Source organism: Tiliqua scincoides, chromosome 6 (assembly GCF_035046505.1).
Source record: "Tiliqua scincoides isolate rTilSci1 chromosome 6, rTilSci1.hap2, whole genome shotgun sequence".
Classification (NCBI taxonomy): domain Eukaryota; kingdom Metazoa; phylum Chordata; class Lepidosauria; order Squamata; family Scincidae; genus Tiliqua; species Tiliqua scincoides.
In genome coordinates, this window is record NC_089826.1 from 29,399,664 (window position 1) to 29,543,842 (window position 144,179).

At 43.8% G+C, this 144,179-nt stretch overlaps 1 protein-coding gene and 4 pseudogenes across 1 annotated transcript; 2 read left to right on the forward strand and 3 right to left on the reverse strand.

The window, feature by feature from the left end:
- Positions 1-2,872: 2,872 nt before the first annotated feature.
- PDE5A (phosphodiesterase 5A) lies at positions 2,873-88,485 on the reverse strand. Its single transcript, XM_066631966.1, has 21 exons — positions 88,472-88,485; positions 71,079-71,667; positions 69,843-69,932; positions 47,819-47,890; positions 43,078-43,167; positions 38,315-38,452; positions 37,474-37,541; positions 31,079-31,187; positions 30,382-30,466; positions 26,714-26,889; positions 23,567-23,626; positions 16,768-16,914; positions 15,316-15,441; positions 13,994-14,088; positions 9,708-9,795; positions 8,142-8,242; positions 7,897-7,974; positions 6,223-6,286; positions 5,119-5,193; positions 4,118-4,201; positions 2,873-3,045 (listed from the first exon to the last, which is right to left on the reverse strand). Exons 1-21 carry the CDS (start codon positions 88,477-88,479, stop codon positions 2,908-2,910), a joined length of 2,481 nt encoding a protein of 826 aa, XP_066488063.1. The 5' UTR covers positions 88,480-88,485; the 3' UTR covers positions 2,873-2,907.
- On the forward strand, positions 20,678-20,799 carry LOC136656680 (5S ribosomal RNA; annotated as a pseudogene).
- On the reverse strand, positions 51,824-51,940 carry LOC136656250 (5S ribosomal RNA; annotated as a pseudogene).
- A 37,072-nt stretch (positions 88,486-125,557) lies between the features above and the next one.
- On the reverse strand, positions 125,558-125,684 carry LOC136656462 (U2 spliceosomal RNA; annotated as a pseudogene).
- Positions 125,685-128,213: 2,529 nt separating this feature from the next.
- Positions 128,214-128,333, forward strand: LOC136656641 (5S ribosomal RNA; annotated as a pseudogene).
- Positions 128,334-144,179: the final 15,846 nt, after the last annotated feature.

The window sequence follows — 144,179 nt, forward strand, 5'->3', positions numbered from 1 at the left end:
TATGTGTTGCAGCAGCGGCAGCAAAGGAAAGGCTGGCCTTGCTTTGTGCAAGGCCTTTTATAGGCCTTGAGCTATTGCAAGACCTTCATTCATTCATATATGTTCCATCTCTGATATATTTATTTATGTAAATCTATTCAAATTTGAAATGTAAATTCTTTTTTTCCCCCGGACCCCAACACAGAGAGATGATGTGACCCTCTTGCCAAGAAGTTTGGACACCCCTGTTCTAGAGAGACTCACCTCAAGAGGATTGTACTTATTCCAAATTAACTACCCTAGGACAGAAGGTCATTCTCTTGCAGGTGTCCAGTCTGAACTAGTGTCTAACAGTGAATTACTTCACTCTGGGGAAATGTACATTGCCATTTGGTTGTCATCTCTCCTCACTGACTGCCAGCAGCATGGGGTGACCTACTTAGCTCAGAATGCTGCAAGGCCCTGGGGCTGACTGGCCGATAGGAAGATATAGATTTTTAATCAATGGTACAGACAAGCAATTATTTAAAGGTCAATCATGTGGTTTTAATGCATGTGCGTGTGCATTCAGAGAAAATATAGAAATTGTCCTTGTTATGTGGACAGGAGGACAGTATAAAGCCAAAAAGATATTTCACTGAAACTACTGGATTGACAGTTACAGCAGTAATTGTACACATCCAGCTATACAAACTTACTAAACTAATGCAAATGCAATTGATAGACCACTGAGTAGCAGGAGCTGTCTGCATAGTGGCCAATTTGGTGGGCCACTGTACAATACAGGAAGCTGGATCAGATGGACCTTGACCTGATCCAGCAGGGCTCTTCTTATGTTAGGAAGCAACTGAGAGAAACTGGGTGATCGGTATTATTTGCATCTATGGAGGCTGGAAGGAAATTCTATCTCTTTTCAGGCCTGCGCTGTATCCTGTGCTAGTTGGGAGCCAGCAGGAAATCTCCTTGGGGTAAGGGGATATTTCCCCCCTTACCCCAAGTAACCCCCCACCCAGTCCCAGCCCTGTGGGGTTACTCGGATCTCCACCATACTGTAGGTGCATCCCAGGTAGGGCTGCCTGGCCTGGGAAGGGGGTTATGGATGAGAGAATCCAGACAGAAAGAGATTGTATCTTCATAGCAACATATGGTATCTTCACAGGAAAGCATTGCTCCTCCTTTGAAAACCATGGTGGCAGTCCTACTAAGAGTGCAAACTTTTAGGTAAGGAGTAAAAACCATTGCAAAATCACTATCACTAATTTACCCCAAAAATGTTACACATTTGGAAATCATTGGATATTGGGAGCAGAGAGCATTGTAGCCATGTTACAAATAAATCTTATTAATCAAATTTTTGTTTTCAAATTGGTAATATTATTGGCTACGAACAGTAAGATGAGATGGTGTTTTATGATTTGTTTTATCTATGCCCTTTTTGAATTACTTATTCCTTAGACTTATATCTTTGTAAGTCATAACTTCTTGAAGTATTTTCAGTTGTTGTCATCTGCACTTACTGTTGAAGACTTTGCGATTAAGATTATTTAAAGTGGAATGGTCTTTTGAAAACCAAAAACATTCTTCTTTCCAACATCCACTCATAAAAAGCCTTTGCAATTATGAACACTTTTGGTTGAATGGTCTTGGTTATTTCTTAAGCTCTGATTCGTTATTTGATTCAGTTTTACGATACTCAGAGCAATTCTCATGTTCTGGGACAAGCTTGTTTTTCTTCACTTGCTCAGACCACCACCAGTCTCTTGCGCACTTCTCCATTCCTGTCTTCTGTTTAGCAGGATAATATTAAGCTTGTGGGCTAAAGGACAATTCACACCAAAAGCACACCCAATTCCTCTCTCCTCTCCATTTCTTTCAACTTTCTATCTGAGATACTCTTCCCCAATTACCTGTAGTTTTGCATTATACAATTTATGCCCCAATCCTATTCCCCACCAGTTTATGATATGCAGCAGCTCTGCCACATGGTAGGGAGGGAGTGCCCAGATGGCCCAGGAGAGATAATTAAACTTCTTTTTTATTTATCTCTCCCCATAGGCCGCGTGGCTGTCAATGAGCCTCCTTGAACTTACATCAGCTGTTTAGCTGCTGTAAGTCCATGAAGCCTCAGGGCACATGACAAAGCTGCAAGGGTTAGATCAGCTGAAGTAGGCCCTTCATAGAATTGGGCCGTTTATCATGCTTTTCTAAGCTTTCCACATTTATGTGACTCTTTTGGCGGTTCTTTCCCAGTGGCCCTGGATTTCACAGCACAAATTCATTTTGTTAAAGCCCTCTCATAGCCGGAAAAGGCATAGATGCAGCACATTCTCTCAAGACAGTGAACCCTCTGGGGATCACGATGTTTTCATGAAATCACTGGCTTTCTTTGGGACAACAAAATATTGGATTTCCAGCAGGCCCTGCAGGGAATGCCAATCGGCAAGATTCTCCATGTTCTCTCAAGCTTCCAAAGGCAACATGCTCTCATTATTTACACTTACAAAAAGCAGACAACACAAAGTAATGAAAAAGTGCCAAATAAGGTAATCTTTAAAGTACTGGCCATTCACTGATACTGGACAACTATGTACAACTCAAAACTGAGGCTTCCAAAGCAGTCCAAGTGGTCCTCTTGTGTACCCTCATATGAAGCCAAGCAGAGCAAATTGGACCTGCCACCTATGGTCCTGTTCTCTCATATAAATGGAATATTAGAAATATACAACTATGTTACATCATACACATAAAAATGGTCATGTCGCGCTTCAGAGTGCTGTGCAAAAATATATGCCTCTTGTTATTTAAAATACAGCAGTGGTAAATTATACATCTATTTCATACAGTGTCTAGCAAAACTTAAATATCTCCAAGTTACTGTATATAAATATCTTTCTTGTAAACCAACATTTCCTAACCATGTGCCATTTCTCAGTTCCGCTTGGGCTGATTGCTTTCTCCATTGAGCAGGCTACTTTCTTGCTGCTCTGCTAAAGCTTGCCATTTTTGCCTGTTCTTCCTGCAGCCATCCAGCAAAGGGTAGCAGGCCTCTGAGATGTGTGTCAGCGCCTGCAAATGGAAAAACAAAGCAGACCAATAAAGCCCAGCAAGGAGTAAAATATCCTTCTCTATCTTTTTTTTTTTTTTTTTTTTAAGGAGTCTTCAACTGAAAGCAACATGTTGGGAACTGAAGTACAACTGATACTAACAGCATGCCTAGAAAGCAGCTTCCCATGCTTCTGGCGGTGGGCTGTAGTTCAGAGATAGTTATGGGGAAAACTAGCCTCTCTCTACCACAGGGATCAGAAAAGCAAGAAGACTTGGTGCGCAATCCTAACCAACTTTCCAGCACTGGATAGCTGTGTCAGTGGGGCATGTGCTGCATCTTGTAGTTGGGAGGCAATCATGGAGGCCTCCTCAAGATAAGGCAATGTTCGTTCCCTTACCTCAGAGTTGCATTGCCCTTACCTCAGTGCTGGAAGGTTTGCGCTGAGGTAAGGATCCCTTAGGATCCAATGCTATGCAACTTTCCAGTGCGATGAAGCCATAATGTAGCTCTGAGGTAAGGAAACAAATGTTCCCTTGCCTCAAAGTAAGTGTCTTCCTATCTCATATTTCTATCTTCCATATAAACCAACACTTCAGAGCAACCAAGTTTTTTCTCACAAACTTACATTTTCCATTTGCTGAGGCACCTGTCTCAAACCCCCATCCCTGTAGGAGAAAGGCCCATAACAGGAAATATCCACAGTTTCTTTTTTGGCAAATTCCCAACTCTCATCCAAAGTCACTTTAAGCAAAGCTACAGTGACAGACAAGGCTAACACAATTCTCTTTCTTATTATTTAAAGAAATCTGCTGAATATACCCCTTCATTATATACAGACCCTTCAGGGTACAATCCTCAAATTACTTGCTCAGGAGCATTTCCTTTGAAATTAACATGGCTTCTTTTTAATATGCCACTGAAGACTTCAGCCTGGGTGTTGCAGTTCCACTTCACACAGACAGTCCTGAATCTCCTACTTGCACCCTACTCCTTTTGAACAGCATGCACAGCACCGTATTCAGCATCTGTAGATAATGCAAGATGCAAACTGTCATAGCACACATAGCACATGGGCCATTTCATATAGGGTACCTCGTAGAGCTGTAAGCAGATGGCATCAATGAATCCAACCTGCATGCTGGGGATTTTGCTCTTTTTCTCTCGGTTCATTAAATCCTGGAGAGAGAAAAAAATCACACAAAGTCCAATTTTGAATTGAAACTAGTTATATATTTGCCAAAATGTGACCCAATTCAGCAACATATATACATGCTAGTAGAACATTACCCTATTATTGTCACAATTCTCAGCCTGTATAATCTTCAAAGTTGAACCTCAAATTCCAGCGTAGTCCTAGTGCCTCTGGGCAGCCTTGGGTCAATGGTGTCACTGGTGCAGTGCTGGCTGGGGTGGTTTCACCCCACCACACAAGACCCCTGTACTTACCTGGAGAGATACACAGCACCTGGAAGTTATCTGACAGTGACGAAACGACGTCATCGTGCACACCGCTGAATTGCTTCCAGGGTGGCCATTACAACCATTCAGTGCCCATCCACCACCAAATGCAGCATGTGCCTCCACTTAGTGGAGGCTCAGGTGGTGCACCTGTGAACCCATCAGGGACTGCCACCCACCTCCCATTTGCTAAGCTGCTTCAGTTTTTCTATCTGTAAAATGGGAATTTCACATATCTGATGGAAGGACGTAATCATTCAATTTGAACAAATTCTGGAAATGGAACCTCAAATTGGTAGACTCAGGAATCTGTGATTCCAAAGCATATTAACAAATATTTTAATATATAAAATGTTGCTCTGCAGTGGATGCATGGAACTTAATGCAACCCCATAATGCTATACTGTTCATTAAGATACTGCTGCACACACAATTCACAGAAATTTACTTCTCTGTGAAAAACAAAACCTACTCCAGGCATTCAAGTAGAAGGTAAACACTGTTATAACCGGAAAAGAAGAATATTGGTCAGCTGAAGTAACTTGTTTCTCCACAAGGGCAACCATCAGCAAACTCACCATCTACAATAGTCCTTATAGAAAAAAAAGCTCCTTAAAATTGGTTAGTCTACTTACTGTTGGCTCTATGTTGAGTTCTTTCCTTTCTTTATCTCCTTGGTCAAAGAATTCTGCAGCGACAAGTTCAGCTATCTATAAAAAAAAAAAAAAAAAGGAAATACCACTTTGCTATCTTATAAAGATTTGATACAAAACATTGTGTCTAGAATCAGATAGAAACACTAAATTTTGTCCATGATGACCCTGATTAAGGTAACCAGAATTGCCTCTTAGTAAGAAGCACTTTTGAGATAACTGTAGCTATGTCAGCAGCACCATTCAAGTAAGAGGCAAGGAAGAATCTTGTATATTTACCAGGTGATGACTGGAAGCAGAACAACTTTCATTCTATTACTTCTCTACCTTTCCATATAACATTTGAGATATTTATAATCAGGATTGACTTCCAAGGAGGCCAAAGCAAAATGTTTTAACTTAAACTGTGAATTTCGTTTCCTATGCATTCATTTCAGGTTCTGAGGCCCTAATTTTGCAAGCCATCTATTAGCTCCTGGAAAGTCCCAAGGAATCTGAGTTTCACAACCCAGACATTCTGACATCTTCTGGCATCATACTGAATATGCAACCTACAGTAACAAAATGCTATGGCTGCAAATGAGATGATTTAAAAATGGACAGAGGAACAGGTGGCCCAATCCTAAAAGGCTTCCCCGCTGGAGGAACATGCATTGCTACAAAGCAGCCATGAAGTGTGTGCTGCTGGAGCACCAGCAGGAAGACCAGAGCCTTCCCATACAGGACAGTGGATTGATGGAGACCCACCAGAGCAGGTAAGCCCATGCAGGGGGTGATGACAGATCAGGCGGGGGGGGGGAGGATCAGTGGTGCATGCTGGATCCCAACCCCTTTCTGGGTTTGATCCACGTTCCTGGGTCAAAGCAGACTTGTACCAGCAACTGAGCTGTGATAGGTTCAAGTTGACCCATACAGGCTGCTGGGGCTCACCCCAGGGTAACCAAAACTCCAATGTGGGATGCAGTGGAAGCCATGCCATTACTGCTGGATCACTGTACAGGGAGTTAGATAGGATTGGACCATGGAGGGCCACTGTTTTTGTCAAAATTCCAAAAATAGGACATCAAGTTTCTGGTAGTCACTTACCCGTTGCTGAACTGGCCATGGCTTTGTTATTGCTGACAAATCACAAGCAGTCATCAGCATTGCTCTGTAGAAACCATGAAACAACATGACACAGTTGCAGCAAAACACAAATGGCCACTATATCTTAATACATAAAAAGCAAATGATAACTAGAAAACATAACAAGGATTCATAACATCAATTGATATTGGTGTTTAAATTGCTAGAAATATTAGATGTTATTGAATGTGTCATCTTTGTTTTCCCTCTGTCCTTGACAACTCTAGCTAGGCTTGCCAAAACAAAATCCAATCCTTTGACAGGTTCATAAAGAAAACTGATAGTTCTTTCAATTTTGAGAGCAAAGGTAAGCCCTATTTGCTGACAATGATGGGTTGTTTTAAATTTTTGTCACTAAGAATGCTAAGGCTAAAGGGCGCAATCCAGAGTTTCATTTAGGCTGACACAAGTCCCTTGCGCTGGCCCAGGAGGGTTGCAAACGCTCTGTAGAGTACCTTGGGAGTTGCGCAGCCTCCACGCTGACTTGGGAGGGAGGGTTGCGTTGGCTGACCTTGGCCAACAGAGGGGTCTGGGGAGGACAGGAAGAAGGCAGGGAGGAGGTGGGAGGAGGCGTTCCGGGGTGGGGGAAGGGTGGACAGAGGACAGTCCTGGGAGCGGGCAGGCGGGGAGTGGGAGGCGGGGCTGGGACCCAGCTGTTATGCCGGACCCCAACCCCGTTCCCCAAACAGCACAGAGCAGCTTGAAGCCACTCCATTCTTCTCGGACTTATGCCACCTCAGGAGGTGGCACAAGTCCGAAGAGACCCATTAGGGTCGTGGTGGCTTACATGGGGGTAAGGAAAAGAGTTTCCCCTTGCCTCCGGCTGAGCCACATCTGGCCCCAATCTTGCACTGGATACAGTGCAGGCCTCCTGGCCTACCTATTTCAGCGCAAGACAGCTTTGTGCTGCACATTTCATATTTTAAATTAGATCTATGCAGTTCCACACAGCCTCTGCATACGGTCGGATGTGGGCTGGGGAAATTCTTCTTCATCATGGACGCATGCCAACAGTCATGTGTTTAGCTTCAATTAACTTGCACAATAGTATGTGTGAGATGAGCCAAACAGCTTGAGAAGCTCACTGTACACTGCTGATGCTCAGAAAGCTGAAAAGCCATCACATGATCAGCATCATTTGATGAATGGGCTAACACCACACCTGGCCACATACAGAAGGTCATATGAATGACTTCTTCAAGCAGTGCTGCATTACATGATGATTAATTCATAATTGTTGCTTCAGCAACCTCTCTGCAGATGGAACAATTGTCCCTAGACTTTAGCCAAACCTGCCCCACACGGAATAAATAACCTTCCTGGAAAAAGAAAGAGTACAGATTTCAACAGGTCAATGCTTCAGGACAATGCACCTGCCACAAAGGAACAATATGATATTCTGTTAGACCTCCTACATCTGCCTGGGGATAACAGGAAGGCTTATACAGTCACACAACCAGTTGTTCCCCAACCTTGATCAGACACATTCTTTCTGTTCCCTTACAGTCCAGCCCAACCCAACCAGTCAATTTAACGAGTATTTGGCAATTCCTGGCCTAGGCTAATGTTACTAATCTAAACTCACCTGCAAAAAGCCAGAGATTATATTATACAAGAACTGTCCTTTATACTTACAAAAATAGCTCCTTTTGATAAGGGTCTTCCAGGTTAAACTGTTTCTTTCTCAAAAGGTCAAAAAATTCTCCACGTCTCCTTAAAACAGTAATGTATAATTTGTTAGGTACCTTTAAAAAGTCTAGACACTGTACAATTGTTATATTATGAACAACAATCTAAACAAAACACAAAAACAGTTCTACAGCTGAATGGTGACATTTCCAAGAACAGAAACTATTTACAGTAGTGTAATTGTAACTTACTTTATGTACAGTGCAAGGTCTGTGGCAAGAATAGCGTGCTTGATCATTTTCAGGGTAGCTTTGTATTCTTCAACAGAAAGGCCACTGAGAATCTGGTTGCCCTGCACAAAAGACAAAACAGACAAATAACGAAAGTGAGACTTGCAAACTACATACTGCAAATCTTGTAGTCTTTCACTGACTCAGAACACTGTAACTGAGCAAGCATGCTCCCTTACATATACAGGTGTGCGTCACTTAACAACCTTCTGCTTAATGATGGGCCACATATATGAAGGTGGTCAAAGCACGACAAAGAGCCTCTTAATGAGGCAGTCCGAACTCCCACAGCCCGCAGCAAAATGTCTGTTTACACAGCAAAGAGGCTCTTAATGCAAAGAAGAGTAGTCTATGCAGTAGTCTATGCAGCCAGCTAGTTTCTGACAGGGATTGTTTGATTACACAACAAAGGCACTAGACTGGGCTGAATGTTCATTTAACAACCTAATCACATAAAAATGGGGATCAGAGAATGTATTTCCGTTGTTAAATGATGCACACCTGTATACCTCAACTGCAGGGGAAGGCAAACTATATCCTTGGCTTGCTAGCCAAACTGTCTAGGAAGAAAATTCATTCCCAATTTAAAAATAAGTGATGAGTTACTTTAACTATGAAGTTCATTCACTGTAGTTCTCTAGAGAAATCCACATATTTTGCTTTGAAGATAAAAAACGGTTTATAATTTACAAGCAAGAACACTAGTGCTAAACCTATTAAATGATCAGCATGATAAGCAGGCTGAATGAGTTACTATACTCTGGTCTGACTAGGCCTTGGCATTTTATATTTATGTTTTATAGCAACATTATGCTGCTGCAAGAGAAGGTATGAATCTGCAGCTTGTGGATGTGGCTAGAATTGGGCTTGATGCTGTTTCCTCCCTGTTCTGCTCTACCTTCCAGGCACTCACATCTTACTTATGCATGACCTTGCATAAGACAATTGCACTGGAACAATGGCACAGCTTGAGAGGGTGCAAAGCACTAAGTTTTGCAGGTGCCTGAACGCCTGACCGTGCAAACAGGCCCCCCCCCCTTTCGGAGTCATTCTGGGCAGTGGGAGCAAAATGGAGGCTCCCACCACCCAGAATGGATCCAAAGGAAAAGGAGAGGGGCTGCTTGCATGGTGCGTTCAGGCACCTGCAAAACTTAGTGCTTTGCACCCCCTCTACCTATGCCACTGCATCAGAATATTCACACCATCTTGGGTTGCTGCACTGATATAATGTTCTGCATTTCTGTAAGTTTGCTGTAGCAGTACAATGATGGAAATAATGCTGCTCATGCACACACAAAAAACCCCCCAAAAAATCAACAAAAAAAAACCTGCTCCCAGTCTTGCTTCACTGCATGGTGCATCAGGTCTTTGGCAATACCTGGAATGGCTGCTTTGGCCTTCTTGTCCCAAAAAGGAATTTAAAAAGTTGAGAAGAATGAATAATCCTGGGAACCCATCCGAAACTAAAACTAAAAATGAACCAGGCAAGGTTTTCCTCCAATGCACACACAATAAGGAATGACTTACTGGGGTATTCAGGATCATCAGGCACTGATCAAAATGGTGATGTTCCATGATGGAGTGACAGTATAACTGGGCAAGGGGATGTTCACTTCTGAAAGCAGAAAACAGAGAGGACACATCAAATGCAACTGTCACACAGCAAACTGTTGGCCAAGTCAGTCAACTTACGGCTTAAATATCTTATACATGACCTATCCAATGCTTAAGACTGCTTACAAATACATTAACATTAGAAATCTTAAAACAAGAAAAGAAGTTTAAAACAATAAAACCACTCAAAGTAAAATTTAATCCAACGGAAAAGATAGCATGCAATATAAAAACTTATCAATACACTTTCAACAGTGAAACTACTGAGGCCCCAATCCTATTGTGGCCTTGTACTGGCGGCCCTATCTGGTGGCACAAAAGCCAGATCAGTGCAACAAATGGCTAGAGGTGCAGCTTGCATGTCAGCCTCTCAAGAAGCTTTCAGTAAGTTCGCAGTGGAGGTGAAGAGGCGGAGGTTTGGGGATCTTCTGGGGAAAGGAGAGATTAGGGCAGGGGGTGGTGAGTGGGCAGATTTCAAAGGCAAAGGTGGATGCCAGATCATACCCCCCATTTTTCTGTCCACCCTGCCCTCTTTCTCTCTTATGCTAACTATATAGCAGGCAAGGGTCTGACAAGACCCATAGGTAACCAGGAGGCTTATACTTCCCTCTAGCAGGCCTCCTGATCACCCTCCCAACATAGGGTGAAGTGCACACAGCTCTACTGCAGCTGCATCTGTGTCAACGGTAGGACATCGGATTGGGCACTGAATCTATAGACAGCAATAACTCCCAATCTCTTTCATGGCTGATTCAGTATCTAGTAATGTGGTCAACTGTAACAGAGGGATCGTGGGTATTTCAAATGTTAATCCACATTCTGGAGCCAGAAAACCAATGGCCCAATTTGTCTACCAGCTCAGACAGAATGCCATCTTGAAGTATCCCTGCCTTTGCCTAATCAAGAGCTTACATCTCCCCTAGCAACTCTTCACATCTCCTAAGAGGCCCACTTTATTAACTGAGGCTCAAAGCCATCTTCCATCTTTTTATTTCTGAAATCAGATTCTTTCAAAATTTGATTCCCAGGTGTAGACCAATACTATTGCTTAACATTTAATCAAGTTTATACTTAGCAGGTAATTGCATAAAGGTTATGGAAAACATAGTACCAACAGCAAATTGGTGCCCTTTCTCATGCAAATAATGATACATGGCCCTTATTTGCTGCTCTGTAGGTAGACTAAAAAAAATATGGAGCCAACTTAGTGTGATGGAAAGAGTGCAAGCTCTAAAGATCAGTAGAGGTAGAGAACGTTCTCAGACACAAATGAAAGTTCTCAGAGATGTTGCTCCACAGCAGATAAAAGGAACTGTGCAGAAGTGTTTCCACTGTCCTCTTAAAGCACATGTGAAAGGGCTCACTATTCTAAGGAGCCAGGCCTCTAGTTGAAGGATAGATGATTCTGGAGTCTATGTTTGGGTGCAGAACCCAGTTGTGGAACTCCACATATTGCACATAGAAGAATAAAAGTTCAAATACAGAACACCCCCAAATACCGAAAATTGTTCATTAATCAAAGTGGGTAATTTAGGACAAGCCATTGTAAGATGATGTAAACCACTAATCTATTTTAAAAGGTTGTATGAACATGTTTTTGTATTGGATCCTGTGCTAAGACAGTGCAGCAAAGAAAACTACAATTATCTGAATAGAATTCATGGATACGAATCAGGAGCAGGCAGCAGACATACTGGAGTGTAACCTGAACCCAGCCTGTCCTGGTTTGAAAGACAAATGTATCCCATTTCCCTGCCACCAATTCATAAGCAAAGCAGACTGAAGGACCCCATTTTTATGACAATGACACAACTATAAATTTGAATAATGATACACTCATAGCACATAATTACTTATGGAATTCATTGCCACAGAAACATAGTTGGGGTTGATGTTAGCTTAGCTGCCTTGTTAAAAGATATTCAAAAAATGCACAGAGGCTAGATCTACAATGACTATTATGGATAGCTGACTATGACCCTCCATGTTCAGCGGCTGTTTCTATCAGATGCTAGGGACAAACAACAGGGGGTGGCCACTCCATTGTGTCCTGCTTCTGAGCTTCTCAGGGACATCTTGTTGACCCCCCCTTGTAAACAGACGTCTAGATAAGATGGACTTCTGTTCCAATTGTGATCTGAATTAGATGGGGTCCTGATGAGGGGAGGGGATAGGAGCACAGGGACAGAAGAAAAGCTTTTTGTGTATGAAAAGTCCTTAAAAACCATTTCATGCAATTTTTGTATATCATGCTTACTGTACTGCTTTCTGATTTTTTTAAAAATTTTCCAAGAAAAGAATACTAAACTGAGTGTCCCAAGTCTCCCTCCTCCCACAACCCACAAAGAACAACATGAATCCTCATTTTCATCTGGCCTTTACTAGTTTGAGGGATGAAAAAAAAATCTCTAGAACCATTTTTAGTCTAAAGAGAAAACGTTATGAAAATGCAATAGTCTCTGCTTTGTGGCGTGCGTGAATTTTGGGCTTTGCTGTCGACGACATTTTCCCAGGACGTTTTTGGAAGACTGATGATGCATATCCACATGTTTTCCAGGAAATAATTTATTCTTAAATAAATAAAGTAAAAAATAGCCAGCTAGTTTGAGTCACTGCAAATCTGCAGGTTGCTGGCAGCCTGTGAAAAAAGAGAGGTGTAGAGATGGGGAGGTGGAAACAGAGTGACAAGCTGAGTGAAAAGGTTCCATTTGTTTTTTCCTCATATTATCAGTTATCTTGAACTGAGACATTTTGCCATCATACTTGTTCTTTGGCAGAAAATTATAACACTGCAGCTTGTGATCTTCATATGGAAGAGAAAGGGGCACATTTTTGTTTCACCACATGAAAACTTCTGGGAAATTTTACTTCTTTCCAGTTTCAGAAATGGTCATATGAATGGGACCATAGGAACAGCTCTCACAGCAGGAAGGGTGGAGCGGGAGACATCAGTGATCTGGATGTGTAACATTTCTTCCTGTGTGAATCCCAGAAGCGAAGCCCCTGGGTTACCAACCACTAGGCAGAAGCATCTTGATTTAAAGCGTCCTTGACAAATATTTTCCCAGATGTTCCATTATACCTCAGCAAAGATGATTCCACAAATCATCACAGGCAGAACAGTCTTCATAGGCAAGTGTATAGAGATTTATCACCCTTTGCAAGACGCTTCTCCAAATATGTGCATAGCAGAGCTGTGACATTAACAGCCCAATCCTATGGGCATCTTTCACCAACAGAATGAGTGTTCCATTAGCAGAAGGCCCATACTGTAAAATGTACAGTATGGCGCTACAGCTGCACTGACAACATGCACAGCGGAATTGCTGGAGACCATGTGTGTGCACCAGCAGAGCACACAGCCACTGCCAGACAAAGTGAATTGGTGCAGGGGGTGGAAGGGGGAGGCTTGGGGCCACCAGGAGGTATGTTGGGGGCAGGGGACAGATACAGGAGGCAACGGTACCATCAATATTCTAAGCCTCCTAGCCAGCCTCAACATGCCCTCTTGGGTCCACCTGGACTTGTGCCAGTCAAAAAGCTGGTACAGATCTGAGTAGACCCATTCAGAACCATGGAACAGCAAAGCAGGCAAGTAAGCATTTTGTTTGCTTCCCTCTCCAACATGCAATGGTCTCTGGCCAGCCCACAGGATGCTGCAGAGGCTTTGCTGCATTGCACAGGGCAGCCAAGGATTGGGCTGTCAATCAATTACTTGGTAAGAAAGTAATTTTTAGTCCCTCCCAATTAATTGGGCAGCAGGTGTTTTAATTGATTTAATTGAGCAAGTTAACTGAGTTTACAAAAACTGTTGGTGGCAGGCACCTTCTTAGAAGAGACATGTCTCCTCCTCCCATGCTCATGAGGGACTGCCTGCTCCAACATATATTTGTGCATCATCTGCAAAACCAGTGACATGCTCTGGCTAAAGGAGGGAACTGCAGTAAGGGAACTTGGGCCAGCATGAACGTATATGAATGGGCCATAGCAACTAGGAGATTCTGCTCTCACTGCATGTTTCTGAGTACAAATAGTCTTCAACTTGCACGTGCTTTGCCTAGTTTCATTTTGCCTTAAACTGAAGAGAACCTACATCTCATACCATGCCTATATATATTTTCTAGGAGCAATGCAAGCTGAAGATAAGCAATTTCCCATCGGTCTCCCAAATCAGTTCTTTTCTATTCTCCTTTACTTACCTCTGTATGTAAGAATTATTCACTCCTCTGTGATCTAAATCATGGCTCAGAGCTGCGATCAGCAAAGCAAGTACCTCAGTGTCAGTAAGGCTGTTCTGCATGCAACATCAAATGCAGAAAAAGGGATTATTGCACTTGCCATGGAAATCTCGTTCTGAAACTAAGCAATGATTCCTTTCCTGACTGTGGGTATTGGGAACACATTTTCCATTGCAGATCCAGTTTCTTTCTATCTGAATGAGTGTGTCAAAACCTTGGATCATAACTGGGTTTATGAACATCATGTAAGCTGATTTGGTAAAGATATACTACATCCTGAAATCTCATAGCACTGTGGATTCCAGCAGAGAGTGTGGATCCACACAGTCACCAAAAAGTTTGTTTCTCAAAGTATACATCAAGACTTCCCCCTCTCAATAATTACCAGTTCATTAACGTACAACAAACAGAAGCTATAACAAAAATTTATTCCTAAAACATGGAGAGCTCTCCATTTTCTACTTTCTTCTGTTATCTAGCAAATTATTTGGATTCTCAAACTCTTTTAATTTTAAAGAAAACATATTTTTTACTTCTTATGGCATAGAACTTAAGAACACGAAGACAGTCACTTATCCGCTTATAGGTGATGGACTTCTGCTCTGTTTCTCATCCTGTTCCTCTCCCCATACACCTGCGCTATTTCTGCTTTGGCCATGAACAAGTACCATAAGCTGGATCAGGTCACATCTAGCCTAGCATATTGCCAAAACAAATGCCTCTTTGAGTTTTACTGACAGGACATGAAGACACCAATTCTGTTTGTTTTGTACACTGCCTCCAATGACAGTGAGCATTTAGCCAACTATGCAGAGCTCCACATATTTATTGGAACACCCACATTCACATACAGAGCTTCCCGAAAGGAGCAGCTGACACCAAAGTAGTCAAACTGCATAGAAATACTGGTCTGCATAAAGTGCCAACTCTACATGATGCAGCCCCCTATCCTAGGTTGTGAGTGTGCTTCCTGCAATTGCACACAGGGTGTAACATGTGAGATGTCATGTTCCTGGATATGGCTACAGCTTCCAAGTGACAATTTCTGCAGATATAGCGGCCTTTTTCAAGCCACTATGCTAACCGTTATTACTGCTCGGAAACTTAACAGTTAATACAGAGATGCTCTGAGTGACATACCACATTCTACAGGGGATTGCATTCCTAGGGACACATCACATGGAGCATTCTGGATCACATGAACTTGGTTTTACTTTGACTTCAATGTGATGCGTGCTGATTAAAAGAAAAGGATACTGAAAAACAAACGAATCGAAGCATACCTGAATTTTCCCTGACTTTAAAGCAGCAAACATACATTGGGCTGTGTTAAAGGCATGTCTCCAATTGTGGTAGGCAACATTTTTCCGATAATTCTTCCGCACGCTTAAAATCCATCTGCAAAGGACCTTTAAACAAAACCATGGTTCAGATCAACATACAATGACATCTTCTCTGTCTGCACAGACACGAAAAACAAATTCCATTTATCATTGCTGTTCACATCTGGCTTCCTTACAAGCTTCATGGAGCGGAGTTAGAAACAGACACAAAAGAACCACATCAAGAAAAACTACTCTGCTGTTTGGGGGCTAGTTTCATCTCAGCAGAAGAGCCTTGCGTGAGAACAGTGACTGGAAATTCAGAGCCAGTTCTCTCTTTGCGCACAAGTTCACAGAACAGTACAATGTCACCATCTCCTTCTGCTCGCTGTCCTTCAGATTACTGCCTCCACTAGGCATTTTTTCAATATGAATTGCAGCCATCCATGGCATGCTGTTTGAGCAGAGACTATAAGTGGAAACCATGCCTTTCTTCACATCCATTATTATCGAAAGGTGGATATGGTGGAGAAAGGGGGATTGGGCTGACTGTGTGGCCAACAACTACAGTTTCTTGAATAGATCAATTGTCATGAGAGTCATTCTTAATAGCACCTAAGTAGCAAGTGACAATCTCTTTTCAAGGCTCAGAGAAGATACTATATGGTTGATCATTTGAAGGTTGAAACGGAGAGATTCTTTATTGCAGTCTGCTAAATACACATCTGAAGGCCCAATCCTATCCAACTTTCGAGCCCTGGTGCAGCCGCAATGCAGCCCCGAGGTAAGGGGACAAATGTTCCCATATCTCAAGGAGGCCCCTGTGACTGCCTCCCCACCACAGGATGCAGTGCACACCCCCTTGGCACTGCTGCACCGGCACTGGAAAATTGGATAGGATTGGGCCCTGAGCCAAGACTGAAAACTAGAAAAATACCTAAGTTTTTTGAACAATTTTTGAGACCATGTTTTCAGGCACGACTTTGTTTATATTAACCTATGCCAATCAGTCTCCACATTTATTTATTTGTGCAATCCTGTAAAAAAGTTTTGGACAAACGATAATTACTAATCAACAGCAATTACTAATTCACACACACCCAAATACATTTGGAAGCCCTGAACTTTCCAGTGAGATCCAGCTACAGTTCTGGTGCCATGAATCATACCTGAAGAAGAAAGACTGCTTCTTCATTAAGGCTTTATGTCATCAAGGAAATCTTCACGACAGATACCAAATGAGGGGGGCAGACCAGTCTACTGGACATTAGACTAAAGCTGCCTCACTGATGAAGATGATGTTCAATTTTCTGTGGTTCACAAATGCTTTAATACTGATTATTCTAATAAGCTACACACTTCCAAAAATAAAACAGCTGAATTGTCACACTCCACATACCACAGGATTCTCACCTCATGTTTAATTTGGAAGTTTTGCACAAGGTTAAGATCTGTGAACATACGAATGGTGCACAGAGAGGTTTCCATATCTGACAGTTCAAAGTCACTGAAGTAGAAGTCAGTGAGCTGGAGAGAGTGTGCAGATGGTATAACAGCAGCCTTGAAGGGGGGAAAACAGAGAGAGAACAGTAAAGAAAAATGTAGTGAAAATGAAAGCAGCATTTGCCCAGGTTTAATTGTCTGCTTGTTGTCTTATATACAAGCTACTGCAGGCATTTCCAGATGTCAACATAAGGAAAGGGGAACTTCTTACCATAAACTAATTCAGCCATTTTCAACCACTGTGCCATGGCACACTGGTGTGCCGCGAATGGTCCCCAGGTGTGCCGCGGGAATTTCGGAGAGGGTCATTTATCAATAAGACCATTAGGGGATGTAAGCCCCCATTAACAGCACAGTGTGCCTCGTCAATTGTCAAAAAACCGATGGTGTGCCTTGACCATTTTAGTGCCTTGCCAGTGTGCCGAGAGATGAAAAAGGTTGAAAATCATTGATCTAATTACCTGTAATTGCATTTTATACCATGACACGCTGTTTTTTCTAGAATAATCTTAGTAAGGGAGAAGTTATAGCTTGCTATAAGAGCATATGGTATGAATTTAAACAGGTGATGCTGCCTCATTCAGAGCTAGACCAATACAGGACCATCTATCTCGAGTGTTGTCTATGCTGACTGACAGAAGGTCTCTGAAGCTTCAGGGGCAAATGGTCTTTTCAGAACTATAGTCTTTCCCCTGATAAAATTTCAGCATTCAGTTCATGTCATCTATAGCTAAGATATTGGGACAGTAAAGCTGACAGTGACCTTTGACAGTCTGTAAGAATATGCAATAGATACATATATTGGATAGATACAACAGTGCTTTGATTTTCTTAAAGCAGCACAATACTGTTCTCTATTTGGGGCAAATATGTACAGTACATTGATTGGCTTTTTATATACTTTTAAAAATAAACCTTTCCCCACACTGCTTAGAATAGACAGTTTTCTTTTTAGACAGTGACTTATCTCTGTTAGAAATACTTTTCATGTTTATGGCTTAAACGCACAATTGTGATTCTTCTCCTAAAGAAACAATAGAAAAATAAACCCTTCTTCCCTTATCCAAGCTCCTCTAATTTGGATCTTTTCCTGTGATGCACAGTGCATTCTCCCCATAAGCAGATCAGAAAAATGAGAAACAGTGAGTGGTTTCTTTAATAAGAATTATTCCTTAATAAAATGTAACATCAGGCCTGGGAGGGGAGTGAGACTGGTGGAGGCCTCCTCCGCCAAATCCTAGCCCCTCCTGGCCTTGAGAGCCTGACACGGGGCTTCTCGAGTCTTTGCCAGCTAAATTCTAAAGTCTTTGCCAGCTTTGCAGTTCTGAGAAGCCCCACTGAGCAAGCTGGGGCTTTACTCAAGGTAAGGGGATGAATGTAACTCCAAGTAGACTTCTAGCCTGCTCAAATCCAGAACAGGATGCAGCAACTACTGTTAAGTGCCAGTGCTCCTGTGCTGGATAGACTGAGGCCTAAATCTTACTGTGGCTTACTTAAAATCTTGTGTAGCAAAGTATGAGATTTGCTGATTCAGGGCCTGCACATGAATAACTTTAACTGTATACTTAAAATGCAGAGAAGTTTATATTTCAGAAGGGGATGGGCACACTAACCTGTTTACATCTATGAAAGACTTGGTAAAAAAGCAAATACACAACCACTCTTTTTATAACTGGATGACTAATGTTTGTTACCAAGTATAAACTATAGCTATACATCTGAAACACACTGGTTGAAAGTAAGAGGTCTTAGGCAAAGTTTTGATGGGCCTGCAAAGTAAATATTTGTTACCAAATTTAACTAAGCACGAGCATGGGAAAAACTAGTCCCACAATCTCTTGTATGAAAACAAGTGAACAAACTTTGTGATCTTGACAGCTACATGACTTTTAAATTCCCTCCACATTAATTAGTAGGGAGAAACCTTAGAAGCCTTTGCAAAAATTTGTAAACAGGATAACAATTTGGCTACTGATGAAATGAACTGCCTCAGGGACTCTGGTTCCTGCAACGCCGCTGGAACCAACCGTATTGGCCTCTGCCTTTCCATTGGACCATTTCAGCGACGTGGAGAGGGGGGATTTGCTGCATGGGAAACAGTCTATCCTCCATACCTACTTTACCCAGGCTTCGCACACTGGAGAGGACACTCTGTTCCAGAACCACCATTCAGAGCATGACACCATAGTCTTCTGAGACTGAAGGATGCCAACAACAACTGATGAAATGTTAATAAATCCAGCTATAGTTCCACACTAGAAATCTGGCATTATTGATTATTATGGCAACTTTTTCCTTAATGATGAGAAAACAAGTTTGATCCTTACTCCGAGGCTACAATGACAAAATGATCAATTACAAATAGTTTCTCAAGGTGTGCTAATTGTTCTTTGCCTTCCTTGACAACCCATCTAATGTATTTATCCATTTACCCTAAAACTCTCTCCCCCAAGCTCTGGAGATGCATTAACCAAAACCTCCTACAAGCAGGAATGAGAGAAAAAGAGTACTGACTTTACTGTAAAGCATTGAAATTGGATTAAGTACTGAGTGAGTAGTGTCCAGAAGAGAACTCACTCAAATGCACTAACACAAGCCATTTCTCTGTGCTCTTCTTCCTGCTGTAATCCTGATCCCTCAAAAAAACACCACTCCAGAAGATCAGGGAATCTTCAGCAAAGCATGTGTTGAGATGCAAGAGCTCAAGAGAGAACACTGGGAAACTATGAGCAGGGCAGTGCCTCCACATGCTGTTTCCAGATATTTTCCTGTCCCTCATGCTGGATTCCATGTTATTGCTGTGGGGCCCCTAACCCTCACCACCAGGCATTTCAGAGGAACAGGGAACTTCATAAGGGATAAAAAAAGATTATTTGTGCTGTTGCTCACTACATCTGTGTTCATCTAGATGCAACTCAGTGTGTACACACTTAAACACAGGCACACTACCACAACTATATGGTGCCACCAGTGCCTTGTCCTCTAAATTACAGCAGATTCACAGCCATAGTAAAGTCACTGCATGGTAGTTTTCTGACGCAGCAACTGGTCTTTAGAAAGTATTCAATACTAGTCGCCTTGAAAACCTGAAAAAGTAGGCTGATGCAGGGCAGGAGGTGGTAAGCTGTATTCATGACACACAGCATTCATGGAAACTTTCTGCCACACAAAATCAGAATCATAATGGATCCATCATGTGAGGGAACACCCAGAATTTAGAGTGTATGGACCCATTCAGGCCCCCGTTTGGGCCTAGCTATGAGCATAAGCAGGGTGCTTTGGCCAAAGTAGGCCCTATACTTAGCTGCTTGGGTCAACAGGACATTTTAGAAGATGCCCCTTGAATGCCCCTTTGTGTCTGTGTTAAAGAGGAAGTGGTGTTGCAGACACAAGGTTTGACTGCAAGAAGTTGTTCTGTAGAACCTTTTGCAGTTAAAAAGAAAACAGGAAACTGCTAGCTAACTGCAACAGACAGGTAGTTAGAAGAGAAAAGAGACTTTTGCCAGCGTGCTATTAGCCAATGTAGGGAGGGGGAAGATGGGACCTTTACAGTAAGAAAGATTTCACATATTTAAAGTGCCATATTTAGTAAAAACATGCTGGGCAGGAACTGAGTAGTTGGATGTGTAGGCCGGGACAAAGCGTCACGTGATATGCTGTTTGCCAATCAAGAATGTGTCCAAGGCTTTGCAATTTGCATTTTGCCAATCAGAAGTCCAGCCAGTGCTTTACAATGGAAGTTTGTTTGTATATCAACTCACACCCCCCAAAAAATAGGTGTCACAGACTTTGGAAGCTCTTCCTCTGTGACCATCAGCCGGCTGAGAATAAAAGCTTTACCCTGCACATGCCTGATCTCGTCTGATCTTGGAAGCTAAGCAGGGTCAGGCCTGGTTAGTACTTGGATGGGAGACCGCCTGGGAATACCGGGTGTTGTAGGCTTATACCATAGTCTTTCGAGACTGAAGGTTGCCAACCAATCATTTCCTTGAAACCTCCTGGTGTCCACTTCTTCTTGCCTGAACCTGCAACATTTCGATTCGTACCATGTTAAAACTAATGTGCAATTTAACCTTCACTCCGGCAGCACAGTTGTTAATACTTTGAACCTACACAGGCTTTTGTTCCACTGAAACAAGAGAATCCTGGAAAAAATGTTTATTTTCAAACTACAAGATTGGATCCAAAGAACCAAGAAAGGAAGAAAAATAGCCACTAGCTATGTTTTGCAACTGTCCAAGATCACACCATGCTACTGAGCCTTGGTTGTCTAGCAATTCTCATGTTTCTGCTTCTGCAAGGGGTTGCACAAGCTGCCACACAAGGAGAACATCTTTGATTTGTGTCTCTCACACATTGTTCGAGCAGATGTAAAACACCTTTCTGTGAATGGAATGAATCTTCCAAGAGCAAAAGACACTTTTGGATAGTGATGTCAGACAATGATAGCACTGCAGTCCTGAAAGTTCTTTTCCAGCTAGGACTTTAACCCAAGTCAGAGAAAATAAAGCCTTTCTTCTCACACAGTTACTTTCTTTGCTGTTCTGAAGACAGGAATGGTGAAATAGAAGAAGGGAAGGAGGTTTTTCCTGCCACTACACTCCATCACCTGGAATGCACTACAACTGCAAGTCAGGCACCAGCCGTGTTGGAAATGCAGAGGGGACAGAGATAGATCTCCCTCCTTCCTTTTAACCCTCAGTTTCTGCTGGAGCAGCAGCAAAGATTATATGGGTATGTGGAACTGACTGGCTTTGGATGGAGGAGGGCAGATGGTAGCAGTGGCTAAGGAGGTTTACAGGGAATTTGGGGAAAGGATTGGACCCTATTACAGTCCCTAATGGATCACACTATCAGGGCACTATAGGGCCTGAACTGGGCTTGGAAAAAGCCAATCTATTTTCTGAGGGGAAAATGGTTCTCCAAGTCCAGTTCTGAGCCTGAGTCAGATGGAGGCAGGATGGTCTCATCCCATCGCTTGATTCAACCCAGTGCTGGAGCTTTACATAAACAGCCTCTTTCCCTCAGAATATCCCATGTAGCCATCCTTCAAGGGGAAGAACAGTACCATACTATATTTGTTTTTCTTGAAATATTTCTTTAGGCATGTTATGAAATGGTTTGTTGGCTAGAACAATGTGGTTTCAGAGACCTATTTTAGGTACACAAAAGTATCTGTGCAAGTGGCAGGGACTATATTGCTCTTGACTGGGTCACAATAGGCTATCACTCAAACTGGGTCAACATATTCGAAATTCATTAAATAAACAAACAAACCGGACATACAACTTTAATAACTTCCACACCTAAAATGTACAAGTGCACAAAAAAGACAAGTGTTTTAATTATTTCCAAACAAATGGAAGACATAGTTATGTAACAGCTTTTTAAAAAAATAATTGCAATTCTTGCATGTTGTTGCTAATGCAGTGACAAACCTAGATTCTGAGTCCAAGTTAATGTCAAATTAATAATATTACTTCTCATGGAATTTGAGACAGGTCCAGCATCAAGGTAATAGTTCTGTCATGAACAAAATAGCAAACAGAAAAACTCAGCCAGTACCTCTGGCCCTATTACTGATTTATGGTGTCCCTTTCAAAATTTCACATTTCAGTTGGAAAATATGTACCCCATAGAAGTTAATCATGATTTGATAGCTCACCATGTCTGAATAAAGTCCTCTAATAAGAAAAAAAAAGTTTTGCCTGTATTCATATTTATGAAAGACTATTATCACATGACAATTCTTGCAGAATATTTAAGCCCAATTTTTAAGCCCTAAATGGGGCGCAAAGAGAAAATGAGGGCTGAACTCTATTTCTCCTGGATCTGAGGCTCAGGCACTTGGACATAAGAATCTACTTACCCTTAGAAACGACAGAAAGGTAACAGAGAGGATGAACTGGGATTTTGCTAGTTCCCAAGCAGAATTGGCACTCAGGCCCAAATGATACTCGTACATTAACCATTAGTTGTTGTTTTTTCAATGTTATATAGTTCCTGGACTGGGACTATGCTGAAGGAAGGACATTTTAACTCAACCCCAATGCAGATGAAGGGTCAGTCCTATGCATTCTATTTGCCAGGAAAGAAAGAAAAATCTCTTGAGCACCAATGATAGTTTTTTCCCCCCTCGGCAAATAGGACATGTCACACACACACACACACACACACCCGGCAAGGCTAATGTCCCCTCCCCCCTGTTGTGATCTCAATCAACAGTGTGGGGGAGATCTGACAGTTATTTAGACATTGTTTTTGAAGGATGTGCTTGCAAAACTTGTGCTTAAAGGAATGTGTTGCAGGTCTAAGTCTCAGCTTTCCCTTTCTCCTCCTCTTTATTACAACAGGAAAAAGCAGAATGAGCCATAAGCAGTAGACCTGCTTTGTTCCCACAGATATGATCCCGATTTTCTCACCAAGCTAGGTGTACCCAGGAGATCATGCAGCGTCCTGAACTCTTGCTTCAAAGAAACAGGTGTGAAGTTTTCAAACTAACCAACAGAAATGATTTAACAGAAACTGTACTTTTAGGGTGTCTGCACGTCTTACTCTTTGGTCCAAGTTAGTAGAACAAATTATTGCAAGCCAATTAAAACAAGGACAGTTTATATCTAACTGCCTACATATGAACCCTAAAGAACAACTGTTCTCAACTACTAGATCATAAAAACAAAGAAAAATAATAGGAAAAAAATGTCATTACCGCTGTGACCTGCAGTTCCCTCGTTTCTTCTTCTGCAGCTGAAGCATGATAGGAAAGGACCTACAGGAAAAGAAAACAAGCTCATTATAAAATTAAAAAGAATTGATAAAAATACTTAGATTCCACAAAGTTCTTCTGGTTCTCCCAGAAACAGCTCACCCTACTCCGCTGATAGATCAAAAATCTAACTGGTCTAAAGGCACTTCAGCAGCACAAGTTCAAGCAAAAAACCAAGGATACAGTGTGTGTGAATGCAGCCGATCTGAAGACTGCATTATTGGAGGTCCTGAAGAAGTAGTTCTGCATCTGAATCTCAGTTCTACACAGATTTAATGCCTGCCCCCATAGTTGCAGAACTATGATCTGCAAATTGACAGCCAGCTCTGGGAATGCAGCTTTTCCCCCTCCTTAGCCTGAATTCTACCTCCCATCTATTATTCCGATGGTGTGGTGGTTTCAGAGTTGGACTTAGATCTGGAAGATTCAGGTTCAAATCCCCCCTCAGCCATGAAGCTTCCTGGGTGACCTTGGGCCAGTCACTTTATCTCAGCCTCACCTACCTCACAGGGTTGTTGTGAGGACAAAAGGAGGGACCCAAGTACACCACCCTGAGCTCCTTGAAGGAAGGGCAGTATAAAAATGTACTGCAAACATCTGTGCAGTAACTACTATTTTTGGCATCCTTCAGTCTCAGTATCGTGCTCTGAATGGTGGTTCTGGAACAGCTTCTAGTGTGGCTGAAAAGGCCGATTCAGGCGTGACAATCCCTTCCACACTGGCAGCAAGTGTAGTCTGTCACTGGTCTGTCTCCCTGGCTATGGGCCTTCCTTCTTTGCTTCTTTGCCTCAGTCTGTTGGGCAAGTGTCTCTTCAAACTGGAAGAGGCCATGCTGCACAGCCTGCCTCCAAGAAGCCAAGATTTCCCACCTGTTGAGGTCCATTCCTAAGGCCTTCAGATCCCTCTTGCAGATAACCTTGAATCGCAGCTGTGGTCTACCTGTAGGGTGTTTTCCCTGCACGAGTGCTCCATAGAAGAGATCCTTTGGGATCCAGCCATCGTCCATTCTCACAACATGACCAAGCCAATGCAGGCATCTCTGCTTCAGTAGTGTATACATGCTAGGGATTCCAGCTCATTCCAGGACTATGTTGTTTGGAACTTTCTCCTGCCAGGTGATACTGAGGATGCATCTGAGGCAGCGCATGTGGAAAGTGTTCCGCTTCCTCTCCTGTCATGTGTGAAGGGTCTAGGACTCACTGCAGTACAGAAGTGTACTCAAGACGCAAGCTCTGTAGACCTGGATCTTGGTATGTAACTACTTGGTAACTACTATTAATACTAGTAAATTTCCTTCTTATCCAAGATTTGAACCCAAGGTTTGGATTCACAAACTCTGGTTTGCAAAGGCTTGGGATTAATATTTATCAATATGAACAACTGTGCAGATGACTACTAAATCTTAGTTAAGGCAAACAAAAGGAGGGAGTGTTGGGAGAGATAGAAATGCAGAGCATGCTGGGAGAGACAGAAAATTCCTGAGGACAGCTCCCAATCTGCAAACCATGGTTTGCATGGAAACAACATTACAATCTGCACTGGACCTTAGCTAATTAATGCAACATCAATCTCAGTGCTTCCCATGTTGCATTATTAGTGGGAACTTGCAAGTATGATTTATTTGAAACACTTCTTTCCTACCCTTTCCAGTTTCAAAAATACCTCAAAATAACTAGAATAATTAGCTGCTACCTTGATCTCCACTAATAATGCAGCAGCCAAATTGGTCTTCAATTTCTAGCACAAAATCAACTTACACTATCCTATTAACCTTAGTTAATAGCTTTGTACTTGGTTTCTTGGCCTGTTAGCACAAACTCATATGAGCAGTTTACCAGCCCTTCTCAGCATGGAGGACTCCTGAGGACAGCAAGCCATGGGGGAGAAAAAAAATCACATCGTTGCCTTAAATGAGCAAAGAACTCTTTTCTTTTTTGAAAAGAAAAACACACAGGATTTGAAAAGCTTCCATGTCCCTGTATGAAAGACAAATAGCTTACAGCATGGCTCTAATTATAACCTTAACACGGTTGTCATAATAAATCTGCTTTTTTCCAAGGGTTTGTAATACAGGCATCAAAGAAATTCTGTCTTGGAAAAATGTTGGCAGAGGTTTTGTCAGTCTAGGAGAAAATATTTTTCATTTAATGAACAAATTGAAACATATTCTTGAGAGATGTGAGCAAAGGAGAGAATAACCTTACTGTTTGGTTGGATTCACGTCAAACTCGTAAGTACTGTAACAAAAATTATCACCTGAATTTTCAATTTGCTCACAAGGCTTGTTTTTCTTAAGAGGTTATGGAATCTGAGTCAATAACAGGTCACACGTAGGTGTCCAAATTAATTTTCACAAAGCACTTTAATTAATGAGAGAGGTGCTGCAACTAGATGCATTTAACACCCCTAGATACAGACTGAGAACCAAACTGATGGAAGAATCTCAGCTTTAGAAATATTGCAGACATTCTGTTTACTCAGTAGGTGCAAGTGGATCCAAAGTCTACAACATCTCACTGCCCAGGTTGCTTTGGAAGATGATAACTGTAAACCTGGATCCCCTGCTCAAGTCTCCTTTCATACCACGATCATTAACGGTAACAGTAACTAATTCAAAAGTCTAGGGCCAGATGACGTTCATGCCTGATATGGTTTGATGCAGATAGAGGAAGCCTACAGTAATCTTGCTGTTGCTTCAGGTACTGGTTTGTTTGAAGGGCTGAGCCAAAATCATCACAGGAAACCTCAGACAAGAAGAAGAGGATGTCCCAATGCCTAAAACCACGTCCTTTTTCTATGCAGTAGGGCAAACCTAGATCAGTCATCCTGTGCCAGTGTACAGTGTGTTCAAGAAGGCAGTGTTTGTGCCCACAGCTAAACCTCCAGAGAACAGTTAAAATACAATAATCCACCGAATGCCATGCAAGCATATGGAAATGCATAAGCAAGCAGTAAATTTAAAAAAGGGGGGGAGAGAGAGATCCCCAAGCTGATCACTGAGCCAAGTTTGGTTGGCCTTAAACTCAGCAAGGGAGTTCCAGGAAAGAAACAGCTGTGAATTATATAAAGGCTGCCTTGATTTAGCCTCACCTCTAATGTCACCATCTGTTTTGCCATGGCTCTTTCCACAGCTTCATACATCTGTGTGTTCTGGATCCCCAGGCCACAGAAGATGACAAAAGCTTCTAGAAACTGCTCATCATTTCTGTTGAAAGCCTTTATTTTTCCTGAATTTTCTTCCATTTTGTTTACAAGTTGACAAACTCCTAGATGGATAACAAAATTAAAAGGGAATTTTAAGCACTGCAAATTTCTGTTTATTTATTTTTTAATTTCCTAGTAGTTGCATGGCAGCATAACTCAGGGTTTATACCTTCATCCAGGAGAAGGGCCTACTGCACAACCATGTCATACCAGTGCATAATCTCTTCTTAGCCATCAATTAAATTAATTAAACATATTTTGAGTAGCAATCAACACTAACAAGACTGAGAACAGAATGAATCATCATTAGTTCTATAATAATATCAGATGAAAAAATACTTAGGACTGAAGGATATCCCCAAGAGTCTCAACATATAAACTGTAACCATAATAGATCTAGGGTGGGAGAGACTGCCATATTGCTATTAGAAACAACAGTAATTTACACTTCTCTCTTCCTAGTCTAACTGCCCAGTCCTAACCAACTTTCCAGTCCCAATGCAGCCATGCTAGTGGAGTGTGCACTGTGCAGTCTATGATGATGTAACAGTCACAGAGGGCTCCTCAAAAAAAAGGAACATGCGTTCCCTTACCATGGGGCTGTACTGCTACTGCATTGGTACTGGAAAATTGGTTAGGATTGGACTATAATGGTAGGACAGTCTAATTTCTGGAATGTCACTAGCACAAGGCAGGAAACAAATGCATTTGTCCTTCAACTTGTTCTTTTGAAGGACCTACCAAAAATGCACCCAGCAGAGGAACATTTGTCAATATGGTAGTGACTGGTAAATGTGTGAACAGAAACCTATGTGCAAGTTGCGCATATTGCTTATACTGGCAATCTGGCATCAAATGCCACTAAATAAAATGAGTAAATAAAGACCACTATAGACCACGAGAATGCTTTTTCTTGAGTGCTGTATGTCAGAATAGTACAGTCTGTAATCCATCATGGTACAAGAAACTTTGTGCCCCAGATTAAATGATATATACAAGGTACAACAAATCAGTTTTTGGGGGGAAGGTTAGATCTATCAAAATAAAACTGGAGGCCTTTCTATCTAAATGTAGCCAGTACCCTCTTTGGGATAAGGAGGACTGAGGCCAAATTCCATAGACTAAAGAGTCTGGAATAAAGGCTGGGCCAGAACAAAGGCTCATCTTATCACTATAAGGGCGCAATCCTAACCTGCGCTGGAACAGGCAAGCCAGGAGGCTTGCGCTGTATCCAGTGCAGGACTGTGGCCAGAAGCGGCTCAGCCAGAGGTAAGGGAGAACATTTCCCTTTACCGCTGAGTAAGGACTGCTGGCCACAATGGGTCTTCTCGGACTTGCACCACCTCTGCAGAACTGGGGTTGGGATCCGGCATAACTGCCTCCCGCCCCCCACCCGCCCCCCAGGGCTGCCCATCGCCTGCCCTCCCCCTGCCCAGGAACGCCTCCCTCCCTCCTCATTCCCTCCTCCCCGCCCCCCGCCCCACACCTACCTTTTCCGCTTGTGTCAGTGCAGGCAGGCCGACACAAGCAGCTGAGAGGGAGCCGGCACGGAGACTTATGTCAGCCTCCGCAGGTTGGCGCTTCTCAGAGCGCCGGCCTGGCTTCCCCTTGAGGCAGCGCAAACATGCATTATGGCATGTTTGCAACCCTCCTAGGCTGGCCCAAGGAACTTGGGCTGGCATACAGCACAGTTTGGATTGCGCCCTAAATTACACAGAGAACTTCATTGACTGACAAAGCTTTAATACCCTTTGAGCAGAAGTTTTCACTACAAGGAAAACCACTTTAAAAGCTAACTCTTTGAAGGGAACAGTAGCCATAGGTTCAAACAGGAGCTCACCAGAGTATTAGAACTGTGTTAAGATTCCAGTTAGAAAACCTATACCACACCAGAGAGTGACTGCAATTCCTTTATAAAACTGTTTAACATGAGGATATTCTGACAGAGAACAGAACCCTTTAAACCACACAACGGAATATATGTATGAGATATGCCTCCCTAGAGTGCTTATACGAAGAACTTTCTTCAAACTTGTCTAAAAGGAAATTAAAAAAAACAAAACACATCAAAAGGCCTTCAGTGGATTCCATAACCTCACAGCATTCCTTGAAAACCTTCCAGGTAGCCCAGTATACCTTGTTAAATGAAACCTATCCAGATGTCAGTAATGTAGACATCTTTTTAATACTATCATTCTTGAAGAGGTGCCACACAACCTGCAAGTGTTGCACAAACATTTGATGCTCCTCCTCCTGGAAAGATAGCCTGACCGACTCTGAAAACCAAATAATCTCCATTGTGATTTAAGAAACTCTTCTCTCTGTTCAAGTCTTCATCTCAGTTTGTCTCTTGATTTTTACTATGAATAGTTCTTTAGCTTGATGCAATCCCTTAAGACAAGTTGTCCTTTGAAAACTAATTAGATTTTTGTAAGCATGCCAGAAGAACATTTATGAATATTAGGTTAGTGATGCACAGAGTTTATACTTCCTTATTTGAAAAAGGACCAGATTGTTTGATAAATAAACTAAACAGAAAATAATACTGGTTTAAGAGCCTTCAAACTCATCTGGTACATCCCAATTGGAATTCCTCTTACTGCCAAAGTGTAACCCCTTTCCCCAAAGGAGAACCTCAATGGGATGTATTATGAGACAATAGTTGGGGTGAAGACTGAAGGAAGAGATTTTCCTGTGTTGGATTCAAATAATGACCAGTGGAGTCACCACATCAGAGGGGCGAGGCTCAAGGGGACATGTCACCAAACCACTCAAGTCTCCTTTCAGCTATCACCAGACACAGCCATCATGTACTCTTGCCATGGATCCGTGTTTTCGCCACTCGCTGGTGAGAGCATTTGGCAGCTGGACCCAAAGACTGCCAGAGGGAGGGAGACTTTTCAAGAGCTGGAAGGTTGGGGATGATGTCATTACGTCACCCCCGAATTTCTCATCTGATCTCGGAAGCTATGCAGGGTCAGGCCTGGTTAGTACTTGGATGGAAGACCAACTGGGAATACCAGGTGCTGTAGGCTTATACCATAGTCTTTCGAGACTAAAGGTTGCCAACCAACCAACCAAGTTCTAGATAAGTGCCACCCCCCATGTCCAATTCGCAGTAGGGAGGCCTCTGATAACATTTTAAATGTCCGTGAATTGCACAGTGTGAGAATTACAGTAGGAATACTTTGCTATAAATTTCAAACAAATAGAATAGAATCTCTAAATAGAATGTTTTCCATGATGCAGTGGTAGGTCTATACAAACATACTAGAGGTCAAATCCCTTTTAGAAAATACTTATGACTCTAGAAAAATGAAGTGCCTTGTAAACAAAACTAAAAGTGTTATTAACTGGCCTGTCAACATCTACTCATGTTACCTTCCTCAAATTCCAGCATACTGACAGTCTAGAAGAAGCACCTCTCTTCTGATTTACAAAACCATTTCTATCTGGTCTCCTGTTCTTTAAATATTATGCTTACACACTGCTTCCTACACGTGCGCAAAACATCATGCACAGTGTACAAATTGAACACTAAAAAAATACTGTACCTATCACTTTATTCTTCTTCCCATTTTTTATTGGTGTGCACAGTAAGCTTTCTATATTCTGATTTGCACTGTCTGCATTTTCATTCTGTCAAGAAAAGAAACAAACTGTACTTTTTTATTAGTTCTCACAGATTGGAAACATATGTTATGAAACTGCACAGGCCTCATTTTTACGAACACTTGGGGTTGCTTTTCTATGCGTTTTGGGGTAGCATGTTTGGTTCCAGCTGATGCACAATAGTACTAATAATATGTTCAAAACACACACAGTTGTATTCACAAATGTGAAAATGTGACATCAACTACAAAGTGATAAAAGCTGTGGTAAGGATTTGCAGGGCCCAGGAAAAGAAAGAGGGAGATTTCTAAGGAAGTGACCAGAATCAGGCAATGATAATTGTTTTTGCCTTTATCAGGGATGGGAAAAAAAGGAACTATACAAAATTTTTGCAGTGGCTAACTGGTAAGTGGAAAAGACATTTAGTGAGAATAGACCATGGTCCTATCAAACAGGTAGACACCTACAGAGTGGGACCTGAAACAGGTGTTAAGGCCTGGTGTGAGTGTGCATCTCTTCAAGGCAACCTACGGGAAAGAGCAGCAGTAGAAGGTGTGTCATATAAAATATTCCTACAGGTGGATTGAACACATTGTATATTCTATTACCAACTTTCAAATCTGGCCACATGCTACTTACTGTCCAAGGGAATCTTTTGTCTTGGCGAACATCTGGAATGTTAAGAGGTTCCATTGTATTCTTGACATACTGGGCATACATATAATTAATTTGGTTTGTATCATAATCTCTGTTGAAGCAAGGAGAAACAGACTTATTTATCTCTGTATTCTTATACAAAGCAGAAGATGCAGCTTAATACCTAAAAAAATACCAAGTATGCATACATTCATCAAAGGTGATAGAGGGGTGATGCTGCAAGTAGTCACTAGAAGAGAACCTACAGCAACAGAACATACAGCCTGCTGCTGTAAGTTCTCTTATGGCATCATAAGAGCTAGCAGCTTGCAGATTTCATGCTGAAGCAAGTAAGGTGGCGGTGGGTGCAATGTGGAGGAGGACTGAGGGACAATCAGGACAAGGGGTGGGCAGGGGGTGGATCTCGGCAGGCGTAGCACACACTGGGATCTTATCCTCCATTCCTGGGCCTGCCCCACAAGGTTAAGCCAATCCCATGCTGCTAAGTCTGGGATCTGAGGTTGTTTGGCCCACCCAGGAATGTGAGATCCTCCCCTGGGGAGGATTGGCGGCAATCTGGAGCAGGGGTGGGGCTTGGATGCATTTAACAGCCCACCCCTGGCTCCCTTCCTGAACAGTATAATAAAATGGCCCGTTCTCCCATATTGGGGGATTCCTCTGGGGGCTGGAGATTCCCCTGGGGGCTGGGGATAAGAATAGGCCCTCAGTTTGGCTGTACTTGTCGTAAGAGGCGACTAAACAGCCACCGGGTAGATGGGACTCGTCATCCTGGGAAGGCAGCTCATCTGAGAGAAGGAAAACTCTGATCCCAAACCTCCACTGCCTTGTGGCTACATCCAGTTATGGAAAAGGCTTCAGGAGTCAACCTTGAGGCAAAATCTGGAGCTGGAGTCCCTGAGGCAGTTCATGGCTGAACACAGTCACGTTCTGGCAACTCCTGCGATGCCGCTGGAACCAACAGTATTGGCCTCTGCCTTTCCATTGGACCATTTCAGCGACGTGGAGAGGGGGGATTTTCTGCATGGGTAACAGTCTGTCCTCCAGATCTACTTTACCCAAGCTTTGCGCACTGGAGAGGACACTCCATTCCAGAACACTATTCAGAGCGCGATACCATAGTCTTTCGAGACTGAAGGATGCCAACTGATTCTCCCATATTTGTTGTTTCAAGTGTTCACTGGAGGTGCACAAACAACTTGGACTTACACCAGCTAAATAGCTGGTGTAGGACCAAGGAGATCCATTGACAGCCATATGGCCTGCCCAGAGGTATGTTCAGAAGGTTTTTTCTTACTTGTCCCAGGCCATCTTTTGCCCCCCCCCCATCACTGCATGCTCTAGCACAGCCATTTTCAACCACTGTGCCGTGACACACTGGTGTGCTGCGAGTGGTCCACAGGAATTTGGGAGAAAGTCATTTATTAATAGGGCCAATGGGAGATGTAAGCCACAGGAATTTGGGAGAAAGTCATTTATTAATAGGGCCAATGGGAGATGTAAGCCACAGGAATTTGGGAGAAAGTCATTTATTAATAGGGCCAATGGGAGATGTGAGCCCCCACTGGCAGCATGGTGTGCCTTGTCAATTGTCAAAAACTTGGTGGTGTGTCTTGACCATTTTAGTGCCTTGTCAGTGTGCCATGAGATGAAAAAGACTGAAAATCACAGCTCTAGCAGCATGCCTGCATAGTATAAACTGGTAGGTGATAGGATTGGGCCATATGTTTACCTATGCTAAGTGTGGAACAGGTTCAGTTGAATTGGGGCTGTTTTACCACAGTTATGGTAAAAGTATCAAACATGAAATATAAATGCATATTATAAAATGAAAGACATGCAAAACGAGAGGGAGAAAGAAAGGTCTTTCTAAAAGAAGAGTTATATGCATTTGACATTTTGGCATGTTTATAAATTAATAATAGATTTGTTTCGCAAATAATGCAGAACAGATGGAACATGTTCTCAACACTAACTAAAGTTCACATTAAAATATGCTTTAAGAACTGAATGCATGCTTATTGCACTGGAATTGCTGTACAGAGATTCAACATCTGCTTCTTCAAATCATACCTAAAATAAATCTTTTCCAGCTAATTATGATTTGAGTACACAGATATTATTGTTTGTTTCCCTCCCACTGTCGCTACTTGTTTTGTTTAAAATTCCACCTTTGTCTGGATATGCACTGAGACTCTTCTATGCTTTTCTTTTGACTTGGGTTTATTTATTAGATTTCTATACTGCTTTTCTAAAAACTCAAAGCAGTGTACAACAGAAAAACACATAAAGATAAAATGTTAGAATCAAATAAAACTATAAAAAAACCATTAAAACAATTTAAAAGATTATAATAAAAGAGCAGATTAATGTCAGCAGCATAAAATTGTACAAGGGGTCCCTAAGGAGTTCCTCCCTCTCCAAAGGCCAGGCCAAACAGGTGGGTCTTCAGAACCAGCCAGAAACCATATACTGAGGAGGCTGCCCTTAGATGTTCTGGCAGGTGATTCCAGAGGCATGGTGCCACAACTGAGAAGGCCCTACACCTCACTGCCATTCCTCTGGCTTCAGATGGCAGAGGTACCCTAAAAAGGGTCCTCTCTGATGACTGCAGGGGATGTGTAGGAATATATGTGGGAAGGTGGTCCCTTAAGGTATCCTGGTCCTATGCCAAATAGAGCTTAAAAGATCAACACCAACAGCTTGAATTGGGCTTGGAAAGGAATGGGTAGCCAGCATAGCCGCTGCAGCAACGGCATAGCAGATTCCACACACCGAGCCCACACAACCGAGCATTCTGCAGCAACTGTAACTTCTGAACCGTTTTCAGGGGTAGCCCCACATATAGAGTGCATTGCAGTAGTCTAACCAAGATGTCACTAGGGCATGGACAACTGTCGCCAGATCTGACTGACAAAGGTATGGCTGCAGCTGGCACAACAGCCAAAGCTGGGCAAAAGCCCCCCTGGCAACAGATGCCACCTGAGCATCCAGGGATAGCCATGTGTCCAGAAGGACTCCCAGACTCCCAGGACTCCCAGGACAGCCCCCTTGGAACTTGTTGGAAAAAAATATAGAGCTGGGTGTCATCCACATATTGGTGGCACCCAACTCCAAATCTTCAGATGACCTCTCAGTGGCTTTATGTAGATTTTAAACAAAATGGGGGACAAGAGAGATCCCTGAGGTACCCCATAAGTCAGTGGCCAGGGAGTCAAATGGGTGTCCCCCAGTCTCACCATCTGAGTCCGATCTGTTAGGAAGGAGCGGAACCACTGCAAGACAGTGCCTCAAAGTCCCAACCCTGTCAGTCAGTCCAGAAGGACACCATGGTCAATGGTGTCGAAGGCTGCCAAGAGGTCAAACAGGACCAACAGGAACACATTCCCCCTCTCTAGGCCCTGGCGCAGTCATCAGCCAAGGTGACCAAATTTGTCTCCATCCTGGGGCCTGACCTGAAACCAGACTGAAAGGGAACCAGAGAATCTGCTTTCTCCAGAATTTCCTGGAGCTGAGATGCCCCCATCTGCTCAATCACCTTGCCCAAAAATGGGAGGATGTACACAGGTTGAAAATTGTCCAAGACCAGTGGGTCTAGGGAGGATTTCTTCAGAAGAAGACGAACTACTGCCACCTTTAAGGCTTTTGTAAGTACCCCCTCTGTGAGAGATGAATTTACTATCCTCCCCACCCAGTCCCACCCTGGGCAGAACATAATAGCCATGCTGGGCAAAAGGGTCAAGAGGACAAGCAGCAGGTTTCACACTCCAGAGAATCCTGTCCACATCCTCAGGCTGTATGAAAAGAATCCCAAATAACTGGACAGACAGTTGCCTGAGGGACATCTATAGACTCTGTCGAACTGGAGTCCAAGTTGAGTTGAATTTGAGTTACCTTATTCACAAAATGCACTGCGAAAGCATCACAGCAAGTCTGAGGAGAATGTACCTGATTCTCCTGTCGCGTTACATGCAACAAGCCCCAAACAATGCAGGGCAGCTCACTGGACAACATTCTGCTGTGGAAATGGCACCTGAGAAGAAATCCTTCTCTGCTGCCATCACCGCCAACAAACAGGCATTAAGTTGTAATTTTGCCTGGGTTTGGTCAGATTCGTCCCAAGTCTTTCTCCAGTGCTGCTCGAGATGTCTGCTGCGCTATTTCATCACCCTAAGCTCCTCAGTAAACTAAGGACCAGGCTCTACAACCCAGCCAAGGTCACATAGGGGTGATTTCAACCACTGCCCTGGCCATTTCCTCATTCTAGAGCTCAACCAGAGCAGTGGGTGAACCAACAGCCCTAGCAGCAGGGAAATCCCCCCAAAACCTGAGGAAACCATCCAGATCCATCAGTCTTTGGGGCAAACCATACCACTAGGTCCTCCCACCTTATGGTGGTTAGGTGCTGCCATAAGCCTACACTTTATTAGGTAATTATCTATCCAGGACAGGGATGAGACCCTAATCTCCTCTGCCACCACGTTGCCCTCTCTCTGCCCAGCAGTGAAAATGAGGCCCAATGTGTGCTCAGCAACGTGCACTGGGGCCTCCACTAGTTGGGATAGGCCCATGGCTGACACTGTAGCCAGGAAGTCCCAAACTGGGACCTACCCTGGAAGTCTCAGCATGGATGCTGAAATCCCCTAGCACAATCAGTTGGGGGAATTCCAACACCAAAGCTGAAACCACCCCAGCCAGCTCAGATAGGGAGTCCACTGTACAGCCAGGAGATACACTAGCAGGTAGACCAAAGTGACAACACCAATCCATCCCTGCTTCCATGGCTGCTGCAGTACACAGAAACCTGGTGGGCACAGCTGGGTGAGATTAACCCCGCAGCCTCAGCCAACCAGATCTCCTGATACAAAGGTCTGACCACCTTTAGTTGCAAACACATGCATCTGAAGGCTCCATGCATAATACCACACAGCAGAATAAATGAGAGAGAGTCCTAAGGTTCAAAGGGTTGAGCGCATTCCTCTGCATTACTCTTCAGATGTAAACTAGAAGTAAGTCACCAGCACTTGGTATGTGTATGTAGAATTGCAGCCTTTGGTTTTTTTCATGGTTATGGAGATACATTTGAAAATGTGATGGAATGGGTAACATACTTTTCCAAAACACATCTGAATAGACTACCAGATGCTATGCTAATGCTTCACGAGCCTGACATTCTGAGTTGTTTGAACCATTGTAAGATCTTGCTTTGTACAGCAACTGCAAAGGGTCTGCACAGCATCTGCAAAGGGTCTGCACAGCATCTGCAAAGGGTCTGTTTTACCATAGTTGTGGTAAAAGTATCAAGCATGAACTATAACTGTACATTATAAAATGAAAGACAGGCAAAACAAGGGAGAGGGAGAAAGATATTTCTGAAAATTATTATTAATTAATTTTATACAGCACAGCATCTGTGCCAGGATTCCAAGACCTCTTAAAGCTACTGCGTTGGGCAAAAATGATGATTAGGATGGAATTTTTCTAAAAAATTGTAATCTGTAAATCTCCCTTCAATCAGAACTCCTAGGTCATGGGCAGCCCAATCCTATTGAGGACTTAGGCTGGATAGATCTTGCAATCTGTCAGCAAAAGTCCTGGAACAATAGCACAAAACAGTGGAGTAGCTACGCCATATGGTACCAGTGGGCAAATTTTTTTAACACCCCCCCTCCCCAGGCATTTCTGGTTTTCATCAAAAAGGCCTTTCTGAGGCCTTCCAAGGCTTGGGAAGGTTGCTCACAGCTTACTTGGACCTCGGAAAGGCACCTCCCAGGTGTTGTACCCAGGGTAATTGACCTTCCAGGTTCCCCTTAGCTATGCCACTGGAGCGAAAGTAAAACTCTACTATTCTGTGGGTCATGTCCACTGGGACTAATGATTTATTTTAGGTATGATTTGAAGAAACAGACATTGAATCTCTGTACAGCAATTCCAATGCAGTAAGCACGCATTCTGTTCTTAAAAGGTACTTTGTTTAAGAATCCACCTTCATCTGGATATACTCCGAGACTTTTACACTCCTCACTTTGTAACCACTGTAAACAGCAGTCAGCAATCTCCAAGAACCAGTTTTGGAATGGGCAAGTACCTACCCAACCCTTTTTTAAAGCAATTAATGAGTGCTTTAAAATAAATCAATATGTGATACGTACAATGCTCCTAGTAAGCGATACCTAGCAAAATTAACTCCAGAATATACTATACCCCTTGTCAATGGAATGCCCAAGAGCTGCACATTCCATTATGCATCTCCCAACCATTTCAGCTGGGCTTGTACAGGGAATGCTTCTGGAAGGCTTTTAAAACAAAAGCAGAAAGCAATACATTTCCCATCTTGCCCATGTGAGAAGCAGTAATAATTACAGATTCAGTTCTTTTACCTTTTGTGGGTCTCAGCAGAGTCTTCTAATTCCTCACAGTCCATATGAAAGACACTGGAAAAGGAATCCTAAAAACGAAAAAAGAGCTCCTACTTAGTCAATATGTATAAATGGGATTATCTGATGTATTATTACTAATTATTTCTCTTCTGTCTGGCTAACAGCTGAATAGTGGTTCTTTTGAGTCATTACTAAAGCTCATGGTACTGTCTTCTGGGTCTCGGGAGAAGCAAATCCAACATAATACAGTATAAGCACAATATCTTCCTAGTTGACAACAAGTTTCACCTTAATGGCAGAAGGTGAAAAAGTCACCTCCACTGAAAAAGTCAAAGTGTTGGTATCAACCTGTAAAAAAATGATGGTGTGAATTAGCCTTACTATGCTGATATCATGCTCTGAAACAAGAATAAGACACGTGGATGTGAGCTGATGCCACAATGGGTATAAGATGAAAAGAGTTTGGCATTTCTTTCTCCCTATGCATGATGTTCTACTTATATTTAACCTGCTGGAGAACTAGGCTTATTTCTCTCTGAATGGTGCTACCCACCATGCAGAAACCCACAGAGCAACTACAGCATGCTAAAGACATATGCAGAGTAACCTGCAGCAAACAAACAAACAAAAAAAAAGAACTTAAAATATTAGATTCCAATTCAGGATGCATAGCAACCAGTTCATACACTTTCAGCAGTGGCTGTGCATTGCAGTAATTGATGCAATTGCAGAAGACGAGCTTTCATTGTTGCCTGGTGCTACTGATGGGAAGGACTCCTAGAAATGTAAAGAAAGAATATAAGCTTTATGGTCTTGAAAACAAGTTGGGCTTTATACTCACAGAACAGTCTTCATCCACTATAAAAATGGTACTCTTCTGCACCTGCATGAAAGAGATTATGGTGGCAGCTATTTTCTTCAAAATGACATCCAATGACTGCTGCTCTTCAAATATTAAGCTGGCAAGGTCAAGGAGCACCTACAGAAAAAGCAAATTCATGTAGCCAAGTGACTGATACATTTGCCACCCAATGCCACCTGCTTCCTGTTAACGTTCTCCGAGTAGTCCCCTCTACCATGCAGGCTTCCTGCCTGCTTGATTGACTATAAGCATTCTGCTAATAGCAACCTGTAAAAGCAAGACACATTCATTAACGTGGGCAGGAAGTCTGGTCTAGAGGGTTGAGTCTCCGTTTGCCTGAAGATAACATCCGAAGGTCACCAGTTCGAGGCCACTGGCACCGTGAATGGCGAGACCTTGAAGCAGCTGACAAGCCCAGCCAAGTTATTCCACCTGCTCTCGGAGAGATGAAGGAGCTGCTTGTCAGTCTGCGTGGGAGGAATCTGGAGGCCAGAAAGTGATAACAGACCCCACATGTTCTCCACTCCATCTTCATATTCCAGTCAGTTTTGGGAAACCGGCCTCCTTCTTTTACCACCTGGTGTGCCCACAGGCCCGGAGAGCTTTCACACTGGCAAGGTGTAACGCTCTTCCATCAGCCTTGTTAACGGGCAGGTTCAGCGGTATCCCCTACTTAGAGAGGAAATGCAAGCGTGGTAGGGATTGCGTTGAGACTTTAATGCATACCTTTTTTTACTGCCCGCTACATGTTGTGTCACGCAATAAATTTCTAGGTCCATTGCTAGCTAGGATGCAGGGCTGGAAGGATTCAACCATGCTTCAGTCTCTCCTTTCCACTCCTGATTCTGAGACTCTGGATAATGTTGCTTCCTTTTTATCTGGGGTAATAGCCAGGCAGAGCCCTGGGACTCTGGGCAGTGACTGATGTTTATGCTTATGTTGTGTTGTGTTGTCTTTGTATATTCCTGTTCTGTTCTTTCTCTGTATTTTATGCCAATAAAGGTCTTACTGAACTGAACTGATAACAGACCATAAAAGATCTATCTGAAATGTTGTGTGGTTCTTGAAAGATAGAACCTTTCAATTGTAAAAATCCCTACGGGGATTTAGAACAGCCTGTCTATGTAAACCGCCTTGAATTAAAGTCTGAGGAGAAATCTGACGACCATGAAAGGCGGTATATAAATGCCTGTATTATTATTATTATTATTATTATTATTATTATTATTATTAACAACGGTGCCACCAGTAAGGATCAAAATGAATTTCAAAGGTGCAGGGGAGGAGAGGAGATAGGGTTCCTCTGTATCTGCGACTTCCACACCCACAGGGACCCTGGAATGCCCGTGGACTCAGGGGAATGCCTGTATTCAAGGTTCTATGGTTTTGCTTGTCTTTCACTTACAATCCTAAAATAATTTCCTTCCTGCCAGATGATTAAAAATAAAAAAATTAAGAAAATGTGTTTTTTTTAAAATACGGAAGCATTTTAAAATATTTTTATTAGGAGAATTTGCTACTTTTATACTGTACTAGGTTACTGATGCATTCCTGTGAAAAGCTGACTATGTTTCTTCTCTCAGAGGAAGCTGATTTTGTACTGATTTTTTAACGTTTATAAATTCCAAATGAATATTCTTTTCAAAATCTGCTGCCAACATTAAGAATTCAATTTTTCTTACGAATGACAGCAAAACAAGATAACCAGGCCCCAGGGTAACAGACTGATATGATGACTGGGTAAAATCAATAAATATAGTAATAAACGCAAAAGATTTAAAAATCAGATAGCTGGTGTCTACCCAAGACATCATTCACTCACTAACCTACAATAGAAATTCTGGCTTTTTTTTTTTTTAACCAAGTATTTTGTTAGACTTCTGGGGAACCACATCCAAGGGTGGCCCTATCATGAGGCAACCTGAAATGACTGCATGGAATGGCATCCTTGAAGGAGTGGCAAATGGACAAGTCTCTACCCATTTACCCACTGCCCTCTCCAAGCTTCCACTCCAATGGGTGGCAATTTGGCAGCCTCTTCCACCTTGAGAACAAGCTGGAAGAGGATTGCAGTGGTGACAACCTCTTTCCCCTTCTAGCACTGCTGGATGTAGCAGGGGAATAAAAAAGCTGCCACAGTTCCAGATCGGCACTCCCTGCCATGTAGGTGTTTGTGAAGGAAGAGGTGATTTGGAGACTGTCCCCTTCCCTTTCCTTACAAACAGCACAGTGAAAGCCTTCTTGTTCCATGCTGCTTCTGTTTGCAAGGAGCACAAACAGGGGATGCTTCTGTTCATTTCAAAAAGCAAAGGCACAGAACAGGGAGGCTGTATATTTAGCTGCTTGTAAGTAAAGCGAAGAGGATGGGGGTGCACCTGCTCATTTATCCACCCACTCCTCCATCCATTGGGGTGTACACAAACCCAGATACAGTATTTGGGGGAGGGATTCAGGCCGTATGGTGGCATGGTCACATGTCACCTGTTCACATTCTAACATATGAACCCTTGATTTTTCCCCCAATGCCCCACTGTAGACCACCAGGATAAGAGACTTCTACTGGAAGAATTCTCAGTATGGCATGCTATCACCATATTTTGAAGAAGAAGAAAAATCCATATACTGCAGTTATTATGGAACAGGACTTGGGATGCTGGCCTTAATCATTCTACACCCCTTGAAACTTTTTGCAAGCCACATTGAAATTTCATCCCACTGGAGAGCTCTGGAGCACTGTCTGCTCATTTACTCCTACCAATGTTTTTTTCACAGTAGCAGGGGTGGACCTAGATACTTCCCTCTGTAAACAGTAGTGAAATATAAATAACCCTTCAACAAAGCACATGGCTAGATGACACACCCTTGGAAACCTACTGAGAGAGACCAGCTCTGCTCCACCAGATATAGTAAACACCTATTAATACATGTAGAGGAGCCTCAGAGTCTGAGTGAGTTTACTGAAAAGGCAGGATCAGGGCTTGTTAAGACTTATGCTCACCCCAGGGCTAAGAAGTGGGGAGGGGGGGAATACTCCAAATCTATCCTCCTTTCACTTCTGTTTGGACTCTCTCCCAAGAGAACATGCAATAGAAAGGGATGTGAAATCACATTTCTTTTTATCTCTCCCTGCTTTAGCTTTCTTTCTTCACTGCCCATGCAGTTTCATGGAATACAAAGTACATGGTCATACCTACCTGTGAAGAGTGTATAGCTGTAGATCATATGATTTAAGTATATAATGTTCAAGTTCAAACCCTGGTCTCCCCACCTAAAAGGATCTGAGCTAGGAGGATGGATAATACAAGTAGTAGGCCAAGACAAAAAGTGCCAAAAGAAGCTGCTCTCACAAGAAAACCACGACATACTTCAAGCAAACAGTTATCTCTAATGAAGCTTAAAGATGTCAGCTTAAGGCAATGAGCTGAAACTGATTGTGGGTTTGCACTGCTGCCAAATGAAGACAAAGAGGCTGGGCACTTGGGCTCCACCAAAAAGTCCCACCTTTCCTCAGTGATGAGGCCAAACAGGGAGACAACCACCAGACTGAAGAAGGGGGGAAAGCAGCATTGTAGTTCCGGGGGATGAGGATATTCTGCTCTACAGCACCACCAGGCAGTCTGGGAGATACGGACAGGGTAATTGCCAAGTCTGCTGGCAGGTATTTAAAAGCTATCTAAGCTAGGGGTCAGGGAGGAGTTCCTCACTTTGCTGAGGAATCTTCAAGAGAAAGAGGATTTGGAGAAGGAAGACTCAACGTGCTGCAACCCGTGAGAACCTTGAGGATAGCATAGGGAGTAAGTCTTACCTTGGAGTAAGACTTCTCAATAAGACAGTGGGGCTTATGTCTGAGTAAAAATGCACAGGACTGCATAGTAACTCTCTTGTGGATTTTAGAGACCTTGCAGGTAAGCAAAGAGAAGTACAAAACAGATTGGGGGCCCACAAGTCATAAAGAAGAAGAATGAAAATTCATATGTCTGGTCAGGAGGTCTGGTCTAGAGGGTAGAGCCTCTGTTTACCTGAAGATAACATCCACAGGTCGCCAGTTCGAGGCCACCAGCACCGTGCGACCTTGAAGCAGCTGACAAAGCTGAGCCGCGTTATTCCATCTGCTCTGAGCGTGGGAGGATGGAGGCCAGAATGCGATACCAGATCAGAAAGAAACATCTGAATGTTGTGGTTCTTGTAAGATAGAAGCTTCTTTCAACTGTAAAAATCCCTACGGGGATTTAGAACAGCCTGTCTATGTAAACCGCCTTGAATTAAAGTCTGAGGAGAAATCTGACGACCAAGAAAGGCGGTATATAAATACCTGTATTTTTTTATTATTATTATTATTATTATTATTTGTGGATCAGAAGTTGAACAATTGGCTCGCTCCAAAATTGGAAAGTCCTTTAGAATGCCTCATTGATATAATATTGCACATTCATTTAATATTCGGGTGGCATATTCCTACTTGCCCTAATGTCAAAGGAGCCCTGGCCTGGCCTGGCCTGGCATTTGGCTCCAGTGGCCTAACAATTTCCCATTAATAGGCTGCTTCACTCATTATTGACTATGTCACTCTTTTTCAGAAGTACCAAAAGGAAAATCTTGTTTTTCTTAGGGTTAGAAGAACTTAAGGCAGTTTTGATCATCATCTAATGTTCAGGGAAAGTAAGAAAGCCTGGGTGAAATGAACCTTTCTGTATACAACTTTCATACCTTCTAAGCCCACAAAGTTGATCCATTAGTCTCACCTGATTGCGTCGGTTTTCAAGGAGGGATGTCTCATACAACTGGGCATTGTGAAGAACAATTCCACAAAATGCCAGATAAGCAGCAAAATCCTGAGAAACAGATAGTAAGAGTTAATTGAATTAGTAGATTGATTTTGGATCAGCTGGGAGTTAGCCAACTAATTTCTATTAAAAATACAATATAAATAATGCATAGAAAGCATAGGGATAATTTCTGAAGTAAGCGCAAGTGAGCTTTGGAACTACACAGATTATGGTCCCATAAAAAATACCTTGCTTGATCTAGCCTTTGTATTCTCTGGACATTTCAGCAATTTTTTATTTGACAATGGGAGAAATAAACATAGGTTTTACAAACTCCAATAGTTGCAAATTTGCCTAATCTCCCAACATGAAGGCAAGAACATCTTCAATTGTCAAGTGGACAGAAGACTTGTCTTCTCTGTTAACTCATGAACTGATCATGTATCAGAGGTTATGACAGGCAGAAACTTATCATGGCATATGGAAGAGATAGAGAAAGGCATACAAATGACAACATGGTACCATGGTTCAATATGTACTCATTGGACTGCTTTGAGCAAAATCTTGCCAATTTTGCTTTGTGCAAATACCCTCAAATCAAATTCTCTGATGTTTTGTTGTTTTCCTATGTCAGGGATTGTACTGGGAGAAAGCACAATGACTGAGGGGAATACTTCCTAGTGGTTAGCACTCATTCACCCCTTCCTGCCCTCCATGGTCCCTTTTTACTAGGACAGCAGCTGAATGGGGAGAAATTTGGTATTTTCTATCCACTGTCAGCATCCCAAGCTACAGACCTCCGGAAACCTCAGCAGGTCTGCTGGGTAGAGCAGTTGTCATTTTGGTTTGGGCTGCCTGTGGGTGTATCTTCCACAAACAAACATTAGATTTCTCAGCAGACCTGGCAGAAAACATCCCTGGGCTTGAAGCCAGATAACCAAGTTTTGATGATGTCATACCATTACTTGACAGGAGGAATGGAGCGCACCTGGCAACTCCTTTCTACCTATGTATATGTATTGGCAACCTTCAGTCTCGAAAGACTATGGTATCGCGCTCTGAATGGTGGCTCTGGCACAGCGTCTAGTGTGGCTGAAAAGGCCGATTCGGGAGTGACAATCCCTTCCACACCGGGAGCAAGTGCAGTCTGTCCCTGGTCTGTCTCCCTGGCTATGGGCCTTCCTTCTTTGCCTCTTAGCCTCAGACTGTTGGCCAAGTGTCTCTTCAAACTGGGAAAGGCCATGCTGCACAGCCTGCCTCCAAGCGGGCCGCTCAGAGGCCAGGGTTTCCCACTTGTTGTAGGTCCATTCCTAAGGCCTTCAGATCCCTCTTGCAGATGTCCTTGTATAGCATCCTTTCTACCTATTTACCTAGATAGATAGGTTTGGCTGCCCAGTCGGGGAGGCCTAGCTAGTCCAGACATGGAAGAATGAGTCAAAGCCAGAAACACACAAGCTGACTGATAAGGGCATTTCTAAACAAATGACAAAAACTGCTGTATGAAAATGTCCCAGCAGCTCTTGGACTGCTGCATCTGCACAAGAGCTTCTGGGTGTTAGACGTATCCAAAAACAAGGGGAAAAAAATAGTGTAAGGAAAAGCAGGGCATTCATCACATCCTCCTTGCAAGCATCATTCTTAAATGTGCTCACGTATTAGTTCCTGCACTTTTACCCACACGTATCTCCCATGCTCTTGTGCTCCCTACCCTCTATTTGGAAAAAGGCATGCCAAAAACAGGTTTGTTAATTTTTTTTTGAATCATTTACAGTGAATTACACTAAGGAAATTTCCACAAAATACTCAAGCAATTCCAGCTAGTGTATGATTACATCTCTGCCACTTTTCTGTTTCCCTTCTACGTCTGCCAATAACCCCAAAGAAGGTACGAAGAGGACAGGCCTACCTATCAGCTTCCACAAACAGATACTGTATACACACCTTGAAATGTTCTTATTTTGTTTTTCTTTCTAAAACCACTCCAGTTATTTGGTTAGTCTTGAAGAATTAGAAGGAGTTTATTGTTTTCAGCTCCCAAGCACCCTGCTTTCGTAGCAATGAGTTCCGTTTGCAAACTGTCTTAAAATATCAAGTTCATCCTATGGCCAGTGATGTGGCTCCGTGTTCCATTCTTTCAAGCAGAATTAAAAAGGGCCCTACCCTATGTGCATTATTAAGCACGTTGTAAAACAAATACAATGTTTTGCACACATACTCATCCAGTTGGTCCAAAGCAAATAAAATAAAATAAAGAATCTGCTTTCTTAAGTAATAATAAAAACAATCTACACATGCTACGAAACAGTGTTTAAGATTGTTTCTGACAATAATGCATTAAACTTCTTTATTGGCCAGCAGTTGCCAGGATTCTTGCATTTGTTTAGGAAACACAAGCCCAGCTACCAACCACAGCATATTTAAGTACCACTGACATCCAATTAATCATGAGTAAGTGCATTCTTGAGCTCTGTCTATGCAATATCTATCTCTGTTTAGTTATGATAAAAGTATTCTGTAATAGTACTAGGGATAATTCTAGGGAACCACACACCAAAAGCCCTGTCAGCCTTAGATACTGAACACACGGTATAGTGATCTGCTATATAAGGAATTCTGTCTCTTAAAAGCAGGAACTTAATGTTGATGAGGTAGCATAGCCATGAGCAATTTTTCTTCAGGAAATGAATTAATTCTGATGTTCAGCAGATGCTCATCATACATTCCATTTGGAAGGATGAACAAATTCTTATTTTGTTATTGCCAAAGTTTGTCACCTCTTCCAGCCCAAGTTCAACTGTTTAGTGCACCACTGTTTTCTTAGGAAGTAAAAATGGCTTTCAAGAAACTGCTACAACATGAACATTTAAATCATTCTAAACTAACTGAATACTCTCAAACTAAGATGTGATCCAGTGATTCAGTTTATTTCTTTTTTCCAGAACTGAGGCATACAGTAGTTGCACAAATTCTATAACTATCAAAATGCTATTTGTAGGTATTAATTTAATAATAATTTGATACAGAATTAGGGTCAGAATTTGATTCCTATAGTAAATACTCATTCTCAAGAGCACATAATATGAATAGTTATGTCTTATCTTATTTTAACTATCCCTTTATAGACACAAATAGTACAATTATGACAAGAGCCCAAAGGTTGGATTTATTCCACTTTTTCATACAAATACAACAGAGGTGGCTAAGAGCACAATCCTACACTTACTGCACGTCCTTGCTCCTTTTGCTCCGCTGGCACTGACTGCCATAAATCAGTCAGTGCCAGTTGCAAAAGATGCTCTGACAGTGCACTACTTGGTGCACTGCCAGCAGCGCCAGCAGAAAGACCTGCATCTTCCTGCTCCCAATGACATGTCTCCCATTGCTGAACAACCAAGATAAGTCAACGGGAGACATGGGATGGGGTAGCAGAAGATGGAAAGGGGGTGGGGAGGGGAAAAACAGGATGGGGAAGGCCTGATCAGGTGCTGGGAGTGGGCAAGATTGGCCACCAATATCCTAACCTCCTTCCTGGACCTGATCCTGCAGCACAGGTCAATGCGGAATTGTGACATAATAGCTAAGGTCCAAGTAGACATCCCACTACATGACATGGAGGTTTACCCCTGGGTAAGGGAACAATCATTCCCTTAACCAGAGGAGTCCTCCACAATTGCTCCCTCCTACAGCATGCAGCAGTAGCCATTTTGGCACCACTGCACAGGCAGGGAAGAAGAATAGGATTGGGCTCTGAATCATCCACATAAAACCACAGTAAGCTCCTTGCTAAGAGGAAATGGTTATGTCTGCAGGTTCATCCAATTCTGGAGAGAAGCATCACATAAATACATTTGTTCTTTATTGGGCATGCTTGTCTGCTTGCTTTGTTCTGCACTCACATATAGAAACAGGAGAAGCCCTCCAGAGGCTTGACATGGAACACAACTCATGCCTTGTTATCCACTGGGGTTCTGTTCAAGAACCCTCAGCGGATACCAAATCAGTGGAAAAATAGCTTTAAAGACCCACTTCCACATTTATTGCTCTTCCACTGTCACTCCTAAATGCATTGGCGTAGACTCTATACTACATTCAGCCACTAGACAGGTGAATAATGGAACCTAATGGAATGAAATTATGGCTGAATGCGGTCTATACTGATGCATTCTGGGATGACAATGGAGGAGCAAGAAACCCAGAAATGGGTTTTTAAAGCAATCTTTAACCCCGAGAAGCTTGCAATCAGTGTGGTCTAACAGCATGAAAGTAGGAAATGGGATTTTGGTGCTTTTTTTTCCTTGTTACAAGACATTTATAGGTGGACCCCGGTATCAGTGGTAAGTCAAATCAGTGGATAACAAGGCACAAACTGTATACATAACACCCCTTCCCCTATTAAAAAGAACCCTGCAACAGAACATTTAACAAGATAACAAGAGGACTACTTTGAACATCCCAAAAATAAATTACATAGTTCACTTACACAGATGACCTCTATTTTGCTGTATTTTGGTAAAATAGTTGAATTGGTTCAAAGAATCTTTTCTATGTCATAAGACATGATTTATATGAACAGTCATAGTTTATTCTTGCATTGTTTTCACTGGTGATATGTTTCACTTTTATACTCTTAACACAGTCACTTTAGGAGAGATTAATTAGTCATTGTTCCTCTCTGCTTTACTGTAGGTAAACATAAAGAAGAGCACATAATATATACCTTCTCATCTTGTTCAGTGAATGTTGCTCCACCACCAGACTTCTTATTGATTGCTTGGGCCACGCCAACCACCTTTTAAAGAGAAAATATCAAGACATTAGTTGCTCTTGTGGGGTGTCAAATGGAAACTTTCTGGAAACTAACATTGACATTAGATGCCAACGTTTGGTTATAAAAGTTTTAGAGCCCAATCTTGATGAACATGCTCCAACTCACCACCAGCGTGTACTGTCACAAATGTGCCGTATGGCATATCAGTGACCATTACCACCAGGGCAGTGCCGGAGCCCACCCAGCACAAGTCTGCACTGGGACAATACCGGTTGAAGCCTGAGAACTACTGCCCAGCATTCAGTGAGAAGCACTGGACAGTGCAGAGGTAAGTGGGGCATGGGGGAGGCATTGGAAGGCGAGAAGAAGGCATGACGGGGGAGAGCGGGCCAGGAGGGGGTGGGAATCTACTTCCAAAACAGCCACTGGCGGCTGCCCAGTGCATTTAGGATGCTGCAGAAGCAGTTTCTGTGCCACAGCAGCCTTTTGCACCAGGCAGGTCAGTACTGGGCTGTTATAAACATGTCTCTACTTCAACCCACTCCAAATTCTGAAGTGCCACAAAAAAGCAGAATTATTAATTTCAAAGCGTAAGTCCATTTAGGCCTGCCCATACTTGCCTGGCAATCAGTCCCACTGATTCAGTGGGATTTACTACCCAAGTAAACAAGCACAGAATCAGGCTGCTACTTTTCCTTTGTATGAACTGGAGAAATTAACCCACCCAAATGGAACAAGAATATTAGCACCTTACTGCAATGATGTAGCCTTGATTGAGTCAGACTCAAGTTGCTTCAATGACTCAACTTGGACTTGACTTGCCAGGAAAAACACACTGACTCGACTTGAGACATATATTTTTAGCCTTGATTCAGTAACATAATGGCATTATGTTACTGAGCCGAGGTTAAAAATATACAAGTCTTATCATAACAGGTGTCTGGGGCTCCCCTTAGCTGGTGCAGCTGGTGAGCCATGGGCCCCGGCCTCTCTGAGTTCTGGCAACTTGAATGCCATGGTCACTTGGCTCACCTTCCAGGAGAGGCCAGCTGTTAAGGTGTACGTGCACCAGAGGCCCCAACAGCCCATACCACCTACTGGCACCACAGTGTCTCTTGGCCGGCTGACAAGGCTAGCTAGCCGGGGGGGGGGCGGGTCCTAGGGCATTCTTGGCAGAGGCACAAGGGCAGCAGGGCAAGCCCAGTGGAAGCAGCAAGGAGGCTGGAGAGCAAGGAGGCAGAGCCATCTCAGAACCCACTTCAAAACAGGGAAAGGGGAAAGGGTGGGCCAAGCCCAAGGACCCAACTTACTTAAGCCCAGCCAAAGGCAGCAACTGTTACCCTGCACATGCCCAATCTCGTCTGATCTCGGAAGCTAAGCAGGGCCAGGCCTGGTTAGTACTTGGATTGGAGACCGCCTGGGAATACCGGATGCTGTAGGCTTATACCATAGTCTTTCGAGACTGAAGGTTGCCAACCATCTTGAGGAGAACTTGCCTATGATAATTTAATTTTTTGTGCACAGTGTCTTGAAACCCCCCTCCACACATAAATCCCACCACCACTTACTTTTTTTTCTGTTAAAGGTGCATCTGTAAAACTGAGGCGAGAGGAAAGCTCTTTGCATAATTAACCTGAATGGGTTATTGTTTATGGACAACTTCCAGGACAGTAGTGGATAACACCTAATATTTATACCTTTCCAACACTGCTCAAACATGTTCTATAAGTGTGTCACCATCTGTCTACAGGCTTGTGTTGACAATGGATGAAGCAACCTTAAGTGAACATGTTCAGCAGTTCCACAGTGGGGTAGTGGTTATGTCTTATAATAGATTTTGACAAAATAATGGGGCTGGAACCAGACATTGCAGCGAAAGTTTGGCTTCAAACCACAAACTACTGCATCTTTCTCCTCTGCCTGCTGTTTCCCTATGATGTTTAGTAACAGAAAATGTGAAGCATTACATCATCATGTTCCAAATTTCCCTGCTCCATTTCATCTGCTGCTACTCACTGCGGAAAGGAAACTCCAAGTTTTATGGAAGCACATTATGTGTTTGTATTACTAGATGGTGTCTGGGGTGACAGAAGGACACAGGCCTGCTGATTTCGGCTGCAACCACATATCCCATTTCACATTTAGTTTTGGATTAAGATTGCTCAGTATTCAAAAACACTACATAAATCTGTGAATGACATGCTTAAAAACTGCTTGTCTAATCAATCAGATCAGTGATTCTTAAACTTTTTGGAGGCCCTAGAAGCTGCTGCCTGATTTATAAATGCCAAGGGGTATGACTATAAGTGATTGGGCAGCAGTGCTCCCCCCCCCCCCCGTAGCAGCCTGTTTAAGCCTTAATGTACATACCTAATTCGTCTTGTCAGTTTCACAAACCACCAAAAATTCACGACCCACTGGTGGGTCCCAAATCAACATTTTGAGAACTGCTGATTTAGGGCCCAGTCCTATCCAACTTTTCAGCTCCAGTGTAGCCACAGTGCAGCCCCATGGAAATGGACCACATGTTCCCATCCCTTAAGAAGGCCCCAGTGATTTCCCTCCAACACAGGATGCAGCGCACACTCCACTGGCACAACTGCACCAGCACTGGAAAATTGGATAGGATTGGGCCCTTAGATAGTTATTCCAGATTGGATATGGGCAGCCCAACCCTACCTAAATCCTCCTATCACTGCTAATGCAGCCACATCACCAGAGTGCGCCCTACATCCTATAGGAGGACAGTTCCAGAGGTCTCTTCCAGTTAAAGGTACATTTGTTCCCTTGCCTGGAAGTGAGCATCTGCTACCCCACTGGGTCTACTTGGACTTGCACCAGCTATATAGCCTGCATAAGTCCAGGTAGACCCAGGAAGACAGATCAAGGCTGGGAAGAGGGATAGGATATCAGTGTCACCGTCTATACTGCCCCCTTCCTTGAGCTGTCCTCCTCCCCATTCCAATCTCCATCCCATTCCTCTCCTCCCAGCCCTTTTCTGCTCATCCCCTGCCTCCCTCCCATCCACCTCCCCATTTGGATTTACTGGTGCTGGGGGTCATGGATGCACCTCTGGTGCACCACTGTGGCCACTCGCTGCTTGCGGCAATGGCTCAGCTGTATGAAGTGGCCTGCCGTCTTTCGAGACAGCCGTAAAGGACCTAGTGTGGAGCAATACCCCATTAGTATTGGACTGAAAACGGTTTTCGACATTACAACTATCTGTTCCCCTTAGAATAGGTTTCGAAATGTTCACATTATGCCACAAATCTATATTGGCTGTCACAGACATCAAAGTAACTCATCAGTGTTCTAACTAACATTGTCCATACTCTTCAAGCACGGTATAAATAGTCTACTGTAGCATTAGGAATTACTTTTATGAAAACACCACAGGCAACAAGCAAAGCAGCTATCATTCTGACACCGCTCTGCTTACCTTTACCAGCAAGCTTTGCCCACATTGTGGCTGGCAATGTGCACGGGGGTTGTGCATATGGTAAGGCTCTTTTAAATGTGAGCATATGTAATGGCTTTCTTGCAGCTGGCATGTGGCATGAGTAATATCTACACTAGGCCCCCCCCCCACTTCCTAACTCAGAGTGCAAAAGGAGGAGTTTATGGTTAAAACTGCCTTAAGTCCTTTTAACCAAGACACCAAAAAAAAATAGTTTTCCTTTTGCTGTGTCTACAAAACTGTTTCATTTCAAGTTACTCCAAATGTCTAACTGATTCTTTGTGTACACATAATAGCTTTGTTGGATTTCAAGTTTCCTGACAACGGTCTCCGCTCTGGACATTAATGGAAAGTCTCAAAAGGAGTGCTCCATTAATACATGTACAGTGTATCTGATATTCTTCAGACCCACTGAAGAGAGTAATTGAGCTAGGTGAGTGGCTTTTTGATGCACTACTTATGGTTGGCAACCTTCAGTCTCGAAAGACTATGGTATAAGCCTACAGCACCTGGTATTCCCAGGTGGTCTCCCATCCAAGTACTAACCAGGCCTAACCCTGCTTAGCTTCCAAGATCAGACGAGATCGGGCATGTGCAGGGTAACAGTTGCTTGCACTACTTATAGCCCAGAGCAAAACGAAAATAGTGACTGTTTCTAAGGGCTTATCTGCACATACAATCGGAAGTGTGTTCAACTTGTTTGTTTCATGGTGACAGCACTGTGTACAGTAGGACAATCCCACTCCACTTATCCCAATTCCACAGGTTTAAAGTGGCCTCTCATCAGCCCTCCTTTGGAGTTGTGTACAAGAGGATACAATTTCTGAAGAAAAGAGAGACACAAATTTCTCAGCCTTAAGGCACCCCTGCCTCCTGAAATAAAGCATGGCACCTGCGGGGAAGGCCTTAGCAGCAGTGCCCTCCCCCCGTGTGTGGGATGCTCTCACTGAGGAGGCTCACTTGGAATCTACCCCATATCTTCTCTCTGCCCTGCAAAGACCTTCTTTAATGTTTCCAGACCTTCTTAAATACCAACAGATCTGTTTTAAACTGTGCCGGTTTTATTATTGTAGCAATTTCATGACTGAATTTTGCTTTGTTGTTGAATTTATTTTAAAGAGCTGTAATGCTGCTTCTTTTAAAAAAAAAAACAAACCAGTGCAAATAAAACAAACTACATAATTGTTTTAAAAGAGGGGTGTTAATCAAAAAGCAGGACGTCATCTTTATACAAAGTATCCAACTGTTCTCGACTCTCAGGAAGTGGATAATCTTCAGCATGGTATTTCTTAAAGCATGAAAACTTTATCATTTTAATTTAGGCTAGTGAAGCATCATCATGTATAAGTGGAATGTTGAAAAAAAATTAGGAATAATGTCTAAAAGTGATAAGAATTCAAGCTTAATATGATTGGGACCAGACTAAAAGAAATAGACATTTAAAAATAGCTGTTAAATTGATATTTCAAACTAATATTTAAAAGCTACACAAAATCCTGTTCAGGAGATCTTGCACACTGACCCCCTCCCCCCCAGGCTGCTAAAAGGTATCATTAAAATTATTCCAAATGATACTAAATTGATGCCTTACACAGTATTTACTTTTTGACTTGTATTTTCCTTTAATATGAGAAATGCAAGTTGTAAACCACATAACTTCACAATCTTACTGAAAATGTTAGGACTGCAGGTAGTAAGGTCCAGATGCTTAGCTAGCTAACTGGCACCTAGAATTCTAGCTGCAGAATTGGTTTTATTTCCTCAAAAATTATATATCAGGAGAAAAAGAGTTCAGTTAGTTCCAATCCTTTTCCAGTCACATAGTAAGTGGCTTATTACGATGGTAAGACTTTGGGTGCTGTGGGCAAAGGCACCCACCAGCACCTGGAACCAGTGACTGGCGCAGAATCATCAGGGAGCTGGAACCCCTTCCTTAGGAGGAAATGCTATAACATTTGGGACTTTTTAGTTTAGGAAAAAAGAGACTTAAGGGAGACATGATTGAGGATGATAAAATTACTAGAAAGAGAAGTATTTTTCCCTCTTTCACAACATCAGAACCAGGGATCATCCAGTGAAACTGGCTAATGGGAGACTTAGGATGGACTAAAGAAAGTACTTGTTCACCCAGCAAATAATCTATAGCAGGGGTGCCCAAACCCCGGCCCTGGGGCCACTTGCAGCCCTTGAGGCCTCTCAATGCAGCCCTTAGGGAGCCCCCAGTCTCCAATGAGCCTCTGGACCTCCAGAGATTGGTTGGAGCCCACACTGGCCTGACGCAACTGCTCTCAGCATGAGGGCGACTGTTTGACCTCTCACGTGAGCTGTGGGATGAGGGCTTCCACCACTGCTTGCTGTTTCATGTCTGTGATGCGGTAGTGGCAGCAAAGGAAAGGCCAGCCTTGCTTTGTGCAAGGCCTTTTATAGGCCTTGAGCTATTGCAAGACCTTCATTCATTCATATGTTCATCTTTAATATATTCATTTATGTAAACTTATGTAAATTTATTCAAATTTTAAATGTAAATTAATTCTTTTTCCCCCCGGCCCCCGACACACTGTCAGAGAGACGATGTGGCCCTCCTGCCAAAAACTTTGGACACCCCTGATCTATGGAATTTGCTACCATAAGATGTGGCCACTAGTCTGGATAGCTATAAAAGTAATTAGTTGGTGGATAACATGGCTATCAATGGCCAATAGGCATGATGGTTATATACCAGTGTTTCTCAATCAGTTGTAGTCGTACCACTAGTGGTACTTGAGGTGGGGTCCAGTGGTGCATGCAGGAGCCCTAGGCCCCTGATGCCTGGCAGTGAGACCAGCAATGAAACGTGACAAGCAGCACTAGGAGGCTCAGCTCTGGGAGAAGAGCTCCAGCATGTACTTTTTGCACACTCAAAAAAAGCCCTCCTGTCCACCCTGAGGTTCTCACAACTATTTGTCTAATCATGTCTGGCTTCCCAATCCGGGAGAAACTGGCAATTACATCATCACGTTACTTCTGGTGGTACTTCAATAGGTGGACCATGTGAAGTGGTACAGTGGAGGAAAACAGTTGAGAAATGCTGCTATGTGCTATCTCCAGGTTCAGAAGCAGAATGCATCCGAGTACCAGTTTTTCAGGATTAATGGTGGGAGAGGAGTATGCCTTGATCTGCTGCTTGTGCACTTTCCAGGGACATCTGATTGGCCACGAGAAATAGGATGCTGGTCCTTTGGCCTGAACCAGCAGGGCTCTTCCCACGTTTAGGGTAACCCTCACCCTAGGACACTGCAGATGGGAGCTCTGGACATCTGCTACCCTCCTATACACACACAGCCAGATCTCCTAGCCATCAACCAGTAAGAGAGAAGAATGTAAGTTTTTTGTTGTTCCTCATGAGCACCCCCTTCCCCCAAATCTCAGGGAGGCTGTAACGTGGTTTGGTGGCTTTCACACAGACTCCACCAGAAATAGAATTACTTGAGGTCACAGCAGTTTAGGAAGGATATGAAACGGGAAATGATGCCTTCTGCTATTAATGTAGACCTCAACAGAAGATCTTTTGGAAGGCAAAACATATGGAAAACTGAGCTCATCCATTAAGCGGCAAAGTTCTAATAGCCAAGTTGTAAAACTGGGTGGAAAAACACTTTCAATATCTCAGTGGGTTAGTTGATGATTTATAGTATTCGCTCGCCCCAGAATTCCCAAGCTACTGGCAACACAAATAAGACGATTGTACTACAAAGTTAGCCATTAGCAGGCAGAGTCTCAAAACATTCATTTTAAAATAAAGGTTTTATTGTCAGGCCATTCCATAATGTCCAACTCGGCAGTCTTTTAAAGTTAATGGTAAACTCCTCCTGGCTTTGGACAAGTCACATAGTTTAAAGAAGTGTTTTGTTTTATAAATCATCTGGGCATCAACACTGCTTAAAAACCACAAAATGGGTAAAAAGCTTCCACCATTCCTATGTCCCATATATCACACTGCACTCATCAAAATCCCAAAACAGGGCTACCAGGCACACATTTAATTGAAGAGAAGTTTCCCCGTTTCTAGATTTTACCCCAAAGAGCAGAAAGTTCACATTTCTGTAAGTCAGGATTTTCTTTTTTAATCTTCATACAACAGACACCACATAAAAAACATAGCAGTTTCATATAAAAGAACACCCCACAACCACCCACAAAACTCCTGTTATTATAATGTACAATTAAATGTCTCACAGACCTCATTTTCTCCAGATTATACCCTAAAAAGGAAGCAAATCCCCCGCTCCCACCGACAGCTGCTGCAATCACAGTTTTTATAAATAGGCCAGCTTCTAGACCAACAATTCCACAGAAGGGCCAATACACTCAAATTTCCTTGTGGTGAAGGCCTTCCCGGGACCAACTCTTGCAAACTAGTTCAACACGTAAGCAGTTGTTACAACTACTCAATCCAGTGCTCTTAACAGCTTCACAAGAGGCAGAAGACAGAACAGTGGCTGAAACTATTGAATCTCCACTTGCCTTTAATAAGAAAAAAAGTCTTATCAAAAATAAGTTGGGGGATGCTAGTCATAGTCCTTTGCTCTCCTGCCTCCCTTCCTTATCTATACCATCTCTGGACAGTGTTTTATTCTCAAGAAAACCCTGTGAGTTATACACATACCTGTGAGTTAGGTTAGACCAGTTAAGTTAGGTTAGACTCAAACTGTGGGTTGGGATCCACTAGGTGGGTTGTGAGCCAATTTCAGGGGGGTTGGTACCACCTAGTTCAGCTGCCACTGAAAATACAGAGCTGAAAATACAAATACAGAGCTGCTGGGCAGGGTCAGCTCCCGATGGGAGAGAAGCATGGTGCTTTGCCCTGAATAGGTGAGAAGATAGATGCTCTGCCCTGAATAGGTGGAAAGATGGGGCAATGGAAAGGGGGGAAGGCTGTGTGGTTGGAGAAGAATCCAAGGGTGCATTCTGCTTTGACTTCTGAGCTGGAATGTCTGAACAGCACAAGCGCACAGTGTAACGGGACCTTTGGCTGATCGAAGCTTAGGTTTGAAGCCTAAATCAATGACATCATTTCTGGTCATGACCTCACTTCCTGTGGGTCCCAACAGACTGTCATTCTAAAAAGTGGGTTCCAGTGGTTTGAGAACCACTGGGTTAAATTGAGAGATATGACTGAGGTTGCAATCCAACTTTCCAGGACTGACATAAGGGCAGTGCAACTTCAAGGTAAGGGAACAAACATTGTCTTACCTTGATGAGGCCTCCATGACTGCTCCCCAACTGCAGGGTGCAGCACAAGCCCCGCTGGCACAGGTATGCCAGTGCTGGAAAGATGGTTAGGACTGCACCCTAAATCAAGGCCACCTAGTGAGCTTCCTAACTGAGGGGGTTTCTAAGGTCCAAACATTTTGCAGATCTACACAAGGGCTCTCCACACTGGCACCACAAATGCAATATTATGCTTTCTTAGAATAATTAAGAAAAAAATTACATCCTTCATTACATGCTATCTTGTTTCTTGTTCCAAAGTTTTGTAGCCCTTCATTTTATAGTTCCAAAGCTATTTCACATTAAATAGTGCAGGTAACTCAAGAAAGTAATGCAGCAATCCTATACACACTGGGAGTAAGCATCACTTAAACACAATGGGACTTGCTTTTTGGGTAGACATGCATAGGATTACCCAGTAAGTAAACTTTCCTACTTCCAAAATGTGCTCTCAAACCAGTCAACAGGTGCACAGCTGACACACAGGTGCTGGCTCACAAAACTAACCTTTTTATTTTTATTAGCTTTGAACCACAGAAAGCTGAACCCATTTCAATGGGATCACAGGCTCTCTGAAGCATCCAAAAGGAGAACACTTTCACCCTATGTAAACAGTTTCCTGCCATGAAAGGGAAGCTTGTGGTTCTTAAAGAGCTGTGAGGAAACAGTAAAAAAAAGGCAATGTTAATATAGCCTAAAAAGACCATTCAGCTGCTGCTTATTAGCCCTGCAGGTTTCTCTTTTACTAGGAAAAGCATGCAAACCATATGTAGACCTTTTTATTCTTTAGATTCATGCAGACCCCGGGCTTGTATGCACAGGGTCTAGAAGTGTGATAAATGTAATGAAAGAGACACTGAAGACTCTCTTGGGGCGTGAGAAGCCTCAGCATTATTTTAGTTTAAAGCAATTGTAGCACCCAGCACTGACTGACTCATGGGCAGAAATTATTTCCATAACCATCTTCTCCAGATGATTTCACTTGAATCAATGCCACTCCAAGTAAACTCTATCAGTCTTGTGGCAGTTGGGAGAAAGTCCTCTGGCAGCTAGCAGAAAGTTTCCTAAAATGAGGTGACTAAGAAATGGCATACGCAACTCCGGAGGATTTCTTCTAGCTGGGGAGGGAGGGAAGGTAATTATGTAATTAAGTACAAACTATATGACACATATTCCAAAGATTTTTTTTAAATTGCAAGCAGTTTAAATTCAAAACACAACAGATACTAAACATTTCATTTTAGATCACTGGAGACATGGATATGATCCACAGACCATATGTAGATATCAACAGCTTCTTATCTCTCTGGCACATCCCTATACTACGTATCATCACAGAGTAACTCATACAGGCCTCAGCGTACTGGCCTCTCTAGTTCCTGGGGCCATGACTCAAGGTATCACCCTCCCAGTGCCTGACCTGGAAGTAACTGTAGTTATGTGACAACATCACCGTCTCACTCAGCTTGCCACCACAGTTCCTTTTCCTGCACCCTCCTACAACTGCTCTGACTGGCTCTGAGGGGAGTGCAGGAGAAGGTACTGAGGTGACAAGGAAACCTCCTTGCCGCCACAGTAGCTTCACCTGCACCCCCTTTGCAATGTCTTACCCCATCACAGGTCCACAGCCAGTTGTGGGCCTAAGAGAGGGTGAGGCATCCCTGATAACCCCCTGAGGCATGGTACCATGGCTGTACCCCCAACCCCCTTAGCTACGCTAGCGGAAAAAATCGCCCCCATTATAAGTGGTGAGACTGCAACTCAAGCTGCAAACCGATACTCACTTATTAGTGAATAAGCCACAATAAACTCAATAAAATTTACTTCTGAGTAAACATATACAGGCTTGCCCTGATAGACATTTAAATGAACTGCTACTTTTCAGCAAGGCCCCAAGTCATAACATGAAGAACTCAAAAAATTCTCCTCCTCCACTGTGAGAAGATGTACAGACGATAAGATAGATTGAGGCAGGTGTCCAGTAGTGCAACAGCCAAATTGCAACCACTGCTTTTGCTATGCACATGTACGCAGAGACTATCCAGGGCATGTGCTATCATAGTGCTTCATGCCAGAATCGACAGGAACTGTCAGCTCTGTTCTCCTTGGGGTGACAAAAACCGCACCCCTGCTCATGTGATGCAATGAAACAGTCAGTTTATTTGCCAAGAAGAGATGGTCTGTCATGGTGCCTATTGACATCGTCTTTACGATGAGAGCGCATGTTAGTTGGCTCACACATTATATCACATAGGGAATGGCTACGGCTGAAGCTTCAATTTTCAGTCTCAGCAGTATTTAACTCCAGCCTTTTCCACTGCCCTATCTCCAGAAAACTATTCTCTATACCAGGGGTGCCCAAACCCCGGCCCTGGGGCCACTTGCGGCCCACGAGGCCTCTCAATGCGGCCCTCAGAGAGCCCCCAGTCTCCAATGAGCCTCTGGCCCTTCGGAGATTTGTTGGAGCCCGCACTGGCCTGGCGCAACTGCTCTCAGCGTGAGGGCAACTGTTTGACCTCTCGCGTGAGCTGTGGGATGAGGGCTCTCTCCACTGCTTGCTGTTTCATGACTGTGATGCAGTAGCGGCAGCAAAGGAAAGGCCAGCTTTGCTTTGTGCAAGGCCTTTTATAGGCCTTGAGCTATTTCACGACCTTCATTCATTCATATAAGTTCATCTTTAATGTATTCATTTATGTAAACTTATGTAAATTTATTCAAATTTTCAATGTAAATTAATTCTTTTTTTCCCTGGCCCCCAACACAATATCAGAGAGATGATGCGGCCCTCCTGCCAAAAACTTTGGAAACCCCTGCTCAAACAGCTCAAACAGCTGTTACTACTCACAACTATCACTTGGCTACTAGAGTGGTGTGGTAAAGAGAAGTAATACAAAAACAAAATACCCACTGGTGCTCCATTCTGGAGGCTTCATTTTCTTGAAAAACACAGGCCTTCTTTGTCATATCATCCACCACAGAATTTTTACCCACTTATTATCTCTTGCCTAAAATAGACAGGGTGACTTTCAGCCTAAAAATGACATTGCCCTTCCTTGTTCCCTGCAGGCTTTCCTCCAAAGGCCACAGACATTTCTTCAGTATTGCTAGCTATGTTCAGAGTTTTATTTTATCTGGATGCTTCTTGTTGCATTCTTGTACATTCAGATCTCATATTTAATTATGTGAAAGCTACGTACTTCAAAGCCCAAAGGGAGCGCATGCCCTTTTTTCATTGTTATTTCTGAGCTAAACGCTTTTCTTTTCTTTTTGTTTCCTGAGAAGACTGTAAGATTCAATAAAAACAACACTAAAGAAAAATGATCCACACTAGACCAAAGAATGCTCAGAAAAGTAGGAAATAGATCTTTTCGAAAGATGGGGTCCTGATCATGTCAAATTGTGAACTGAATTATGTCTTTAAGACCTATCCTGCTGCTCTACTCCTCTGTTAAACTTCTTTCATCTCCAGAAAACTAGCAACCCAGGCCAGTTAGCTATTTACCAGTCTAGGACCTTAAACACCACCCTCAGTCCTTTTATATCCTCAGGCCACCTGAGCAGATAGCTACAGATTTTAAAATACTTAAGTGGGTTGTTTTCTTTTTAATTCAGCAGAATATGAAATAGAGCATTCTAACTATCAGCACAGTTCCACCTCAATCCCCTGCATGGCAAAGCAGTGGCACTGATGTGGTTTCCGCTGCTTCCCATGTGAAATTTTCAGTTGCTGGAGATCTCCTTGGGGTAAGGCAGTGGTTTTCAGACTAGGGCATCACGATGCCCCAGCCTGAGGGCCCTGGCCTCTTTCCCCTTAAGGAGCAGGGGCAAGAGGGAGGCAGGGAGAAGGCAGCGGCGCGATCCCCAGGATTGTGCTGCTCAGGAGGGCTGCAGGGACTGGGTTGCACTCACTCATCCCTGCAGCAGACTGTTGGAGGTGTGGGGAGCCTTGTGCAAGCATCTGCAGGGCTCCCCAGGTCATCAGAAGTGAAAGTGGAGCGATCGCGCTCCACTTCCGCAAAATCGGAAGTGGAGCACAAACGCTCCACTTCATTTCTAACTAGCTAGGCAGCCCTGCAGACACTCGCGCAAGGCTCCCTACACCCCCGAAGGCTGCTGCAAGGACTGGTGGGGGCAACCCAGTCCCTGAAGCCCTACTGAGCGGCGCGATCCTGGGGATCACATCGCTGCCTCCCCCCACCCCCGCAAGGACTTACAGCGGTGCAAAATCTCCTAGAGAGTTTGAAAACCGCTGGGGTAAGGAAACATTTTTCCCTTTGTCATCGGATAAGCCTCAGCAGCCACTATGGGCCAGTTCAGACCTGCACCAGCTTGATTGCTGCTGCAAGTCCACTTTGACCTGCGAAGGCTGATCAGGCGCGGCAAGGTGGGTTGGCATTCGCCGCCCCCCTCACCACCGAGCTCCTCCCTGTTCCACCCACTGCTTCGTTCAACTCCCTCCCTGCCCCCCCCTCCAACCCCCTGCATGGGCTTACCTGCTCTGGCGTGTCTCTGTGGGACTGCTGGCACACAGGAGGCCATTCTGGCCTCCCTGCCAGTGGGCCTGCTATGCTAATTGGCAGAGGCTGCTTTGCAACTGCCATAAAGCAGCCTTCGCTGGCATAACAGTTATAGCAGCAGCGGAGGAGGTTAGGACTGGAGCATAAATTTCTTCAGCCCTCTGCCCAGATCAAGCATATTCTAACCTACCACTTCCACAATTTCTGCCTGGTCCTCTTTTTTCTCTCTCCTTCCCACTTTCCCTTGCACTTTCTTACCCCCTTTCTGCATTCTCTGTCCTGTTCCTCCTTTCAACCCACATTTGTCCACACCTTTCCACAGCCCACAGCCCCTTCTCTAACATACTTATCCTCTACTTTGCCTGCCCGTAAAATCTCCCATTCACTAGACCACTGGATTCCCATCACTTCTATACACATCCTTTCCTCACCCAAAGACTTCTACATTTCTCACAGTTTACCTTAGCTTCTAATCCCTTTAGCCAGGGGTGTTAAAACACAAGGACCATGGCTGGATACAGCCAGTGGAAGTTCTTTATATGGCCCATGTGATAACTGGGCTCTCCCAGCACCACAAAGCTGCTTCTGCTGAGACTCTGGGAGGGAATGATGGGAGGAGGCCTCAAAATGCACAGAACATTCCCTGTGAGGGAAGGGGCAAATCAAGAGGAGTAAGGGAGGGAGATGTTGCTGAGGCCCCAGAAGAGTCCAATTATCATGAGAGCCACCCTTTCAGCAGCACCACTTCAGCCAAGGCATCACTTTGTATAACAGCTCTTAGCTACAGGGCTACCAAGTAATGCCTTGGCAGAAGCAGCACTGCTGAAAGGGCAGCCCATGTGATAATGCAGCTCTCTCAGCATACTTGGGCTCTCCCATGTCTTGAAAATACGATCAAGATTTGTATATTTTATCTTCTCTCATTTGCAGCCAAGTTCCTACTCCAGAATGAAATGTTTATTACTGGCCATAATCTGCTTAATGACATAACTTCCTGCTTAATGATGGCCCTCAGTATGTGCCACAAATGGTATTTGGCCCACTATATGAAACAAGTTTGATACCCCTGACATAAGCTATTTAGGGGTGGGTCCTGCTATTGTTTTAACCCCAGAGAAGCACTTCCTTCCCTTCTTACCTGGTGCTAAGACCTAGAATGAAAACCGAGCCCTTGACTGGACTAAATATTGGCAAGATTCTGATTCATTTAAGATAAATGTATTTCAAATGGTCAGTGGAAGATATGTGCTTTGTGATCAAACTGTTCTGTGACAAGGCAGATAGAACAACATGATGATGAGTCATGACTATTCTGTATGGTGGAGGAAGACACCAGTAGTTATGATAGGCAAGGAAGTAGCGGTCTGGTGATATCAGAACTCAGCATCATTGAAAATGTACATGTAGCCCGGCCAGATTGTATTTTCAATTATCTATGGAGGAAAGAGAACACTGAAATAGAATCAGCGCTGTGCAAAACCTGCCCCAGCAGTCAGAGCTGAACAGTGTGCAGAACAGCATGTTTCCAGCCAAGACTGAACATAAATAAACAGAAGCAGCTCTTTCACTAAAGGGAAACCCCTTATTCTTTCCCTCAGCCAATAAAATGTCACCTAAAATGGTATCATTCAAAATCAGTTTGCATCCTGACAGATATAAAAAGGCATGCCTTGCTCTGCCCATTTGTTTCTTAACAAAAGGTATATTATTATTTATTCATCTGTGTAGCCCAACTATTGTTTGTTTTTAATTCCAGCCCAGTGCTATGAAATTGCAAGTTTAAATATGTATACATTTAAATTAAACAGTATATGCAAATGAACATGAATCATATTTGTCCTACCTGGGAAAACTGAAAATCTATGTACTAAGAGCAAACTGCCAAGTCCTGCAGGATGGGCATAAATAACTCACAGAGGATGCACTGACCTGGTTCAGGGCTTAAACAACTGAAAGCTACAGTCAGTATTGCTTTACTAGGACCAATCAGATATACCAAACATTGTGAGAAACCAGCTTCCGAGTTTTCCAGAAATCATTAGTTTAAAACTCTTCATCAGGTTGGATAGTAAAGAAAACAAAGGGTAAATCAACCAACTAAACTTTATCTTTTCCAAAAATAGAGGTACAATCAGTATTGCTTCTTTGTCTCTGTAGCCCTACATGCACTCTGAAACCAGCACCTTAAAGAAGCAAATCAACTTTGGTCTGAGTGACTCAGCCAATGCTCCATCTTAGGACTTTTATAATACTGTGAGGTTTTGGAGCTTTTCCACCATACACAGCTTCCCGGGTCCTGTTTTGCTTTACCATCTCGCCTAATAAAAAGTTCTTGAGAGTCTGAAAACTTGCTGCTGACAACTTTATGTCTTCTGGTTAGTTCTAATAAAAGTATTACTGGGTTAAAGCTTTAGGATTTTTGTCTAATGGATTGACATGACTGTCTACAGTTTTTAAATGAAGCTGCTCACTCTGCATATGGCCAGAAGAACAGCTGTGGCAATATCTGCTGGGCCAAAGCCACCTCCTCCTCCTGTGGCAAAGTACTGATACAGCTCCACTGCAGTCATACAAGCATGTGGGGATTCCATTGTGGCCGCTGGAGGGACTAGGCAAACCCATGACTCAGGCAGAACACTGTCAGTTAACAGTATCTCTTGGATGGGGGTGAGAAAGAAAGAGAAGACTGAAGTAAGATGCCAGCTAGCATCTGGTGAAAATAAAATCCTGAAGGAACTCCTGCACAAGACTTGTCTATGGAAAAGCTCAGCATATGTTTCATCATTAGGTACCCAGCCTGGCAACACAGGAGGCTGAAAAAAGCAAGAAACCTGAATGTAAGCATGAATCAAGTCCAGTTTAGAAGCAAAGCCCAGAAGAACAGCAGCAAATGACTACTCAGGATGGGGGCAAGGAGAATGAAGAACTGATGAATGCAGCTAGTCCTGAATTCTGCCTTACATAAGAACAATGATGCATCTCGTTCATTGGTGGAGTCCTAGGCCACTGACTCAACACCTGCCTTACCTCTTCAACAGAATGTGGCAAAGGAAGACTACTTTAAACATCAGGGCACAATCCAAACTGCACCCTAGGCTGGTGCAAGTCCCCTGTGCCAGCCTCTGGGTGTCGCAAAAGTGATATAAGGCACTTTTGCTTCACTGCAGGAGGAGGTAGGCTGGCGCGTGGATGTGCACTGGCCTCCAGAGGCCAAATCCTACCGCACTGGCGGGCAGGTAAGTTCATGCCAGCCTGCCTCGGCCAGCATAGGGGTTCAGGAGGGCAGGAGGAGGGTGGAATGGGGACATTCTGGGGGGAAGCAGGCCATGGGCAGGCCAGGAAGGCGTAGTGCCAGGATCCAGCACTTAGGCCAGATTCTAACTCCTCTCCTGGGCGATCCAGCCTAGCACCAGGATGCTCAGATATGCACCACCTCTTTAGATGGTGCAGATCTGAGTAGCCCCATTTGGGCCACTGCCGAGTGACATGGGGTAAGGAGAATTGATTCTCCTTGCCCAGGGTTGCGCCGCAACCAGTCCAAACCATGCACTGGATACAGCACAGGCTAGCTGGCCCACCTGTTCAAGCACAGGATATTACCAAACTGTAAGTTTGCCAAATAGGTTTATAGATACATTTAGGATTCTGTGTCAGTGCTATTGAAAGGGACTGAGCAGACATTTGTAAAATCAGTAGGGACCACAGTGTTCTTCCTGATGGGTTATCCTGTTGCCCCTTCTCCCAAACACTTATTCCTAATAAAACAAACTTTAAATTTTTCGTGAAGTTGAACTTATTCAAGCTGAAATGTCTTGACTTTTTGAATTTCTCTCTCATTTTTTTAGGATGCAAAGAGCACCATTTTCTATTGAATAAAACACAATATTCCAGTTAGTGCTCCATCGTTATAGCAATTGCTGTGTGCACTATGTTTGCAGGAACAATTCTTCAATGTTTATATCCAAACTGGTGAAGGCAGAACAACAAAAGTCTCACATCTTCCTAGTCCATTTCACTCTGTGGACGTTAGAGACCCGATCCATGCCACATCTTGCACATTGCAATGTGAGTGCTCGGCTTTCAGCATGTGGGAAGTGACTGGCAAGGGATGGGGAAGAAAAGAGGAGAAGGGCTGCATGGTGTTCCTGCTGTTTGTAATTGTCACAGAAGGAGAAACATAGCCAGATTTCCCCACCCCACCCCCAAAAAAAGCAGCAAACAACAGCTCAATTATCTCCACACAGCAAGGAGGACAATCAATTATCCCTCTTTACTACTTGCTCTAACCAAATGTTCCTAGTTAATCACCCCCAGGGCACAGAATGGTTCCCAGCCAAAGTGTTCATAGATGGCTTCAGAAAAATACCACATGAGAGGGACACATACATGAAAAATGTAGGGCGAAGAAGTACCTTTTAAAGTAGTGTCTTCTTATATTTGGCAGGGAAAGAACAATTGTCCCTCTTCACCTCACCATGGAGTACCTTCTAGTAGCTGTTGCTGGTGTCTCTTTTGCACCCCCCCCCCCTTTTTAGTCTGTGAGCCTTTCGTGGACAAGTAACCATTTACTGACTTATTTGCTATGCAAACTGCTCCGTGAACTACTTTCTGTTGAAAGTAGTATATAAATTATTATTAATAATAATATTTATGGTGTGCTTTTGGCAACTGTACAGAAAGGCTTTAAAGTCTGACTGGTGATATTCTGAACTTGAAGCAGTTTACTTTATCTGCTAGATAGATTTTCATGATAATGAATATGTCTGTTTTCTGGGTGCTTTAGGAACAAAGAATCATGGTTTTTTTATGTTTTTGATGGGGTTTTTTTGTTAATAGGAAAAGCAGCTAAAAGCAGATGGCAATTTAGGAACTGATTCAGTGGATGAAATCTTCTTCCAGAAATGTGTCAGTAAGGCATTATGGTGAGAGTGATGAAAACCTTCTGGTAAGAGAGTTTAAAAGGGGAAAAAAACCCTGTTTTCTCTAGAAAACATTCCACAGCTCAATCCCTCCCATTTAAAATGCTAGAAGTGAGTGCAACGCCACATTCCTGCCCCCACCCTCTTTCCAGTCATTGTCAATTTGCTATCAGTTCATTTCATTTTCAAACTAACAAATGGCCTGCTTGGCTTCAGCTGGGACTGTATTTGTGCTTAACGGTAAATCTATCTAGCTCATCATATCTTGTTTCAGGAGCTACAAACAGGGAGTTCAATCATTATTTAATTCTTCTTTGATCAAGATGGCCAACTAGATCATAGTCCCTAAAAATTTATGATGAATGTACGTTTGCAAAGCCAAAGGCCAGACAGATTCTTGTTTCAGCTTGTCTAAAGGAAGCATGCCATGAATAAAATAGAAACTTCATGCATCAATTGTTGATGCCAGACATCACCAGTGATCTGCCTGGCTGTTAGCTGAACTCAGGGCCAGCTCTATGAAAGGTCAAGCAGATATGAAATCAAAGCGCCTTTGGAGGGCATTTGTGACGGCAGTTTAAAAAAGCTACATTAAATGTCCAAACCTATCCCTGAGGTACACCAACGTATCTCTGCAATGCCAAATGACAGCCCTACTGGTGTAGAACTCCACCCAGCGATGGACACCATAGATGCTGGCATAACGTCAGAAAAACACTGTGCCATTGTACCTCAGATATAGCTCAGATTACAGTGCAACTCTGCCAGCAGAGAGGCAAAAACAGGGAGATTGGGGCATGATGTGGGAGGAGTCAATGTATGCTATTTTCCTACCCTCTCTTCAGATGCTCCGAACACAGGCAAAGTACTACACCAACAGCAGAACTGGAGTAGGCAAAAGTAATCTTACAGGGAATAATTAGGCAGGGAAAAACAGCAGTAAAGTATACACTCAGCAGCTTTCCCCCCCCCCCCCAGCTTCCTAATGGCAAAGCAAAGAATACAGACTACATTTGACTGCACACAAACCTCACTATATAAGCCCCTGTCAAGGAGACTAAAACTCAGATCATAAGTTGCTCAGCATGGGGTGAAACCTCACTGGTCTATCAAAGGGGAACTATGGTGCCAGGACCCATGGTGAAACGGCACTTGGCACACAAAGGGAACACTTCACACAAACAATCCCTTGTCCTTCACAACATGTAGGGCAAGATATATTGGAAAAAACATAAGAATTCTTATATATTAAGAATTCTTATCGCAGGTACTATGTCCCAAGTAACAGTTAGGAGGGCATGTCTGCTCCCATTGTTAAACTAGTTTTTAGTCACAAAAATACTCAAAATTATACACATACCTGAAAGCATGTTGAAAAACTGCTGGAAAAAAAGGGAACTAGACAGGCACAAATACAGAGACCCACCTTGGCCAAAACTCATGCATCAGTAGAAACATTCAGACAGATAAAACAAGCCTTGGGACACTCTACAGAAGGACAGTTTAAGGCCATGTGTACTGTCAAGTGTATTCTGTAAACAAAGATCAAGCTGGCAGATGAAGCAATTGCTAAAAAAAAAAATAATCCACAAATATATGGCAAGATTTCTACCAGTAAACACAATATAATATTTACCCTATCCTGGAACTCATTTCAGCCAAGTGAAATCTATTGGTTTATGAGCAAAGGGCCAGGAACTTGTCAATAATCTAAAGGTTTTCTATAGTTTTTGGTAATTTATAAACATTTTAAAAACAATCAATTATTATGATGAAGTAACGGTACTTTTTTAAAGGGGGAGGTGTGACAAGATTCATGTGCTTGACTCGCTAAAGAAGGTCGTAGTGCAAACAACTCCATAGGTCATGGCATAATTAAGCCTTTTGCTCCGGCCACCAGCATCAGATCAAAAGCAGTCTAACACAACTAGCAATCCGCACTCATAGTTAAAATCTCTGGGAATACCAGCCATAAAATTCCAAAACTAGTTTTGTTTGATGAATTAAAAGCAACATTTCATTCTACAATCGTTGCAGACATCATCAGGCATCCAAAGGCAAAACTCCAAAATTCCAAGACATATCAACTTTCTGTTCTCTATTTAACAGCAAAGGTCTTCCCAAACTCAATTGAGGGTGCAATCCTAACCCCTTATGTCAGTACTTTCCAACACTGGCATAGCGATGCCAATGGGGCATGTGCTGCATCCCGCAGTTGGGTGTCACTCACGGAGGCCTTCTCAAAGTAAGGGAATGTTTGTTCCCTTACCCCAGAGCTGCATTGCCCTTATGTCAGTGCTGGAAAGCACTGAGTTAATTAGAGGCATACAATTCACATGGGACTTCATCCTAATGTAACTGTAAGAAACACTTAAAGTGACAGTTTCCTTTAAGTTAGTTCTATCCACAACTAGTCATTATGATTCATGCAGATGAGAAGATTCTAATCAAATGTTTAGCTACATATCAAATGATACAGCTACAAACCATAGCAAAATCAATAATTGAATGAGTTTGAGTGAATTCACATATTGGATTTGGCATCTTAAATCATGGGGTCATACCCAAAGAAAGTTGCAACCCGATCCAACCCAGGGTCAGCACCAGTCTTGCGCTTAAGAGACAGCCACTGCAAAAGTGCTATAAGGCACTTTGTAACAACCAGAAGGCACTGGCACAAAGGCCAGCACGGGTGAGCACTGGGCCTTTGCACCAGTCAGGGGCCCAGGAGCTACTGAGTGGCACAAGGGTATTCTGGGCAGGAAGGTGGGGATGGGGCAAAACTGGGCAGGGGGAGGGTGGGAAGGGGGCAGAGATAGTGGCAGAGGCTGCCCCCCACTCCAGGCTTGAAAGCCTTACACAGGGCTACTTGGTTCTGTGCCAGCGGTTAAGCTGGCACCGATCCGAGTACACCCACGGCGGCTGCTGGGGCTTGATACCAGGTAAGGGAAATAAAGTTCCCTTACCTCAAGGGGATCTCCAGCTGCCTCCCTGCTCCCGTGGGATACAGCTAAGATTGTACCATTAGGATTTGGCTGCCCGTCCTGACTAGGTATCACCGAAATCAATGATAAAAGTTTGTCATTACTAACTTTCGCAGGAGACAAGTCATATGTCAGGCGTATTTATTTACAAGATTTTTATACCTCCTTTTGGTATAAAACGTTCATAGTGGCGTCTATATATCAACAGCTTTGTAATCTTTGTAAGCTTTGTAGACATTCTTAGTAGTTATTAATTTAAATGATTTATATCCCACCTTTTCCTCTGAATACATGGCAGAGATGGTTTCATAAACTCCTCCTCCTTTTCTAAAAACTCTATAACTTTTCCATCCATTTAACTTTTTCTCTCTCTCCTAAACTCAAGTTCTAAAACATTTTCCGCTCTTCTTTATTGTACCATGTTTTAGATTGTAAGTTTGATGTTACATGTTAAGCTCATTTTGTTCTCGAGCTTTTAAATAATATGTTTCTTACAGACACAAAACTTCCTTACAACAAAAGTTCAGCTGAAAAACCAAAAATAGGAATGAACTAAACAAAATAGGAATTTTTTATTTGCATAAGTAAAATGCAGTCCCACTGATGCTGCCAAAAATGGCTAACAGTATCTGGAGAATGACTAAAAACAGGCCAAATATCAAATCTACATTGTTTGCAGAATAAGTCAAAATGGTACTCTATATAATCATATGCAAATAGACATTTAAAAAATGAGTAAGAACATACGGTGTCGTGCTTCAGGACAGGAGCTAAAAGCTGAAAGCAGTTGAAGGAATTGGCAAAGCTGGAAATGCTATAATAGAAGAGTGAGATGTTAAACCATACCTCTTCCCTATGGTTCTTTATAGGCATACAAAGGATGCTCTGTGTCTTATAACCTGTGATTTGGTCCACTTCTGCATTAAATCGGGGATCCTGTCAAAGGAAGAAAATAGATCACCATGTACACACTTTTAAAAAAAAATTAAGAACTGTGTCCTCAATATACAACTATTATACATTCCATTTACCGGTTTCTCTCAGAAATCATGTTTCTGTTATGAGTCAACGGACAAGAGAATGTAAGTTATTTTTTCCTGACGTTTACATTCCATGAAGTATTAACTGAAACAAACATCAGCCTTTACAGATAAAGAACCCTAAATGTTACAATATGTAGCGAGCTCAAAATCTATGGTATTTTCTTTCCTAGGTTGAAATATGCTTAATAATATCCTTACAAAAAGCAGAACCATTTTTAGAACACTTTCTGTTCTCAGAGATAATGAGCAAAGCATACTGAATGCAGTCCAGCCATGTTTAAACAAGCTAAACCAATGAAAAGAAATAGGTTCTTTCCTTTCTGGAAAAGCTTGGTTCTGCCAGTCTTATACTGGCTATCCATACTAAGGTACATATCAAAGCTTATACATATTTGAATAACAAATGTCACCATAACTATTTGTGATAACAGCCATAAACATTGCTACTACAAAGAACTGTACAGGTTGAGCCTGTTTATCTACAGATTTTATATCCCCCGGACTCGCGTTGAGCCAGACTTGGTCCAACCTGAACCCTCCAAAGGCAACTGGAACTATGCTTCAGTCACCTCCAGAGGGCTTTTTGAAGCCCACAGAGGTTGCACACATCAGCCCGTGGCCTCTTAGGGCTTCAGCAAAAAAGTGACTTCCAGTTTCCCTTGGGAAACCAGATATGCTATTTTAATGCCTTTTAAGGATTTCTGAGGCCTTTTAAAGCTGGCAGTGGATAGGACTGGGGCATAAGAATGTTTGTAGGGATCATAGTTCAATGGTGGATACTGCATGTACGAAATGTGCAAAACCTGGAATTTCCAGTTACTTCCAGTTCCAGATTTCAGGTACTAGAGCTAGAAGATACCCTGGAATGTTCCATCAATCAGTGCAAACAATACTCAGGTACATATGCCATGGCTGAGATTTGATGATCTGCCAACCTCTGAAAGCTGTTTTTTTTTGTTGTTGTTGTTGTAGTAATTTTGTTTTAAATCAGTCTGCCTGGATTTTAAAAAACACACAAGCCTAAGTACTCTTTGTTTACCTCATAGGCATTCTTAATATTCAAAGGCTGGCCCAAAGCTGCCACATGGCCCACAATCCCTTTGTTCCATTCTAAGCGGATACAATTGTTTGAAGCTTCTTCTAAGGTGGAACCTTCGGCAACATCAAAGAGCCTGCTGACCAGAAATTTCTCATTGGAGCTGTCCTCACAGACCAGGAAGAGAGAATAGCGATCTGCAGCTATGAGTTCATTGATGTGCAAAAAAATTTTGTGGCAAAGAGCTGTGACATCCAAGTGACTAGAAATATCCTTCACCAGTTCTAAAAGCCTGGAACATTGATCCCCTGCGTCTGTCCCAAGCCTCGGAGATGGGAGTGGCATCTGCTCCTTCTTTTCGGAGTCTGACAGGAAGCTCACTGTTCCGACAGAATCTTTGACTACAATGGGCCTAAGAGGTCTGTCAAATTCAGAAGCAGATATCTTCCTGGCTGGTGGTGTGGGGTTAGCACTCTCAGTCCGTGTTGTCTGGTGATTGGGACAAGAACACACGTCACTGTGATGTTTGGCCCCTTCTTTGCACACAGGAATGGTATGAACTCTCTCAGAGAACCATGCATTGACCATCTCTCTGCAAAAAGAAGAAAATTAAATATTTTAAATTAACAACTCCCAGGGAACAGGCAATGAATGCTGAGAAGGTCATTTCCAGGAGAGGTAGATTTCATACCTTCTATGCATGGCGTATTTTAAAAAAAAATATTCTATATAGCCACATCCTTCACTTTAGCATTATGTTATTATTTCACACCAATGCATATATCAAACTGTGTCTTGTAAAAAAAAAAATAGGAGTGCATCTCATCCCCCAGTGTAACCAAACAGGCTGAAAGGTTTGTACACATTTCAAGGAAAATAATGAACCATCAAGGTTTTGCAAGTGAGCAATCAACAGAATCACTCAAAGTGCCTGAAAGAGTTAAAGACCTGGTCGCTACACAGCCCCTTCCTCCTGATCCAAGGAGCCAAGATTCTATTCCCAGATTAGCACTGGGAATTGGACAATGGCCGACAGTGTTCCAAATCCCCTATGCCTCCATATGCCTTCCTTTCTTCCTGCTTCAAGGTCCCTACAACTTACTTTGGAGAGGGAGTAGAGAGGGAGGCATCAGCAGGCTCCCAGCACCCAACTGAATGTATTTTTCTTACCAGCACTGGGATTACAAAACCCAATAGCCACAACATGGAAATGATGCTTCACATGCCTTTTCAATCAAGTGAAAGGTCCCTGGAAGGCCCCTGAATGTGTATAGCATCACTTCTTCACTGGAGGTGATGGGATTTGTAGTCCCAGAGCCAGCAGGGAAAGTACACTCTGCAGGACACCTGGTGGCCCTGTCAGTGCTGTCTACTGGAATTTGGCTCATCTGCTTTTACCATGTGCTAAGGTAGCTTATAGAGACCTTCGAGTAAGGAAAAGGGAAGGTGGATAGAGGCAGACATGCTGTAAGATTGAGTTGAATGTAGCCCTGCTCCTGATCCTGTTCAAACATTTTCAGGCAGGAGTGCTTGGTACTATGAGCTCTCCTGTTCAAAAGCTTTACCTTGTTAACTGAGAACATGTTACTAACAACATTAAGGGTCCAATCTTCTCCAACATTCCAGAGCCAATGCAGCTGCAATGTGGCCCTTACCTTGAGGAGGCCTCCGTTACCGTCCGCCCCCCCCACTGCAGGATATAGCGCACACCCTGTTGGCATAAATCGCAACACAGGGTGTTGGCGCACACCCTGTTGCACCGATGTTGGAAAGTTGGATAGGACTGAGCTCTAAATCCTCAGATTATAAAGAGGATGAAAAGTCTATATTGCTGTACCTGTTTTTCTCCCACCCCTCTTTTCTAATTGAGGCCAAGCCAGTCACATCTCACTACATGACGATGAATTCAGAATGTTTACTGCTTTGAAGTGATGAAGGAAAGCAAACTGGTGGTAGCCATATTGTACCAAAAAGAAATGATTGGAAGGACTGAGGAACAGGGAGAGGAGATGCGGCAAGTATAAAAATGTGTCCTTTCAGTTGGGTTACGCGTATCAGGTATACAGCTATTAAAGCTAATTCTTTCATTTGCCATACCCTCAGAATAAAGTACAGCTAATTGCTGTTCTTTTATTCAGCTGCTCCGATTCACAAAGCATGACTTTTGTCAATTCAGTTACATTAAAAGGCCCAAATTTGTACAGAACTTTATCCTTTACAGATGGTGCAGCCATGACTGCCAACTTTCCAAATTATAGTTAGACATAAGCTTCCATGGAAACTGGAAGAAAGAGAAAAAATTTTACTGAATGACACACAGGCTTTCAGGCTTTTTTATTACTAGTTCCAGCTCTTGGTGATAAATGCGTGTGTGGGCAAGACGGTACTGTTTTATTCTCCTAACAATGACATACAATCCATCTACCAACCATTACCAGCTTCACAGGGCCCTGATCCAGATAGAGATCCTGGCATGAGAGCAAAGCGTCAGACTTTAACCCTTGGTTCTCTGCCCCAAAGTCTTGATGCAAACAAGTAGCTCCTACATATATTTTCTAGGAAAGGAAATTCCTACTGGTGCTTTTGTTTCTTGTCTAGGAGCAGTCACAGGGAGGCCCAATCCAAGTAAAGACCAGGGGGGAGTGTTCAAGGTCTCCTCTCCCACACTGTGGTCCAGGTGCAGGTTCAGAGTCCAGCAGAGCTACTATTTAAATTTGAAAAATAAAGCATGCAGGATCCGGTCATGTGATACTGTGTGTTGGCATCCTTCAGTCTCGAAAGACTATGGTGTCACGCTCTGAATGGTAGTTCTGGAACAGAGTGTCCTCTCCAGTGCGCGAAGCCTGGGTAAAGTAGGTATGGAGGATAGGCTGTTACCCATGCAGCAAATCCCCCCTCTCCACATCGCTGAAATGGTCCAATGGAAAGGCAGAGGCCAATATGGTTGGTTCCAGCGGCGTCGCAGGAGTTGCCAGAACGTGACTGTGCTCAGCCACGAACTGCCTCAGGGACTCCGGCTTCGGATTTTGCCTGGAGGTTGACTCCTGAAGCCTTTTCCATAACTGGATGTAGCCACAAGGCAGTGGAGGTTTGGGATCAGAGTTTTCCTTCTCTCAGATGAGCTGCCTTCCCAGGCTAACGAGTCCCATCTACCCGGTGGCTGTTTAGTCACCTCTTACGACAAGTATAGCCAAACTGAGGGCCTATTCTTATCCCCAGCCCCCAGGGGATGTGATACTGTATTGTCTACTGTATTGTCTACTTTCGTCCTTATTGCAAAAAGAAAGCTGTAAGAAAAGTTCTGGATTTTCTGGAACTTAAGACAACCAGAGGATCTAAAATGCTGCTAGCTCTGATTTCTGAGGGTAAGTTTTACAAAGAGGCAAAGAAGGAAGGCCCATAGCCAGGGAGACAGACCAGGGACAGACTGCACTTGCTCCCAGTGTGGAAGGGATTGTCACTCCTGAATCAGCCTTTTCAGCTGATTCAGCTGATTCACTAGACGCTGTTCCAGAACCACCATTCAGAGCGAGATATCACAGTCTTTGGAGACTGAAGGTTGCCAATACTATAATAGAAACAATGGGGTTTTAAAATGGCTAGATTGTGGCTGTTTTTGTTTCTGTTGAATTGGCCAAGTCCTTTGCAGCCAGCCTTTATTATTTATTCATTTACAAATCTGTATCCCACTTTATCTCCCTAATGGGCATTCAAGACGACTATTAGAGGATGAATATGCCACTGAGCCCATCCATGGGCCTTTGGAATGATGGAGGGAGTGAGGACTAAGGAGGCCTGGGTTGCTCAGTGCCTTAACCACCATCTTCAGCTGCAGTAGCAGCAGTGCTATTCAAAGGAAAAGTTGCCACTGCCATGGTGGAAAAGCAGCAGCAAAGCCTGGTGTTACTACTATCGCCCTTAATTCCAATTTGTTTTGCTGCACTGAGGGGGCCTGCCTGATAAGCCTCTGTCTGGTTCATATTTCCCTCTCCTCCCAAATGTTGTTAGTTACTTAGTTCAAATCAATTTGTGAAATTCTGTTCCAAGCACTGTTTCTTTCCCTCAGGGCTCTTTGCTCTGCAGGGATTCCAGGCCCAGACCTTAAGAACATGACTCCCTCTCTCACAGCTGGAAGGAACAATGTCAGCAGGAGCTGGACTAAGTGACTGTACATAAGCCTAGCTGAAGGAGGACATTGGTTGTTGGCATCCTTCAGTCTCAGAAGACTATGGTATTGCACTCTGAATGGTGGTTCTGGAACAGAGTGTACTCTCCAGTGCGCAAAGCCTGGGTAAAGTAGATATGGAGGATAGACTCTTTCCTATGCAGCAAATCCCCCCTCTCCACATCGCTGAAATGGTCCAATGGAAAGGCAGAGGCCAATATGGTTGGTTCCAGCAGCGTCACAGGAGTTGCCAGAACATGACTGTGTTCAGCCATGAACTGCCTCAGGGACTCCGGCTTCGGATTTTGCCTGGAGGTTGACTCCTGAAGCCTTTTCCATAACTGGATGTAGCCACAAGGCAGTGGAGGTTTGGGATCAGATTTCCTTCTCTCAGATGAGCTGCCTTCGCAGGCTGATGAGTCCCATCTACCCGGTGGCTGTTTAGTCGCCTCTTACGACAAGTACAGCCAAACTGAGGGCCTATTCATTACTTTAGGGAGAAATTATAAGGAATAGTCAGTGGGTGCAGGAAGAATTAAATACCCCATATTGCCCGCCCCCCAGACATACACATTCATTTTACTTTGGACAACAGGTATGGAAACACATGCTTGCTGAGGTAATTCCACTATTTCGTGCATTGAAAAATAAGCTACAAGAGGGAACTTCATCAAATATGTATTGGCAATATTTCTCTGTTCAGACAGATGTTGCTTATTAGTGTTGGAACCCGAGGCCTGCACCTGCTGTGAGTTTTGACCTTTAGATTAATGTCATTAACTAGCTCTCCCTTTCAAATTAATGGGCATTCAGAAGTAATGTATTTATCCCTGTGTTCTAGTCTAACTGTGTGCCAGTAGAGCCCAGCTTTCTAGTAACGGTGCTTACAACTGTTCAATGCCTGTTAACAATTAGCAGTAAGACATTGTGGCTAACCAGAGTCAAATTGGTAGGTATGTAATTTCTTGGAGGAAGGAACTTGTAATTTCTTGGACACAGGCATCAACGAATGTGCTCAATAGTTTTACACTCATATTCACAGCATAATCAAAAACAAGTTGCACCAGTACATGAAGTTATTGGGATGGAGTGTATTGATCACTGTACTATATTATAAATAGCACCACACACGGGCATGGCACTTTACATGATGTGAACTACAGTAATATAACAGCACTCTTAGCTGCCAGTGTTACTGGGACATTGTGTGCAACTGTTATACATAGGTACACATGTGCAAATATGCAAATACACCAGTGCAAATCAGGGCATTACAGCAGATGACTTCTGATGTTCCCCATATTCAGTAAGAGACTCCAACCCAAAAAGCACAAGTCAAAAGGCAAGCCACACACATGACATGGGTTGCATTATAGCAGGCTGTGTCTGATGTCCACAAGTGCACTTTAAAAAGAAAACAAATAAAACAACCTCAAAGAGATGGATGCAGGCAAGAAAATAGACTTGGGCTGCAATCCTATCTTAAGTTTACCTGGGAGTAAGCCCCATTGACTATAATTGAACTTACTTCTGAGTAGACATGCATTGGTTTGGGCTCTTAATCAGATCCAAGTTAAAGTCAGCACAACTAAAATGCTTCCTTCTGCATGATTGTCAAACAACGTAATTCTCACCTGTTGCTAGTGTTATTTTTAAATAAGGCAAACAGTGTGATCTGTTTGTTACAGTGAGAATACCAAAAAAGTACCATCACGTTAAGATGTTATTCTTGGCTGTCTAACTTGTACAGTTTAACTTTCAGCTATCTAGAGTACAAGAATAGTAGCCAGTCCCTATAAGGGATTTCTTATTGTTAATATGAAGAAGAGCACAGTAAAACCACAGGGATACAAAGGTCAAGGTACAAACAAAATATACAAATTTATTTACTCTGCTATTTTTGCTGCCTTCTGATTGCAGACTCAAAATAACAAAAACCAAAACAGGATCCAAAAGTCCTATGTACAGTACATTAACTTGAATATTTCAGTTAATTTGAGTCAAGAAAGGAAACAATGAATCATGGGACTGGAATAACAGGCACTCTCTTCCCAGGTCTACTCATTGGCCTGTTTCAACTATGTTTCAACTATTGGCTATGTTCACACATCATGGAATGTGGAGGGAAAGTGGATAGCATCCGCTAGCTCCACTCCAGACCTTCATGCATTCACTCAAACCTTTTAACAGAGCCAATGTGCGTACACACTGTAGAGCAGTTGTTAGACTTTTTAGCATTGGGCCCACTTTTATGAATTAGAATCTATCAGGACCCACCTGAAGTGATGTCATGTCCAGAAGTGACATCATCAAGCAGGAAAAATTTTTAACAATCCTAGGCTGCAATCCTACCCATACTTACCCAGGAGTAAGTCTCATTGACAATCATTGTTAAAAAAATATACATAGTAGCCTGTTCAAAGTACAGATGTGTAACATTTCCCCAAATGCAGTCACATACCATGGTAGCATCAAGTCTAATATATTAAAAATAAAATATTGAAACGAATGGGGACCCACCTGAAATTGGTTTGTGACCCACCTAGTGGGTCCCGACCCACAGTTTGAGAAACACTGCTGTAGAGCAATACCTTCCATAATGCCACTTCCTGTTTTGCTCTAGCACTCTTTGCTCTGGGTGTGATTAACAACTAATGTAGCCAATGAAAGCAGTGCATTTTGGGTAGCATGGACCAATCAGCACCAAATTCCTGTCTGATTGTCAAAGATGTCTCCTATACTACAGGAGACTTATAACACTGTTTCCCACTCACCTTTCAGGGAATCTTTCCTCTGTGCTAGATACGACCATACATGGCTAAGTTCAGATGCATGCACAGAGGTGAAAGGAGAAGCTAGTGAGTCTGATCTTGCTTTTGTCTCTCTCTCTGTCTCTCACGCACTCACATACACACACACACCTTCATTCTACACGGATTAACACAAACAATTCTTAATGTTTCTCAGTTGCGATAAATGGGATTAGATTGGGAAAAAAATGTAAAACCTGACCTCACTATACCCACACAGAGCACTAATCTGTGAAGGGGTTTGTGACAGAAGGGGTTCAACTGCCTTGATTGGAAGGGAAAGAGCCACAAGATCCTTCCCTTTCTATAGCCAACAACAGGAAAACCCCACTATATACGTGGGCCATCTCAGCTGGAATGCAGCCCATAAAGATTGAGAACATCATGCAGCAATTTGTCACCAACAAAATAAAAGCTCTACTTTTTTAGTAATTGAGTAATGAACAACACATACTGATGTCCTGCTCACAGAGGTGAATTAAGCCTGTTCCTTTCACAAACAAAACCCGTTCCCGCCTCTCTCTTGCAAGTGTAAATAAAATTCTACCCAAAGTGTAGACATGAGCCAAAAAATGACCTAATGCCAAAACACAAACACAAGAAAAACAAGCTTCAGGACATAGTTTGCAAATAACTACAGTTTAGCTGGAGACCCTAACCTTATTTTGCAGAAAGAGAGGACTCCATTGCTTATGGCTTATCGAAATTCACAGAACATTCTGCTAAGAGCAAAAATTGGAACTTACTGTGAAGCCTATCAACACGATCACATATGCTTCTATTGCACCATCAACCTTCCATAGCAAAAGGACAACCAAGCTGGTTGTTCAGTACTGGATTTCCTATTTTACATTTTCCAAAGAGGGGAAAAAACGTGTCCGTCACCAAATGCATTTCTCTCCAGTCCAAGGTTTCCAGTAGGCAAAGACATAATACAGGGCAATTCCACTGTAATTATAAGGTTATTGCCTTCTGGACCATTTGGTGCAGAGATTGATTAGAGCTCTGGAGATGGGAGGAGGCAGAATAAGGTCAAAAACAAATTTCATTTCAGAGCCTCTAAGAAAGTTCATACGTCCGACAGACAGATGTAAACTCTTATTCATTTTATACACTGCTTCTGTAAATATTTATGCATATATGTGCAAGATGTGATAGACAGTATGTCGGCACTACACACGTTTGACCCAGATACAGTCTCTGCTCAGCTATGGTTTGCCTTGCAGTCACTGGCATGGATCAGTTATAATAACAAACCACAGTTTGCAAACTCAGCTCATGGTTTGTCATGATGTCTGAACCAAGACCTTCCAACAAACCATAGCCACCAAATAAGGATCTAAAATTATGGCTTGAAACTGGTTTACAAAGCACAATTTCGGGGGGGGGGGAAGGGTTTAGTTTTATATTTGAATTACAAACCATGGTTTGCAGCATTGCTTCAACCTCAGAGAATGCGGTTGAGGATAGCAACAAGGGATTCTCAAGGAAAGAGCAAAATTGCACAAGTCATGGTTTATCTAGATGCAAATCACGATTTGCACAAACCATGGTTTAGTTTACAATATTGTCCCTGAACCTAACCCAGTCCTGTTCTTAACTATTTGACTAGTCACCACTGGCACCCATGAATTTATGCGCAGGACTTTTGCATTTTTAATTATTTTGCTACACCTCTGTGGGCAACAGTAGTTTCCACAGCATTCTCGACAGCTAGTTGCTGCCCGTCGCCATTTTTTCCCTCTAGAATGTGCCAGGAAATGATCCAATATCACAGGGATGCAGCAAAAAATATTCTGAGAATGAAAAAAGCTGCCAAAAACTCCATCAGCCTTGCAAGTTCAGATGAAGCCACTGCTGCTCACAGTAGTTGGCATCCTTCAGTCTCGGAAGACTATGGTGTCACGCTCTGAATGGTGGTTCTGGAACAGAGTGTCCTCTCCAGTGCGCAAAGCCTGGGTAAAGTAGGTATGGAGGATAGGCTGTTACCCATGCAGCAAATCCCCCCTCTACACGTCACTGAAATGGTCCAATGGAAAGGCAGAGGCCAATACGGTTGGTTCCAGCGGCATCGCAGGAGTTGCCAGAACGTGACTGTGTTCAGCCATGAACTGCCTCAGGGACTCCGGCTCCGGATTTTGCCTCAAGGTTGACTCCTGAAGCCTTTTCCATAACTGGATGTAGCCACAAGGCAGTGGAGGTTTGGGTTCAGCGTTTTCCTTCTCTCAGATGAGCTGCCTTCCCAGGCTGACGAGTCCCATCTACCCGGTGGCTGTTTAGTCGCCTCTTACGACAAGTACAGCCAAACTGAGGGCCTATTCTTATCCCCAGCCCCCAGGGAAACAGAGGCACAGTAAAAGACAGTACTGTAAACAGAAAAAAAAAACCCTCAAAAAAACCTCCTCCACCCCAGAAAGTAACCTAGAGTTTGCGCGAGCCAGTAGAAATGGAGGACCGAATGGCAAGGCTGGTCTCACACACCGCCCAGAATCATGCGACACTCAAATTCAAGTGTCAGCTCCTCAACAGATGGAAGGAATACAAACAGAGCAACCACTCTCCAGGAATGTCAGTGCTACCTGTCACCAAATTAAAGTTCACCATATGAAAGTAATTCTGTGAAGGCAAGTTTGTGAATCTCACATGCAGTTTGTCACGCATGACTCGCAGCCCAATCCCAACTTATCTCCTGCAAGGCAATGCAGTAGTGCTTGAGCGGACACTGCTGCTTCCTGCGGGAGAATTTTGGCTGCTGGAGGTCTCCTTGGGATAAGATGACATTTGGCCCTTGCCCAGGTGGTCCCCAGCAGCCACAAAGGGTTAACTCAGACCTGCATCAGCTATAGCACTGACACAAGACTGAGTTGAGGCCTGCAGGCAGATCAGGCCCGGGAAGTGGAACAATCACCAATCCTGCCCTCCTCACAATCTGCCCATACTCTGCCCAATCGCCATCCTCCCCCATTCCATCCTCTCCCCCTGGCACACACATCATTTGCTCTGCCAGTGTGTGCAGGAAGTCTCCTCTCCTTTGCTTGCCATTCTCCTTTGGAGGATTTCCTTTCTCTTCTCCTTTCTATCTAGAAACTGCTCGACAGCCCAGTCTAGGGCCCAACTGGGACTGCCCAATCCTAACTAGGGCTGGGCCAGCTTTAATGACTGGAACATGGTTCCACTGTTGTCACATGGTTTCTGAAGGCACATGCAATGTGCTGCAACTGGCCATTTTAGAAGTATCACCCCCAAATGGCAATGTCACAGGAAGCTCGCTGCCAGACCCACAACTGATGATAAGCCAGCAAGGTGGGTAGAACAGGGTATGGGTGGGTATCGAGGTCTCAGGGGGGCATGGTGTGGCAGTTGGAGGGTGGGTACCAGCAGCGATGGTTCTGCCAACATCCCCTGTTCCATTTTGGCCCTGACACACCCTCTTGCCTGTACTTGGACATGGTTGGCAACCTTCAGTCTCGAAAGACTATGGTATAAGCCTACAGCACCCGGTATTCCCTGACGGTCTCCCATCCAAGTACTAACCAGGCCTGACCCTGCTTAGCTTCCGAGATCAGACGAGATCAGGCATGGACATGCGCCAGCTCAAACAGTAGACCCAAAAGGGACCATGCGGAAGTGGAGTAAGGTAAGTTAAATAAACTTTTATGTACCTCTCCACCCCTCCGATCACTTGTAGGATGCAGCGGAACCTATGCCAGCATGGCTGTGTTCTGTGGATAACCTTTAGTTAGGACTGAACCCTAAGTTTAGGACTTAGTTGAGTGAGATATTGCTGAATACATTGTATTGTGTTTTATTTTTGCTTCTACTTCTCCATTATTGCATCATTACCCCCAAAATAAACAATGTCTATTACATGCTCTTAAAGCATGCTCAGTAACAAAAAAGGCCCAAACCTAAAACAAATGTTACCAACTTACTGATCTTTTGTTTACTCAAGAGCTCAATGTACACATCTGGCTTACAGAATCTTGCACTGAACTTTATATTTTGCTATGCTGACCTTCCTTCAGAAACATCAGGAGATGGTTTTATCTCCCATTGCCCACACACATTGTATCCTAACAACCCTATGAGGTACAGAAAATTAGAGGGTTTGACTGGCCCAGGGTCAACCACTGAGCTCAATGGGGATTTCTGTCTGGGTTTCTGGAGTTCATATTCAATGTTCTAACCACTACTCACATTGTAGTGTGCGTTTTGTAGTGATACATTTTGTACTTAAAAATCTCATGACTTTTATTCTAGCTATGCAAGACTGTATTTAGCTTTCAAAAACTTTAAACCAGTATCTAATGTTTTTGAAAGCTAAACACAATCTTATATAGCTAGAATCAATACCAGAACTATTATAAATCAGATTAAGGCTTCAGTAACGGGGGGGAAAATCACACTTTTCTTGCATAAGGTTGATCCAAGAAGCTGAGACATTGCCTTGGCAAGATCTTCATTTTTAAATCTGGAACTTGTTTTCTCCTCGTTACTTATTAGGAATGAAGGCAATAATCCATTAACACAATTATTCATGTTTTAATCAAACTTTTTCCATTACTGCACCTTACTGAATGTAAACTTAGGTGTCAGGTAACTGATTATCTTCAAACACCTCCAGATCATGCAGTTTTAATCATAAAAAGTAAAGTGGTATATAAAGAAACCGCTACAAGAAAATGTACAAGAAAAGCGGTATATAAATACTGTTAATAATAATAAACAAACAAGTATCAGGTTAAGAGAAGGGCTTTATGCCAAGTGGACATGACATATCACCAATTCTACTTTTCCACATTTTATGCAAATTATCTACACATAAAATGTAATTTTCTGTTTCTGATGCATATAGTTTGGACTTTGAATTTGTCCCTGTACAATGTGCAGAACTTGTCTATTTAGTTCTGTGGACATTTTCACCTTCCTGAAGGATGGGCAGAAGTACCCCTGAGCAAGGGTTCATCAGAACCTATCCTTATTCTAATCCCAGCTGAAGAGAGTAAAAATATTTACTAGAGTAAAAATATTCTCAGCCCAAGCCTTATCTACAAGAGAACAGCACAGGAGAATTCACAAAGTAATGAATTGTTCAATAGCCCTGTTCAGATGTTATACAAACCATGAACAGTATTTCCACATAAAAGAGTAACCGGAGCATGCTAGCTTCCCCGCACCCTATGCCAACATGCTCCTAAACATGGCCTTGGCTTTCCCCAGGAATAGCGTTTGCCTGCAAAAGCAAATGAGGGAGAGTTTCTTACCAGAATCTGGCCCACTGACCACCGACTATTCCAGATTATGGAGAGAAACTCTCCTGGAATATAGAATTTGCTTCTGCCGACAAATGGGAGAGGTGGAAAACATCGATAAAGAGCACAGCAAGCATAGGAAATGAGACAGTGAGCTTCCATTCCCAGTTTGTATAAGATCTGAAAAGCAGAGCTAATTTTATTTTCACACTGGCCATGAGCCCTAACTGAAATGCAAAAGTATCTAAAAATAATTTTTATACATATGGCATTTATTTCAGTGAACTATTAAGTCTATTAATTAGTTTTCATTACAGCAATCACAATGGCAATTTCAGACTCCATAAAAGCAGCATGAGGTTTTCATAATGCTAAAGCATAAGCTGCTGACTTAAGTACTACTTTCGGACATCTGTTAGTTAGCAAAAAGAGCCAATCTTTTGAAGGTCTGACCAATTTCTTGACTCAGCAACAACCAAGATAGAAAGGTATTCCTAACAGATAAGTGGATGGAGAAATTTAAAAGATAATGGACAAGATCTTTGGTTTCACCAATGAATCTTAGAATGTAGTACAGTACATAGCTTCTAAAAAGAAAATCTGCAAAGTACTAAAGGATTTCATTAAACAAATTGGCTCTCCAAAATATCATATATTCAGAATTATTGAGTACAATCCTTCCTAGACTCTGTACACAGTGATTTAGTACTCAGCAAAGTTCTAGTGGTGCAGACCAGTTGTCTCAGATGGTCCTGGAGAACTCATGCTAGTGTCCCCTACTCCCAATCCACATGTTTTTAGTTTTATAATGCTGCAGCACATACATCTGTTTCCATGCGATACCATCTGGGAAGAATCATGCCCAACATCTTTATATGGTCTGAACTCCAGGACACGTCTGATATAAATACAAGGCAGAAACTTCCTCTTTTGGAAGTATTACAACATCAAAATAAGTGACAACCACAAGGAGAAGCACAGAAAGCTGAATTATAAAATGCCAGCTGAGAACTGAAGGCATTTTTCATCTGATATTCAAGATATCTTTTGAAGGCCACACATATAAATACCCACTATTATGATTACAATCCTAGGCTGTAATCCAATCTACTAACTTGGGAGAATGAACAAAGTACAACTTTTTATATGTAGTCATGTAGGATCAGGCTAGGATCTGACTTGTTTTTATCTGACTACTGTTTTTGCAATATGTTACAATTTGTTATTTTTTATCTGTTTTAAACTATGTTTTTAATGTGTTTTAACCTTGTTTTGTAAGCCGCTTTGAGTTTCTTCAGGGAGAAAGGCGATATTATTATTATTATTATTATTATTATTATTATTAATAATAATAATAATAATAATAATAATAATAATAATAATAATAATAAGGCAACTAGATAATCTCAAGCCATTATAAACATAAACAGATTGTACCGACTTCTCTATACAAGCATAAACAACATTGGTACATATCAAGATTGCATGAGCAAGAATGTCTAACATCATTTATTGACCCGTTAGCATATCACCATTACCATGTTTGAGTAACTAGCTCTCTCTGGTTCTGCACTCAAAATCACTAATATGGTCGTAAGCCCAGGTGCACACCACAGAAATCAACACATATTCTCCCCCTGTTTACTCATTCCTTTTTTCTCCTAACTGTAGAATGGTATATTATAAGTTCTTTCTGGCAGGGACTTGTCCTTTTGTACTTGTAATATGCCGTGGGCATTGATGGCAGTACCTAAATAACAGCTCCACTATTAAGTATGAACCTAATCAAGACAGCAACTTACAACAGCATTGGAAGTAGTACCTTGTCTGTCTTTTTACTACATCCTTCTACACGATGTGGGGATTCTAATCCCCATTAGTATGAAACCATGGCATAGAAGGGTTTTTTTTAAAGACAGTGAGGCTGATTATTCAATCAGGATACCTGAGCTGTATGTCTCCTTATATTAGTGCCTGTCACATACATTATATTTCTACTAGAATTCTAACCAGGGAGCATATCAGTTGCAGAAACAGTATAAAATCACAGCTGTTTTGAGAATTCACAATATAGGCCAAACAGCCTGTGTCAGTCCCACAGTTTTTTTCTGCGTTAAAAGAAAAGAGATTTGCAGAGAGGCCTGTGTACATGCAGGACAGGAAGGGGTCAACAATGCTGCCACTCTGCATATAGATTTCTTAAATATAATGTGTTCTATGTATATGTCAAAGAGAAAAGTGCATGAACCACACCCTGGACTTTTTATTACCTTACTACAGCAGTTTATCTTACGACCTATTACCTGCAAACCGTTAGCAGCAGTGTATAGGGAACTATTCTTTGAAATAATCAAACTGACAAAGTGAAACCCCTAGGGAGAAGTTACCTAGACTGTATTGTGACAAATTTTCCCAGCATCTGATCCAAAGAAATCAGATTAACCAACCATACAAGTCAAATGACAACTGTTTAAGAGAGCATGTTGCTATAAACATGAAACCCATACCATTTCGTATCAGCCATCGATCCAGCTAATCATTGATCGATCAGCTAATCATTGTGGAATTCAGAGCTGCACAAATCTAGTATGATTCTACAAGCTACTGAGCATTCCCGAGTATTGTGGAGCACCCAGGAGACCTGAGTTCAAGGAAGGATTAGACCTAGGGCTAAGATCAGGTGCATTTAGAACATCCAAGCCTCCTGTTGCAAAGTAGTACTATGACTTCAGTGTGGAAACATTGTAAAATACACTGATATAATTTGAGCAGATTATGTAAGATGGAACCACACCTGACTGAAAAACAGAAATACAAAAGCTGAGGTCCTTTCCACATGACACAATATCAGCTTATAATATGAGTTTTGAAAACTCAGGTTGGTCACACTGAATGCTATTAAAAAATGAGCAATCCTACACCCAGTCCACAACATCAGAATGTTTCCAAACAAGCCCTGAAGTCAGAAGCAGGAGAAATAACTTGTGTCTGGAACATGTTGTTGTATTATGTCTAACTTCCACGCCATCCCAAATCTTTACTACTAACATAAATCTGTCTCAATAGGCCAAACAAAGCCCATACTCTAGCTCCTGTATTAGAATGTGTATGTTCAGCATGATTTCCTGATTATACGGTAGTGATCCTATACACATGAGAGTAAGCACCACTGAACTCAGTAGAGTTCCAAGTAAGCATGCATTTCATTGGGCTGCAAATGCAATATATTTCATTTCTTAACGCTACTCAGACTGGTATAGTATTTTCTGTTTGTCAAATAAAACTATTAAACAATATGCACTTATTGAACACATTCAGGCAAAAGTACGAGTCTGTACAATCTGCACCAGTGCATAAAATATACTAAATTTGTATCATGTATACTTCTACATAAGATATTTGTACTAGCAATAATATGTATTATTATACAGAAACGAATATGAAGAACAGTGTATAAAAGAACCAAAACTGCATTATGGTCATCAGCAAGCAAAGAATTACCTGCCTTTTAAACAATAAATCAACTTGCTAAAAAACTTCAGTTAAGTAACTGCAAAACTTCAACAAAAGTGTCAAGTTACTAAGAGATCATTTACCGTTACACAAAAGCCTCCACTTTTTTTTTTTGAAAGAAAAGTCATTTTCAATATTCTAGTACTACACCAGAACCAAAAGCACCTTAAAAAAATTAGATGTGTACCCTTAACTCTCAGCCTCACTGATTAAAATTTTCTCAGGCTGAAATCCTATACACACTTTCCTGGAAGCAAACCACACTGAACATAATGGGGCTTGTCTCCAAGCAGATATGCACAGGATTGTGCTTAAGTCTTATTAAAACTGGCCCTTTGATTAAAACAGTTGATCAACCACACTTTGACAATGAAAGCTCACTGCCTCAATGTATAATGTAAGAATTATGCATAGAATACTTAGAATATAAGCCAATAATACATAAACCCCTTAATGTACTTCTATGCATATTCACAGACTATGGTGTCATAATAATGGAGAGTGCAGTCGGGTTCGTAATTGAGCCCAAAAGCAAAAGCACCCTTTGATTTTAATGACTGCACTTTCAATTTTAATGACTGCGATCATCACCAACATAATTGTCATTATTAGGATTATGCACCAATGCGCGTGAAAAATAGCAGAGCACTGCTGACCCGGTATATGGAATACATTGCTGTATATCTTATGCACACGACCACACGAAATGTGCACAAGTGTTCAAGCAAAATATCAGGTTAGTTGTTCAAGAGGTCACAATATTGTTAGTTGCTCAAGAGATCACAATACTGTTTGGCATTATTGTTTGCATTTTCACAACTATTGGACAAAGTCCTTTCCAGAAAGCCCTTCAAAAAATAGGCTTGCCCTGCTTTGCATTCCAGCCCTCCCTCGGTGGGGCTACAACTACTCCAATCCAGAACACCACAAAGTTTTTGGCTGTTCTTTTTCGATGAGCTGAGCGAAGCCACCTCCAGCTGCCACAGACTTTGATGGGGACTGAGGGCCCAATCCTAGCCACGCTTTCCTTGGAGTAAGCCCCATTAACTATAATGGGATGTACTTCTGAGTAGACATGCACTGGATTGGGCTCTGAAGACACCGCACTGTGTGCAAGAACAGGTCAAGTCTGGAGCATCAGCTGCGCGCACTCAACATCTGACAATGCCAATGTTCAGCCACCCTGTTGGAGGGAGCATCTGCCTGCCTGGAGCAGCCTGTTGGAAGGAAACACTGGAGCAGAGGCGGACTCCGGCTGCAAACCTATGCATGCTTACCTGCAAGTAAGTCCCTTAGAACTCAATGAAACTTACTTCTGAGTAGACATGCATAGGACTGCACTGTCAGACCCCAATCCTGGGCGTGTCTACTCAGAAGTAAGTCCCAGTAGAGTCAATAGGGCTTACTCCCAGGTAAGTGTGGCTAAGATGGCAGCCTGAGCCTGGCCAGCCACAGATGGCAGCGCCCCGCCAGCCACAAGCTGACAGCTGAATCCCAGGCATGTCTACTCAGAAGTAAGTCCCACTAGAGTCAGTGGGGCTTACTTCCAGGAGAGCGTGGCAAGGATCGGGCTGTGAGCCCGGCCAGCCACAGATGGCGGAGGCAGTGACCCGTGCAAGCTGCCAGTCAATAATTAATGGGCACCTCTCATCTTACCGCACCATCCCACGCGGAGACGCGCGGAGGCGGTGGGAGGCTCACTGGAAGCCCCTCCATCCTCGATCGGTGGTCTCAGAAGCGCAGGCAGCAGCTGGAGCAGATGGTGAGCAAGCCGGAGGCTCTGGGCAGGGGCTCAGGACGGGCAGGACGCAGCTCTCCGCCAAGCCCCAGCACCCTGAGCTGTCCTGGAGAAGCTGGCTTGTGGCATCGGCCCTGCTTTGTTGGGAAGGAAACAGTGCAGAGTGGAAACCTCCCCCCCCCCCCCCCGCTAAAAATAGTTGAGATCCTGCAGGCTGAGTGGAAGAGGAAGAGGAGGAAGAAGAAGAGTACCTCGTTTTGTCTCCAAAAGGCAGCATGTCAAACAAGAGATGAGGACATCCAGGCGCACTCCTTTAATCTCCGCATTAAATCTTGGCTGAGCGAGCAAGCTCTTTCCCTCCCCCCCCCCACCCTTGGATGCTATATATACTGTATCAATTCCCAGGGAAAAAGTTCTTGCCCTGCCGGGGCTGCCTCTGGCTGCGACAAGCAGCACAGCCCTGCCCCCTAGTGGGCAGCGGCGGCCGCAGCTCCCGGAGCGCAAAGGGCTTTCAGAGTCAGCATCAGCATCAGAGTAGCTCTCCAAACTTCTCGCCAATGGCTGAAGCGCGCGGATGGCCCGCAGGCGGGGCGCCACTCCCACCCGCACCCCACCGTCCGAACGCTGTGGCTAGACCAAATGGGGGAAGCAGCAGCACCACCGCCGCCGCCTCTGGGTCCTAAGTCACCCCCAATGCCTCGCCTTGTATTCTTGAGGTTTACTCCCCCATCTAGAGTAAACTCCTGGATCAGACAGAAGGTCCATCTGGTCTGTAACCCAGTCTCCTACTGTGGCCAGCCAGATGCTTCCAGAAAGCCCACAAGCCAGGCATGAAGACAATCTCCCTCCCACACTTTTGCCCTCCCCTACCCCGCAACTGGTTTCCAAAGGTAGACTACCACTACAAAGAGAGGTTCCATTTTTGCACCCGCTGCAAAACAGTTAGCTGCAACTCCCTTTCCTCAGCCCTTCCTTTTCTTCCTCTCTTCACAAGGCAACTTATGCAGTGGCCACCCTATTGACCATGCTGCAGTGTGGAGTCAGAACTGTGCAACTGTTCTACAGGGGCACCTAAAGATGATCTATTCTACCCTGAGGCACACTCTGCTGTACCCAAATCCTGGAAAGTTTCCCCGCTGAAGAAACACAACCCCTCTCTCCACACCCAACGAAAGTTCCTCCCAAGCACTCAACAGTTCTTTTTCTCTCTCCAACCTCTCTCGAACCTTTATTCCCCTTTCCTTGATAGTACTAGCTACTAGGCCTCCATACCCCAGCATGAACCTGCAATTTGCAAATCACTGAAATCAAGCTTCCCATTAACTGTGCAGCTGATGAATAGACAAACAACCCTGGGGGAACCTCTGGGAGATCTTAAATAGAATTCTATGACAGCCCTTTTCAAGCACTGTGCCATGGCTCACTGGTGTGCTGTAGGAGTCTGGGAGAGGCTGATTTATGAGTAGGGCCATTAGGGGATGTGATAGCATGGTTTGCCTTGTCAATTGATGAACTTGATGTTCAATTGATGGTTTGCCTTGTCGATTGAAACACTGATGATGTGCCTTGACAATTTTAGTACCTTGTCAGTGTGCCACAAGATGAAAAAGACTGAAAAACACTGTTTAATGAAACGGGAATGTCCCAAAAGGACCCTTATATTAAATGGGGTTATGATTTAAAAACACTTAAAGAAAATCAGCATTTAAAATAAAAATGATTTAGCAGCCCCCCTAGTGGTTTGGGTGTTGGACTTTGACCTGGAAGATTCAGGTTCAAATTTGTTCTCAGTGACAAAGCTTCCTAGATGTCCTGGGGCCACTCATTATCTCTCAGCCTTACCTACCTCACAGGGTTGTTGTGAGGGTAAAAGGAGGGTCAGGTCTATGTACACCACCCTGAGTACCTTGAAGGAAAGGAGGTATAAAAATGTGAAAAATAAAAAAGAAATGTGTAAATATGCTGGCCTAAGGAGCTGTGGGGTCAAGCTGATTGCAAAGGCAGATGTGCAGTAAGGTCCCAGACGGAAGTTCATTGAGACACAATCCCAAAGAAGCCTGCATGGGAGGCGGGGGCGCTGCAGCCTGACCCATGAGGTAGGTGGGCATGTTTACTCAGAAGTAAGTCCAATGGGACTTGCTCCAAGATAACAGGTCACACTTGTGCAGCTCCCTCCTAAGCACGTTTACTCAGAAGTAAATCTCAGAAAGTTCAGCTTGGAATCCAAAGATGCCTGGGGGGGGGGAGTAGGAGGCTAATGTGGCACTTCCAATAAAGATAAGCCGTTTTAATGCGGGACTCTAGAAACGCCATACAATCAGTGATGTAGCTAGAGGGGGGGGCAAAGCACTAAGTTTTGCAGGGAGCCTCACCGCAGGGTGCAAGGGGCCCCTCCCCCTCGGAGTCATTCCAGGGGGTGGGTGCAAAACGGAGGCGTACGCCTGGAAAGGCTCCAAAGGGGAGGGGCCTCCTGCACGCTGCGGTGAGGCTCCCTGCGAAACGTAGTGCCGCGCCCCCCTCCAGCTACGCCACTGCGTGCAGGGTGCGCCTCGGCTGTGTGGCTCCACTCATGCGAAGAAGTAGTGAGCTCCGAGGAGGCGCCGGAGCAGGGAGAGGTCGCGCTCATCCCGACAGCCAGCTCTGAGCCGGAGCTGGGCGGCGGGAGCCTTCCCGCGGCCTGAGCGCGCACCGCAGCATCGCCTGCACGGGAGGCTGGCCGGCCGGACAGAGCGGCTGCTTGTTGGTGGCGCCCAGCTTTGCAGGGGGGAGGCGGGAGAAGCGCGGCCGGGGAGAGCCACGCTGCGTCCCCCTCCCTGCTCTTACCTGGTCGCCTTCCGCACGAAGTAAGAGCGGGCGAAGTCCCCGTGGTCGTCCAGCCAGGCTTCCACCGCTTCCTCCTGCTGCGGGGGGTGGCAGCCCCCACCTCCGCCTGCCATGGTCCGCTGCTCTCTCCCTGCAGACCCCTCCGCCCCGCTCCCGGGCTCCCAGGTGGTGCCTGCCCCCAGCAGCCAGCCAGCCAGCCAGCTCCACGCCTCCTGCCGCTCCTCCCTCGGTGAGCTTCGCCTGCTGCTGGGCTCCGGCTCCCACCGTGCAGCCCGGGCGGCTCCACCTCTCTGCCCTCCGAGGCTCCCCCAGGGAGGGACTCCTCCTCCCGCAGCTGCCCGCAAAAGTCCACGCGGCGCTGCTATGGCGAGGCGAGGCTCTCCTGGCCACAGACTTCTCCCTCTCGAAGTTTGTCCCTCTTTCCTCCGGGCTCACGTGCTCTCCCCCTCCAAAACTGAAAGGGGAGATCGCTTGGAGAGATAGGAAGGATCAGGCAGCACCTCCTGACACGGCTTTCTGGCCTTGAGAGCATTTTCACGCACACATACACCCCCAAAAGTGCCTTTAAACTTCCTTCCAACTCAGAGGTGTAACTAGGGTGGAGCATGAGGGGCATCTGCCCTGGGTGCTGTGCCAGGGGGGTGCGACATAGGGGTTCTCCCCAGAAGAGGAGGTGCTGGCGGCTTCATGCCCCCCTTCTTCTGTGGGGGACTCTCCTTCTGTAAGGGGAGGCCTCCACAGGAGAAGGAATGGAGGGACACAAAGCCACCAGCATCTCCTCCTCTGGGGAGAACCTGGACATGACATCGCAATGTCATGTGACGTCACTGCCCTGGGTGTTGGGGTTTTTAGTTACTTCACAGGTCTTCATGTCCAGGTTCTCCCCAGAAGAGGAGGTGCTGGCGGCTTTATGGCCCCCATTTCTTTTCCTGTGGGGGTCTCCTCTTCCCTAAGGGGAGCTTCCACAGGAGAAGGAAGGGGGGTGTGACTCCGCCAGCACTTCCCCCTCTGGGGAAAATCTGGATGTGATATCACAATGTCATGTGACATCACCAGCCTGGCTGTTAGGGCTTCTAGTTACGTCTCTGCTCTAACTTATCTGAAAGTGCGAAAGCACGGGACAGGTAAGGAAACCATGGTTAAAATCAGGTGTCATATAGTACATGATGTGAGCCTCTGCCTGTCTATTTGTGCACATACGTGAATGCTGTCTATAACATGAGAGAAAGAAAAGCCACCAGTTTTTTGGTCCAGTCTACACTGCCAGAACAGCCGCTATACATGCTACAGATGAATGACAAGATGTGGTAAATGCAAAACTGGATATCAGTTTACCTGTACAGTATTGTGAGCTAATAGAATTTAGTGACATTGGGGACCAGGTTTGCACCAGCCCTGGAAAAGCTAGCAGGTTTAAGCTTTGGGATAGTGGACATAATAACAAGAGAAAAATGTACATGTACAGAATGCACTCCCTTTCTCATAGCTGTTCCTAGTTTAGGGGATAAGGGTCAGACAACACAAGATTTAAAAAAAAGTCACTGAATCCTATCCTTAGGATTCCCAACACATTCACCAAAAGTCATCTCAGTGGACCTGATCTGTATGAGGACCACACATGAGATGTCGGAAGTAACTCCTTCTGCGCCATTTTCCCACCAAAAGTAACTTCCAGGTAACAGGTTTTTCAAACTGGTTTGAACTTTGATGTCTCCTCTTTTTAGAACACTGGTTTCCAAACTGTGATCCATGGACAGAATGCATCACAGGTGGTCCACAAGACCTTGAGAAGTGGTCTGCGAGGTCTCAAGGAAAAAAAAAATTACCTCTGATCACTTCTCACCAAGCAAGCAATCTCCCACAAACTACCAAAGAAGGGGGAGAATGGACTACCTGAAGCCACAGCCCCTGAAGTGTCAGCTGTGGTTGTGGATGGTCCACTCTCCATCCTCTCTGCTTGTCCGTGGGGGAGCACTTGGGAGATGGACCATCAGAGAAGGCAGAGACCAGACCACACACAGCCGCATTGTGGTCCACAACTATTCCAGTTTTTGCCTCAGTGGTCCATGGATTCATAAAAGTTGGGAACCACTGTTTTCGAAATTAAGGATTGAACTCGAACAGATCCTGAACGGATAATGATTCAAAGATGGATGACCAAATAAAAAAGTTTGTTTCAAATAATTTCTCCCCAAGGATCATGTGAATTAGTCCTAAATCATTGGCACAGCTATCATGCATTCAGCAAGCTGCAAAAATCTAATTTGCTGAAAGAGTCATAGTGGTAGATTATACACCCAACCCTAAGGAGCATAATGAACATGGAATGCTTCACACCAGTTTTCAGAACTCCCATTGTGTCACTCTAGCTCTGCAATTAATAAAAATGAAATGTAATCCAGGAACTCCATAATGCGTTGCTGGTATTTTGTCCCTAGGCCTGAGTGTTTTCATTTCTGATTGTATCTATTTCTGATGGTAGCTCTCATGTGCCTTGTGCACCGAATGCCTGCCCAGTCAATGGATCTAGAGGAAATGCAGACATCTGCTTGCCAAGAAAAAAACTTACCATTGACATGGAGCCACTTATTAAGTCAGTGGTTCCCAAACAGTGAGTTGTGGCTCCCAAGGGAGCCGCAGGAACCAGCCAGGGGAGCCGCAAAATCCTTGCAAAAAGGACCCTATAAGATGTAGAGGATTGTAGCCACAATGGGGAGCCACAGCCAATGGCCCAGTAGGTCAAGGGAGCCAGCAATCAAAAAAGTTTGGGAACCACTGAAGGAGAAACTTCTCACACGTAACCAAGATCCTCCAGCACTTGAGCTGAAGTGCCAACTATAACACCTCCTCTTACTTTTTGGTGATATGCATTTTATCACACCTCTTACCTGGCAGCATGCTAGTAGACTCAAAAAGTTGCAGTCACTGCTGCTCCTTCTGTGTCCCTTGGATTTGAAGGAGAGGACAGTGGTAGCCCAGGGCATTTAACAAGGAACTTTATAGCTCACCTCCCTTCCCTCCTTCAAACATCCCCTTCTGCTTAATGCTCCTCTTTTCAAATACAGGGAATGCAGGAAACACGTCCTGCACAAATTCATCTCTGGAGGTGGCTGCTCTGTTTAGCCTATCCGAACCATAGCACAAATCCAGGAGAGTCATTTTCTCTTCATCACTTGGCAAGATGATATAGGAAACCATCTGAACCAATGGTTGCATGCACACTGTAGTAACTTACCCTCTGATTAACTGTCCTCTGGGTTTATCTGCGTTCAACCCACATCTTGTCAGATGAGGCTGTATTTAAAATTGAACCTCCTGTCACACAGATCCACTGGGAATTCAGCAGTGGCCCTTGGACCTCCAACAGCTGTGCCTCTTCACTGCGCACAACAAAATGAATGGCCATGTCGGAAATGAGCTGTGTGTAGGCGTGCCTGAGTTGCCACACTGTTTCTTGGAAAGGAAAGCATGGCAAATAAGACCACAGCAACCAGCCTGCTATATCAGACCAAAAGGTCTGTCTAGCTGAACATCCTGTTCCTCACAGTGGTGAGCAGGAAGCCACAAGCAGATCGTGAAGCCAATCACTCTATCTTATTGTTGCCCTCAGCAACTGACACTTGGGCTGCAATTCCATATGCACTTACCTGGGAGTAAGCTCCACTGAACTCAATGGGATTTACTTCTGAGTAGAGATGCCTAGGATTGTGCAGTTAATAGCCTATTACCTGCTTCTGAACCTGTAAGGGTAAATACCCTGGTCACCCCTTGCCACTGGAGGGTCCTGTAATTTTCCAAGGTTGTTATTTTGAATCAACAGGACACATCTTCATGTGTCCATGGAAGGTTGCTGAAAACACATGGGTTTAAGTTCTTTAAATTTATATTCATCACCATTTTCCTTAACCCCAAATGGGTTTAATTTTGTCCGTAGTTCGCTTCCTTGTGAAGAATTGCTCTTAAAAAGACAGAGCATAATTTCATAAATAAATAAACTTAACTCTGTGTTAGCATTTCTCAGTCATGCAAATTGGACAAGTGCTGCTAGCTGGCTACTGGAGAAGAACTTCAACTGGTGCATTTGAGTTCAATGTGTGAACTCAACATGCATTCCTCTCTGAGCTGCAGAGGAAGAGTGGGAGGCTGTATCTTTAGAAGACTTTTAGAGAAGGGGTGTTTCTTAGTGGCAGAATACATGTTTTGCAGGCAGAAGACCCCAGGTTCAATCCATAGCATCTACAGGTAGGGTTGGGAAAGACCCTTGTCTAAACTCTGAAGAGACAGTATTGAGCAAGATGTATTAGGAGTCTGATTCAGTATAAAGCAGCTTCTTATGTCTATCAGGATGCATGAGAACCAAGATAAAATTTGAATGGAACGTACAAAGGAGTATATAGAAAGGCTTCTTCATGACAGTAAAGTCCAGATTACCAAAGTATAACACAGACATTGACATGGACAGAGTCAAAGGAATGGATTGACTAATTCAGTGTTTCTCAAACTGGGTTGGGATCCATCAGGTGGGTTGTGAGCCAATTTCAGGTGGATCCCCATTCATTTCAATATTTTATTTTGAATATATTAGACTTTATGCTACCAAGGCAAGGGTGCCCAAACCCCAGCCCTGGGGCCACTTGAGGGCCCTTGAGGACTCCCAACGCGGCCCTCAGGGGGACCCCAGCCTCAATGAGCCCTGGGGCCACTTGAAGGCCCTTGAAGACTGCCAACGCGGCCCTCAGGGAGACTCCGGCCTCAATGAGCCCCTGGCCTTCCAGAAACTTGCTGGAGCCTGTACTGGCCCGACGCAACTGCTCTCAGCATGAGGGCGACTGTTTGACCTCTCGCGTGAGCTGTGGGTGAGGGTTTCCTCCACTGTTTCATGTCTGTGATGCAGTAGCGGCAGCAAAGAAAAGGCCAGCCTTGTTTTGTGCAAGGCCTTTTATAGGCCTTGAGCTATTGCAAGACCTTCATTCATTCACATAAGTTCCACCTCTAGTATATTAATTTATGTAAATTTATTCAAATTTTAAATGTAAATTAATTGCCCCGGCCCCCGACACAGTGTCAGAGAGATGATGTGGCCCTCCTGCTGAAAACTTTGGGCACCCCTGTACCAAGGTATGTGACTGCATTTGGGAATTGTACTTTGAACAGGATACTCAGCATATGCTTTTAACAATGATAGTAAATGGGACTTAATCCTGGGTAAGTGTGGGTAGGATTGCAGCCTAGGATTGTTAAAAAATTTTCCTGCTTGATGATGTCACTTCTGGTCATGACATCACTTATGGCAGGTCCTAACAGATTCTCATTCTACAAAGTGGGTCCTGGTGCTAAAAGCATGAGAACCACTGGACTAAGCAGTTTTTGAAATCAAACAGCCCATATTTTGAGCAATGCAGTGTGATGGATGGGCTGCTGCTTCTAACAAGGGATGTCTCACTGTGTGGGTTGGTGGTTGCAAAATATTTTAAGAAAAATGATGGAAAGAAGTTATCTGCCGATATCAAGGTTGAAAATCCTTTCCCTTGCTCAGTGTCAGAGTGACCTAGCAGTTTGGGGAGAATCCTTTCCTATTCCCTTCAGGTACCATCACACCACACTGCTAAAGACCTTCCTTTGTTGACCTAGCCAAGGAAGTCTGAATGGCTGTATTCAGCAGCCACAGAGTGATGAGTGGTTTCCTCTACAGTGGGTCTACATTCTGCTCCCTTCACTTCAGGCTGGGTAGAGAAGCCATTGCTGGAGAGACCAAGAGCAAGAAGGCACGCTGACACTTTTACATAGCTCAGATCAACCCAACACACCAGGTACAGTTATGCCAATTAATTTTTCCAAGAATAGAGAACAGGGTAAATGTGTGACCATGACCTAGGATTAATAGCAACTCTATGTTCACTCGTACTATAAGCGATTAATTGGTACTATAACCAATTAATTTTTCCAAGAATAGAGAACAGGGTAAATGTGTGACCATGACCTAGGATTAATAGCAACTCTATGTTCACTCGTACTATAAGCGACTGTGCCTTTTGAGGTGTCCTTTTTCCGGAGATTATGGAAACTTGATTTTTATTGCTATGGTAGCTTATCTAGGGCCCCAATGGGCAGCCCAATCTCCCCGCCCCCATCACCACCCTGTTCCACACTCCCTCTGTTCTGCCTCCCCCTACCTTGTTCCATCTCCTGTGCAGCCTTACCTGTTCTGGTGAGACTTCAGCGGGTCTTCCGCTGGTGTTCAGGAGGCTGATCTGGCCAACCTGCCTATGTCCTAGCAGTGCGTATTGGCAGAGGCTGCCTTGCAACTGCTGTAAAGCAGCCACCACAACACACGATATGCTGGCACCCAGCTGGCATAGGATTGGGCCACTAAATTCACCTTAGCCATTCAAAAATAATTATTCTGTAGGACCTTGCCATCTAATCATTGGAGTTAATACCTAAATTGTCTCTGAGTGATGCGTTTGAGTAGTTCAAATTGTTTTACATAGAGGAAGGAAGAGCTAAAGAAAGAGTAAGAACTAGTTTAATTAACTAGTACAGGTCGTGTCTTGTTATCCACTAGGGTTCCATTCCAGAACCCCTAGGGCTGTGTTTCTCAAACTGTGGGTCAGGACCCACTAGGTGGGTCGCAAGCCAATTTCAGGTGGGTCCCCATTTATTTCAATATTTTATTTTTAATATATTAGACTTGATGCTACTATGGTATGTGACTGCATTTGGGGAAATGTGACAGCTCTGTACTTTAAACAGGCTACTATGTATTTGCTTTGAACAATGGTAGTAAATGGGACTTACTCCTGGGTAAGTGTGGGTAAGATTGCAGCCTAGGATAGTTAAAAATGTTCTGCTTGATGATGTCACTTCCAGTCATGACATCACTTCCGGTGGGTCCTGACAAATTCTCATTCTAAAAAAGTGGGTCTTGGTGGTAAATGTGTGAGAACCACTACCGTAGTGGATTAAAAAAAAAATCCATGGATAAAAAAGCAGTGGAAAAATAGATTTAAAGGCCCACTTCCAGGTTTCTTGCTCCTAATAAGTTTGGCATTCACAGGAGTTTGATTCTGGGACTCCCTGCTGATACTATGAAATGTGTTAAATAAAAGCAATTTTTAAAAAATTAAAAAGTGTTTCTCTTTACAATTGTTTAAAAACAACTTTTCTCACTGTTGTAGACAGGCAGTCAGCAATTAGAAATGCAAAGGACCCCTTGCCTTTAGATGAAGGCAAGGTAAAGTATGGAATGATCACTTGCTCGACTATTTCTCTACAATAGTTTTTAAAAAAGCAGTTTTTAAAACTGTGGTTTTAAAGGGATGCATTTTCCCTGTCTCCAGGCATCAGCACATTCCTTCTCATTTGCAGTGGCCGTTCGTGTTGAGTCAAATCCGTGTATAAAAAATCCGTGTATAACACTGTTGGACCTGTACTCAGTGCAAAACTTAGATACACCCTAGATTCTAGTTGGTGGATCTAGGTTTGGAAGTAGCATGGAAGTCTGAGGTGGTGGACCTGCAGACCTGGAACTTAGCTTCTAGTTAGCAAGGCAAACCACTTTTAGCCCAAAGTCCTCTGACCCCTCCAGGTCATCCATTCAGGCTGCCTGCCATGCAAAAGAGGCCCCTAGATTCTTTTGCCTGAGGTTGGTTGGCTCTCACTCTCTCTCTCTCCCCACCCCACTTCTTTTACTCCTCTATCCTTTCCAAGGCTTGCATCTTCTGCTTTTCCCAGCTGGCTCTCTCCTCCCCTGGCTCCACTCCAGTTGTTCTTCCCCTTTGCTCCCTTCTCCCCTTATGCTCCATTCCCTTCTTTTGTCATCCTTGCTGACTCCCTCCATCTATCTCATCTCCTCTCTTGTCTCTTCTGCTCATCTCTCCCCATCTTCTTTGGTCATCTCCTTCCCTGCTCTGGCTGGGCACCCCCTCTTATGGACCTATGCTGGAATCCAGTGGTTGCTGCTGGGGGTTGGTGAGTCTGCTCATCACCAATCAGATGGGCAGCTGAGGAACACAGCAATGATGTCATCACCAAGTGCCTCCACTGAAATGCTGAGTGAGCTTTGAGGGAGCTAGGGCCATGTTGGCTTGTAGGGCAGGCCACTACAGTTACCCAGATATTACTGAATGTATAAGGAATACATGCTTGGGTGGAGGCAGGAAGAACATGACGGAAACCTCTGCCCCCATAGTGACATGCCCCCAAAGCCCTGCCCCCATCCTCCACATTAGTGATCCTAGAGCAGAGACCCACATGCCTTTTACCCCTGAATAATGTCTGCATAGGACCAGGACCACTCTATATTTTTAGGCAAACATAGCAACTGTTACCCTGCACATGCCTGATCTCATCTGATCTTGGAAACTAAGCAGGGTCAGGCCTGGTTAGTACTTGGATGGGAGACCGCCTGGGACTACTGGGTGCTGTAGGCTTATACCATAGTCTTTCAAGACTGAAGGTTGCCAACCAACCAATGAATTATGGTATAAGATTTGACTAGACAATAAATACAGGGTGATGAAGTAACCCTACTAGTTTTCTCAGAGTGCATGATAAGCGAGCTGCTGGGACCCTTGCAAACCCAGAGAGTGTGGAACATGAGGAAGGGCATGCCGGAGTTCAGAATGTGTGCAACTTTTATTCATATTTATATAATGTATGTGATGAGGGTGCCTGGCTTAGTAAGCTTCATGGTTGAGTGCTAGTCCTAGTCTGCTCTCAACGAGATTGGCACTTCAGGCTGTTTGAAGAGCATAGACCAGAGCAGATCATATGGTGAGGCCAGGCCCTAGTGACAGCCTCAAGTACATGATGGAAAGCTGGGGTTCAGTCTGCTAGGGATGCTTTCTGCACAAGATCCAGTGCAAGAGACATAGCACTGGTGCAGGACCAGTGCTGATGTACAATTCCCATTTATTTCCGTGTACTGGAGAAACTCAAAGTTTATGTCCTTTGTTCCCTAAACCAGTTTAAGGTCTAAGTTGTTATAAACCATGTGAAATTGTGTGTGCAGAGGAAGTATGAGAAACACACAAGCAAAGCAGATTATTCAGAGGCTTGTGAAGCTTTTAAAGATGATCAGGTTGAAGATGTGCCAGATTAATAAGTGAGTGAATTATTCAAACCAGGAAGTGATCAATAATATTTTGTTTTACAACCAGCAGTATATATGTGCAAAAAAAACAAAGCTCAAAGGGGCAGAGTACATAGCACAGTAAAGAAGGAGGGAAGTTGCTTAGCAGCTGTGTTTATCATTCAAAGATCTTGAGCGTCACTGGCTTTTGAAAGCTGTGAGCACAGCTAGCTGACTGGACCCCAGTCAGTTTCAGTTTGCTTCCTGATAATAGGAAAATCCCTCCAACATGCTGAATGATAGAGATTTAAGAACTACTGGCATCAAAATGTATCGCTAATTCTGAACACCAAAAGGAAGTAGTTGGACAGGGAATCTTTCCTCAAAAGAGACCTTGCAACCACTGGTAGATCCCAGGGTTTTTGGAATGTTAGGGGCCCAAGATAGACTGAGAGCCATATCCAGATATTCCACACCCTGGCTCAGCCTCTCGCCTTTGCTTGAGGAACAGCCAAGATTCATACAGTTTGAGGTTCAGGACTTCATCACAACAATCCCCATCACCACATCCAGCAACAAAATCAACATCACGTTTCTCTATTGTAGCATTTTCTTCTTTTACCATTCAATTCTCTTTTGAAGTTTATAAGACTACACTTAAAGACCAAGGTCATTTCATCCCAAACTCTAGGAACTGGTTCCAAACGTTTACAGCAAATGTATAAATACTGGGGGGGGGGGGGGAAATGAGATTAAAAAATCTGCAAAAAATATAAGAGATATATCAGAGTGTTAGCACGGTTAGTTGGAAGTAAGTTCCATCAGGACTTCTGATTGGAGAGAGGATCAATATGTCATTGTGTCTCATGCCTATGGAATTTAGAGGTGAGAGGAACTTGATAGATGTAGATGGGGTGGCCCATCCATGCGGCTAGGTGTTACCTAGTAGGGGATGCAGTTTGAATCAGTGGCAGATTGCAGTGGGGCAAGAGGGCAGCAGATTCAGGGCATTCTTCACACAGATTCTAATAATAATAATAATAATAATAATAATAATAATAATAATAATAATATAGGTATTTATATACTGCCTTTCTTGGTCTTTAGATTTCTCCTCAGACTTTAATTCAAGGCGGTTTACATAGGCAGGTTGTTCTAAATTCCTGTAGGGATTTTTACAATTGAAGAAGGTTCTATCTTTCAAGAACCACAACATTTCAGATGGATCTTTTGCTGATCTGGTATCACATTCTGGCCTCCAGTTTCTTCCCACGCAGGCTGACAAGCAGCTCCTTCATCTCTCACTTGAAGGGCGGCCAAGACACTTACAGGTGGAATAACTCGGCTCGGCTTGTCAGCTGCTTCAAGGAAGTATTCACCGGTGCCAGTGGCCTCAAACTGGCGACCTTCGGATGTTATCTTCAGGCAAACAGAGGCTCTATCCTCTAGACCAGGGGTGTCCAAACATTTTGGCAGGAGGGCCGCATCATCTCTCTGACACTGTGTCGGGGGCCGAATTAATTTACATTTCAAGTGTGAATAAATTTACATAAGTGAATTTATTAGAGATGGAACTTGTATGAATGAATGAATGATGGATGGTCTTGCAAGAGCTCAAGGCCTATAAAAGTCCTTGCACAAAGCAAGACTAGCCTTTCCTTCACTGCCATTGCTGCATCACAGACGTGAAACAGCAAGCAGTGGAGGGAACACTTGTCCCACAGCTCATGCAAGAGGTCAAACAGTCATCTTCACACTGAGAGCAGTTGTGTCAGGCCAGCATGGGCTCCAGCAAGTCTCCAGAGGGCCAGATGCTCATTGAAGACTGGGAGCTCCCTGTGGGCCAGATTGTGAGTCCCTGAGGGCCGCAAGTGGCCCCTGGGCCGGGGTTTGGACACCCCTGCTCTAGACCAGACCTCCCTCCTGGTAGATTCTACTACCATCTCTGCCACCTCCCTCCAGCCCACTGTGGACACAGACCACATTGATCTGCTTTCTGCCTGCTGAAAGTGAGCAGTAAGTGGATCATCCACCTCTTTACCATGTTCCTTGTACAGTTATTTTAAAATACAGAAGTGTGGGGCTTTGATTTGAAATACAGAGACTGCACAAATGAAGGAGCTCTTTCATTCATATGGTTGCTCCAGATAAAACTGGAAGTCCCACACTTCTGCAATTGAAGAAACCACACATGGAGCATGGAAAAGGGCTTTTTTTGTTTGTTGTTACAGTGCAAAGGCAGCAGCAGTGGACCCAAGATGACATCAGGCAGAGTTCCGGGTCATGCCACCCCTAGGTGTAGATATTCCTTTTCAACCTACTAATTGTTCCAATCACTTGTCCAAATGCCAGTAAAAATCAAAGCTGGAGCGATGCTATTTGCTATGCTTTGCTGCATTGCTTCACCTGGGAATGAGATGTAGCTTGCGGTGTTCTGAGCAAAAAAGGGGCCCAAGACATAACTACAGGTTACGTGGTTCCTTTGTTTCACAGTGGGAGGTTTTCTGATCAAAGCACATGCTCTCACAGAGGTTTCTTTGAGCTTCTTCAGAACTGCTGTAAGTTTTGGAGAGCTGAGCTGGTGAACAGCATCAGAAAAACAAGTCCCTGAAAACACTGAAAGGTGCCTACTAGGGCAGTGGTTCTCAAAATTTTTAGCCCAGGACCCACTTTTTAGAAGTTTTGGGAAAACCCAGGATGGATTGAGTCACCAAGTCACTGTTCCCCGTGACTCAACTCGAAAAAGAATCAGGGGCACTTCCAGAGTCACCAAATCACCCTTTAGTGACTGTAACGGACTCAAGTTGAGTCGCTCCCCCCTTTTAAAAAGTGGAAAAAACGGGGCTGCTGCCGGGGAGTGCATAAGAACATAAGAACATAAGAACAGCCCCACTGGATCAGGCCATAGGCCCATCTAGTCCAGCTTCCTGTATCTCACAGCGGCCCACCAAATGCCCCAGGGAGCACACCAGATAACAAGAGACCTCATCCTGGTGCTCTCCCCTACATCTGGCATTCTGACTTAACCCATTCCTAAAATCAGGAGGTTGCGCATACACGTCATGGCTTGTACCCCATAATGGATTTTTCCTCCAGAAACTCGTCCAATCCCCTTTTAAAGGCGTCTAGGCTAGACGCCAGCACCACATCCTGTGGCAAGGAGTTCCACAGACCGACCACGCGCTGAGTAAAGAAATATTTTCTTTTGTCTGTCCTAACCCGCCCAACACTCAATTTTAGTGGATGTCCCCTGGTTCTGGTATTATGTGAGAGTGTAAAGAGCATCTCCCTATCCACTCTGTCCATCCCCTGCATAATTTTGTATGTCTCAATCATGTCCCCCCTCAAGCGTCTCTTTTCTAGGCTGAAGAGGCCCAAACGCCGTAGCCTTTCCTCATAAGGAAGGTGCCCCAGCCCCGTAATCATCTTAGTCGCTCTCTTTTGCACCTTTTCCATTTCCACTATGTCTTTTTTGAGATGCGGCGACCAGAACTGGACACAATACTCCAGGTGTGGCCTTACCATCGATTTGTACAACAGCATTATAATACTAACCGTTTTGTTCTCAATACCCTTCCTAATGATCCCAAGCATAGAATCCCAATGCATGTGTGTTGGAGCTCTCTTTGAACATTTCCCTGCTGCCCCTGCCCATCTGTAAAGAGGACAGGAGGGGTGGGAGGGATGATAAGAGAGCTGGAACAGAAGCAGCGAAAGGGAGGAGGGTCACAAGGAGCAGCTGCAAGGCTTACTAGGACAACCCGATCCTTGCAGCTCTACTCAGAAGTAGTCCCTCTGTAGCCACTCATTCAATGAGGGTCCCCCTTCCAAGTAACAACAGAGCCATGCCTGCAAAGTGTGATTGCTGCCCTGCCTCCCCTGTCTCCCTGGGCTGAGTTGCCCCCTTTAAAAAGCCAGCTGTGGGAAAAACAGGGCTGCTGCCAGGTGTGTGTCAGAGTTCTCTTTACACACTGCCCTGCTGCCCCCTTCCACCTGTAACAGGGTGGGAGGGACCGAGTGACAACTGGGCAGAAGCAGCGAGAGAAAGGAGGGTCACAAGCAGCAGCTGGGAGGCTTACCAGAACAAACCGATCCTTGGCAGCCTTACTCACAAGTAGTCCCACTTCAGTCATTCATTCAGTGAGGGTTGCTCCTCCTCCTGCCCTCCCTCAGCCAGTGGAAATATGAGAATGCCTGTCCTTTGTCCAATGATCATCTGTTCCTTCCTTCCTTCCTTCCTTCCTTCCTTCCTTCCTTCCTTCCTATCAGAGACAGGAAAAGAGAGCCCAGTTCTGCCTCCCTGCTCCTGCTCGCATTAATCCTTTCCTGCCTCCTGGCTGGAACTCCCCGCTGCTCACTGTCGAAATGCTGGCCCCACAAGGTTTTCCATGTGGTGAAAACAGTGAGCAGGCACTCCCAGACACAGGCATACTTGAGTCAGCATGCATGGCGACAAGTGCCAGGAGGGCCCTGACCGGAGTCTTTTTCAGAGTCTTCCACGTGTGCGACTCATGAGTTGCTGAGTCAGCAAAAATCACACATTTTCGCGACTTGAGTTAAAGTCACTGATTCGAGTTCCCAACACTGCTTTTTAGAATGATAATCTGTCAGGACCCGCTGGAAGTTATGTCATTAACCTCATAGTGATGTCATGGCCGGAAGTGACATCATCGAGCAGGAAGAATTTTTAACAATCCTAGGCTGCAAACCTATCCACACTTACCCAGGAGTAAGCCCCACTATCATTGTTAAAAGCATAGATCTTCCCAAATGCAGTCATATGCCATGTTGGCATCAAGTCTAATATACTAAAAATAAAATATGGAAATGAATGGGGACCCACCTGAAATTGTCTTGCAACCCACCTAGTGGGTCCCGACCCACATTTTGAGAAACAGTATACTAGGGCATACCATTTAGTTTGGCACTTTACTTGCAAAGATACTAAAGGCTTTTGTCTGGGACTTTGATGCCATATATGGACATGACTTTTTCTTAAACCAGAGAAATTGAACAGTTGTTAGGGTGCTTGCTGCACTGCCTCCCATGAGGTTGTGAATTAAATACAGTAGAACCTCTTTAAGTTGACCACCCAAGGGACTGGAGGAAATTGGTCAACATAGGGAGGTGGTCAACATACGGGAAAAAAGGCATTTAAATATTATCATGTTTATCTCCCAGGACAACAAATGCAAGGCCAAGTTATTATTTAGATTGGATTTTTAAAAGGTTTTATTGCAAATATCAATGAGAATTGATCCTCTTGTGATATTTACTATTTATATAATCTATATTCATCTATATCTATATCAAGAGACAGAGAATAAACAGCCTACAATCAGTGTTTAAAAAAAAAACCCTGAAAATTCATAAGCTTAAAAAAATTGTAAGTTAAAAAAAAATACTTTGTTTCATAGCAGACAGGCAGACCAATGCTATCCCTTGCCAGCCCATAGCATGTCACATGTTACATAGCCCCAACAGCTAAAAAAAAACACAACACTTTTTTACTTAGGCTGCCTGGCCTCCACTGGGTCTCCTCAGATTCACTAAGTGCCAGAAGGTGTTTGATACGGTCCCTCACTAAAAGCTGTTGAGAAAACTCCACAGTCAGGGAATAAAAGGACAGGTTCTCTCATGGATTGGGAACTGGCTGAGGACCAGGAAACAGAGAGTGGGTGTCAATGGGCAATTGACAAAAAAAGGTGGAGAGAGGTGGAAAGTGGAGTGCCTCAAAGATCTGTCCTGGGACTGGTGCTTTTCGACATCTTCATAAATAACCTGGAAACAGGGATAAGCAGGGAAGTGGACAAGTTTGTGGATGACACTAAACTTTTCTGAGTGGTGAAGACCAGAAGGGATTGTGAAGTACTCCAGAAGGATTTCTCCAAACCAGGAGAATAGGCAGCAAAATAGCAGTTGTATTTCAATATAAGTGTAAAGTAATGCACTGGTGATGGGAACCAAAGTGAAATGACAGTGGCTTCACTATGCACAAGCAACCTCATGTCCCTCACAACTTGGTACATGTCCAGGTACAATCAGCAGCCAGTGCAGATCTGTCAGCTATGTGCAATGTGCCCACCTATAAAAACCCTTTTGCACACGTACTAGCAGGCGTAGGGGAAGGATTGTCGCATGGCTTCTTGCTTTTCCAAGATGGGACAAACCAGACAAAACACAGGCCCACAGTATCGCATTCAGTGGGCAACTTAAGGAGGATAAATTAATACTCTGTGCAATGGTTGAAGTGGTCAAGATACAACTTACGGAGGTGGTCAATATAGAGAGGTTGGTCTCCCATAGTGTATATGCAGTGTCTGTTCATACTGTGAAAATTAGGTCAACTTAAGGAGGTGGTCAATATAGAGAGGTGGTCAACTTTGGAGGTTCTACTGTATTCTTTTTTCCAAAAACGACACAAAATACACAACAGATTTTCAAAAGCTTCATGCAAGTCATACCTTGAAGGGACACTTGAATTTTTGAAAACGTATATGCCTCCAAGCAGATAGATTTTAACAGCATTTCTCTGTTCAACAACAATGGGGGGAAACACCTAGAAAAATCCCTCAATCTCCAGTTTGTAGACAACTGTAAGAGCCCAATCTTGAGCTCCTGTGGCACCCGGCTGTGGCGGCACCAAAAATGGCTGCCGCCGCATCCTACACTCCCACAGCAGCTGTGGGCAGCACCTCGGGAGAAGGAGACTTTTGTCTGCTTCCCCCAGGTAAAGCGAGTAGCCCCGCAATGGGCTACCCAATTCACCGCCAACCAAAACGTCAGTAAGAGCCTTAGTGTCAGGCACTGAGCCTGACGCGAAGGCTCAGGATCCAGTTGAGCATCGCTTCACCAGTTCCACCTCCCTCCCTCTCTGCTCCCTGCCCCGGCATGCCTCCCCCCACCCTGCCCTGCCTCCCTTCTTCCTGTCACACCTCCTCCCCACCCTCCGCCCGCCTTCCCCCTCCCCAGAAGTTCTCCTCCCCACCTCCCCCCCACTCCCACTTTTCTCTCTGCTGCTCGGCAGTCCACGCAACTGCTGAGTGGTGGAGGCTGGGTGCCCGCCTGGTACTAGTCCAGCGCCAGCCAGCGCTGGGCTAGAATGGTAAGTTGGCATGTCAAGCTCAGGATTGGGCTCTCTTATCCATGTTTTCTGTGATCTTTTATCCACTTTTTCTGAAATTTACCTCTCACCCAAGAGATCTTCCACGTCGGTTTACATGATAATAGCAGAAATCATTGCTATTTTATAAAGAATAGAACTTTAATGACTTTAGCATAGACACTCCTTAACAATTAAACCTCTTCTGCAGATCTATAATATACAGCACTAGAAAATGACAGCTTAGTAGAAACTAGTCTCAAAAGTGAAATATTCACTGGGAACATTTAAACTCCAATGTCTTGTTAAGACTCACAGGTATGTTCGGTTTTTACGTATACACAAAGTTTTTCTGTGTGAAAGCGGCAGGTTTATAACAGCCCAGACTATTTATGGTCCATAAGCCAGGGAAGACATGGAATTCTCACCAAAAAAAACCGCTGTCCTATGCAATGTATAGAATTGTGGCCCGAATGGGGAGCAGTGGCCAATGGTCCAATAGGTCAAGGGAGCCACCAGTCAAAAAAGTTTGGGAACCAATGGCTTAGACTTATGGGCCTAAATATGGGCCACAAACATGAAGTTTCCCCAAGCAATTAAATAATAATAATTCTAATGTTCTACATACCCTAAATGATTTTCCTTCAGTCTAGCTGTCATTTTTGTGGGGAGGGAAAGATAATTTGTTTTTGTTTTTTTAATTGATTATGACAGGGAATCCTACTGTTGTCAATTCTCTCCAGTCTTTCATTCATCATTTTCATTCTTCACTGCAGTGGTTGTAGCTATTTCCTGATTCATAAAGCAAATCCAAACATGCAATTTTTTTTAAAGCAACCTTAATATGGAGCAGAGAGACATTCCAAATAAAATAAAAATCTGAATTCTGCAAGAAGAATGTTGGCTTTATGATCGCTATCTCAGGCTTTGGCCTCTGCTAAAAGAAAGTAATGTGAATTATTTCCAAACATTTCATTGGTATGTGTCTTTGGTCAAAGTTGCCTTCCTCAGGAAAAACTTTATTTGATGGGGAATATTCTCCTTACAAAACCTCCACTTTCTGGTGTCTTTAGCACAAAGTTTTTCAGCAGCGCTAACGCGATGATGATACTTTGCAAGGCAAAAGGGTTCACACATTGTTTGTTGTGAACTAGAGCCTACCCACACACACAAATTTGTTGTTCTTTGACATTTTGAAGATGTTATCACGATGGAGATTAGTTGAAGAGCACATTTTGTGTAAAATAAATCAAGCTGTTCAGATTTTGGAAAGTTTAAGAGTGTAAAAACTTCCCTACCGTGAATAATCTGTTGTCATAAAGAGCTCACAAAAGTCCAAGCCACTTCCATCAGCCAACAGTATTTTCGTTAACTTATTAACTTGATTGAACATTTGCCCAACTTCACCCCAGCATGGCAGTGGTTCTAAGTGGTTTAATTGAATTATCTGGGGAGAGTGGAGTTAGAAATCATGACTGTTTAGAAAGATGGAAAGAACAATAGGAAAGAATGTATTAAGCCATTTCTGCCCAACGTTGCATATATGCAACAGGGACAAAATGTGTACACCTGTGGGCTGAGCAAAAATGGTTAATAGGTGAAGAGACAGAATATGAAGAGTTGTACAGAAGTGTTTACTGATGAAATGACAAACTAGAGCAGGGCTGGCCTCTGAACCCTCCTGGCACTGGGCTCAGTGTACCAAATGCATTACTTGATGGCTGATCAGCTGCTGCCTTCATCCTTCCTCTTCTTCCTTCTGTTCCCTGAATTCAAAAAGGAAGAGAGGAATAGTGGAAGGGGAATGTGGAGGACAAGAGATAATAGATAATTGCTGTCACATGTTCTGTCCCATTCCTTTCTTCCTTTCTGTATCCAGGAAGCAAGGGGAGGGAGATGAGGACCAAAGAGTGACTTGCACCCTGCCCCTGCTGCCAGTCTGCCACCTAAGGCAACCACCTAAGTTGGCCTCATGGCTGGGCTGGCCCTGAACCAGAAACATCATGCTCCAGAGGTCTGTGTATGCTGTGATGCATATATATGGAGGTCCAACCAAAGTGGTCTGACCTCATTCATGGGGTATCACTTTAGGCACACACAGAGCTTCCTCCTCCATTCAGCTGAAGCAAATAGGAAGTCCTTGCTACTGGATGAGTTTTCTGCATTCATTGAAGCTCCCACAACGAAGAAGGAACAACTGGATAAAGACATATGTTTAAGAATAATGCGGGTGTTTTCCACCAATTTTTCTCAGGCTCTTTAGCTGGTCCAGGCAGAACCCATTAATTAAAAAGACAAATCATGAGAACAGTTGGTGACTATGTGATCATTTCTGTGAACTAAAGATGCCTTTGAGTTTATCTGACTGAGCGGCCACATGGAATGAATTCCAGTTTCATAGAAATCATACAGAGAAACTGCTGGTATAAGCCTGGGAATAGCTTTGAACTGGCTGTGTTGAATGCCGGAAGGAGAGGTTTGGCAGAAACAGCCTGCTGTGTTTGGAGCTTATTAGACTCCAGGGGATTGACTTTGCCTTGGTAGTAACACTGCCTTTGCTTGTTGTTTCAGGCCTGCCATTCATTCCCAATGTGTAGAAGTCTGAAATAAGCAGATGTTTACAAGATACTTGGGGTCTCCAGTGCTCTCTCCTCCACAGGAAACCAACCTTTGAGAGACTGTCCTGAACTTCTCTTGGATCAGGTAAGCAGGAGCATAAAATTTGTAAGAAAAGCTGTACTGTTGAGAAGAGCAAAAATGAAGAAAGGGTAGACTCCCCAGCACTACCTTCCACACAAACCAAGAGATTCCGCACAAACCAGGAGAATCCATATAGGAAAAGGAGCCTAACATGCAATCCTACACTGGTCTATTCAGAAGTAAGTCCCACTGTGTTTCATGGAACTTACTCCCCTTAAAGCTTCCTAAGGCTTATTCCTAGTCTAAGATTGCAATCCTATAACACAACAGTTCTCAAACTGTGAATCTGTGGTCAGTGGTGTTGCTAGGGGGGTGCGGGCCGCACTAGGTGACACGCACGGGGAGGGAGGGTGACACCACTAGTGGCAAAAATTTTAAAATCCTGGTATTTTTTAAAATACCATCATGTTATATATCAATCGATGTATAATTTCATGCAGAATGCAATGAAACAAATTGTATTGAAATATCTCTATACTATAAAAGGTTATAGCCAAAAAACCAGTGGAGGGGGTACAAAGGTGCCCTGAAAGCTGCATGGGAGGAGGTCCCTCATAAGGGTGATGCGCTGGTCTCCTGCATCAGGTGACGCAAACCCAAGTGATGCCACTGTCTGTGGTACACCAGTGGGTCACGACCCAGAAACTGACAGAGTAGATTAGGCCACGTGCATCAAGGGTCAAACAACCTGCTACTTGAGAGAGCACTTCTGCCCAATCACCATTATAGCCAGGGAGGCTTGAGCAGCTGGTAAAGTGAAACTTTTTTTGAGGTGGATCCCAATGCTGAAAAGTTTTGAGAGCCACCGCTGTAACACGTACCAGGAAGGAACAGCGGATCCTGAGCTGCCAGGAGTGTGGGGCTGCCGCGGCGACCTAAACAGCTGCCGTAGCTTCCACTGCACCCGGGGCAGCTGCCTCAGGAGAAGGGGAAATTTTTCCCCTTCCCCTGAGTAAAGGAAGTAGTCCCACAGTGGGGCTACTACATTCTACAGCAGCTCTGGAGCTGCCGCAGAATCAGAGAGCTCCATGTTGGGCCATGAGGCCTGACACAGGGCTCAGGATCCAGTGGAGAGGAGATCTGCTGGTTCTGCACCTCCCTCCCTGCTCCCTCCCCTGCCACACTTTCTCCCTGCCCTCTGCCCATCTTCCCCCTGCCTCCCCCTGCCCTGGAATGCCTCCTCCCCCCACTCCCCCACACAACTCTCCGCCGCCCGATGATGCAGGCAACGACCAAGAGGCAGACCATTGGCCTCCCACTAGCGCTGGCCCAGCATGCACTCCAGTACTGGGCCAGCGTTAAGCCCCACAAACATGCCTTATAGGCACATTTGCAACAGTATGCGCTGGCAGTAAGCCAGCACGCAGAGCTCAGGATTGGTCTCTTAGTCCTTTTGAACTTAATGGGACTTAGTTTTGAGTAGATGTGCACAGACTTGCATTATAAATTTGGGCATATGTGTAAAAAAAAAATCAAAGAAAAAATTAGCAGACATTGCAGATATTAAATTGCCCCCCAAAATGTCATTTCTACAATTTCAAGAATTTTTCTCAGCCACTCTGGAGCAGAGGGCACTCTATACATTTTCCCATACGACAGCCAGACTATTTCAACAGCTGTTCATGCAATTTACTAAAACTATCCTTTCTGTTGTTGTTAGTGAGTCATCTATTCATTCAATAACATTGGCAGTGAATCCAGAGTCATATTATAACCAAACAATCTGCTGAATGACTTCCAAAATGGCCTCTCAGCATTTTGCACTTTTGTGAGGTTCCACCATCAATGAAGAAAATGGGCTCAACTGACATTTCCACTAATCTGGGAAGATCTGGTGTGATCAATCTTACTGAGTAGTTACAGACGTCGCATACCATTTGTACAACGCTTCATCTTGGGCTTCTCTCAACATAAAATAAGATGGGTTGTATTTTTTAAAAAGTTAGTCATGATTAAGAACCACTGAAATCTTGAGAAGAGTTGCAGCACAGTCCGATGCATGTCTACTCAAGAAGTAAATCCCACTGTGTTCAGTGAGGCTTACTCCCAGGAAAGTGTGTATAGGATTACAGTCAAACAGCCCAATCCAATTAGGCTTTAATACTGATGGAACACAAAAGAAACTCCAACAGCACATGGAAGTGCATACTGCAGGAGTGGTGGTGCCCCACGGAGATCCGTTGAAGCAGGAAAGTTGGCAGGGGAGGTGAGGTGGGGGAGACAGAGCAGGAGTGGAGGAGGGCGAACAAGGCAGCCACAGATACAGGGGAGGGCAGAACAGGGAGACAAAAGGGGTGTAGGATGTGTGGACAGGCTCTGGAAAGTAAGCAGGTATGGTGGCGGCAGCAGCCACCAAGTCCTAGTCTCCTTCCTGGATCCAATCCCATTGCCCAGGTCCACACAGACCTGCACCAGCAATTTCACCACTGCAGATCCGAATAGACCCTTTCAAGCTCTGGAGACTTACACCCAAGTAAGTGAACAAATGTTCCCTTACCCAGAGGAGACCTCCATGATTACCCCTTTGCAGGATGATCTGGTAGTCATTTTGACATCGCTGCAGTGGTCGTGGGGCGAAGCCATAGGATTGGGCTTAGTCATGGATAGCCATCTACCAAGGATGTTCTAGCTGTGAACTGCCTGCATTGGCAGGGAGTTAGACTATTATCCCATGGAGTCTTCCAACTCTGATTCTATGACTATATCCCAATAAAACCCACCCACTGTATTCCTGAACCCATCAACCATAGCGATCAAGACAGAACAAGGAAGGGGGAAAAGGCAGGAATGAATACATTAGACATAATAGTGCACAATGTGGTGCAATTTAATCTTGATTATAGAGTTTATCAACAAGAGACCCAAAGTCAGTAAACTCTTCTGACATGGCTTGCTGGTTATAAACAATTCATTCCTGAACCTCCAGTTTCAACATTCCTTCCAGCTAGGCATGATAGCAGAGATATCCAAGGGTATGAGGTTTAAACAGAGACTCATGTTTCTTTTAGATTGTTAAACTTTAGACATTTGTCTGCTTATTTATGCTTTTTTTTTTTTGCCTTTTCATTTTGTTTTTAATCATGTTTTTAATCTTTTGTTGTGTTCTGACATGAACTGCCTTTTGGATGGGAAGGTGGGATATAAATGTTACCAAAAAATAAAGACAATTGATGGAGACTGGTGATCCATTGAAATACAAATAGATCTTTGAAAGCAAATCCTGATTTCTCATTCCCATCTCTATTAACTTTTCACAAAAAACATCCCTCAAATATGCAACTAAAGTGGATAGAAGTTCTCACAGCACTCCATATAAACCCATCTGGACCAGAAAGCTTATTGTTTTTTAGTCTCTTAATCAGGTCTAGTATGTTGTGCTACTGTACTAGAACAAATGGAATTTGAAACTGTTCTCACAGTATATTTGGCTTTGAAAGAAAAGCTAGCATCTACTTGATGTGCATCTTTCAAATTCAGTTTCTTTCCTTCCTCCAGGACCTGAAAACATTGTCACTGATTTGCCTTTTTGGTGCCTAACTTCAGGGTTTCAACTTCTCTTATCAATTTAAGTTATCCTTCCTAAAGACTTCCACATTTAAAAACAATCATCTTGTTAAAGCTTTAGAAGCTTCTCAAAGGGCAGGGAATTTGAGTTCAGCCAATAATATAAAGGCAAATCATATAGCCTGCAAATCCCAATTCTATTCCAGATTAGAAAATCTGAATTGGTAAAAAAATGGAATTCTTGGCAGGGGATTAGCATAATTACAAGGAAATAACCAGGGATGGGCTGAGACTTCGATGACTCAGACTTGAGTTGCAAACACGCACATTTTTAATGACTCATACAGACTCAAGTCACATGTGTCAAAAACCTTAACACTAACTCGGGACTCGGGGTTTTTACCCTAAAATTAAAAAGATTCAAACAAACTCGAGTCAAGACTTGTTTTTGTTTGTGATTGCAACTCTGTTTTGTGTATGCGCTTGCTTGCTTGCTTTTTCCCCCTGCTTCAGGGGCTTGATTTGTTTTTCAAAAAGAGTTGGATTTGAGTCAAAATGACTCAAAAAACAGCTCCAGATGAATCGCGACGGCCATTATGACACGTGGGTGAATTGGGTCAATAGGGTGGAAAATTGGGACTCGACTCAGCACTGTAGCTACAGCACATTCCTTGAAATAACTAATTTGGAGTACAGGGGTATAATTGGCAAAGGCATAAATGCCAGGGTAAAGGTAAATGGGTAGACTGCAAAATCCATTCTGAAACTTCACACAGACCCACTTTTTTCTTTTTGAAGTCAATAACAGAAACTGCCTGAGAGTTTATTTTTCCTTATATCTAGAAAACTGGAATGAATTTGATGGAAATCGTCTACCACTATAAAATAAAACAATGTGAGTGAAGCCAAGAACTTGAAAACGTTGCTGCTTCAAATAATACATCTTGTCTTTTCTAGGCATTTGAACGTTTGAGAACTTTTGCACAGCACTTGCTAAGATGAGTGGGTGTAGAACGCCACAAAGCATATGGCATTTACTAACTAGATGACAGATGTTCAGTCCACGTACGCAGACCAGCATAGCGCATTTCCAGTCCGAATCAGCAAGAGAATAGTTTCCAACCCCCTCAGCACTCATTAAAATCAGAACAGACATTGACTCTCCACAGTCCATACTGTAAGTTCCAACAATACTGCCCTAGAAAGTTAAGAGATCAATATCCAAAACCTCCAGCAGCATCATAGCAGCAATAAATATAGCCAGTTCACAAGCCAAAATGACCATGTGCACCCTCCAAGTTTAGAGGCAGCCTATGTCTGAATGCCTGATGCAAGGGAGTGACAACAGGGTGCAGGTACCTTGTCTGGAGTGCACCCAGAGGCATCCGGTGGGTCACTGTGAGGTATACAAAGCTGGACCACAGGAGTCTTTGACTTGATCCAGCAGGGCTCTTCCTATGTTCTCAAGACCACACTTTTACTCATTTTTGCAGCAACTTCCATCTGCCTTCTTTTGGTACCTCCAGTTCAAAACTTGTTGATATGGTCTGCTGTATATATTATGCAATTATGGATCAAGTCAGAGAAGAGGGTGGTATTGGCAGCAGCAGTGGCTTGGCTTCAATCACCATTCTCAGGTCCACTCAGGCTTGCTCCAAAAAAGTAGCTGGCTCAATCTGAATAGATCCATGCAGGCGATGAAGGCTTAACCCTGGGGAGGAGATCTCCAGGGCCTGAAACTCCCTTGCAGGATTCAGTGCTCACCCTGTTGGCTGCACTGCCATGCATCACAAATGGGGCTGTGAAAGTATATGATCATCACATTTTAAAGTCTGTACTATTTCTTTCTTTAACCACTATACTGAGAACGCTTTTTTCTTCTTTTTAAAAAATGGAAGCTCCAATTAAATTTCTAGAATCTGGTGGTTTCCACAGTGGTTTGGTAGTCTTGAGTACATGCAGTACTTGAATACATGCAAAGTCTAGAGTACATGCAGCATGGCCCTTAATGTTGGCGAAGCCTCTGGAAATTCCAAAATTCTAGTTATTTCATCTGTGAAATCAAAACATCCATAATCTGGTATCTAAAACAATGGAACAGGTCAGATTAAAAAAACAACAACATTAGGGACACAATCCTAAGTGCACCTTGGGCCGGTGCAGTCCAGGTGGGTCACAAACATGCTGAAAAGCACATTTGCGCTTCTCTAGAGTCATCTGGGCCGGCGCAGGGTCGCATGCTGGCCCACAGAGGCTGAATCTATCGTCTGCGCCAACTTCAGCAGGGAGGCTTGCTTCGGCCGAGCTCGAACGATGCAAGTGTCTGAGGTGGGCAGGAAGGAGGTGGGGAGGAGGTAAGAGGGAGGTGTTCCGGGGCTGGGGGGGGAGGGTGATCCTGGAGGCAGGTGGGCAGGGAGCGGGAGGCAGGGCTGGGAGGCAGGGCTGGGACCCAGTAGATATGCTAGATCCTAACCCCTGTTCCTGAACGGTGCATAGTAGCTGCAAGCTGCTTCACTCTCTTCGGACTTATGATACCTCCTGAGGTGGTGCAAGTCCAATGAGACCCATTGGGGCTGCAGTGGCTTACCTGGAGGTAAGGGAGCCACTTTGGGCCCCTATCTTGTGCTGGATATAGCACAGGCCTACAGTTCAGGTTCCAGCGCAAGATATGGTTGTGCTGTGCACTACCAAACCTTTGTTGAAGTGGACCCAGATGAATCTGCCCATGTCTTTGAATAACTAGTTTCAATTTCCAAGTGAGGGAGAAGCATCTTTACTCTCCCTGTGCTAAAGTACAAAGCTAATAGCATGGAGCGTTGCCCTCTGTGAGACCCCCCCCCTAAGAAAACATGTCCCTGAGTTCATTCATCCCTACTGTGGAATGAGTCTAAGGCCAGTTTGTACTGTACCTAACCAAAATTTTAAAAAATAAAAAAAAAATTCTTTTATAGACGACAGCAAAAGAGTACTCAGTTCTGACATATACTATTAAAACTAGAACACGCTATCATAAAAAATGGTAAACCCTGACCTCAGAGACTTGTAAATTCCACAATGAAATAGAACTATTTTGATACATTTATTACAGTTTGTTTTGAAGCTGTGCAAAGTCACTCATTTTGGTTTCAAAGAAGGAGAAAAATAACTCTACCATGGATTTGCTCTTTATCACATTCGTAGATGAGGAAGTGGTTCAAAAGTGGAAACCACCGGCCGCTGCTGTAGACTGATCAAGTTCTCCTAATGATAACCGTTGAGAGGAGACAGTGGAAGAAGGAGAAGCCTCAGTCAGCTCTGTGCAAATAAGTGGTTGCGATTGGCTAGTTGTCCTTGCTGATGTCAGCTGCTCACATCTGTGCCAATGGCAGCTAGCCAATCAGGAAACACGCCCTCTTATGGTGTGTGGATGAAAGTGCCCCCCTTGGTCCACTGCTCCCTTTTCTTGTCTTTGGAAAGGACAAGAATTCTGTTCCTCTACTAAATACCCTGAAGATCCACTCTGCTGGCTGTCACTTGGGAAATGTGTTACGGCTAAGCTAGTCCCACCATTTATCACAGGAAACCATCACACTGCATATGAAGCTTTTGATTGCCCAGGGCACGTAGTGCTGATTAATGAGAGCAATTGACGTTAATTAAATAACGGACGATTTGCTCTCCAAACCTCTCAGGCTAGCTAACCGCAGAACTTGTAAAGGGACTTCATGGAAATACAGCTTATCAGCCGCAAGGCTGAATATAGATTGTGAAGCAATTCAGAACTCACTGGCTATGATTCATGAAAATAAGGCCTTCCAAATACAGCTAGTTGAACTCTTAGGGCCTGCATTTAGAATAGATATATCTTTGCTAATTTGTGATGACATACAGGATACAAACTAATGGGGCCAACTTAGGGCCCAATCCTGAACAGTGCGTGCTGGCTTACCACTGGTGCGCACTGTAGCAAACATGCTGTAAGGCACGTTTGTGAGCCCTTACTGTGGGCCAAGAGCCAGAGCTATCCCAGCGCAAGCCTGCGCTGGGCCAGCTCCAGTGCTGGATCCATGTTCTGCCACCCAGCGGTTGCCTGGACTGCCAGGCAGCGGAGAGGTGAGTGAGGGTGTGGGTGGAGGGGTGAGGAGGTGTTCCAGGGCAGGGGAAGGTGGGGGAGGATGGGGAGAGTGCAGGAGGGAAGCGTGGTGGGGGAGGGAGTGGGGAGGGGCGGAAGGAGAACGGGTTTGGCTCCACCAGATACTGAGTACCATGTCAGGCCACTTGGTCAAGAGCTGCCACAGAATTGAGTAGCCCCATTGTGGGCCTACTTCACTTACTCAGGGAAAGCAGATGAAAGTCCCCTTCTCCTAAGGAGCCATTGTGGGTTGCCCAGGTGCGTGTTGGATGCCGCAGTAGTCATTTTGGCTCCACGGAAGCCCTGTGCTCTGGGCAGCTCAGGATTGGGTTGCCCAGCTCCAGTCTTATTCCCCACAATCCTACAGACTGCAGCCATACTGCCAGAGGGCGCACTTTATCCAATGAGTACGGGTGGCCAGACAGTATGGGAAAGGTCTTTTTTGCTTACCTTTCTCTAGGCTGCCAAGCTGCTAGTGGGTCTTCTTGGAAATACACCAGCTATTTAGCTGGCGTAAGTCTGAGGAGAGGAAAGAGACTTGCAGGCCAGGAAAGCAGGGCTAGGGTCCCAGTGTGTGCTGCCGCCGCATTTAGCCATTTGCACCAGTGGCCCCACAGCACACAACAACTATGCACCATTTGCAATGCTGAAAGAGTACTTATGGCAGCAGATCAAGAGGTCTATCGCTGTAAGCTCTTGACACACACCTCAGGGTATGTACTGCAGATGGGCAGAACTCACCTCAGGGCTCTGTTGCCAGAATGGGGAAGGAATAACACCCTGAGTGGGTTAAACCCAACTATGGAGCATAGCCTCAGTGCTCAAATTGTCTGTCCAAACCATACTATCAAGAGCTATGGTTCTTTCCACTGAACACCCAACCTCAGGCAGACAAAAGACCTCTTTTTTAAAAATGGAATTTAAGATTTCGACACTGGTGAGCTTTGTTTTAAGAATCTTCCTTTTTCTTGTGAATGATGACTTTTTAAAAAGTGAAGACATTTCCCCCTTTTTAAAAACATTGGATTTTTTTTAATGTAAACAGTGGAGGAGCCAGACACCTTCTCTAAAAAAATGTAATACATACAGTGTGCTTGATTTATTTGAAAGTTAACAAAAATAAGTTGGACAAATGCAGTGGTTTATATAAGTTAAGTTATGACATAAAACAGATTATTATTTGTGCCAAAAGAAGAATATGCAGACCATTTTGTAATTAAAATCAGAGGACTTCGCCTAGTAAAAGATGATGCAAAAGTGATGTGGATCGTGTGAAGCCATGAAAACAATTTGCTTGCTGAGGTTCCCCCCCCCCGGCAAGGTATGGGGTACTATAATTACATATGTTTATTATGTTAAAAAGATATGGCTTATAGTCATATTCTTCGCTCACAACAGGAGAGGAAACTGAACGCTTTCCACATGCGCTGCCTCCGACGCATTCTCGGCATCACCTGGCAGGACAAAATTCCAAACAACACAGTCCTGGAACGTGCTGGAATCCCTAGCATGTATGCACTGCTGAAACAGAGACGCCTGCGTTGGCTCGGTCATGTTGTGAGAATGGATGATGGCCGGATCCCAAATGATCTCCTCTATGGAGAACTCGTGCAAGGAAAGCGCCCTACAGGTAGACCACAGCTGCGATACAAGGACATCTGCAAGAGGGATCTGAAGGCCTTAGGAGTGGACCTCAACAGGTGGGAAACCCTGGCCTCTGAGCGACCCGCTTGGAGGCAGGCTGTGCAGCATGGCCTTTCCCAGTTTGAAGAGACACTTGGCCAACAGTCTGAGGCTAAGAGGCAAAGAAGGAAGGCCCATAGCCAGGGAGACAGACCAGGGACAGACTGCACTTGCTCCCAGTGTGGAAGGGATTGTCACTCCCGAATTGGCCTTTTCAGCCACACTAGATGCTGTTCCAGAACCACCTTTCAGAGCGCGATACCATAGTCTTTCAAGAGTGAAGGTTGCCAACATGGATAGTCATATTATGAAGTTAAATTTGTAGTCTAGAGGTTAGTAAAAATCAACAGATGTTTTCAGGCAAGAACTGTGCCTGGGGACAGTGGTATAGCTACAGGGGAGTGGCATGGTACGTACTGCATGCACTGCAATGCACCATGTAAGTGAACTCGGAGCCATTCTGGGCAGCCAGCATCTCCTGTGAATTGTACTTTGCTGCTCGGAATGGCTCAGGCAGTGAGTGGGCTACTTATATGGCACATTTTGGCGCCTGCTGTACTTATTTCACCACCCCCATGGCTATGCCACTACCTGGAGAGAGGCTAGAGCTCAGTGGTACAGCATCTGATTTGGATGCAGACCGTCTCAAGTTCAATCGCTGGCATCTCCAAGTACAGTTGGGAAAGACTCCCATTTGAAAGCAGGAGAGCGACTGTCAGTCTCTTAGTGCCGCAGTAAATGGACTCCCGATCTGACTCAGTGTGAAACCCTTTTATATGTCACATTCAGCATTGTTCAGTGGCTAATTAGAAGCTCACTCAAATATCTACCAGGGATACTGCCTGTTACCTGAGAAAATTAATTAATGCTAGACAAATTATTAGGCAAAATAGCAGTCAAAAGTATTAGAACAGCACTATACCAGCTGCTATACTACTATACTACTATACTACTACTACTATACTACTATACTACTACCAGTTGCTAATTGCCCAGCTGTTAAAAAGAACATTAATAGCTTGATAAGACAGTAGATGTATACAAAAGTTTTCTCTCTTATTGAGTTTTTATATAAAATGAACAACAGAATAGCAAGTATGATAATTTTTCAGTTACACCTCCACCTCCTACACCTTTCAAAAAAGAAAAAAATCCCACCCCATTTCCAGCAAATACAAAATCCATTTGCACTGTCTTCATACTCATCTAGCAGCCCAATCCTATTGAGGACTGGGCTGTTGCGCACAGCCTTTTGCAATAGCAGTAGTGAGTTCCGCAGTTGCAAAATGGCTGCCAAGAGAGTGCACAGCCATTTTGGGAGCACTGCCATGTGAGGTGGCAGCGCTCTCAGTCTGCCAGCCACATGCTGAAGCAGGTAAGGCAGCAGCGAGGAGGGGGGAAAGCAGGCAGGGAGAGGAGGATAATAGTGGTGGAGAGGCTGCAGGAGAGGGTGGATCTGAAAGTGATGGAGCACCAGATCCTATCCTCATTTTTCAGGGTCTGTGTCCCCTTTCTCACCTTGGACATACGCTAGTGATTTTGCTTGCACATGTCTGAGGAGACCCATTGCAGAGCGGGAATGATCCAGAAGTGTAAGGGAATTTAAATCCCCTTTTGTATCTGAAGGTTCCCAATCTTTCCCTCTTGCTAGATTTATTTATTTATTTTATTTATTAGATTTGTATTCTGCCTTTCTCCCTGAAGGGCACCCAAGACAGCTACAGCACACCTGTTTTTGGTGCAGCTTCATCAGCACCAGGGGGGAGGACAGGATTGGGTCCTAGGTCATTCATCTTCAACTACCTCTTTTCTTATAACAATATCACAATTAGCATCACTTTATGAAATTTAAAAAAAGAAATGAGATTCATGCGCACACACGCCACACACACACACACACACACACACACACACACACACACACACACACACACACACACACACACACAGGGAAAAAGGAACCAAAAAGGGAGCCATCCCAGCAATCAACTGTTTAGCCAAAGCATTCTAAAAGTGGATTTCAGATTTTTTTTCCCCCAAACATTTGTAGCTCTTGTCATCTTGTGTAAGCAATCCATTCCTTGGAAGCCCAATTTTCTATTTTCACCACCAAGATTTAGATTTTCAGGGGCTCTTTGACTTCCTAAGCTTGTAGTACCACATTTGGAAATAAATGCAGCATGCCAGTACCAAACCTACTGAACGCCAGTAAACACCCACGTTCTGAAATACATAGCCAATCCTAGAACACACAAGCATGCACACACACAGAATACACCACCACCACCACCACCACCACCAGTGCAGCTACACTAAATGAGCATGCACTCCATCCTATCGGGGAGGGCAGTCCTGGACACTTCCTCAGGGAATTTTATGCACAGGTCTCTACATGTTTGTTTTCAAATCCAGAGCTCTATAAGCCGTCCCAAGCACACACATGGGAATATACTCATATTTGTGCCTGAGAGGGCTTCGGGAGCCACATCAATGGACAAGACAGCACCTTCTGTGCAAAATGATACTCCTTCTGTTGAAGGGAAGGGAGAAGAACCCGTACACTGGAACTTCTATGTGTACAAGTTTCTAAATAGGCAAGAATGGGCCGTAGAGGGCAGGACCTGGGACAGCTCTCAGTACTGACTCCCAGAAGTCATGGAGTAGCTTCCAGGATTGCCAAAGACCAGCTGAGCACCTAAATGGGGAAGCAGCTCTGCTAAATCCTGAGGCTCCACCCTAACTGCAAGTTTAGCTGGGATTTAATATGGCAACACTCTGGCTTGGAAGCTGGCTCTCCAGCATTATTGGGCATCCTTCAGCTTCACCCTATGGATTCTCTATTAAGAGAGCAACTATGGGAGTCGAGTTCAGACTGGGATAGTGATAAAGCAGGCAGGAAGCTTTAACCATTTGCCTGTGTCTGCAGTTTTCAAACTCTCTGGGAGTTTGAAACCTGCAGTAAGTCTTCACGGGGGCAGGGGAGGCAGCAAGGGCAGGGGGAAGGCAGCGACGCGATCCCCAGGATTGCGTCGCTCAGGGGGCTGCAGGGACTGGGGTGCACCCTCCAGTCCCGGTAGCAGCCGTCCCTGTGTGCAGGGAGCCCTGCTCGAGTGCCTGCAGGGTGCCCCAGGTCAGGGAAAGGGAGAGTGGAGTGATCTGCTCTGCCTCCGCAAAAGCAGAAGTGGAGTGCAATTGCCCCACTCTCCCTTTCCCTGACCTGGGGAGCCCTGCAGGCGCTCGCACAGGGCTCCCTGCACACAGGGAAGGCTGCTGCAGGGACTGGAGGGTGCACTCCAGTCCCTGCAGCCCCGTCAGAAGGGAAAGCGGAGCGATCATACTCCGCTTCCAGTTTTGCGGAGCAGGGCATGATTGCTCCGCTTTCGCTTTTCCTGATCTGGGAAGCCCTGCCAAAGATTGCGCAGGGCTCCCCGCACCTCCAGGAGGCTGCAGGAGGCTTGGGCAAGTGCACTCAAGCCCCTGCAGCCCCCCTGAGCGACGCAATCCGCCTTCCCCCTGTCTCCTGGCTGCCCCTGCCCCTTAAGGGGCAGAGACCAGGACCCACAGGCTGGGGCGTCACAACACCCCAGTTTGAATACCACTGGCCTATGTTGTAGTCCCAATGTAGTCTATAGTTTGGCCTAAGATAAATTCCCTCAAAACGTACACTGGAGATTACAACAGAAATTGTCGAGTAGGATTGGGCTGTGAGTGACTTCCATTGAAACACATCTGCCATTTTTCTGCCCCTTCCCCCAGTTTAGAGAGATCCTTCTGAAGCTATCCATTCTGGACTTCACTACCCAGAAGAGTTTAGTGCCATCCACAAGCATTGCTGAGTTTTTAACCTGTGACTTCTAGAACACACACATACTCTCTCTCTCTCTCTCTCTCTCTCTCTCTCTCTCTCTCTCTCTCTCTGGATAATTTGGACAGCTTCTGTTTAATTTATGTAGGTCTTCAGATAAATTGGGTCATGACGACTAGTTCCTTGAGGGTACCAACCAATGGCTGTCTGGTCTCTGGAGCATGTAAGCTTGCTACAGTCCATGCAGCAGCAGGAGCAGCAGATGGGACTAAATTGTGACTCTGAGTGTTGTCATTATCTATTTCCAGGGCAGGAATCTAAGGCACACCAAAAAGTGGTTTGATGTGACACACATTTCTTGTGATTTTATGGCCACCTCTTTGTGTTGTGCATTTACTTTTGAGATTGTATATGGCACAGAGGAGGCTGTATGAGGAAACTTTGCTTGTAGCTGTATTCCAAATAGGTTGGTAGCTGGGACCATTGATAGTTGAATAATGGGTAGTACCTCGTAATTATATAGCAGTGGAGATATTGAAATAATTCTCATTTCATATTAGTTCTCTCTGCTGTAGCACTCTGTCGGACTTTCTTGAATGTTCCCAGAAATTTCTCTACTTCATCCTTTGATTTTTCCACTTTTAAAAAAATTCAAAGTAGTCTTTAAATAAGCAAACTGCAAGCTTTGGAAATGTGATTCATTGTCTCTTTCCACAATAGCATGTAAACTTGTCTAAAATGGGGATTATACCATTTGCTGAAGTAGTTGCTACTTCTTTAGCTATTTTCTGGAGCTAGAAGGGGATGCACCCATGAGAAAGCGCTATGGATTTGACATTGTCATCAGTATGAAGTTGCATTGCTTTCATTTCAGTTTTCAGTTCTTTGATATAGTCCTTCATAGGTCCTGAGTCTGTCTGTCAAGCAGGTCAACCTGTATCACACTGATCATGTTTAAGGAACTAGCTAAATTGTAAGTAATCAGTAGACCCATCTCACTGGCCACCACACATTGGTTTGCAAAATATTACTTTTGGAAGTAATTAGGTGCAGTTTTAGTTTACTCCAGCTAAGTTATTTCTGTCTCGCAACACTGTTTTTGCCCTTCCCACTAATCAGTCTGTCACCTTCCAAAGAGACTTCCAGTCTTTAGCTGAGAGACTTCCAGTCATTAGCTCCCATGTTTCACAGAACATCAACCAATCATCCCTGAGTATTGGCAAGCAGTCAGTTTAACAAAATATAGTAATCATGTAGTTCATAGCACTATGTTCCTGGAAAGATCCTAGAGGTGGAGGACCAATAATAAATTGCACAGAATTGACTACTTTTATGATTAAAACCCTTTTAAAAAAATCATGTTCCTTCTATGCTTTCCCCCTTAGCTTTCACATTTCTTGTTTTGGACCTACATTGTTTTTTCTTGGCTATCTAAGGCTGCCTGCTTAAATCGTTCTTATTTCTTTATTTCTAAGAAGAGCCTGCAGGGCAGCCAAATGTCCATTTGAGAGGTCAAAGCTAAAAATGCTGTTAACAAGCCAGTAAGGCATTCATGGATCCTTTGATTTCCTTCCTGTAGGTAAGGACACTTTCATATTGAATGATCAAAGTCCTTTTCATTTTAAGCGATATAAATACATGATTTTTTTTTTTTTTAAAGCACAATACAAAGCTTCAACCTTTCTGCCAGCGTCAGGAACATGGCCATCTGGTAAATGCAGCAAAATGACACTACCCTTTTGTTTGCTCAATCTGTCATTACTGAAGTTATTAACTGATTGCTTTGTCATTCATTTAAGTAACTGAAACCAAGAACACTGGCTATTATGTTTAGAACTGAATAAATATATATATTTTTAGCTAGCAGCTGATAAGAGGCAGATTTATTTTACTTTTAAGTGCTTCCTTACTATAGTCTCAAAGACAGATTTAGTAGGTGGAAAGCACAAACAGATCCACAGAAAAAAAATCATTTATTAAGTGCGATGTTTTGTATTTTCCTCCCCACTCAAATACCTTCCTTACATAGTTGGCTTTTACATGTTTCATCTTGGGATAGGAAATCTTGGAAATGTATAATGCCATAATGAAGAAAAACATTTTAAAGGGAAGAAGATTACTCCTGAGTTTGAAATTCACAATATATCTGTGGTTCTTCGTTTGGGGTAGCGAAAGCTGTCAGAGAGAAGGCTGCTGCAAGTCAAGAGGTTGGACTGAAAGCTGAAACACAGCTCAGTCCTGATGTAGTTTGGAACCCAGGTACAGGTTCCAAAACTACAATTTAATAGAGAATGTTTCGCTTGATCTTAGCCAAAAGGCCAAGAAGCGAGAAGTTAATACTACATTTTTGTTGTTGGCAACCTTCAGTCTCGAAAGACTCTGGTATCGCGCTCTGAATGGTGGTTCTGGCACAGCGTCTAGCGTGGCTGAAAAGGCCAATTCGAGAGTGACAATGTCTTCCACACTGGGAGCAAATGTAGTGTGTCTCTGGTCTGTTTCCTTGGCTATCAGCCTTCCTTCTTTTTCTCTTTGCCTCAGACTGCTGGAAAAGTGTCTCTTCAAACTGGGAAAGGCCATGCTGCACAGCCTGCCTCCATGCAGAATGCTCAGAGGCCAAGGTTTCCCATCTGTTCAGGTTCATTCCTAAGGCTTTCAGAACAAGTTAAGCTAGCATTTATCCAGCAGGATTGTGCCATAATGTATCTTGTGGTACACCAGCATACCAGGATAGGATTGGGCCATTAGGCTACACACAGGGGTGTCAAACTCATTTCATTTAGCAGGCTGAATAGTACTCATGGCGCCTGCTGAGGGCCAGAAGTAATTACATTAAGCAGGAAGTGACATCATTAAGCAGGTGATGACTAGAAATAGGGACTTTTTATCTCACTTTGGAACTCATTAGCTGAAAATGACAGAAGAGAAAATATGCAACTTTTGATTGCATTTTCAAGATATGGGACAGCCCAACCATCACATGGGCCACTGTTTTAGTGGCACTACTTTAGCTGAGGCATCACTTCAGTAGTTCAGCAGCTGAGAGGTGCTCTGCAAAGTAAAGTGTTGGCAGAAGCAGTGCTGCCAAAAAAGGTGCCCCACATAATAACTGGGCTGTCCTAGCACATCCGAAGCTTCTCCCTTTTCATGCCTTTTGCTCTTCCCCGCCCCCACTGTTCCTCACCTTTAAGACTTCCTTCCGTCTCTCCCTCCAGCGCTTCAGCAGCAGCAGAACTGCTGAAAGAGCAGCACTGGGAGAGCCCAATTATCACACGGGCTGCCCTTTCAGCACAGACACCTCAGAGCTTCAGAAAGGTTGGCGTGACAATCAGGTTCTCCCAGCACCACCATTTCAGCAGTACTGGTATCTGTCCATGCACCACTTCTCAGCTCAGTAGCTGAGAGCGAGCTGGGAGAGCCAAACTACCAGGCTGGCTGGATAAAGAGCTTCTGCGGGCTGCATAGCCTGCAGGCCTTATGTTTGACACCCCTTCAATACAATCACTCACTGACCTGGGAGTTCCATTGGGACTTACTTTTGAGTAAATAGGATTGTGTTATAGAGTACGGTAGAATTAGTTGAGGACTGGGGCCATTCTAATCCAAACATTTATCTCGGTGTTGATGACCTCTTACTCCACTTCACTACTCAGGCAGTCCTAAATTTTGTGATTCCATTAAGCAGAGTAACAGCCCAGTCCTATCCTTCTTCTGCCCTGCTGGTACAGCAGCACCAAAAATGGGTGCTCTGGAGCAGGAAGTATGGATCAGGAGGCTTCAGAGAGGAAAGAGGATTTAAATCCCCTTACACCTCCATAAGGTTCCTGCTCCATAATTGGTCTCCTTGGACCTGTGCCAATGATTTTGCTGGTGCAAGTCTGAGGATAGAAAGGAGGAGGGAGGCTATCCACAGAGGGGATAGGATCCAGCCTCCCTGCCACCCTTCCGGCCCTTCCTGCCCTATTTGTAGAAATGTATTTGTTGTTATTTTCTTGTGCGCAGCATGAATAAATTGAGATTTACAAGATCCATGCATGCAAATTTATCATTTTATATAATGGGGATAGAGCATGCCATGCAGATGGGGCGGTCAAGTCATGAAAAGGGCTTTAAGTACAATTGGAAACACAGCAAGCAATTCAATAATTGAGCAAATGGAATGGGAGCAACAAAGACACTCCTGCCCTAGTGTGCTATTTGGTCGGTGGCTAGCCTTGAGGCCAAGTTACCCTTTCATTACACGACACATGGGCACGGCTCTCTGCTGAACTTCGATAGTGAAGTTCGCCTTCCTGCCTTCAGTGAAACAGTTGTTACTTGGAATCACTGAGACATAATGTGAATGCTTTAGTACAGTGATAAAAAAAAATAGCTCCCATCTAAATGGAGCTATTTTTCTCTTGTTTATAACCCAGCAACAAAATAGTTTTCAAAGCAACAATGACATTAACAAGGAGAATGAACAACCTTCCATTTGCAGCACAGTCAGTTAATCCTTTCCCAGCGGGAGAAGATTTGTTATGTTTATGTTGTGCTGAATTAAGTCAAGCCAAGTCCTTTCAATCATAAAAGACCATAGCCAATACAGAAATGTGCTTCCCTTCTTATGTAGCTCTAATAGACAAGCTTCACATCGCAGAACTTATACCATTTCCCACACTGGGTTCTGCACAATAGAAGCCATGTTCAGGTATCGGACAAGGTATACTGAACATGTGCAGAAGGAAACAGTGTTGGAATTCAGATGCATTGCCGCCTGCAGGATTTGAAAGGCAGTGAAACCTGAACCCCTTTACCTGCCTTCAATTATCCTTGCAGGAGGTGTGGTACTTAATACTATTTTCTTTCTGCCTTTTCTGTCTTCATGCAGCAACTGTTACCCTGCAAATGCCCAATCTCATCTGATCTTGGAAGCTAAGCAGGGTCAGGCCTGGTTAGTACTTGGATGGGAGACCGCCTGGGAATACTGGGTGCTGTAGGCTTATACCATAGTCTTTCGAGACTGAAGGTTGCCAACCATTTCTGTCTTCTCTCTCTTTCTCATTCTCTTCCATGCCATGGAAGCAAGATGTATGCTTCATCTCCACCACAGGAGAATGTATCCTCCCATGCATACTTGTACAAGAACAACTTTAGAATTCTCTGTTCCAGAAGTAGCAGGAACCTCTCAGACAATATGTAATCTTAAAAACATGAATAAAGTACAGTATGCAGCTTCAGCCACTGGGGGCTCAGGGGGGGGCAAATGCCCCAGGGCGCCATGCCTTCTGGGGTGGCGCTGCCTACTTCACCCCCCACCACCCTCCTTGCCCCTCCAGGAAGCCTTTGGAGGGGAGGCCTTCTAAGGCTTCTTTGGGGCCTTTAAAGTGAACTTCCCGTTTTTGAAAACCAGAAGTGACATTTAAGGCCTTCCAGAGGCCTCAGAAGGCCCCTGGTGGGGGGGGGGCATTCAACTTGGGGGGGGCATTCTGCGATCCTGGCCCCAAGCAGCACAGGAATCAGGATCACCAGTCGCGTCCACTGTATCCTGTGGGAGAGTTTTGGCATGTTGGGGCCTCCTCAGGGCAAGGGAACATTTGTTTGTCCCTTTGTTCCATTTGTTGGAGGTGAGCCCCAGATGCCACCATGGGCCAACTCAGACCTGTGCCAGGAATATTGGGAAGGAGGCTTGTATTCTTCTCAGACCCAAACCTTCCTCTACCCTACCCTATTTCCTCCCAGTTCCACCAATTCCCCACCCATTCCACCCTTCCTGACTCCCTCCTGACCACTGTGCAGCCTTTCCTGCACCAGCAGGCATCTTCAGTCTGTCTTCACATGAACCCAGTTGCAGCCAGGCTGTGCACTCTGATGGTGTCGCATTTGTGACACATTCCTAGATTTGGCATTCCTAGATTTGTTCACATGAAAACTTGTACCTCATTATAAAGTTGCATACCTCTCTTTAGTGGTTCTAAGCTTCATGCTGTCTTCTTTCTTTCCACCCACCACTTTACCTTCTGTCATATAGAGACTTGTTGGTGATCTTTCATTTTTTTATATAATGAATTTGCATTGATTTCAACTGAGCAGTGCCAGGCTTCGCTTATTTGTATTTCTCATTGGAAAAGGGCAAGGCTGAAAGGTTGCACTCTGAAGTTCAAGATATTAGCTTTGGATACAAACTGGAAAAGCCATCTTTAATTTTCTCTTTTCATTATATACAGCACATGAAGGAAGGAGCGCCAGCATGTCTGCATGGTGCAGTAAACTCTTCAGTCTCTGCCTCACCAATTAAGATACACTCTCTCTCTTCTCCCCCCCCCCTCTGTGTGTGTGGTGGTTAATGTATAATTAAATTTTGGGTTGATTAATCTATAAGTTGATTAAAGCTTGCAGTTTTATCCACTATGGATAGCAACCTGTATGTTTTAAATTACCAAAACAGCTGAGGTTTATCACTATAAACGCTTTATCTATAAACTCTTGCTTGAAATATCACATTTGTAAGGCTTTTCCCAGTCAGAGAAAATATGTGGAAAGTCATCAGTCATCTAGAAGTTTGTCAGTTTGCTTTTTATAGTGCAGAAAAGGGAAAACATATTAACATGTAGATGGACCACTGTTTACATTTTCCCATCATCTACAGAAGGGTATGTAGCAAACACGGCACATGTCTTTTACAGGGTTGCATTTGTCAGTGTGGTACCAATTGATTCAAAGACATACAGAAAAAGTAACAATTTGTCAATTTAGCCCAGACAATCTTGGAAAGTGCATCAGGAATGGGTTTCAGCTTGTTGTGGATGGGACTGACAGTTCAGGATAGGAATCTGGGGGTTCCTCTGGGCTCCTAGAAGTCCAGATGGTGACTGTGGCCAGGATTGACTTTGCCCAGCTCTGGTTGATGCACTAGCTGTAGCACCTCCTGAAGAAAGTAGATCTGGTGAAGTGTGATGCAACCAAGATTTGCTATGGCCAGATTTGCTTCAACTGGTACAGAATGAGACAGACAAGGTGCTCTCTGGGGCACACTGGTCTGAGCATATTTTGCTAGTGTCCCTCTAGTTTGCTTCTGGGCCTGGTTCAAGTTATGGTTATTTTAAAGTCCCACATGGCTCCTTGTCTCCTACAGTGTGAACCTGCTCACACAACACAGTCCTCATCTGAGGCTCTGCTTAGTGTCCCACCACCGACAGTGGTTGGCGGAGATGCAGGACAGGATCTTTTCAATAGGGCTACATTCTTTAATACGTTGGTCAGTCAAAACAGTTTTGTACAGAACCATACTGATTTTCCAGTGGACTTTGAATGTAGAAACACCCGTCTAAGTCTTGTGCCAGTAACTTTTCCAGCACTCAGCCAGCTTTGAGTAGTTTCCTTTCAGACTGTTAGAATGAATTAGGACTGTTAGAATGTTCTAATTATGGGCTATAAACACAGCTAAGTGAGGATAATACCTTACAGCAGTTGCAAAAGTCTCCCCAGCAGCGCTCAAAGCCACGTGCTGCCAGAATGCCACAGGAGAGGCCAGAGAGGTCCTGCATGTGACAGTCGATCAGGGAAAGCCCACCAACCCAAGCACGCTAGTGGGGGGGGAGAGGTAGAATGGAATGGGGGACGGCAGAACGGGGTGGCAACAGGGGTGGGGAGGAGGATGGATCAGATCTGGGAGGGGCAGCAGATCAGTGGCAGCAGTGGCCACCAAGTCCAAACCTTCTCGGACGCAATCCCATGATCTGGGTCCACGTAGACTTGCACCAGCTTTTTTGCTGATATCATCATGTTCATGTTGGCAACCTTCAGTCTCGAAAGACTATGGTATCGCATTCTGAAAGGTGGTTCTGGAACAGCGTCTAGTGTGGCTGAAAAGGCCAATTCGGGAGTGACAATCCCTTCCACACTGGGAGCAAGTGCAGTCTGTCCCTGGTCTGTCTCCCTGGCTATGGGCCTTCCTTCTTTGCCTCTGTTCTGAATAGGGAATGTTCCCAAATGTTCCCTTACCCAGTAGAGACCTGCAGGATTGCCTCCTCCACAGGACACGGCATGGCTACATCAACGGGGGGGGGGGGGGGAATGGATTTGGCCTACAAGACCCTAACAGCATCTTATAGTTCCAACTAAAAGGCATGTACCTTCTGATTTAGGATTATGTTTTGAACCGTACTTCTCAGAAGAATCTGAACTCTGTCATAGCATCTGGTTCTCGTTGAAATGTGGGATTTTTCTCTATGGAGTTTTCCAGCTGGGTTGATTGAGAAACTGTAAGTACACTTGCTAGAGGTCACTGAGGGAATTTCTGGTTCGGCCCAAAAGTAAACAACTTCATGGACTTCTGATTTTTCTAATGCATAGAAACTTCCAGTATCACTTCATAGCACATTATTTGACCGTGTGTTGGTTGATTTAGAAAACAGACAAATTTTTGATCTGCTTGACTGTTCATTTGTTTTAACCAGAGGCATGACGTCCCCAAATGCTCCCATTTGATTGCACAGCAGAATGTTTCTGGTTTCTATGACATGCTGTCACATTGAGATCCAACCTCTCTATATGTGAAAGAACAGTCTAAGTTCCTTCTGGCATTACACCCTGCTCCTATGATCTCCAGTGAACTGAAAGCAAACGTGCCAGCGTATCCCAAACCTCTCACCTACAATGGCTGAAAACATGACTTATACATAAATAGTCAAGGTCATTTCTCAGTCTGGCAAGCCTAAAATCTGGTTCATCCCTTGTACAAAAGCCACCAGTGACTCACACTTCTTTTCCTACTTCTGCTATAATCCCATGTGCCCCCTTTCCCATCATCTTCCACCCACTCCTCTCATTTGCCTTATGACCATGTTTGCCTTATGACCAAGATATCTAAAGTTGGTTCTGGTTTTACAAGTGAAAAAAATCCCACAAGATACACATTCCATGGTAGCACGTAGCAGTTTTTAAATGTTCTTCTACACAACAACACGGGAAACTACTGTTCCTTTATAAGTTGTATGATGACTGGAATGCAAAATTGTTTGTGTGGCCATTTTTTGGCTCAAAAAGTCAAAGTTCCTTAGTGGTAATTTTTTTTTGAGTGACTTAAGTCCTATACTTTTTGAGTTATACAAATGCAGTATGAGAAACTCCAGTCTGATAAGAACCAAATGACCTTCTTTCAGGCAAAACATTCCAGAAGAGCAACTGATGTATGCTTCATGATACGGCCTGTTTTGTATTACTCTTCATGATACGGCCTGTATTGAAAATAGATTTTTAACACATTGCTATTGACCAAAGATGCAATCTTGAAATGCAACCAGGCATTTTAAAACATGAAGGAACTGGTATGAATCAAATATTTTAAAGCTCAGAGAAAGGGTTTATTCACATTTTATCTGAAAGGGGGCACAAAGATTACATGTACACTAAATACAGTTCTCATAAAATATGTATTTGGTTATGATTCAGAATCTTCAGTTCCAATGGAAAGGAACAGTAAAGTTAAAAAGTTTGTTTATTGGCATGCACAAATGTCCACTACAGTTTGCTCTTCAGCCTTGATCAACCAATATGTAACTGTCTGCCACAATGAGTTTTTCACTTGTGCGCCACATATTTTAAAGCTCAAGGCTACTGGCAGAATGAAGTAAACAGAAGTGCCAATTAGCACCTTTTTGCAAGAGAAACCCATGGGCTTCCACTACCCAAGGGTATCAAGTTATGCTTATGTTCCTGCATCTCCATCCAAAACTCATCAGCAATGGATCCCAGAACCATAAGCTCAAAGTTTATTGGAACTGGTTTTGTAATTGCTAATTAAAATGGGCTATACTCACCAGGAGAATCACTTCTAATTAATAAAAAAGGAAGAAAAATGAAATGGGTAAACAAGGCTTGAACAGCCTCAGAATAATTCTGAGAATTATGGATGATGAGTGAAGCTAACGTGTACCATGCAGAGATATCACTAATTCAGACTGACTTCCCTGTTACTACTTTGTTGGCTGGAGCCCTTCATCTGTGGTAATTGGATAACCAAGGACCTATACCTTATATTCAATTTGAGCTTTGGCCTTGCATGTTTCTTTGTTACAGTTAAATAGCAGCCAGGGAAGGGGGGCAATCTGAATTAACACTATGATGCATCAGGAGAAGTATTTTCCTTCCAAGCACAGTGTTTAGCTTAAAGTTAGTAGACTCTAGTTTAAACTTTCTACATACAAGCCATAACAAACATTACCTAAGTACAATGAACACACTAATTCCACAAGTCCCAACGCAAGGCCTGTAGTTATTAATGCTAGCTCATAATGTACGGCTGTATTTTACCCTCTCCTAATGATGTGAGCCCGTGGTTCTCACACATTTAGCACTGGCACCCACTTTTTAGAATGAGAATCTGTCAAGACCCACTGGAAGTGATGTCATGACCAGCAGTGACTTCATCAAGCAGGAATATGTATAGCAATCCTAGGCTGCAATCCTTACCCAGGAGTAAGTCCCATTGACTATCATTGTTAAAAATATACATAGTAGCTTCTTAAAAGTACAGGTCTGTCACATTTCCCCAATTGCAATGCAATTTCCCCATACAATGGTAGTATCAAGTCTATAAATAAAATATTGAAATGAATGGGGACCCATCTGAAATTGGCTTGCGACCCACCTAGTGGGTCCTGACCCACAGTTTGAGAAACACTGATGTAAGCTAATTGAACATCGAACATCATGACATCAATGCTGCTTAAAAATCATTTATTAAAACAACAATTAATAAACACAATTTTTTTCCCTGTGCAGGTACATTGCTGCTTAAGTTGAAGCAACAACTTAACCCTGTAGAGATTTCTGATAATCCAATACTGAGATGCTTCCTGCGCTAGCAAGATTAAACACATAAGACAGAGTACCTTAAATGTTGTGCTTGTGGAACAAAATATTGTAGGTACATTCCAGCCAATGCTAAAGCACATTTAAGTACTATTAATTTCAATGCAGATATTTACACATATGCTTAACTTTCCCATTTGAATCAGTGAAACAGATAAGGGTTTAACCCTAAATTACACATCAAGGTTCACACAGGAAGAATGTATCGAGAAATTCTTTAAGGATTAAATATCATTTCCACCATAAGTGCTTGTTGCTTTCATGCTGAACTACACACTCCTTCACACTCTCACATCTGCCTCTTCAGAAATCTCTTAAGAGTCTAATCCTATCAGGCACATTGCCAGCACTCCAGCCCTACTGCCAGTGCTGGGTGTCGTAAAAGTGCCATGTAACACTTTCCTGTTAGCAGGAGACACTCAGTGCTGGTGGAGAGGCCAGTGGCATTTGGCACTGAGCCTCAATGCCAGGAAGGCGCACTCGAGTGCCAGGCAATGAGCATCCCTGCCAGCTGGCAGAGAGGCTTTTGGGGGCAGAGTGAGGGCAGGGGGAAGGCAGGGGGAAGGCGGGAAGGGGGTTGAACTGGGCAGAGAGTGAGAGGGCAGACAGGACCCAGGAGGGGGGTGGTGGCAGAGGCTGCCACCAAATCCTGTACCCCCTCCCAGCCCAGCAGCCTGACACAGGCCTGCGTAGTTCTGCGCCAGCTCAAGAGCCACCAGAGTTTAGATTAGATTAGATTACTTTATTGTCATTGTGCTTAATGCACAATGAAATTTGATGCACCATTGAGATACGGACATAAAAAACTATATACAACAATCACTCACATCAGTCACACTCCGCACTCACCCACACATTCAATACAACATGCATCATATAATACGAAAACAATATTAAACTTAGAATAGGGTTGCCTGTTAGAAATGTAGCATTTGTCCATTATTGTTCAAAAGCAAAAAAAGTGGCAAGCCAAACAAATCTTCCTCACTCCATCACAGGTAAACAGAAACAGTAGAAAACTGATTTTTGCATAAGGAAGAACACTGGGTTTCATTAGCAGCTTACAAACAAGGCTGCCTCTGAAAGATAGAGTTAATTGCAGTGCACAGCTTGTTAAGTCTGTGAGAAGGTTGCCGTTCATACAAGACCATCTGGAAGAAGGAATTGGCAGAAAACCGCTCCTAACAGAGTTAATTGTGAACCACTAGTAACAACAAGAAAACAGGAAGGTCAATGACATGACTCCACTTGACTTTTATGGGTGAGGATTGCATCAACATGCTGCAATTTCTGAGCACTTTATCCAGAGGGAGGCCTAATTCTTACATGCACACTCGTTCTTGACTTCAGCATCAAGTGGGGATGTGCATGTGTGAATGAGCATCACAGTTGAAGTACAATGGCTTTAAATGGAGTCAATTTGCATGTTTTGCTGTGAATCATCAACTCCTGACTAATCAAATGATGTACAATGCATATATGAACTGGCCCTGTGCCATGACAGCTCATATTTCAGCCATAAATTTATTTATTTCAGTCAGGATGTTGCTGTCTATACTGGAGAAAGCTTTACAGCAATCTTTTTTTATTCCTTGTAGTATAACAATGCTCCAGAAAATGTATTTGTCCATTGTGCCATGACATTAGACACTGGGATCATTAGACACTGGATACTGGATCATTAGACACTGGGTGAAAGTGATCAGGAATTAACACTATGGTGCAAAATCAGTCATCTAGCATTCCTAAATCTTTATCTTTGGCTGCAATAGGACTTACTACTGAGTAGACCTGCTTAGGACTGGTAAGTGACTAGAAGAATTAGTACCAGACAGGAGACAAAGACAGGAGGTCTGTCTGTACTTCTCATGCAGTTTCTGAACCCCACTAATTTACAAGACAAAGAAGCAAGAGAAAGAAGATAAATGCTGAACCTCACAATGCAGCTGTGTTTGGGGTAAAAAAGTCATAAAGGAAACAAAATTTCTTCAAATATTCTTTTGCTCTTTACTTCCATTGGTTTCAATGTGAGGTTTTCTTCTGGGACAAATAACCAAAGAAAGGGGTATGTGTGATCAAGACCATTGCGAACAAAGGGTTAAAAAGAACCCTCTCCCTCCGCAGTCCCAATCTGGATTCGCAGCTCCACCACCACATTCTACTTAGAAACACCAAGCATGCCTGCCCGAATCATACAATGTGTATCATTTCGTTTGGCCCTCATAGCCTAATGACTTTGAATATGACCCACTATACCTAGATCTCCACAATAACCTTATTTCCAGAAAAAGAAAAGTTGTGGACCATAGATATTCCATAGATAGGAAAAGCATGACTCTAAAGGGCCAGTGATACCCAATTTGGTCCCATAGATTTTTGTCCATTATTTTCCTTTCTTCAATAAAGGAAGATCAGAACATTGCCGTTAGCTTGATTTGCACACACAGAAAGCTATTTATACAGAAATCCCAGACTGTACACTGTAAGCTAGTGATTACTGAACACAGATCTATGAAGAAAGAGACACATTTGGTCAAGCTAATCTAACATCATTCATGGACAGGTATCTCTTGAGAAGTTTCAAAGAAAACTGTTTTTTAACATCTACTCCACTTTGACACCTGTTCACAATGGGCAGCCCAACCCAGTGCCTGTTTATTAAGAAGTAGGTTCCATTTTGTTCAATGGAATTTACTCCCCCTTGAACAGGGCAGTACTGCAGCCATCCAACTTTCAAATGTGTCTTTAAAAAAAAAAAAAGTAACTTTTTCTTAATTCTCAGTAAAGTATTAAAAATTATTATTTGTGCCATGTCCAAATTATCTTTTGCATCCTTAAGATCCTATTGTTCTACTTGCAGTCTTTGGACATGATCCAGTCATCTTTTGTATCTCCCCCCCCCCTCCTCCACGCACACTTCTATGCATGGGCATTTCATGTTGCTGGCTCATTCTTCCCCATTGGCAGCCTTCCGCAAGAGAAAAGTTGCACTGGGAGGCTAACTGTGTGTACTTAGTGGTGTGCAAAATGGGCCAGCTAAATTGGGCCCAGTGTGTTTTGCAAGACCTTTCAGCGGTACTTTCATAAACTCAGTTTTCATGAAATGTACTTGAACTGCTCCATCCGGTATTTGTTGTACACATAATATTTCTAAGATTTGTGAAAACATCAGAAATTAGCACTTGTACTCTGTGCATTGGGAAGAGTCACTGACCAATTAAACATGGAAAGCATTTTTTTTAAAAATCACTAATAGAAAATTGAAGATAACTCACCTTACTGTGCTTTTTGAATTCAAAGCATCTAGCCCTGTTTTATATGATTTTAACAGTGATCATCCTGTACTTCAGCTGCTGCTTATGCTGAATGCTAGACAAATTCTTAGCAGTATTTATAGTAGATTTCTGTTATGGAATTCCTACTAAAACCATCTTTGTGATTATCAAATTATGCTAAATGAGATTTCATTGGCACTAAGAATAGAAGCAAGCTTGATCTAATTTTTTTCCTATTGTTGTGCCAGAACTATATTTAAAAGTTCCACCTGAGACCAGCAGTTTTAATAGGCAATGTTCCATTGGCCCTCCTGTGAGCAACATAAACTTATTCCCAAGACTAGTTAGGAAGTTACTATTTTTAAGAGGAATGAGAATGTCCAGCTTTGAGCAATTACTAACTTTAGCAGAGATGAAGTCTGCGCTTTGGGATTCTAAGAAAAGCAAAGGTGCAAACTAAACAATACAGGATTTATAAGGTTGGCTTCACAGGCTCCTTCCCAATAGATGGTTATGGGATTTTATATTTTACTGACACTGCAAAAGGTATTCTTCCTGCTTGACTCGACATGTTTTCAAGAAATCTAAACCATATTTATGCAAATATTTTGGAAGTCAGTCTTTTATAGACTCCTCCACGCTATCACTACTTACACAGCTTTGAGGACCACGGGTTATACATTGAATATTAGGGAACTCTGTACAAATAATAAACTTCTCCTCCATCTTTAAAATTCCTCATTATTATTATTATTATCTTGCATGTCACAGCTGCCATTCTTTAGCTGGACTTGGCATTAATTACTAGTCGGACCCCACCCAGGGACCTAGGACATCATAATGTGTGACCTAGGATGTTGTAATGTATTATAACTATTATTATTATGCTCTGCCTATTAACCCATGGCAATGCAAAACTTTTATAAAAATAGATGGGAACTCTCCACTATTGTGACCGATTCAGTGTTCCATTTGCTGGAGGCGAAGATCTTCCAATCTGATACAACTGCACTAAAAACAAGGCACCAGTCCAAACCTACTTTTGAAGGCTGAACACAATGGCAGACATCTGAGATCTTCCTACAGGATTTCCAAAAGACCTCGGGCTTACCTAAGCTGGAGGAGCCATGGTAAGTTTTTAAAACATTTCCAAGTCTTGCCAAAATAAAAGTATTGAAAATCAAGTTGAAAATCAATTTTTCCAGTGCATAACGGCAGCCTGCAGTCTCATAATTATGAGTATGATTCTGCCAAAGTGCTTCAGGATGCACTAAGGTTTCCACCCAGAACGTGGGTCTTTAAATGTCCTGATGCATGTGGGACTGCCAAGGCACCAAAATGGCTGTCACGGTACCCTGTGTGCACCAGGCAGCCGCTGGTGGCTCTGAGTAAGGGAAGTAGTCCCACCATGGAGTTACTCAACTCTGCGGCAGCTCTTTAGCCAGCACAGAACCAAGAAGCCTTGTGTCAGGACTCATGGTCCGACACAGGGCTCTGGATCTGGTGCAGCTGAGCACTGCTGGTCCTGCCCCCTCCTGCCCTGCTACTTCCCCCCGCCATGCCTTCCCCCTGCCCTCCTCCTGTTCCAGAACACCTCCTCCCTGCCTCCCCCCACACCCCAACTTTTCTCTCCGCTGCCAGGAACTTCACACGGAGTGCCTGGTGGCAGATTGCCATCTCCGACCAGGCTGTCCCAGCATGGGCTCACACTGGGCCAGTTCTGGCACTTGGTTGGTGGTAGTGCCTGCAAATCAGGCCCTCAGAGGTTGTTTGCTACCCAGTCTTGTCACTAATCATTGTCCTTATCTGTTGTGAAACACAGCTGGAAAGCTTGCATGGTAGCAAGAGATGGAGGTAACATAAGGGCCAAGGTGTGAATGAGAGGACCAGCCACATCTGCATTCTCTCTCACTGCATTGGGAGATTTCAAGGTCCATTTCTGGCATCTGGGCTAAAAGATAGCAACTGTAAATCTGATGAATGTGGAAGTGAGCACCACTAAACTCAGTGGAACTTAACATGACTCGTACAATCAATGTGAAAGCCTGGTCCAATGCGTGTTGACTCAGAAGTAAGATTCACCAAACTGAACTGAATGTGACTTACTCCTGAGAGAATGTGCACAGGAATAAAGCATTATTTGACTCTCTCAATGGAATTTAGAAGTGCTTAAGTGTGGCTAGATCATGCCTTAAATATCCAAGACATACTAGTGAGCCAAAGACGCTACTCAAGACAGATTATTTCTACCCCATCTGTTGAGATAATGAATTTAAAGCACAATCCTATGCACATTTACTCAGAAGTAAATGTACTTACTGTTCATGTTACTGTTCATGTTACTTACTGTTCATGTTCATGTTACATAATGTTACTCAGTAGCACTTACTAGAGCAGGTACTTGAGCATAGGATTGTGCTGCTAAGCAATGGACAGTTATAGAAAGACTATTCCACTTTTTCTGCTTCCTTTTAAACCTCAGTGTGTTTTCGCTGTTTCACTGGCTAGATGCCACAGTGTACTACTAACATACTTCAGATGCCCTGCTTATATCATTCTTATATCATTCTTCCAAACTAAATTTAATTTAATTTTTTCTTAAAAAAAAAATGAGATGCTCCATGTGAAATCAATAACATTTTTGTCAAGCTTTGTGGTATCGTGACCTTTAAAAAAGCCTAACCTTTGGTTGACCTCCATATGGGCCAAGCCCTATGACTTCATCCTTGAATTCCTTGTATGTGTCACATGACTTTATAAACAATCATTTTTTGCTAATTCCATTACCCATATTGAGCTCTTCTTCCTGTGCATTACTTTTTAAAATTTATTTTCCTTGCTATTTAGCCAGTCCACATACACACTTATCCGTTTACTCTTACCTCTTGATTCATATAATCTTGCTCAGATGTCATCCACAGCTCCTTCTCTTGCAGACTCGGAGGTTTTAAGTTGTTTGCAGTAACTTCCATGGTTTGTCAGCAATCCAGGCGGGATACACTCTAGCTTTACCAAGCTGTTGTATGCCTCTACACTGCGGGGGGTTTCTCTTTCATCAGCATATGGTCTGTAATATAGAGACTGTTTTGAATGTGATGTCATGGGAAAAAGTGTTGGTTGAGTCAACGTGGAAATTTGCCTAGATACTTTCAAGATGTTTCTTCCTTGCGAATAGTATCTGGTTAAGACCTTCCTGTTGCTTCCCAGTGGTTCCTCAAGCTCACCCAGCATTGCTTTCCAGTCCAAATATAGAGCTGGTGATGTGAGTGAATAAATCACGCAAAATGACTGTTTGTAGACAGCACTTGGCAACTAGGACCAAATCCCTTCCAAATTCACACTGAATGTGTCAGTGATGATTAGACAACTCAGTACAATTTTTCTAAAGGGGGGGGGAATTTAGTTAGGATTGTGCTAACATTCAGGGGAGGAGGAGGTTGGATATATTTTACATCCAATCCCTATCTACGCTTTGTGTGGGCTATAAATTGGCTTGCACTATGAACAAAAGGAAAGGCAAGGCTTTACCCCATGTCATTTCCTGCAGATGGCAAAGCAGAACAAGACCCAACTTGGAGAGTAGCCCTCTGACATGCCTTAATCCAGCCATTTTCAACCACAGTGCCGTGGCACACTGGTGTGCCGCAAATGGTCTGCCAGTGTGCCACAGGAGTTTGGGGAGTGTAATTTATTAGTAGAACCATGGGAGATGTGAGCTCCCCACCAACAGCGTAATGTAACTTGTCAATTGTCAAAATCTGATGGTGTGCCTTGAAAATTTTAGTGCCTTGTCAGTGTGTCATGAGACAGAAAAGGTTGAAAATCGCTACCTTAATCAATGGAATTATGAGAGCACACCAATCTGAGTTACCGGTGTCTGGCCTGGGGTACAGGGGACCCCTTGGTCACAGGAGGCAGTGGGATGCCTCAGGGTCTGGCCTCAGCAATGTCAGCCTAGCTCAACTGGCCTCAGTAGGGTTGTATCATCCAGGTCCTTCTCCCCACCCTCTGGGACTCTCCCAGCCCCAGACTGCTTTGGTTCATAGGCTAGCCTACATCTGCTCCAGCCTAGCAAGTTCTGCCTTCATCCCTGGCTGGGCTGGGCTTTATGCTGAAGACCCCCTTAGGCTCTTCCCCTTCCTGCCTGTGAGGGTTATAATGCTGGCCATCTGCACCTCTCCTCTCTCTTTTCACCTATACCTCTCCTGCCTGCCAGCCGGACTGCTACCAACTTTCTCACCCCTGGAGTGGGCTGGTCTTGTGGGCGGTGTTGCCCAGTGAGCAAGGGCAGGCCTTGAAGCTTCATGCCATCTGCTGGAGGCCTGCCCAGCCAGTCAAAGACTGGCTTGGTTCCCCACGGCCTGTTGGGCTCAGGAACAGGCCAGGTTTGCCACTGAGTGCCCAGTTGTGGCTTGCCGAAGCTTGCTCCCAGGAGTCCGCAGGCCAGTCCCCTCTGGCCTCATTACTGCCCTCCTGGCAGGTGTGAGGATCCATCTGTTGCCACCCTGTGGCTCCATTTCCCCTGCAAGCTGTGGGGTCTAAGGCAGGATGGTAAAATGGAAAACCAAATACACTCTTAAGTCTCTCTAAAATATTTTAAATATAGAAAATCCTTGTGGAAAACTAGCATCTTCATATTTAGGCTTGCACTAGAATGGAAAGTGTCCTGTGTGGACCAAAATGTACTTCTGCAGCAGCTGTAGTCCCACAGCTGTGTCCCTGAGCTCCTATACATTCGTTCATGGTAAGTGGATCCACAAGACAAAGAGCTACTGCAGCAGACCACTTTCCTCCCAGATTTGAAGCTGTGTTGTGTATGCATTCCTTGACCCAGTGCTTATGGTTTGCAGCACCCCCAGCATCCTACGTGGGAAGCGGGTCCAGGTGAGACTGGAAAATGTAAGATCCCAGGAAATTTCTGGGGGCCTCTTCTTTGCCTCCTGGGCCTCATTTTTGACCCTGGGCCTGGATACAAAGCCCTCTCATGGGCTTTGGTTGAAGCACCCTGCAAAACGTAGCACTGTGCCCTCCTTAGGGAATGTCACTTGCCTAGATGACTATAGGGAGAAGGTAGTAGCTGTACCTGTATGAATATTTAGGGACAAAGAAATAAGATGATGGACAGTAAGTGTATGGTGGTACCTTCACCTTCATAAATCCTTGAGAAGCTGGAGGTGCTTGTGTGCCTGTAGGGGATCCATGGTTTGGAGTATCCTCTCAAAAACCTGTTGCTGGGAATGATTACATGCTGCTAAATATGATTCATATAAGATAACTTTGTTCATGTTCTGGAAAGTGACCTTGCTTTTCAGCAGTCCACTGAGGGAGGGCTAGCCCAACATGGCGAGACTCTGCTGTCAACCTTCATTTCTATGTCTGTCAGGAGCAGTGAGATGTTATGTAACACAGGGCGCTGGGAAGCTGCAGTCAGCATTTAGTTTCATTTGGCTTCATGAGAACCGCTGAAGACTGCAGAAGTATAAATGATGAAACAGACCAGAGTGCCATGGCCTTTTTCATGCACATTGCTATACACATGCAGAAGGAAATTCAGGTCAATAAAATATTGCCCAATGTCACCTAATGGAATGATCAAAATGAATCTGGACCTCAGTCTGGATTAAAATTACATGTTGTTCATAAGGAAGAAAATATATGCCAGAAAGAAGTTGTTGCAGTGACCCTTGGGGGAGCAACCAAAGCCCAGGGGTCAGGTTGCTGGATATAGGTGCAAGAGCAGAAGCAATGAATGGTTAGACAGAAAATCAAGAGACAGCAGACATATTGAGGGTTGAGAGTGCAGAGAGAGAGAGAAGCTGATTCTACTAGCCTCCTCCTGCGTTTTTATTGTACTTGCAACATTGCTACATTCAGTTCTCAGATAAAGCCACATTAGAATCTCATACAGGGGTGAGAACAATGGGTGCTTCTTCACAGAGTGCTGTATCAGCTATTGTCACACTTCAGCCTGGGAACTAGCATCCCTGTCGGTTTGCCAACAAGGGAGGGTTTGCCCGCAATTGCCATCGCACCAAGGCTTTCTGTGTGCTTCTGCTTAAGCACTTAAAAACACCACATTGTCCCCCTTTTTATTTATTTAAATTTTGAGATAGCATTTCATGAAATCAGTGTAGGCTTTGTTAGCCAAACAAGAAGACTTTAGGTTGGCATTGTGGGGTCATAACACCATGCAAAATGGACATTGGGATTTCACCATGAATTACATTTACATTATAAGACATTGCATCATGAGCTATGCAAACATTGGGAAAGTTTAAAAACTTGGTTACATACTATGCACTCCCTTAAGGGAGGTGCTAAATGACTATCTTTTAACACAATTATAAAAAGCAAAAACAAACATAAAAACAACAACATTGAACTTTTTATTAGGGGTTCTTGGTTCACTGGATGTCTTCAGGAAACTTTAGTGCCACGCATCTTCGTTTCTGTGAAAATAAACAAAATAGCAGAACTTTGCTGCTAGGTTATTAATGAAGCTTGCCTTTTCACTCTGGGTCCAACAATTATGTGTAAAAGCACATGGGGGGTGAAAGCACATTATATTTGCATTTAAGACAGGGGGCTTCTGAGCCTGCTGAGGTGTTGCTGAAATATATTTATTGCTCTCATATCCCTCATTTTTTAATTATTTAAATAGAAAATTTGTAAGATGCACTGTGTATGTGTGTTGCAAGG

Excerpts from the sequence above, each read along its gene's own strand:
- PDE5A (XM_066631966.1), bottom strand. Across the intron at positions 26,890-30,381 it reads GAAGAAGAATAAAGTGATAG|GAGTTTGTCAACTTGTAAAC; the intron begins GTACAGTATTTT and ends TTATCCATCTAG. Across the intron at positions 23,627-26,713 it reads AACAGATGGTGACATTAGAG|GTCCTTTCCTATCATGCTTC; the intron begins GTGAGGCTAAAT and ends CTTTTCCTGTAG.